General features: G+C 42.4%; 1 protein-coding gene across 1 annotated transcript; it reads right to left on the bottom strand.

Moving 5' to 3' along the window:
• Nucleotides 1-88,434: 88,434 nt before the first annotated feature.
• LOC117529135 (tripartite motif-containing protein 16-like) lies at nucleotides 88,435-89,635 on the bottom strand. Its single transcript, XM_034191834.1, is given in 3 exon segments — nucleotides 88,435-88,491; nucleotides 88,494-89,431; nucleotides 89,533-89,635. Coding segments are annotated over 3 exon segments (1,083 nt in total). The 3' UTR covers nucleotides 88,435-88,449.
• Nucleotides 89,636-144,179: the final 54,544 nt, after the last annotated feature.

Genomic DNA, 144,179 nt, shown 5'->3' with positions numbered 1-144,179 from the left:
AGGAATTGCATGCTAACGTAGCTAGTATGATAGTGTTAGTTAGCTACCTCCCCACTAAACAGCGCTTGATTAACAAAAATGAGCGAAACATATGGCAACTTTCAGCAAATGTGCTCTGTGTGTGTATTAGAAGTTATTTTAACATTTTTTTTTAACATATTGAAAAGGTGTGTGCTTGTGTGTGTTTGACCTGCACAGATGCATCAGACAAGAGGGCAGGATCCCCTTCCATCTCTAAAGCAATGCACAGTGCTGCAGAAAGTATCACTGCACCTTTTGTAAAATGGCGTTTGACGCCTTTTACAAGGTGAAGTACCACGTTACCAATCATGTGAGCACTGCTGTGAAACATGAATGTGTATACAGGTCTGTTAGAAAACTATCCGACCTTTTTATTTTTTGCAAAGACTATATGGATTTGAATCACATGTGATTGCATCAGCCAAGCTTGAACCTTCATGCGCATGCGTGAGTTTTTTCACGCCTGTCGGTTGCGTCATTCGCCTGTGAGCACGCCTTGTGGGAGGAGTGGTCCAGCCTCCTCGGCGGATTTTCATTGTCAGGAAATTGGCTGATCGACTGCCACTTTACTGCATCAAAATTTTTCCAGAAACTGTGAGAGACAGCCAGGTGGAAACCATTCGGAAAATTCAGATGGCTTTCGGTGAAGATCTTATGGGGATCACACAGATTAAGGAGTGTTACAACTGGTTTAAAGACGGCGCACAATAGCGGAGGGCGTGCCGCGCTCCGAGCGGCGATCGACAGGCTGAAATGACCAGATCATTTCCAAAGTGAAGGCTGTGTTGATCCGGGACGTCGTCTGACTACTACAGAAATGGCAGAAGATGTGGACATAGCACTTTTTCGGCACATTGCACTGTTACAGGAGTTTTTGTCATGGAAAGAGGAGTGGAGGAATTCGCCACGGAGCCGCTAATGGCGCGGGACAAACGCACCTCCGTGTTGGTCTCACAGGACATGTTCTAACATGCCCAGCTCTTGCACCATTTGGAAGATTCAGATGGCTTTCGATGGCTTTTCAGTCGGGTGACTATCCAAGAAATTGTGGACGAACTGGACATGCCACAACATGTCCTGTGAGGCTTCATCACGGCGTTGCTTTTTTGTTGTGCGCCTCCGTCCCAACGCACGAATTCCTCCGCACGTCTTTTCATGACAACGAGATTTGCACACTCACATACCACAGACGAACCGCAATTAATCCACAATTATTACTTGTTCACCGTAATAATGGCACACATCAGAAATGAAGACAACACATATACATTTGACATTGTTATGTGCACTAAAACTTGAACAGTCCGTTTTCCCAATTGAGGCGATGTGGTGTGTTACAGCCGCTGCAACCTTGAAGTCGCGTCGCCAGTCAGCCAGCTTGGGAAATTGACGTTGACGGCGCCGGAGAGGGGAGGTGTTGTTGTCTTTGATCATCCTGGAGCTGATCAGTGGGTGAGCCTTTGCCATTCTGGTTATTCTTCTATCCATTTTGATGGTTGTTTTCCATTTTCTTCCACGTGTCTCTGGTTTTTTTGTCCATTTTAAAGCATTGGAGATCATTGTAGATGAACAGCCTATAATTTTTTGCACCTGCGTATAGGTTTTCCCCTCTCCAATCAACTTTTTAATCAAACTACGCTGTTCTTTTAAACAATGTCTTAAACGTCCCATTTTCCTCAGGCTTTCAAAGAGAAAAGCATATTCAACAGGTGCTGGCTTCGTCCTTAAATAGGGGACACCTGATTCACACTTGTTTGTTCCACAAAATTGACGAACTCACTGACTGAATGCCACACTACTATTATTGTGAACACCCCCTTTTCTACTTTTTTTACTAATAGCCCAATTTCATAGCCTTAAGAGTGTGCATATCATGAATGCTTGGTCTTGTTGGATTTGTGAGAATCTCCTGAATCTACTGGTACCTTGTTTCCCATGTAACAATATAAAACCTGGATTAATCTTTTTAGTCACATAGCACTACTATTATTCTGAACACTACTGTACAACCGGCATCGAGGAGTAATGTAGGCAAAACAGAGGCAGAGTCAAAAAACAGGCTGAGTACAGGGCAACGGCAAAGTGGAGGTCAGAATACACAGGCAAGGTCGAAAACCACTGAAGAGCAATGAAGACAAGGACTAAAGGCGAGAGAGTGAACAAAGTCAACAATCAGGCAGTGAGCTGTGGAACTGTGAAGGTTTTAAAGGGGAGCAAACTAATCAGGTTGATGTAAAGCACGTGTGTGGAAAGTTCAGGAAAGAGGTGTGGTTAGTGATGTGGTTAGATGTGGTTAGCTTGAGTCAGTCTGCTCATCACAGCATCAAGCTTTTTGAACCGGAAGTGTCAGTGAGCAGCGTTTCGAGCACGCCCCCCCATCACGTGACCACTGCGAGCGAGGCCTTGTTACATCACACCACGTGTCTAGCTTTGCGGGAAATTCGAATAATCTAGGTGTTCCAATACGACCCGCCAAGTATTTAAATGAGATCTGAATCACGGCTCAAACCGTGGGTTTTGAAGGAGGAGACTGCTAGCGACATTGTTATTGCCAATTACCACGTGAGCCAGGGAAAGCATTAGTTTATATTTAGGTCTAGTTTAGAGTTCATTTAGTATAGTTAGCAGGAGAGGCAGTGAGGCAGAAGAGGAGCCGATTAAATCCCAGCACCGTTGAAATTCTTTTTTTGAATAAAAATTGAAAGTTGTACAATCACCGTCTCCTTTCCCCTCTATTCTAATTTACAAATTACAGCAACATAAGCACCAGTTGCAGAAGCACGTCTTTCTCACTTTTCCCATCACATTTTATCCAAATATAGTTTGAGGAATCAGTCAATCAATTTTATTTATATAGCGCCAAATCACAACAAACAGTTGACCCAAGGCGCTTTATATTGTAAGGCAAGGCCATACAATAATTACGTAAAAACCCCAACGGTCAAAACGACCCCCTGTGAGCAAGCACTTGGTGACAGTGGAAAGGAAAAACTCCCTTTTAACAGGAAGAAACCTCCAGCAGAACCAGGCTCAGGGAGGGGCAGTCTTCTGCTGGGACTGGTTGGGGCTGAGGGAGAGAACCAGGAAAAAGACATGCTGTGGAGGGGAGCAGAGATCAATCACTAATGATTAAATGCAGAGTGGTGCATACAGAGCAAAAAGAGAAAGAAACACTCAGTGCATCACGGGAACCCCCCAGCAGTCTAAGTCTATAGCAGCATAACTAAGGGATGGTTCAGGGTCACCTGATCCAGCCCTAACTATAAGCTTTAGCAAAAAGGAAAGTTTTAAGCCTAATCTTAAAAGTAGAGAGGGTGTCTGTCTCCCTGATCTGAATTGAGAGCTGGTTCCACAGGAAAGGAGCCTGAAAGCTGAAGGCTCTGCCTCGCATTCTACTCTTACAAACCCTAGGAACTACAAGTAAGTCTGCAGTCTGAGAGCGAAGCGCTCTATTGGGGTGATATGGTACTATGAGGTCCCTAAGATAAGATGGGACCTGATTATTCAAAACCTTATAAGTAAAAGAAGAATTTTAAATTCTATTCTAGAATTAACAGGAAGCCAATGAAGAGAGGCCAATATGGGTGACATATGCTCTCTCCTTCTAGTCCCCGTTAGTACTCTAGCTGCAGCATTTTGAATTAACTGAAGGCTTTTCATGGAACTTTTAGGACAACCTGATAATAATGAATTACAATAGTCCAGCCTAGAGGAAATAAATGCATGAATTAGTTTTTCAGCATCACTCTGAGACAAGACCTTTCTAATTTCAGAGATATTGCGCAAATGCAAAAAAGCAGTCCTACATGTTTGTTTAATATGCGCATTGAATGACATATCCTGATCAAAAATGACTCCAAGATTTCTCACAGTATTACTAGAGGTCAGGGTAATGCCATCCAGAGTAAGGATCTGGTTAGACACCATGTTTCTAAGATTTGTGGGGCCAAGTACAATAACTTCAGTTTTATCTGAGTTTAAAAGCAGGAAATTAGAGGTTATCCATGTCTTTATGTCTGTAAGACAATCCTGCAGTTTAGCTAATTGGTGTGTGTCCTCTGGCTTCATGGATAGATAAAGCTGGGTATCATCTGCGTAACAATGAAAATTTAAGCAATGCCGTCTAATAATACTGCCTAAGGGAAGCATGTATAAAATGAATAAAATTGGTCCTAGCACAGAACCTTGTGGAACTCCATAATTAACCTTAGTCTGTGAAGAAGATTCCCCATTTACATGAACAAATTGTAATCTATTAGATAAATATGATTCAAACCCTTTCAAGAATTTTTAAGAGAAAAGGAAGGTTGGAGATTGGCCTATAATTAGCTAAGATAGCTGGGTCAAGTGATGGCTTTTTAAGTAATGGTTTAATTACTGCCACCTTAAAAGCCTGTGGTACATAGCCAACTAATAAAGATAGATTGATCATATTTAAGATGGAAGCAGCCTGGTAGGAATGGGGTCTAATAGACATGTTGATGGTTTGGATGAAGTAACTAATGAAAATAACTCAGAACAATCGGAGAGAAAGAGTCTAACCAAATACCGGCATCACTGAAAGCAGCCAAAGATAACGATACGTCTTTGGGATGGTTATGAGTAATTTTTTCTCTAATAGTTAAAATTTTATTAGCAAAGAAAGTCATGAAGTCATTACTAGTTAAAGTTAAAGGAATACTTGGCTCAATAGAGCTCTGACTCTTTGTCAGCCTGGCTACAGTGCTGAAAAGAAACCTGGGATTGTTCTTATTTTCTTCAATTAGTGATGAGTAGTAAGATGTCCTAGCTTTACGGAGGGATTTTTTATAGAGCAACAGACTCTTTTTCCAGGCTAAGTGAAGATCTTCTAAATTAGTGAGACGCCATTTCCTCTCCAACTTACGGGTTATCTGCTTTAAGCTGCGAGTTTGTGAGTTATACCACGGAGTCAGGCACTTCTGATTTAAAGCTCTCTTTTTCAGAGGAGCTACAGCATCCAAAGTTGTCTTCAATGAGGATGTAAAACTATTGACGAGATACTCTATCTCACTTACAGAGTTTTGGTAGCTACTCTGCACTGTGTTGGTATATGGCATTAGAGAACATAAAGAAGGAATCATATCCTTAAACCTAGTTACAGCGCTTTCTGAAAGACTTCTAGTGTAATGAAACTTATTCCCCACTGCTGGGTAGTCCATCAGAGTAAATGTAAATGTTATTAAATGTTATTAAGAAATGATAAGACAGAAGGGAGTTTTCAGGGAATACTGTTAAGTCTTCAATTTCCATACCATAAGTCAGAACAAGATCTAAGATATGATTAAAGTGGTGGGTGGACTAATTTACATTTTGAGCAAAGCCAATTGAGTCTAATAATAGATTAAATGCAGTGTTGAGGCTGTCATTCTCAGCATCTGTGTGGATGTTAAAATCGCCCACTATAATTATCTTATCTGAGCTAAGCACTAAGTCAGACAAAAGGTCTGAAAATTCACAGAGAAACTCACAGTAACGACCAGGTGGACGATAGATAATAACAAATAAAACTGGTTTTTGGGACTTCCAATTTGGATGGACAAGACTAAGAGTCAAGCTTTCAAATGAATTAAAGCTCTGTCTGGGTTTTGGATTAATTAATAAGCTGGAATGGAAGACTGCTGCTAATCCTCTGCCTCGGCCCATGCTACGAGCATTCTGGCAGTTAGTGTGACTCGGGGGTGTTGACTCATTTAAACTAACATATTCATCCTGCTGTAACCAGGTTTCTGTAAGGCAGAATAAATCAATATGTTGATCAATTATTATATCATTTACTAACAGGGACTTAGAAGAGAGAGACCTAATGTTAATAGACCACATTTAACTGTTTTAGTCTGTGGTGCAGTTGAAGGTGCTATATTATTTTTTCTTTTTGAATTTTTATGCTTAAATAGATTTTTGCTGGTTATTGGTGGTCTGGGAGCAGGCACCGTCTCTACGGGGATGGGGTAATGAGGGGATGGCAGGGGGAGAGAAGCTGCAGAGAGGTGTGTAAGACTACAACTCTGCTTCCTGGTCCCAAACCTGGATAGTCACAGTTTGGAGGATTTAAGAAAATTGGCCAGATTTCTAGAAATGAGAGCTGCTCCATCCAAAGTTGGATGGATGCCGTCTCTCCTAACAAGACCAGGTTTTCCCCAGAGGCTTTGCCAATTATCTATGAAGCCCACCTCATTTTTTGGACACCACTCAGACAGCCAGCAATTCAAGGAGAACATGCGGCTAAATATGTCACTCCCGGTCCGATTGGGGAGGGGCCCAGAGAAAACTACAAAGTCCGACATTGTTTTTGCAAAGTTACACACCGATTGAATGTTAATTTTAGTGACCTCCGATTGGCGTAACTGGGTGTCATTACTGCCGACGTGAATTACAATCTTACCAAATTTACGCTTAGCCTTAGCCAGCAGTTTCAAATTTCCTTCAGTGTCGCCTGCTCTGGCCCCCGGAAGACAACTGACTATGGTTGCTGGTGTCGCTAACTTCACATTTCTCAAAACAGAGTCGCCAATAACCAGAGTTTGATCCTCAGCGGGTGTGTCGTCGAGTGGGGAAAAACGGTTAGAAATGTGAACGGGTTGGCGGTGTACACGGGGCTTCTGTTTAGAACTACGCTTCCTCCTCACAGTCACCCAGTCGGCCTGCTTTCCCGGCTGCTCGGGATCTGCCAGAGGGAAACTAACGGCGGCTAAGCTACCTTGGTCTGCACCGACTACAGGGGCCTGGCTAGCTGTAGAATTTTCCACGGTGCGGAGCCGAGTCTCCAATTCGCCCAGCCTGGCCTCCAAAGCTACGAATAAGCTACACTTATTACAAGTACCATTACTGCTAAAGGAGGCCAAGGAATAACTAAACATTTCACACCCAGAGCAGCTTGGGACTCTGACGAGGGCGGTCGCATGTCCTTTCTTCTCTATCTCTGCTCCTACCTTCAAAGTCCCTACTTCACCAGGCTGTGAATTCTTCAAACTACATTGGATTAATCATGGAATTGATCAGCTGGTCTCTGAACGCTATTGACACCATTTTTTTTTTTTTTTTTTTACAAGAAGATCTGGGCCGGGGGACCCTGCGTGCCCGGATGGAATTTACCCTGCGGGCTATGTTCTCGATGCCTGGGAGAATTGGCGGGTTGCATGCTTTCCGCCTTTCTCTGTGGAGGACATCGAGGATTTATTCATTTTTGGATTTATAGTAGGAGGGCTGGTACTTACTGGCTTATGTGCTGCCCTGACCTACCGGAAGATTGCCAAGACGGCTGCCGCCAAAACCACGACCCCTCGCTTGTCTGTCATGAATTAATGAATGGGGCAAGGCAATGCATTCTCAGACTGCGTTAACCCTTGAACTCAAGACGCAAATTGGACAACATCTCGGAGCAAATGCGTGCGTTGCAGGAGAAGATTTCAGAGGCCAGGGAATTTTTCATAATTGGGTTTTGGTTTGTTCATGTGAAGCTAGAAAAGTGTTTTCGCTGCTCAACCACAAACACGGCAGTCTTATCAGCCTGTCAAGGATAAAATGCCCATTGTTTTTCCTCCAGAAGAATTTCTATGGCCTTGGGAAGATTGGCTGCCTCCTTATCTTTCTTACTCCAGTACACAAGGACAGACAGACTCACACGTGGACAAAAAACTGAAGCATGCTAGAGAGAATAATACCCCACCTCCTCTTGTCAAAAGTTTGATGGATGACATCACAGCCAATCAGAATCGACTATGTCACTAATTCCTGCCCCCTAACCCGTCCCCTAATCCCGCCCCTATGATGTGTCACAGCCAATCAGTGTGAGCCCCCAACCCCTCCCCTAATCCCACCCCTATGACATCACAGCCAATCAGCGTGAGCCCGCTTCTGGAGTCCCGCCCATCCATAATTAGTTCACACACAGGTGTCATATCAGCCTAATTTGCATTGAATGCTAGTCTGAGCATGGATGGGCATGTCTGCCCAATTTGCATCGACTGGGGTTCACCCCTTCCAGGAGTCTCTGACACTATAATATTACATATAAAATAAAGTTTTATAAAATGTAATTATTTAATTCTTTAGAAAATGTAATTATTTAGTTCATTAAACAATTGTTTAGTCTGGGAGCCCTGTGGGATTAACCCTTTAAAAAACGGTTCTGACAGAAACGCTCATTGCAGGTGATGTGTGGGCACGCACGTGCACGCGCGCGTGTGTGTGTGTGTCTCCCTTTAAAGGTGCTGAGGTGGAATATCTCGCTTTTCACACCGCGATGGCCTGACGTGTTTTAACTTCGCGCTGCATAGCCAAAACTTCGGTATTATATAATCAGTTCAATTTTTCAATCAATTTTTTTTTTATATAGCGCCAAATCACAACAAACAGTTGCCCCAAGGCGCCTTATATTGTAAGGCAAGGCCATACAATAATTATGTAAAACCCCAACGGTCAAAACGACCCCCTGTGAGCAAGCACTTGGTTACAGTGGGAAGGAAAAACTCCCTTTAACAGGAAGAAAACCTCCAGCAGAACCAGGCTCAGGGAGGGGCAGTCTTCTGCTGGGACTGGTTGGGGCTGAGGGAGAGAACCAGGAAAAAGACATGCTGTGGAGGGGAGCAGAGATCGATCACTAATGATTAAATGCAGAGTGGTGCATACAGAGCAAAAAGAGAAAGAAACAGTGCATCATGGGAACCCCCCAGCAGTCTACGTCTATAGCAGCATAACTAAGGGATGGTTCAGGGTCACCTGATCCAGCCCTAACTATAAGCTTTAGCAAAAAGGAAAGTTTTAAGCCTAATCTTAAAAGTAGAGAGGGTGTCTGTCTCCCTGATCTGAATTGGGAGCTGGTTCCACAGGAGAGGAGCCTGAAAGCTGAAGGCTCTGCCTCCCATTCTACTCTTACAAACCCTAGGAACTACAAGTAAGCCTGCAGTCTGAGAGCGAAGCGCTCTATTGGGGTGATATGGTACTACGAGGTCCCTAAGATAAGATGGGACCTGATTATTCAAAACCTTATAAGTAAGAAGAAGAATTTTAAATTCTATTCTAGAATTAACAGGAAGCCAATGAAGAGAGGCCAATATGGGTGAGATTTGCTGTCTCCTTCTAGTCCCCGTTAGTACTCTAGCTGCAGCATTTTGAATTAACTGAAGGCTTTTTAGGGAACTTTTAGGACAACCTGATAATAATGAATTACAATAGTCCAGCCTAGAGGAAATAAATGCATGAATTAGTTTTTCAGCATCACTCTGAGACAAGACCTTTCTAATTTTAGAGATATTGCGTAAATGCAAAAAAGCAGTCCTACATATTTGTTTAATATGCGCTTTGAATGACATATCCTGATCAAAAATGACTCCAAGATTTCTCACAGTATTACTAGAGGTCAGGGTAATGCCATCCAGAGTAAGGATCTGGTTAGACACCATGTTTCTAAGATTTGTGGGGCCAAGTACAATAACTTTAGTTTTATCTGAGTTAAAAGCAGGAAATTAGAGGTCATCCATGTCTTTATGTCTGTAAGACAATCCTGCAGTTTAGCTAATTGGTGTGTGTCCTCTGGCTTCATGGATAGATAAAGCTGGGTATCATCTGCGTAACAATGAAAATTTAAGCAATACCGTCTAATAATACTGCCTAAGGGAAGCATGTATAAAGTGAATAAAATTGGTCCTAGCACAGAACCTTGTGGAACTCCATAATTAACTTTAGTCTGTGAAGAAGATTCCCCATTTACATGAACAAATTGTAATCTATTAGACAAATATGATTCAAACCACCGCAGCGCAGTGCCTTTAATACCTATGGCATGCTCTAATCTCTGTAATAAAATTTTATGGTCAACAGTATCAAAAGCAGCACTGAGGTCTAACAGAACAAGCACAGAGATGAGTCCACTGTCCGAGGCCATAAGAAGATCATTTGTAACCTTCACTAATGCTGTTTCTGTACTATGATGAATTCTAAAACCTGACTGAAACTCTTCAGGGATGTTACTAGGACTGCTTTTTTCCATCTGAGATATATAGCAAGGATCCGCCCCATCCTGTCCATGACTGATGCTGAGACCCTGATTCATGCTTTTGTTTCTTCTAGACTAGATTATTGTAATGTTCTATTTTCAGGGTTACCACAGTCCAGCATTAGGGGTCTTCAGCTGGTTCAAAACGCTGCCGCCAGACTTCTGACACGTAGAAGAAGGTCTGAACATATCACACCCATTTTGGCATCTTTGCACTGTGAGAGCAGATTTTAAGGTTTTGCTATTGACTTATAGGGTTGTTCATGGACTGGCACCATCTTATTTGGCTGATCTGGTGGAACTCTACATGCTGGCCCGGGCTTTGCGGTCGCAGGATGCGGGACTTCTCTGTGTTCCCAGGGTGAAGAAGAAGTCAACAGGTCAAAGAGCCTTTTCGTATCATGCACCCACCCTGTGGAACAGTCTTCCTGCGACCGTGAGGCAGTCTGAGTCCGTGGACATTTTTAAGCCGGGGAGGTAATTATCTCAGATTATTTATTTATTTATTTGTGTATGTATTTATTTTTTAGCATTTGAGAAGCGCATAATTCTTTCTCTCTCTCTCTTTTTCTCTGTCTTCACTTTTAGAATTCAAGCCTGAAGAAGAGGTGCCAGGTAAATTACCCTCCGTTCATAAAAACTTTCTTTCTAATGAAAAGTATTTATTTATTTATTAGTGTTTGAGGCGCGCATATAATTCTTTCTCTTCACTTTTAGAATTCAAGTCTGAAGAAGAGGTGCTACCCTCCGTTCATAAAAACTTTCTTTCTAATGAAAAGTGAACTTGTGTAATAATTATTTTATTTTCTATCATACCTAATAATTATTTTACTTTTTGGTACTGATTCAGCAACCCCGAACGACATTCCTGAAAAGCTTAACAGAGCCGGTAAGCATCCATCCATCCATCCATTTTCTTCCGCTTTATCTGGAGTCGGGTCGCGGGACAGCAGCTCAAGCAAAGCTGCCCAGACCTCCCGATCCACACACACCTCCCCCAGCTCCTCCGGGGGAACCCCAAGGCGTTCCCAAGCCAGCCGAGAGATGTAGTCCCTCCAGCATGTCCTGGGTCTTCCCCGGGGCCTCCTCCCAATGGGGGGCCACCTCAACTGACTCCTTTCGGCATGGAGGAGCAGCGGCTCGACTCCGAGCTCCTCCCGAGTGACCGAGCTCCTCACCCTATCTCTAAGGGAGTGCCCAGCCACCCTGCGGAGGAAACTCATCTCGGCCGCTTGTACTCGCAATCTCGTTCTTTCGGTCATGAGCCAAATCTCATGACCATAGGTGAGGATCGGAACGTAGATCGATTGGTAAATCGAGAGCTTTGCCCCCCTACTCAGCTCTCTCTTCACCACGATGGTCCGATACAGTGACTGCATCACTGCAGATGCTGCACCGATCCGTCTATCGATCTCACGCTCCATCCATCTGTCAGGCGGGATGCACGGTAATGGTAGGACACAAATGCACAGCTCCGGCAGACAGCTCTGTTTGTTAGTGGTCTTTACTAAAGGAAAATGCAGAGGTCGGTACACGAGCAGGCAGTCCAACAAAAGCAGCAGTACAGAAATCATCAGGCAAAATGGCGTGGTCAAAACAACAGGCGGTCAGGTACACACTATGAGGCAGGCAGGAACAAGAACACAGGTACAGAGCTGGAATGCAGGCACAAGGCACGACAAACTGGCGGAGAACAGTACCACCCAGTGAGCTTATAAAACCCCAGGTGGCAATCAGCAAATCAGAAACAGGTGCACATGAAAAGCACCAGAAGCAGGGCGTGGCCAGAGAAAGAATGAGAAACACCCATTACCAAGAACCAATAAGAGAAACAGAGACAGACAGACCCAAGCAGAAAAATCCCAACAAAAGAATAAATAAACCAAAAACCTGATAACACAAAAGAACAAAACCCAAGCCCTGACAGTAATGAGAGAAGTGAAACTCACGAATCAGAGCGGGGTCCAGAACAAAGCAGGAAGGAATCCATGACCGCTCCTCAGGGCCATAACCCTCCCAATCCACCAAATACTGAACCCCATAGCCACAGCGGTGAGAGGCCAGGAGCCGCCGCACCGCGAACACCGGGCCACCATCCACGAACCGGGCGGACAGAGGGGGAACGGCAGGAGGGCACAAAGGACTGGACCTAGCAGGTTTAATCTGACTGGTATGAAAGGACGGATGAATGCGGAGTGACCTGGGGAGACGAAGACAAACAGAAACGGGGTTAATAATTCTGGACACAGGAAATGGACCGATGAACCTGGGAGCCAGTTTACGAGACAGTCCTCTCAATTTCAGATGGCGGGTAGAAAGCCACACTTTTTGGCCAGGAACATAGGCAGGAGCAGGGGACCTTCTACAGTCAGCGGCAGACTTATAGGCCTGTGAGGTGCGAACTAAAACCCTCTTGGCCCACTCCCAGGTCCGTCAGCAGCGGAGGATGAGACAAAGTGCAGAAGGAACCGAAGACTCGAGATCTAGAGGAGGAAACAGAGAGGGTTGATGACCAAAAACGACATGAAAAGGTGAGTAACCAGTAGATGCTGAAGGAAAATGATTATGGGCTACTTCAACCCATGGCAGTTGGACGGACCAGGTGGCAGGCTGCTGGGAGGCTAAAATTCGGAGTCCCTTTTCCAAATCTTTGTTGACCCGCTTGGTTTGACCATTGGCTTGTGGATGGTAACCCGAGGTTAAACTAACTGAAACCCCAAGGAGATGGCAGAATTCCCTCCAGAAGTGTGATACAAATTGAGGACCCCGATCCGACACAATATCCTGGGGAAAACCATGGATTCTAAAGATGCTTCTGAGCATCACCTCTGCGGTTTCCTTGGCTGAAGGTAACTTGGGCAGGGGAACAAAATGAGCCATTTTGGATAATCTATCAACTACGGACAAAATCACAGTGTTTCCTCTAGAGGGCGGAAGACCAGTTACAAAATCCATAGTAATGTGTGACCATGGATGAGTAGGAACAGGCAACGGCATTAACAGTCCTGCAGGAGGGCGATTGGGCGTCTTATGCATAGCACAGGTTTGACAAGCATTAACATATTCGGTTACATCATTCACCATTCCCGGCCACCAAAATCTCTGCTGAAGTACCGACTGAGTCTTTTTTATACCCGGATGGCAAGCAAAGCGGCTGTCATGTCCCCACTTGATTACCTGCCCCCTGAGTCCGGCAGGAACCAAAAGCCTATCAGCAGGACAGGCGGAAGGCACCGGAACCCCATCAGCTGCCGACCGGACTCTCGACTCGATTTCCCATGTGAGAGCGGAAACAAAACAGGAAGCAGGCAGGATGGGTTCAGGATCTGCTAGGGCGTTGATAGGTTCCCCCTGATGAGACAAGGCATCGGGTTTCCCGTTTTTTGTCCCAGGCCAGTATGACAACATGAAATTGAATCTGCTAAAAAATATTGCCCACCTAGCTTGACGAGCGTTAAGGCGTTTGGCCGATCGCAAATACTCCAGATTTTTATGATCGGTATAAACCAGAAAAGGTGTTTGTGCCCCCTCCAGCCAGTGGCGCCACTCCTCCAAGGCCACCTTTACCGCCAACAGCTCGGGGTCCCCGATGCTGTAATTTCGCTCAGCAGGTGTCAACTTCTTGGACAAATAGGCGCACGGATGCAGCCTATTGTCTTCAGCACATTGTTGAGACAGTACCGCACCCACTCCAAAATCGGAAGCGTGTACCTCTACCACGAACTGTCAGGCAGGGTCAGGGAGGAGCAGCGCGGGGGCCTCAGTAAAGCGATTCTTTAAGACCCTGAAAGCGTTCTCGCACTCCGGCGTCCATGAAAATGACCGGAGGGATGATGTGGCGTCATGAAGAGTAGCTGCAATGGAACTGAAATTACGGATGAACTTGTGGTAGAAATTAGCGAAGCCCAGGAATTTCTGGACCTCCTTACAAGAAGATGGAACAGGCCAATCTCGTACCGCAGCCACCTTGGCAGGATCCATTTTAATTTCACCTTCTGAAATCACAAACCCCAAGAAAGAAACAGAAGATTGGTGAAATTCACACTTTTCAGCTTTGACAAACAGGCTATGGCTTAACAGGGTCTGAAGTACGGTGCGAACATGTTCAATATGCGAATCTAGATCAGGTGAGAAAATCAAAATATCGTCCAGATAAACAAATACAAACTTATTCAAATAGTTCCGCAACACATCATTTACCAGGTTTTGAAACACAGCTGGGGCATTTGTGAGACCAAATGGCATCACTAAATATTCATAGTGCCCCGAGGGTGTACTGAACGCCGTTTTCCACTCGTCTCCTTCTCTGATCCGAACAAGATGATAAGCATTACGGAGATCTAATTTCGTAAACACCGTAGCTCCTTCCAATAACTCAAAAGCTGATGAGATGAGCGGCAGAGGATAACGGTTCTTAATGGTAACTTTGTTAAGCCTCCGGTAATCAATGCATGGGCAGAGTGATTTACCTTTCTTCTCCACGAAGAAAAACCCTGCCCCAGCAGGTGACGAGGAGTGACGAATTAGCCCAGCTGCTAAGGACTCCTGTATGTACTCGTTCATCGCATGGCGTTCAGGTGCTGACAGAGAAAATAGTTTTCCCCGGGGTGGGCTTACCCCAGGAAGGAGCTCGATGGCGCAATCATACACATGATGAGGAGGTAGTGATTTGGCCCTGCTTTTGCTAAAAACTGTAGCTAAATCATGATAGCAAGCAGGAACCCCTGTGAGATCAGGGTTAGCAACGGGCTGAGAGAGAATTGATCTTGAAAGGCAGGAGTTATCACAAGCTGGGCCCCATGACACAATTTTCCCCTCAGCCCAATTAAAATGAGGACAGTGCTGCTGTAACCAGGGGTGCCCCAGAATAAGCGGATGTGTCAGCTTGTCAAACACATGAAAACTGATCATTTCGGAGTGATTCTCTGTCACAGTCAAAGAAACCAGACTGAGCGCGGTGAGTGACAGTCCCAATTCAACGGCCATCCACAGCACGCACCCCAGAGGACGCGAGGGCTGTACTAAATCAGATGCAGGGACCTGGCAAGAGAGGACTGAATTAAATTTGCGTTCAGAACCGGAATCAGTGAAGGCTGACAAGGAAAAGAGGAATGCTCAGAGGACAGCCTCACAGGAAAAACATTTGTGCTGCGGATGGAGAAATAGAATTTAGACACCCATATGTCCGACTTTGGCCGCAAGGTGGCACCCCTGGCTAGGCAATGACTAATCATGTGTCCTGAATCGCCAGAATTGAATCCTGAATTGCAGCGTCAGCTCGCAGCTGCAGCGACACTCCGCCACAGGAAAAACACCTCTGTTGGAAGCCTTAAGGACAAGTTGGAACATGCCCAACTGTTAAACAATTTCTCAGATACTCCACTGAAAGCCATCAAAAGCCGCCTGGATTTTACAAATGGTTATCAACACGGAGGTGTTTTTCCTGTGCCGCCGCACCGCGCCGGCTGTGTCCCGACGCGCGGACCCATCCGCACGTCTTTCATTAAAAAAAATCTCCTTTAACAGTGGAATATCCAGATAAAATGCTGAAACCGACTTCTTCTGAAACTTCTCTGTTCTCTCACGAAGTCCTGGATCAACAGAGCCTGAAATGTGGAGGTTTTCAGCTTGAAACAGGCTGACGACGGCGCCTGGGCCCGCTGCGCGACGTCCCACTGCGTGGGAAGTCCTTAAAGCAACAGTATCACCTCAAAATCTCTCATCAGCCGTTAAAATTTCACCGAAAACCAGCTTAATTTTTCGAACCGTGTCCACTTCGATGTGCTCACAGGTTTAGAAAATTTTGATCAAACAAAGCACCAGTCTCTCAGCAACTTCTCAGACAAAGGAATTCCGATGAGGGGCTGGACGACTCCTCCCACAAGGAGTGCTCACAGGCGGATGACGTCACCGACAGGCATGGAAAAAACTCACGCATGCGCACGAGGGTTCAAGCATGTCTGACGTAAAAACATATGAATAAATCCATATAGTTTTTGAAAAAAATAAAAAGGACCTATACTTTATTGACAGCCCTCGTACTTGTAAAAATTCACATACATGTCTGTGTTACAGAACCAGTGCAGACCTCTCCTTCAGTCGACCTTCAGGGGGGTGCAGGCAGCCGTTGACGCCCGAGGATAGATCCCTACTTGCATTCTTTGGTGAGTATTTGCAAAAGCGTTCTGTTGACATGACATGTAATTAAGCAATAATTTATTCATAACACGTAAAATCTGTATATTTCAGCCAGGAGACATTGAGCAGTTCCCGGAGAAGGAGGAGACCTGCTGACCAGCGCCCAAATGACCTCCAGATCCAGACCTTGTTTAGCACATTCATCACAGCTGAACTGGTATTAACTCACATACAGAGGGATACTGATTTTCATTGTTTTTCAATATGTCAGAGGACAGTCAAGATAGGTCACCCGAATCAGGAGTGAATCCTTATCTCACCGCCTTAATTTCTGAAATAATTAATGCTTTAAATGATACGTGTCAGCTTGGAGATCCCCTACATGAGTCACCAGAGAGAACACCCCGCACTGTATTAATCGGGCCAAATTCCAAAACCGTATACATTTGACCCCTTTAACAGAAGCGCTAAATGATTTAAACCCTCCTTCACCCGAATCAGGAGTGAATCCTTATCTCGCCGCCTTAATTTCAGAAATAAATAATGCTTTAAATGATACATGTCAGCCTGGAGATCCCCTACATGATTCACCAGAGAGAACACCCCCGCACCGTATTAATCAGGCCAAATTCCAAACCAAATACATCTGAAACAGTTAACGGAGGCGTTAAACGGCTTAGCCCGGCCCGTCAAAACTGGCTTTGGTGGCGAAATACCAGGAGCCTCCTCACGAACCCCCCTTCCAATCAGCACGGTTTCCTCCTTGAGGGGAGAAGACGAGAGACCGGGAACGTCATCACTTCTGCACAGTGAATTAGAATCACACCGTCAGAGCAGGGATCATGCGGGAGGGGCACCTGTCATGAGCGGGCCAGGGAGAAATCTTGTTACAACAACCAGAAACAGTTTTAATAACGTGGAAATCCGGCAAATGTTACATTTCCCTGCAACAGGTGATACCCCACACTTCAATTTTACAATGGTGTCATGACCACCTTTCAAAGCTCTTTTCAAAGCTTTTCAAAGCTCTTTCAAAGCTCAAACCTTTCAAAGCAGCATGCACTAAATTTATGAAGGAGTTTGTCAGCGAAACATGGGTGGACCCTTTCAGCTGCACTACAATTGCCTCAGCCTGTATGAAAGTTTTTAAAACGAACTTTCTTCCACCTAATACATTGGCCTTACCGTCAGCCGACAATTACCGGCAACAGTATAAAAGAGTTTCAGACGGTTCGATTCAATGGTTAGAATGGGAAATGGGGAACCGAAATATTACAGTCGCTCACGCAGTGAAACAGGGTGAGAAAAGGCTGGGGGCGTATACCGTTGATGGTTATGCGGAGGTTAATGGGGTGAAAAATGTCCTTGGTCACTTTTATCTTGGCCAACCTGTTTTCTGGCCTTGCCTTACAATATAAAGCGCCTTGGGGCAACTGTTTGTTGTGATTTGGCGCTATATAAAAAAAATTGATTGATTGATTGAAAAAAAAATCCTCTTCTGAACACCACATTCGGTCAGCTGTACGCAGTGTGTCAGATGAAATTAGCAGCTTTGCGGGCGATGGAGGGTGTCAGTCTTACCATTATTTGGGAGCACGAATGGAATAACATGAAAAAAATAATCAGACAGTCCAACAATTTCTCCAGCAGTACCGAGCCCCGAAACCCCTCGAACCAAGAGACGCTTTGTACGGGGGACGGACAGCCCCTGCGCATCTGCAGTACACGTCAGGTCAGGGTGAACAGATTCATTATGTTGATGTGACGTTGTTGTACCCTTACGTTAACGTAAATTTCACATACCCCACAGGACATCCGAAAATCATCGTCAGGGATTTCCAAGACCCTCATTCATATTTCGGTCTCATCAAAGCTAGCATGTACCCGCCACGCGGGTTACATTTCCCCATTCTTCCTTAACAGACACCTAAGGGAAAGCTAGTCTTTCCTCTTTGTCACCTGTGTGCTGATCTCAACAACCAAGATGAATCATACACACACTGCGATCAGGAAAGAGCTTTGAACGGGACGTGGCCGACCCCTGAATTTCACAAAGCTTTGGATAAAGGTTACATTGTGGCAGAGATTAATGAGGTCTGGCATTTCGAAACTAAAAGCGATAATATATTTGTGGGGTACATAAACACATTTTTAAAACATAAACAGGAGGCGTCTGGATATCCACCTGAGATTGCTCTGAATATTTTAAAGGATAATATAGTCCTGAACAGGAGACAATTCAGAGCCCTGAAAAGGAGGAAAAAAGCTTTACGGCTTTTGGCGGCTAAAAAGACCAGCTTAAAGAGTAAATGCAGGAGTCTTATACAGACTGGAGGATTCTTGTTGCACTACTGGCTGCTGCACTGCCGATTATTACTCAACTTATACGAGGATAAATGACGTCAAAATCAACTCAGAAGATGTTTCTGGTAACGCCCCAGCAACTTGAACAGATGACCTCAAATATGCAACGGTTGAATCCTGGTGGTGCAGACATCAGACAGTCTGCTGAAAATTATTTGGATTTTCAAATGAGGGCAGTTATAGCTGAGGATGGACAGAGTCCTTATGAGAAAATAAAAAAATACGAGGCTCTCCTGCAGTGTTATTTATTGCTTATCAGGCAGGGGGAGAATGAAAAGCGGGCACGTGTTTCGCTCATGGCGCACTTGGGTGAATTATATCGTAACAGGCTCATCCTTAAGAAAAAATATCACAAGATGGTCTTCTCTTCTTGGCATTCCATCGGACTGTCTCAGTTTTGCTCGAGACTCTTTGTTTTTTACCCCTGCCTATGCATTTCCCAGGAGGGCGTTTCCTGGGACGTCGCGAGAGTACCATGATCCTTCCTGCACGCCGGCTTCCTGAGGACGGGACACCCTTTCAACCACATGGCTCACCATATCGGAGGTGATAGTTTTGGCCGCGGTTTTTAGGTGAGGTTTGGTAAGCGTGTATCCTTGTTTTAATAAAGGCGTGACGAACTTGAATAATTTTGAAAATATGTTACTCAAACCTTTCCCATACATAACGGGGGAACTGGAAAAACCGTGAACTGACCTGATTTTCATAATAAGGAATGAATCTATAAACATCAGCTTGCATTATTTTTTTTAAAACGTCGGTTTAAAGTGTAAGGTGACAATCACTTTCCCATATGTGAATTTAACGGGCTCGTCTTGATCTGTATGAATCTCAACGCGTATCTTTTCAATATGTCTTTTAGAAACTGGTATGTAATAAGCAGGGTTGGGTGATAATTTCTCCAAACTTCCCTTGGATCTTGAAATAGCGGAGCAGACGAGCAAAACTGTCACCCACCGTCTGAGCCTGAACAACGTCTGTGTGTGACGGGTCGCAGGCTACCACACTGCTGTTGCCTCCAGAGATGACAACCAGGTGGATTATGATGGTACTTTATTACAGCACTGCAACACAGCATATAGCACCGCAGTGGTGTGGGAAAGATTGCGTCAGTGTCGGGACAATCTGAACACACCACAGTGAAGTCCTCTTTTTTTCTGTGCTGGACAGTAATTAAGTCAATTGTTGCAATTAAATACAGAAATCTGTTCATATAAAATAAAAAGAAAAATACATTCTAATGTGATCATATAGTGTATTATTTTGTTGTTCTAACATTCTAAATTGACAATCCCTACATAATCATTATATGACATGAAGCATCTTTGAAGAACACAATAAACATCTACTATGAGATATTTTACTAGTGACTCATTAACATTAAATACAGAACTATGTGAACAAATGCGAGCCCTTTAACTGAACAACCAAAAGCTGCTCACACAGGCTGATAACAAAATAAAACATCAGGGAAGGTTACATTTACAGGAAAAATGCACAAAAAAAGAATATTACCTGCAACACAGCATATAGCACCGCAGTGGTGTGGGAAAGATTGCGTCAGTGTCGGGACAATCTGAACACACCTGCCACGAGGGAAAACATTTAAGCTAGTTTAGCATCATTAATAAGCCTCTAAACATCTTTTTCTTGGTCCAATAACTCACAGAAAGTGCTCAAGCAGTTAGCTTAAGCCACAGTGAGTACATGCCGCGGCAAAATGTTAAATATAACCATTTGGAATGTAAAGAAAATAATTAATTATCCCGGACCATAGGAAAGGACGTCTTACCACAGTGAAGTCCTCTTTTTTTCTGTGCTTTACCCAAGTCCACCACTGCGCCACTAGATGGCGGTGTTGCACCTTTTTGCCATAATTTAACAGGTACAATTCAACCCCGTTACATACACCCCCCTTAAATTATGCTAAATAGGGGCAACTCCAAACAAACCTCCAATATAAAAGCAAACAACAACAAAACAAAATACCGACATACAAAAAAAAAGAGAAAAAAAAAGAAAAATATGGATCCAACAAAAACAAGGGAGAGGGAGAGACAAGAGGGTTGTGGGTATCGAGCAGTGATGCACGAAAAAGTCAATGTCAGAAATTCTTCCCAAGGAAGTGTGCAAGGACAGGCTGGCACCAAAGCCTGTACTTATCACAGACTAACAGAGATGCCTTCTACATCTCATAAACATGGACATACCTTTGCTCTTACAGTGTAAGGAATCACATATACCCAATTCTAAAGTCAACTACACTAGCCAAAAGAAAAGAGCAGGAGAAGGAAAAAAAAAAAAAAACACAACAGGTGATCGCCTGCTACAAAAGTCACATTAACTGGTCTACACACAAACTGACATGCGCACATTAGATGCAACGGGACCGAACATGGACCCCAACACAGGTTCAGTTTTCTGCACAAATCTCTGATCCAACATCTCACAAATAAGCCTATTTGGGCGTCTGCTGACCCTCCCACATCTCGTAAAAACTGAAGGGGCCGGTGTGGATAGCGGATGTGTGCAAACTACCTCTTCCAACTCAACCCCATCTGGAAAGAGAAAGTCACCCAAGACAACAGATGTATCAGTAGGTGTGTGTCCTGTAACATGCACCGAGACTGAGGATGAGGAAAGATGCGCACAAGGGATGTGGTCATGCTCAAAGCCATCAGGTGCACAGTCTGGCAGCTTCCCTGACTGGCCTGTCTCCATTGCATGCACAAGAGAGGTGTCACCAAAGTCACTCCCTTCCGAAACACTCCCACTCCCAGCTTCAGCCCGGACAGGCGACTGCAAGAGCCAATACATAGTGCGTGATTGAGCGTCCTCTTGATCATCAACAACAGAGCTTTGGCCACTGGCACCTGACACAAATGACTGCGACTCTCCAGGCACTGCCTGAGGCCCATCTTGCTCAGGAAATGTCAGGAAATCAACTGGGAGCAGCAAGTTTCTGTGCACAACCTTCACCTTTCCAGTAACATTATCGCGGACCCTGTAGACGTTAATGCCAGATCTCACAGACACCACCTCAAGCCCACCGGTCTGCAACCTTCCTCTTGCCTTTAACTCCCCGATTGGCAAGTAGCACCCTGTCACCCACAGTCAACGGCAGACCTTTCACTTTACGATTGTAAATTTTGGCATGGCGATCTTACTGACCCCATGCATGTCGGCGAGCAACCTGTCCGGCTTCAGAGAGATCCCTCCTCAGGTGGTTTACAAACTCATGATGGCTGACAGTGCTGTCATTCTCTAGGACATGATGGAACATGATGTCAATGGGCAAGCGTGGGGTCCGTCCAAACATCAAGTAAAATGGTGCATAGCCTGTCGTCTCGTGAACTGTGCAGTTATAGCAGAAGGTCAACATCTGGAGCATTTGTGGCCACCTAGACTTGTACTGTGGGGGAAGAGCTCTTATCATGCCTCCAAGAGTTCTGTTGAACCTTTCTGCTATGCCGTTGCCCATTGGATGATAAGGAGTAGTGTGAGATTTGTGCACACCTGCCATCTCAAGAAGATCCTTGATGAGCCTACTTTCGAAGTTAGCTCCTTGATCAGAATGGATCCGGTTGGGGAATCCATAAATACAGAAAAAATTGTCCCATAAGCAGCGAGCAACTTGCTTTGCAGATTGGTTCTTACAGGGAAAGGCACGTGCCAGCTTTGAGAAATGGTCTGTAACAACGAGGACATCAGTAGTCTTCTCATCACTTGTCTCTGCTGTCCAAAAATCAAGGCAGACCAGTTCCATAGGAGCCGAGGTGCGGATAGGCCCAAGGGGAGCTCGGGCATCTGGTTCAGATGTCTTACCCAAAATGCATCTCTGGCAACGCTTCACATGCATCACAACATCCCTGCCCATGCCTGTCCAAAAGAATCTCTCACTGGCCAGGGAGAGGGTTCTTGAACGGCCCTGGTGACCAGCTGCATCATGAACACCATGCAGGACCTGTTGTTTCAAAGACTCGGGTATGACAAACTGGAAAATCTTCCTGTTAACATGACGATCCCTCTTCACCCTGTAGAGAATCCCATTACGCACTTTCAATTTCTTCCAGTGCTTCAACAGCCTGAGTACACAGCTTGGCTCAGCTGCTCTCTCACACATGTTTGGCCTCTTATGTCGCTGAACATAAAAGAAGGCCCTGGACACTGTTTCATCTTGTTGCTGCATGTTATGCAACTGGCTGAGGGGAATGACGATGGATGGGTCTTCATTTGGTAACTGCAGTGAGGAAGGACTCACGCCAGACAGACGGGAGACACCACCCGTGCAATGAGCGTCCAATACGGCAGACACCTCTTCTGCACCAATTGCACCTCCAGACGACAGACAGGTGTCCTGTCCTGGGCTAAAATCCTCATTACTGGAGCCATCAGCAGTCTGAATAACTTGGTAGTAAGTCGGAAGGCGTCTTGCACTGTGCCAGTGACAACCCCATTAATCTCATTCAACAGAGACAGATAGGGCTCCTTCACCAGACGATGGCTAATGCTGGACTGGACAAAGGGTTCACGGCTCAGAGCATCAGCAACAGTATTCCTAGACCCAGGGACATACTTCAGGTCGAAGTCATATGCGGCTAGCTTTGCCACCCACCTCTATTCGCAGGCATCCAACCTGGGCTTCGTCAGGATTTAAGTCAAAGGGTTGTTGTCTGACCATGCAGTGAAATGCCTTCCTTTCAGCCAGTGGGAGAACTTGTCGCATATGGCCCATTTCAATGCAAGAAATTCTAGCCTGTGAGCTGGGTAGTTCATCTGGGATTTTGACAGTGATTTGCTAGCCTTGCAATCTTCTCACCATCTTGAAGTTGGGAAAGAACGGCTCCAACTCCATCAAATGAGGCATCTACGGCGAGAATGAAAGGCTTTCCAAAGTCAGGATGGGCTAGGGTTACACTATGTGACAAATCGTATTTCAGGGTGTCAAATGCTTCCTTACACTCGGATGTCCAATCATCTGCCGAGAGTGCCACCTGACCAGAGCACTTCTTCTCATGTATCCTCTTGCGTCTGGTTTTTCCCCCAGACTTTTGTTCTGAGAGGAGCTTAAAAAGGGGTCTCGCCTTAGTGGAGCAATCCTCAATGAAGTGCTGATAATACAACACCATCCCCAAGAATGACCGAATCTTCTTTTGCGAAGGAGTAACGCCGTCACTGTCCATCAAATCAGACACCTGTACATGATTAATGGCAGCAACCTTTCCAGGGTCTGTCTGCACCCCTGACTCAGAGATGACATGTCCAAGAAACCTAACAGATCTCTGCAGGAAGTGGCACTTTTGTGGTGCCAGTTTGAGGTTATGACTCTTCAGGCGAGAGAACACCATCTCCAAGCACTCAAGTGCAATCTGCTCATTAGGCCCAAAGACCAAAAGATCATCCAAGTAGCACAAAAGGCTGGTGAAATTCTCATCTCCAAAGATTGACAGCATCATCCGCATGAATGTAGCTGGGCTGTTGGACAAACACTGAGGCATCCGGTTGTATTCATGCAGACCAAAAGGGGATGAGAAGGCAGTGTACTTCTTGTGGTCCTCATGCAAGGGCACGTTGTAGAAGCCAGAGGTGAGATCCATGGTGGAAAAGAAGACATTTTCACCCAGTGCAGCGAGAGCGTCAGCCTGATGAGGCAGTGGGTGCGCATCCTTCACTGTCCTAGCATTGAGCCATCTGAAATCCGTGCAAATGCTCAGATCTCCATTTTTCTTCCAAACAAGGACAAGGGGCGATGCGTACTCACTGGAGGACTTGCGAATGATGTCTTTCTCTTCCATTTCACTGAGGGCTGTTCTCAGCTTTTCATAGTGGCTTGGTGGCACTCTGCGGTAGGGCAACCGAAATGGCTTCTCATCCACTAGATGTATCTTGTGCACAAAGTCAGTTGCCTCCCCACAGTCCATTTTGTGTTGTGAGAAGATTGACTTATGCCTCTCGATGATCTGGAGAAGCCTGTCCCTCCACAGGTCAGAGACTGCACATGAATCCAAGTCCAAATCAGATAAACCAAGCTCGTCTAATGTTCTCCTAACATCCTCCTTGGAACTTGGCATCGTAGCATCAGCCAGGGATTGAGAGTGCACTCGGATGTGGTCAGATTGGGACAAATCCTCAGTTGCAACACAAGGAAACACATCCGCAAGTTTTGTGTTCCTCTTCAGCACTATGGGCTCATTGGTAGGATTGATGATTTTCATGGGCAGACATCTGTCACCCCACATAGGTGTAACAATCCTGCCAATCAAGACATTTCTGGGTTTGCATCTTGCACGAGTTGGTTCAACAATCACTGTACTACCAACCGACACAGGTGCAGAAGCAGGAAGCTTGCCCCACACGAGGTGTTCACTTTGTGGCTGTAGTGACACACACCGTTGCAATTTCAGTGTGCCAACCTTGTCAGGCACCGTGTCACCTCTCCACCTCTCTGTGTTGGAAAGAAGAGAAAAGAAGTGGTGGCAGTCATCATCAGTTACACTACTGGGCTCAGACATGAGGCGCCAATAGCCATCAGTCTTTCTTAATAGTCGGATAATTGTCTTTATAGCATTGCTGCCCAAGATCATGTCATCGGTCTGTCCAGGTACCACGAACATGGGGATAATCATTTTGCAATCATATATCTCTACTCCGACATCGCACACAGCCGAAGGCGTGACTTGATGACCCAGACATCCAACAATGATAACATCATCCGCAGAGCAACGTTTCATATCTGGATTATGAAGCAGAAGGCGCTGTGCAGCAGGTTCACTCAATGTGCACCCTGTCGATCCACTGTCCATCATTGCCTTCAGAGAGACACCTGCTGCAGTGACGGTGGTGTAGAACAAGCTGTCTGACTTCTGAATTCTGTGTGTGCCTTGAAATATGACAGTTTTGCTTGAGGGCACGCTGGAACAGACCGACTCAAAGACTGACTCAAAGTCGTCAATATTAACTGAGGGAGGAACATCAGTAGGATCCGCACCGTCCTCCCCTTGATGCAGATCCTCTAGTTTCCCAACTGTGCAGATGCCATCTGCCTGGAGCAGCTGCGTCTGGAGTGACCGGCTGAGAAACATTTAAAGCAGAGGTTCTTGTCACGGCAATGAGTGAGTGCAGAATGGTTAGCATCGCCACAGACAGCACACGGTAGTTCATTCAGACCCTCAATCCTGGGGGCTCTCACTCTAAGCTGCCTGGTGGTATTAGCTTGGGTTGGAGTAGGTCCCCCCAGCAGAACTTTCTCCAGCATACTGATGACGCGTTCAAGAGCCGCCAGGTCTGATGACTTGGTTGTGTGAGAGTCTGTTAAGTCAGGTGGAGGTACCGCAGTGTGAAGTACCTCAACATTGTTCACATACACATTCTCACTGGGCTTCCTACTCGCAGCAGCAGTAGCACCTCTCAAACCTCTCTCGGCATGGTACTCCTCCAACACATCCTGAACCTCCACCGCAGTCCACTTATCAATTGTCTTTGACCTGATAGTCATAGCAAGCTCTTTGCAAGGACAATTCTTTATAAACATACGCGTAACTTCCAGACTGGGGCAATGTAGTTCCTTGCCCTGTTCTTTGAGGCGGTCAGCAGCAACATCTGCAGCTTGGTTGAGCCTCAGCCAGTAGTCATACGCATCCTCGCTACTCTTCGGGAGTGTAGTGTAAAAGTCTGCCAGAGGAAGAGGGGAACAGGGGACAGCAGCAAAATGTTTCCGGAGGAGGGCATAAATGACATCTGGGTTTAGAGTCACGTCGATGCCGCTGTTCCTCATCCCAAACTTAACAACATCTTTAGCTCGACCTCTGAGGTGGATGAGTATCTCCTCAGCCTGCTGCTCTGGCTTGACATTCGCCCTCTGTATGTAACCCTTCATCAGGTCTTCCCACTCGTGCACATCCACAGAGTCAGAGTTATCTCCTGTGAAGGTTGGAGGCTCTTTCACCTTCCTAGGAGACAGTAGTTGAACTTGTGACAAATTCTGACTATGTGTATACAAGTTAGTGGGGGCATCGTGTACATTCTGGGGGCTCGGTGTAGGTGTACTATGCATTGGGCTGAGGCGTGCAATTACGCTATCCGCCAGCTGTTGTCCAACCTGCCTGATAATGTCGCCCAATTGACTGACTACATCAGGAGAGGGTGAAACCGGGTTTTGCGTAAATGTAGCAGTAACCGGTGTGCTCTGTGTATGCTCAGCATGACAGCTCTGAGAAGGAACCCCATCCCCACTGACTGAAGAGGTCCCAGACAGCACGTGCTCACCCCCCATCACATGAACACCCCCCCCCCCCCCGAACAGGGCTATCAAACTGCAACACCATACCCCTACCCCTACCTCTACCAATAAAAGGAGGCGTACTAGCATTCCCTTGTATGTAGCTCACATTCAAATCTCCACACAAAAAGGATCTCATAAAACACAATAAAAACTGAAAAGAATATAATAAGACAAAAGAACTGGTGGAGCAACAACCAGATATGCTATAGACTGGCAGATACTCTGTCCACCTGGAAGTGCAAGGTGAAGCTCTCCAGCAAGGTAATCCCGGTCCAGGGTGAAGAACCAGCAACAGATCGACAGGTCACGGCACCAATGTGACGGGTCGCAGGCTACCACACTGCTGTTGCCTCCAGAGATGACGACCAGGTGGATTATGATGGTACTTTATTACAGCACTGCAACACAGCATATAGCACCGCAGTGGTGTGGGAAAGATTGCGTCAGTGTCGGGACAATCTGAACACACCTGCCACGAGGGAAAACATTTAAGCTAGTTTAGCATCATTAATAAGCCTCTAAACATCTTTTTCTTGGTCCAATAACTCACAGAAAGTGCTCAAGCAGTTAGCTTAAGCCACAGTGAGTACATGCCGCGGCAAAATGTTAAATATAACCATTTGGAATGTAAAGAAAATAATTAATTATCCCGGACCATAGGAAAGGACGTCTTACCACAGTGAAGTCCTCTTTTTTTTCTGTGCTTTACCCAAGTCCACCACTGCGCCACTAGATGGCGGTGTTGCACCTTTTTGCCATAATTTAACAGGTACAATTCAACCCCGTTACATGTGTAACAGAAAAAATGATATAACCCGCCTTTTATATCAGGGAAACGGGGAGAGGTTACGGCCCCAGGTCCGCATCTCAACCATTTATCAGGCTGTAACCCCAGCATGTACGCCGTTGGGGTTTCAAAATGTACGTGGCAGGTGCTGTCTCCTTCCCACACAAAATTTTTTTGAGTATCGTCATATTTTAAAGAGATCTTTGGATCTATGTTCTTCAAACGAGAGTTTATCTGCGTTGCAATCAGGTCAAAGTTGTAATAATATCCTGCCTCAAAAGAAGTTGAGTGAACGGAGATTTTGGACCTGTAATTTTTTCACCTGAAACATAGAGCAATGCTTTTCCGGAATATTTAACCAGTTGTGAGGATAAGAAATATCCGTCAGCGCCACAACCCACTCTCCCTCTAAATCCAGGTGTTGAGCCAAGTCCACCTGGTAGCATGAAATCTTGTTATCCGTGAATACTTTTAGGCTGGCATTTGAAGGCAGAGTCACATAAAATCCTTGTCTCAGGTCCCAATCCATTTTTCATATGCCGGTTGAAGATAGATGTCGTCACATTTATATGGCTATCAGTTGGTCTGCAGGAACCAGGAGTTAAATATCTCAGGCCAGTTTTTCCACCTGACAAATACAAATTTCTTCCCCTTGGTAAAACGTTCACGAATAATTTCTTGAACCTGATACAGTTTGTCTTTTGATATTTTAACCTTCTGCAATTCTGGTTCACCGTCGTAGTACGTTAATTTATACACAGGTGGGAAATGTGGAATACATTCTGACACTGTGAACATTTAATCTGTAAAACGCTGTAAAAAAACATTTCATCTGTAAAATATTTTTTATCAAAAACTCCCCTGAGCTTGGAGATCCTGACTATATCACCAACCTTATATTTAAACTTCATAGGCCTTGTGCGTAGGGGAAAAGTCCCGTACAAATTTTGAAACACTTGATCGACATTTTGAGCATTAACCTCATTCGGACTCATCTTAATGCTTTCATGATAAGACACATTATAGCAGGGGTGGGCGTCGAGGGCCGAGAAACTGCAGGTTTTCCGTGTAACCAATCACCTCAGCAGGTGGGTTGCTGATGAGCTTCTGCTCTGAACATAAACACCTGGTTGTCAATGAAATCACCTACTGAAACACCTGATCTTTAATGAAAACACCTGCTGAGGTGATTGGTTGCATGGAAAACCTGCAGTGTCTCGGCCCTTTATGGCACATGATTGCCCACCCCTGCATTATAGGCTTTAAGCAGATCCTGCAGCACGTCAATGTAACGACGTGTATTGTTTGAAGTGAAAAACCTCCACATCTTGGTTTTTAGTGTCCAATTAAAGAGTTCAACGACTGAGGCCTTCAGATCGCTGGCAGTTGAAAAATGTTTTATGCTGTTTTTTCATGAGGGCTGAAAAAACCTTGTTGAAAAATTCTTTCCCAGCATCAGTCTGCAAATTCTGTGGGACTCCGTTTTCTTGTAAAATTGTGGCGAAAGCGTTTGAGACCTCACGACCAGTTTTAGTTTTGAGAAGCCTTGCATATACTTTTTTTGAAAATATGTCTATGACTGTTAAGAGATACTTATAGTCATCGTTATGAGCTGACTGCATATCACAGAGATCAGCTTGGAATTGTTTCATAGGGGCTGTAACAAATACCCTATTTCTGATAAAATTCATCCTTGCGGGTTTATGTAAAGTGTAAGCATCTTCCCCGGACAAGAAATACTCCACATCTTTCCTGGAGGGTTTAACCCCGGATTCGGGTTTGACACCTTCTGTAAGCGTTCCACACCACTGAAGCTTCCAGGATTTGCAGGGTTGTAATACACATTTCTCATCAATCTTTCTTCAGCCATCATGTAAGGGATCAAGTATGTGAATGACGAAAAAACACGCAATCCTAGTTTATATATATATATATATATATATATATATATATATATATATATATATATATATATATATAATTTTATTACACACACACAACTTAAAAAAACAGAGAAATTATTGTTTTACACATCTTTTATTATTAATTAAAAAAAAAACAGAAAAAGAAGTTACTATTTAATCATCTGCAGGGTTCGGTGTAAAACATCCCCGCCATTATTCAGACAAACCGCTGTATTAAGTTTCTGTAGGACGTTCAGGACTTCAGATCTCTCCAGGAGTTGTTGTCTTACACTGTGACAAAGGACGTCCACGATAAATGTGTACAGTGTAAAGATGTAGTAGGGATTAAATCGAGGAAAATTGTCAGTAACCATAATGGTAATCCTGCGTAAAACAATGTAGGCAGAGTTACCCACTATTTGCGAAATGGTTCTTAGCACGTTTTCATATCACAACTCAATGCAAACACTACAGAGGACCCATTACACACAATACTCAAGACACAATGTTCAGGGTGTGATGGTTTTTTTCATTTATTGAACTATACCACACACACACACACACACTTACACACACACACATCATTGTGTGGCATGACGTCGTCAAGCTAGGTCAGGCCACAGGACCTCATCTACGCTGCAGGCATGATGGTGCGAGTTTGCCTTGCTCTCCCTCCTTGGCCTGCTCCTCTCCCTCCTTGGCCTCCTCCTCTAACTCCTTGGCCTGCTCCTCTCCCTCCTTGGCCTTCTCCTCTCCCTCCTTGGCCTGCTCCTCTCCCTCCTTGGCCTGCTGCTCTCTCTCCTTGACCTTCTCCTCTCCCTCCTTGGCCTGCTCCTCTCCTTCCTTGACCTGCTCTTCTCCCTCCTTGACCTTCTTCTCTCCCTCCTTGGCATGCTCCTCTCCCTCCTTGGCCTGCTGCTCTCCCTCCTTGGCCTGCTCCTCTCCCTCCTTGGCCTTCTTCTCTCCCTCCTTGGCCTTCTCCTCTCCCTCCTTGGCCTGCTGCTCTCCCTCCTTGGCCTGCTGCTCTCCCTCCTTGGCCTGCTCCTCTCCCTCCTTGGCCTTCTCCTCTCCCTCCTTGGCCTTCTCCTCTCCCTCCTTGGCATGCTCCTCTCCCTCCTTGGCCTGCTGCTCTCCCTCCTTGGCCTGCTCCTCTCCCTCCTTGGCCTTCTCCTCTCCCTCCTTGGCCTTCTCCTCTCCCTCCTTGGCCTGCTGCTCTCCCTCCTTGGCCTGCTCCTCTCCTTACTTGGCCTGCTGCTCTCCCTCCTTGGCCTGCTGCTCTCCCTCCTTGGCCTTCTCCTGTCCCTCCTTGGCCTTCTCCTCTCCCTCCTTGGCCTGCTCCTCTCCCTCCTCGGCCTGCTCCTCTCCCTCCTTGGCCTGCTCCTCTCCCTCCTCTGACTCTAACTCCTCTTCCTCTGATTCTGCCTCTGTCCATATGTTTGGAAACTTCAGCAAACTGTGCACTCTGAACTGGCTTCTGTAGGTGTGGTCACATTATTTGCAACAAGTGTCTACAATTCTGAGTCGTTATGTTTAATGAATGAAGCCAGGTGTGTACATTGTATTCAGGTTTTGCTGACTGTGGCAAGCATTTTGCATCACTTGAGCTTTAAATTGAGAATCTGAGCAGAGTTTTATGCAACATGTGTTTTAGCAAGGCAAAATGTTTAGATTTATGAGAAAAGGAGGACTGCATGTTGTGAATTGTGTCTTCATGTGAAATCTGTTTATGGTTTTGGCAAATGGGGGCTAGTTTTATTAAATGTGTTTAGAGAACTGGTCATTTGGTTTAGAGAATTGGGTTTTGTGTTTTATCAATTTAAAAAAACTGTAAAAAAGAGAAAAATCTGCATCAGTCAAAAAGTGACCAGAACATTAATGCAAAGTCAACCTTAGCTGCCTCCAATAACAAACAGCAATCTTCACTATCTTTTCATGTTGATTAGAACATTAGCAGCATTGCTACGCTAAAACTCAATGCTCTAAGCTGAACAAGTTGGGATGTGGCTAATTCCTGGTAACAACACATTCACAAAACGATTTCTAAATGAGAGCCTATAAAACTTATAAAGTAACCAAAGCACACATTGAACTTACAGCCGTTGCTTTTGAAGGTGTATTTAACGTTTAGTACGCAGGTGGTAATGTTTGAGCATGGACAGGCAGGCTTTCTGTGACTTTTTTCCTTTTGACTAGCTGCAGCTCCTGTTACCCATAATGCATTGCGACTACTAACTACACCTTCAAAATAAAATAGAGGTAAACCAATGCTGACTGAACATAAATATTTTCTGTTTTTAACCAAATTACCTTTTTAACATGAATCTTTGACATACTTACCACTAAATTATGAAAAACCATTTTAACCCTTCATAAAACACATTTTTACTGCAGGCAAAACACTCCCCGCCTGGCATTTCTGATGCCACTACTGCTTTTTATCTATCTCTTCGTTTTCTAACAGCATAACAACATCTGAGATGGGACGCAAGTACGTCTTTGAGACACCCTGGGATGATGTCCTCACTTCGACCTTTCTGACTATTCCATCACTGCTTGGAAAGGTTGCTGTTATGGTGGCCATTGTCCATTTATTTCTGGGTGCTTGATCTTGTTTTAAGAGTACGATGTCACCTGACTGGAGGTTACGGTGGGTCATATGCCAGTTACGTCTTGATTGGAGTGTTTTGAGATATTCGTTACTCCAGCGGCTCCAAAATTCTTTGGAGAGTGTGTGCACTTGTTTCCACTGTTTTTTGAACAAGTCTTTTCCACAGAAGTCTCCTGGAGGAGGGGGGACATGCTGCTTCTGTGTCAAGATCATTGCAGGACATAGCAGGAATGGTGAGGACGGGTCCGTTGAGATGAGAACTAAGGGCCTTGCGTTGATTATAGACGATACCTCAGCCAGTAAGGTACAAAGCACTTCATGTGTCAGACGGATGTGTTTGTTTTGCAGAAGGATACAGTCCAGTATTCTGCAAGTTACCCTGATCATCCTTTCCCAGACACCCCCCCCCCCCATGTGAGTTTTCAAGTATGCTACTGCCGCAATAGCCTGGCTTGAGGCATCGCAAAAAACACACAGTTCGGTGTAAGTGGACTTGGAAAGGGAAGCTGGTACATAGCAGCGTGGCACTCTCAGACAGCTGACATCTTGGAGGGACATTTTCCATGTTTCCCCTATGTCCATTTTGTCTTGAGGGAAAGGAGTATCCCAGTCTTGGACTCCATTTGACAGTTCACGTAACAAGACTCTGCCTTTGATTGTCACTGACGATGCTAGTCCTAAGGGGTCAAAGATACTGTTGATTATAGAAAGAAACCCACGGCGAGTATAGGGTTTGTCATTGACAGCTACCTTAAATGTGAAAGAGTCAGTGTTTATGTCCCAGTACAAGCCTAAACTTCTCTGAGCTGGTAGAGTGTCATTGCCGAGACCCAAGTCTTTGATACCAGGGGCCAGGTCTTCTGGCTTTAAGGCTTGCATTACTGAGACGCTGTTCGAGGCCATTTTGTGGAGTTTGAGATTGGACTTGGCCATTGATGCACATGTGCGCTTGAGCAGGTCTATGGCTGCAGACTCAGATGGGAGTGAGATCAACCCGTTATCTACATAGAAGTGTATGAGAGCATGTGAGTTTTGTAGACATTGACAGTTGGCTTATGAGCACTGAGACACACTTCCCCCACAATTACCCAGCTGAGATCCAAACGCTGAACAAATGGGGCGTTGTGGGGACCACTGATTTGCTACTGTGCTTTGTGGACTTGTATGATGTTTCTGCAAAGTAAAACTGCTATCTGAGTGTCTGGGTCGTACTTTGGAATGAGAGAAGCAAGGTGTTTCAACTGAGCGTGGGCTTGAGCAACTTCGGGCGTAGGTATTTCATCTCTGTTGAACACTATTTCATCACATTCAATGAGAGGAGGGAGGTCTAGACGTGGGCCTCCACCTACTGGCTCAATTTGGAACCCCACTGCCTTCCTCCCAAGCATTTCAGTTAGACCAGCACATGTTCTCATATGGTATGACAGAAGGCTACCGTCAATCCCAAATAACTCAAAAAATTATGGACGGGCCCGTGAGCTATTACTCTAATCGTCAAAGATACATCCTGATGGAGCGTTTCGGTTGGCCTTTAGGGAAAACTCGAACTAGGCATACCTTGGAGCATGAACGTGGTAGGCCACCTTCACCGCAGATCTCTGTGCACAGTGACATTGTTGTGAAAGTGTAGGAACATGGATCCACAACAGGGGGCGCAAATGAACGGACAATGGAGGAGTCAAATAACACTGTTTTTACTGTTGTGAAACAGGCACAACAAATACAACCCATTACAATATTGAGACTGAGTTTAATTACAACGGTGTCGTGTGGGCAGGCTCGACGATAGGAGACGTCTGTCCAAGTCGAACCGGAACCAACCCGATTTCCCCTGCCACCGAATCCCGGGAATACTGGAGCCGCCAAGTCCCGAATTCCCAGGTGGCCACTGCCTCCGCTCGTCGGATCCGGTACTGCTGGCAAGAAACAGAAACAGTCAGGTGTGGATGCGGCTGCACCCAGCAACACGGAGGGTGGAGAGTCCACCTCCACCTCTCGTCAACAACAATCAAGAAGTGTAGGAAGGTGAGTACTTATCCAAATGCTGTCTGGTAGTCAGCTGTCCTACAGATAATCAACAAGAATACAATTAAAGTCACACGTATGTGTAGGCTGAGATTGTTACCTCTTTGGTAAGGCGATATCTCGGCAAATGAGGTGGAGATGCCGTCCTGCTGATATACCTCCTTGTTGATTGGGATCAGCTGTCTCCAGTGATGGGTGACAGCTGTCATCCTGGCTGCTCCTGTAAGGCGGCAGCGCCCTCCGGTGCCTGGAGCCCGCACTCCAGGCAGGGCGCCCTCTAGTGGTGGTGGGCCAGCAGTACCTCCTCTTCAGCGGCCCACACAACAGACATTACCTTTAATAGCATGTTGTCTTGGGGTTGAGGCTCTGGCTCAGGTTTGTTTTCCAGCTGAGGTTGCTGAGTTGTGTCAAGATGCATGGCAGAGCAATGTTTTTCACTTTGGCACTCCTCACACTTGAGTTTCATGTCACAGTCTTTTATCATGTGTATAGGAGAGCAACAGCGAAACCACCATTTGTGTTCTTTGAGTATGTTTCGTCTTTCTTCTAGTGGTTTGATCTGGAAGGCTCTACATTTGGCTACAGGATGCATTTCTTATGGACTGGACAGTAGCATGTTAGGTCGTCCTCTTCAGTACTAGCAATGGCAGTTGTGTTGACCTCGGGTTTGTTTAAATTTACAGGCGTTTTGTAGCTTCTTTGTTTAAATGGTGGCCTCTCGCCTTTGCTGAAGGGTTGGCTGCTGCACACAGTACATTTAGTTAGAACAACATGCAATATTTATCATTTTGACTCTCTCTCTCTCTCTCTCTCTCTCTCTCTCTCTCTCTCTCTCTCTCTCTCTCTCTCTCTCTCTCTCTCTCTCTCTCTCTCTATATATATATATATATATATATATATATATATATATATATATATATATATATATATATATATATATGTATATGCTGTGAAAGCCAGCTCTCTGAGATCTTACGGGATTGACACATCAAATTGGGTGACTTGATTGCCAGCCACGGAGAGTGTTACTTTCCGTAGCTGTTATGGTTCTATTTTCTGTGTCTAATTACTAGGTTTTTTTTTTTTTTTAAATCTAAGTTATTTGAAGTTGAGACTGTTTTGGCTGTGAGAGCAGTAACCAGTCAAATTCAGGCAGGGTTCAAAGGCACGAGCAAACACAGTTTTCAGGAATGAGGCAAAAAGGTGTGATCGAGGAGGACAGGGCAAAACACAGTACATGGCAAGAAATCAGGACAAAATACAAAGGCTGGGATGTGTGCACAGCGCAACAACAAACTGGCGAGGGACTGTGAGACTGTGAGGGTTTAAATGATGGTGGACTAATTGGTGTGAAACGAGGGACAGGTGGTGTTAACGAAGTGCATGTGAGGAACAATCTGGAAAGGGGGGTGGCTAGTGAACAAAGAGTAAACACTGTGCAAGATGGGGAGGAAGAGAGTGCACAAAGTGAAGTGATGTAAGATACAGAGAAGCGAGAGCAGGTGCCAAGAGAGAGAGTGAAAGAAAACAGAGTGGACAACAGCAGGTGCAGTGCTGTGGAGTGGGAACGTACTCAGAGGGGCGTGAGAGAAACAGAGATCTATGAACAAAGGTAAAATCGAGCCTGAGAACAGAATAACATAACCAAGGACAAGGCATGACATGAGAACTGATCAGGAGCAGAAATACTAAAGCAAAGCTAAACTAGGAAAACAAGGTGGTGAACGAGCTCTAAGAAAAAAAACTACATGAAAACAGAAAGCAAAACCCGACATAAACCATAACTGATAACACAAATAAGAAAAGCAAAATAAACAAGTGATAAACAATGATCAGTAATGTAAACACAATCTGGCAGAACAAAACTAGAACAGAACGGGACGATGGCTAAAGTATAAAAAAAACAACGTGAAAAAGCAAAATGGAACAGAATAAACACATGAAAAATAACTAATAAAACAAAGCTGGGGCAGATGGTGACGAAAAGAAAGGAGGAAGTCCTAGACCCAGACCAGGCATGACATTAGGTTTTCAAATCCAAAACCTCTTGTAACAACAGCTAAAACACAATGTAACAATACCTTAAACACATTGTCTGCTTTGCACTTTGCTTCCAGTTCCTCAACACAGTTGTTGCAGAACATCACAGTTTCCTACATTAGACACTGAACTCAAAGATAAAATACCTTGTTACCACTGGGAAAACACTTAAAGGCAAAACACATCTGGTAATGGGAAACATTTATGCACACATCTGAAAACACTCACACAGAAAACTCACCACCAATCAGATGACCTTTGACACTACGTTTTGTCAAATCTGCAATCATGGAGGCGATAAGACCCAGAGAAAGAGGAAGAGGACAAGGAAGACAAAGAGAGATACATGGACAAGGACAAGGACAAAGAAGCGCAAGAAGGAGAAATGTTTCAGATAAAATTCAAGCAAATTTGGTGGAGCATGTGATCAAACACGGCCTCACACTGGGGAAAGCTGCACTCTAAAAAAGGTGCTGTCTCAATGAGACAAATTGATGTAACAATTTGCATATATTTTTTCTTTTATTTCACTTATTTCATGATGCCACCAGACTACTCTAGTTACGTAAGTTGAAATAACATTGGTGATTTTACTGTGGAGGCACCCCCCAGGATCCTTGTGAGAGTGAAGAGCTGGTCGGTTGTTCCACAGCCAGGACAGAACCCGCATTGTTCCTCTTTAATCTGAGGTTCTACTGTCAGTCGAACCCTCCTTTCCAGCACCCTGGAGAAGACTTTACCAGGGAGGCTGAGTAGTGTGATGCCACTGTAGTTGGCACACACTCTCTGGTCCCCTTTTTTAAATATGGGGACCACCACCCCAGTTTGCCACTCCTTAGGCACTGTCCCAGACCTCAATGCGATGTTGAAGAGACTTCTCATCCAAGACAGTCCCTCCACACCCAGAGCCTTCAGCATTTCTGGGTGGATCTCATCAACTCCCCGGGCCTTTGCCACTATGCAGTTGTTTGACTCCCTCAGTGACTTCCACCAGGGAAATTGATGAAAATCCTCCATCTGCTTCTGTGTCTGCCCATAACCCAGGGGTGAAAGTAAGATTAGACTCTAGCAGGAAATGTGCTACTAAAGATCATATTAAAGATATTGAAGACGGCTCTTTTCTGGCTTTGAGGTTCTTAACTTATGTGCATGATGAATGATGTTAGACACGAAGTATCTACTTACTAGTATTGCAACAACAGACAGATGGAGAGGGACGACAGAGAAACAAAGGCTAGTTTGGATGGTCAGGGTCTCCTCACTGGGGTAACAATCTGACACTGTGAGAACATAATGTCTTGCTGACCATGTCCCTTTCTAGGTGTCATGAAAACTATAGATTATCAACTAGAAGCAGCAGGTCTTGATGTAGGCAAGGGAAATTCATGGAAAATGGAATCAGAGTTCCACATTTTCCATAGAGGGCTGTAGTGATTGTCCTCCTCTCCTGTGTTGTGGCAACTCAAGCTATGCCTTTAGTTGAGGTGGCTGCTTTTTTTCCTTTGCCAGCCATGTCTTCACATAAGGTGGTGGATCCCACCGCCTGGTGGTGGTGGTCTGCACGGTGGTCCCACACAGCTGATGCAGAGGAGATCGACTACATTCTTGGTTGTGAGTTTGCTTCTGTACTGTGTAATGATCATGTTCATTGCTTGGAGACGATGTGTCTAAGCAGCTTCTTTGTCTGGTTAAGGAGACTTCTCCCTCCACTTGTCTTGTACTCCACAAAACCAAGATGGGCCTCTTTTTCATTCACATGTAGGACCTGACTGAAAGCCTTCATCTCTTCTTCAAAGCAAGGATTGTCGTGGTGCCAGTGGTTAGGCTCGAAGGCTGCCATTTGACTGATGAGTGCGTCGTGGGTCTGGTTTTGGCTGACTGTGGCACTGGCCTGTGCTCTGTTTGCTGAGGTTGTGAAAAGCCTTTCTGTCATGTTGTCAGACACTGCTCGGGTTGAACTGGTCAGAGTTGATGATGGGAGACTGGCCCACACTTAGCTTGTCTCCCTTGAACTCCATCACTTCTTCTGCTTGGTTGGCAGCGACTGTGTATTTTCCTGGGCAGGTACTGATGCTTTCGATGCATTTGACATACAATGTCATGGTGTTGTGGGCCTTTGGGAGTGTGATCTTCCTGCTCCAGAGCATTTCAGACAAGTTGTTAAGTTCACTGAGAACGTCTGCCATTACAGCAAGGTTCATCAGGAAGCTGATGGAGGTCAACCTGGAGAGCAGACCTCTGAACTTTGCCCTCTCCCTGTCATTCCTGGCCTCATCTTCTGATGCATTTCAAAAGTGTTGGGCCAGGGCTGGAAATGACTGCCAAACTGCAGAGACTCTGTATAATGATGCTACCCAGCGGACACTGAGCACTTTGCCAGTCCTCTTGAGGGTGATGTGGAGGTTGTGAGCACATTCACTCAGCTCCCTGATGTTCTTTGGTGACTGGCTGTATAAGGAGTAGAGACTGTCGAGGAAGACCTGGAAGTCTTTCGTTCCTCCTGTCACATCCAGTGCCTGATCCACAGCGAGCTCCAGCCTGTGGTTAAGGCAGTGCCATAGCACTGTCCCAGGGAAGTCATCCTGGAGCAGCGTCCTGACACCTGAATGAATGAATGAGTGGTGTAGTGTTATTCTTGTTGTTGCTATTATTATTATTATTATTATTATTGTTGTTGTTGTTGTTGTTGTTATAATTATTATTATTATCACTATTATTATTATTCACATACAATCATGAAATTATTACATTACATGTACTGTACTCTTAACTTAACTGACTTTACTCCCAGCATCACACTGGCACCATCAGTGCAAAATCCAGTGAGGACCTTCTGTAGCAGCTCAGTGGTAAAGCCATTCTTCAGCAAGCAGCCCATGAGCTGATCCTTGATGTGAGCTGCAGAGAGACTACCCAGCTCCACCAGATCCAATGGAAAGGCAATGGGCTCCATCTTCCCATCAACACTAGCCCTCAGATACACTATCAGAGTTCATTTGTGCCCAGCGCTGGTTGACTCATCAGCCATGATTGTGATCTTACTCTTGTTCTCAATCGTCTTCTGGAGAAGTTCCCATTTCATCTGTGATGAGATGTGCTCAGTAGTATCGATGCAGATAGTCTTGCTGTGCAAAAGACGGCCCAAGTGGACACAATTGGCTACCTGCAGGTCAACCAAACTCTCAAAATCAGTGAACAGCTTGCCATTCTTGGCCACATAATATGCCATTCTGAATACTTTGGCAGTAGACTGTGTGTGTGTATATATATATATATATATATATATATATATATATATATATATATATATATATATACACACACATGTTCTGTTTCTAACTTATTTTCTTATTTTATTGTATTGTTACAAGTATTATTATTCTTGCTTATCCTTGCACACGCTGTTTGATGAACATTTTCCTCTACTCACACCCATCTTGTGTGTGTTTTTTAAGAGCTGACGTAACGTGAATTTCTCCACTGTGAGATCAATAAAATCTTATCTTATCTAGACTTCCTTCTTTGCCATCTCCAGGATATTGTTTACTTCATTGTGTGCTTTGGAGTTCCCATGCTCATGGATTTTTTTTTTTTTTTTGCCCATTGATGAAAGCTGGATCTCCCTGGAACTACCATATGGGGCTATCTTTCCCTCAGCCCATTGAATAGCAATATTAACACCACAGGATGCCATGACACCCAGGTTCTTCACATCACAGCATGAGGTGCAGCCAAGCTTTCCATCATTTCTATGCATGAACTCTTCATATTGTTCTGCTTTCCATATAGCATGTTACACCAGCATATATACAGTAGTGTTCAGAATAATAGTAGTGCTATGTGACTAAAACGATTAATCCAGGTTTTGAGTATATTTCTTATTGTTACATGGGAAACAAGGTACCAGTAGATTCAGCAGATTCTCACAAATAAGACCAAGTATTCATGATATGCACACTCTTAAGGCTATGAAATTGGGCTATTAGTAAAACAAGTAGAAAAGGGGGTGTTCACAATAATAGTAGTGTGACATTCAGTCAGTGAGTTTGTCAATTTTGTGGAACAAACAGGTGTGAATCAGGTGTCCCCTATTTAAGGATGAAACCAGCACCTGTTGAACATGCTTTTCTCTTTGAAAGTCTGAAGAAAATGGGACATTCAAGACATTGTTCATAAGAACAACGTAGTTTGATAAATAGTTGATTGGAGAGGGCCACCACTGGCCTGATGGCCTACTGGCCTGCGGATTTTTTTTTTTTTTTACGAAGTAAAGCGAGCTGTGAGCTTTTCATCCGCGTTTTTTTTTGTTGTTGTTGTTTGTTTGTTTGTTTGTTTTTTGTTGTTGTTGTTTGTTTGTTTTTGTAGCAGCTACGACTCGTCGTCACCTCTTAAAGCGCAGTGATAACAGCACACCTGCACTGAGCTTTACATAGACATTTTTATGCTTTTTTCCTCCTTTATTTAGAGCTCAGCTGCTCCGTATCTGCACGTTAAAACAGCTGATCCTCCGTGATGCGTCAACAACTAACACTATTTTCCACTCAAATGCACCTAAACTCTCTTTCTGAGGCCCACATGATGTGAAAACGCAATAAAACTTTCTGACCTGTAAATCTGGTCAAGTTTTCTGCATAAATAAATGTTATCCATTCGTTGTGCTCAAATCCAGATGGAATGGGGGCGTGGGGCAACTTAAGTAAAGTTAGAAAGATATTCACAGATTCGAAGTTCACAGCTCAATAGATCTGAAGAGAAACGTTGTAGAAAGACAAACACCACTAGTTTCTAACCTCAGGAAGGTAGACAACGAGCTACAACCTTATTTTTATCCATATGAGCCGTCCACTGAGCTGAAAAAAATAACACTGATTTGAACGGGCAGCAGCGGCAGAGAAACAGAAGCTTAGGGACCGTCCACAAAGTGCATACATGGAAAAAAATCAATGTAATAAGGAGTGATATCACCAAATTCACTGCACACATCAGTGGGGTCCTGCTGTTTATACTACAGAGCTCAGTTTGGAAAAATGCCATTATGAAAAACTGCAGAATATTTTATTTTTTAAATTTTTAATAGCATCAAAGTCACAAGATGTGGTGTCACCAAATTCACTGCACACAACAGCCATTGTTGTGTGGGCCGCTGAAGAGGAGGTACTGCTGGCCCACCACCAGAGGGCGCCCTGCCTGAAGTGTGGGCTTCAGGCACGAGAGGGCGCTGCCACCTCAGGAACAAGCCGTGGTGACAGCTGTCACCCATCATCCGTGACAGCTGTCACTAATCATCCACATCTGGAATAAAAGCAGGAAGACACCTCCACCATACTGCCGAGATATCATCTTCATCTAGAGGTAATATCCTCAGCCTTTGTGGTAATATTGAGAATCTGTTTATTGTGAGTGTTTGCAGGAGTTCCGGTCCTTTTGTGGAGGCTGTGCAATACGGCACTCTTTTTCCTCTGAGGACGCGCTGCAAGTATTGAGTGAGAGGTGGAGGTGGAATTCCCACCAGGATTATTGCTGGGTGTTCACACACCCACACTTGACTGTCTTTGCTTTCTGCCAGCAGTACCAGATCCGACACGCTGAGACGGTGGCCACCTGGGGACTTCGGGACTTGGCGGCTCCAGTATTCCTCGGGTTCGGTGGTAGTGGAAATCGTGTGGTTCTGGTTCGTTTCCAGACGGGCGTCTCCTATCGTCGAGCCTGCCCACACGACACCTTTATTGATTGACTTTTGCACATTCTGTAATCTGCTGTGTTTAGTTGTGTCATTCACAACAGTAAAGTGTTATAATTTGACTCCTTCCATTGTCCGTTCATTTACGCCCCCTGTTGTGGGTCCGTGTCACTACACTTTCCCAACAGGATATCTCGGCCAGCGTCATGGACTCCGACTGTCATCAGTCCTAAAGGAGCACCTAGTGGCCAAGGATGAACCGCGGGAATTAGATGGGCTTATTGATCTCGTTATACGATTAGACAATCGGTTGGAGGAACGCCGTCGGGAACGAGACGAAGGACGTGGCCGGGCGCGCGCCATCCCTCTTCCTTCCGGGTCCGAGAAAGGTCCGCCCTTCCCACGCTCCCTGGCCTCTACGTCCCGTGGGGCGACAGCTCCCCCTGCTGATGAAGCTATGGACACGAGCAGGGCCACATTTTGACCACCTAATAGACAGAGGAGGTTTCCACGCGGGGCGTGTTTTGTTTGTGGCTCAATGGAGCATCAATTGAGCAATTGCCCCGAACGGTTAAACACCAACGCCCGCCCCTAGAAACTGGGCTTAGGGTGGGCCAAGAAATTCACGTGGGACACACACATATTGCCGCACGACTCCCAGTTACAATCCTTAGTGGGGATTTAACCCTACAGGCCCCAGCACTGGTAGACACAGGGTCAGAAGGGAATCTGCTAGACAGCAGATGGGCCAGGGAGGTAGGGCTCCCTCTGGTGGTGCTACCTACACCATTGCAGGTGCGAGCACTAGATGGCACCCTACTCCCTTTAATCACACACAAGACACCACCAGTAACTCTGGTAGTGTCAGGGAATCATCGGGAGGAGATTGAGTTTTTTGTGACTCCTTCTACCTCCCATGTGATTCTGGGGTTCCCCTGGATGATGAAACACAATCCCCGGATTGATTGGCTGTCCGGGGTGGTGGTACAGTGGAGCGAGACCTGCCATCGGATGTGTTTGGGATCCTCGGTTCCTCCCGGTTCCCAGGCTAAGGAGCAGGTCAAAATTCCCCCCAATCTGTCGGCGGTGCCGGTTGAGTACCACGATCTTGCTGACGTTTTTAGCAAGGATCGGGCACTCACTCTTCCCCCGCACCGTCCGTATGATTGTGCCATCGATTTGTTGCCAGGCATGGAGTTCCCGTCCAGCAGGCTGTACAACCTCTCCCGACCTGAGCGCGAATCAATGGAGACCTACATCCGGGACTCCTTAGCTGCTGGGCTGATCCGTAACTCCACCTCTCCGATGGGAGCAGGTTTCTTTTTTGTGGGCAAAAAAGATGGCGGTCTTCGTCCATGCATTGATTACCGGGGGCTGAACGAGATCACGGTTCGCAACCGATACCCGTTGCCTTTGTTGGATTCGGTGTTCACCCCCCCTGCATGGAGCCAAAATCTTCACAAAGTTGGATCTTAGGAACGCATACCACCTAGTTCGGATCCGGAAGGGAGACGAATGGAAGACGGCATTCAACACCCCGTTAGGTCATTTTGAGTACCTGGTCATGCCGTTCGGCCTCACTAACGCCCCCGCGACATTCCAAGCTTTGGTTAATGACGTCTTGCGGGACTTCCTGCACCGATTCGTCTTCGTATACCTGGATGATATACTCATCTTTTCTCCAGACCCTGAGACCCATGTATGGCATGTACGTCAGGTCCTGCAGCGGTTGTTGGAGAACCAGCTGTTTGTGAAGGGCGAGAAGTGAGTTTCACCGCACTTCTTTGTCCTTCCTGGGGTTTATCATCTCCTCCAACTCCGTCGCCCCGGATCCGGCCAAGGTTGCAGCGGTGAGAGACTGGCCCCAACCTACGAGCCGTAGGAAGCTGCAACAGTTCCTCGGCTTCGCAAATTTTTACAGGAGGTTCATTAAGGGGTATAGTCAGGTAGTTAGCCCCCTGACAGCCCTGACCTCACCAAAAGTTCCCTTCACCTGGTCGGATCGGTGCGAAGCCGCGTTTAGGGAGTTGAAACGGCGGTTCTCGACTGCACCGGTCTTGGTGCAGCCCGATCCTAGTCGCCAATTTGTGGTTGAAGTGGATGCCTCTGACTCAGGGATAGGAGCCGTGCTATCCCAGAGCGGAGAAACCGATAAGGTCCTTCACCCGTGTGCCTATTTTTCCCGCAGGTTGACCCCAGCAGAGCGGAACTATGACGTCAGCAATCGAGAGCTCCTTGCGGTGAAAGAGGCTCTTGAGGAGTGGAGACACCTGCTGGAGGGAGCGTCAGTCCCTTTCACGGTTTTTACTGACCACCGGAACCTGGAGTATATCAGGACCGCCAAGCGACTGAACCCCAGGCAAGCCCGCTGGTCACTGTTTTTCGGCCGTTTTGACTTCCGGATCACCTACCGCCCCGGGACCAAAAACCAAAGATCGGATGCCCTGTCCCGGGTGCATGAATGGGAAGTCAAGACCGAGCTGTCAGATCCACCGGAACCCATCTTACCGGAGTCCACTATCGTGGCTACCCTAACCTGGGACGTGGAGAAGACCATCCGGGAGGCCCTGGCACGGAGCCCGGATCCCGGAACAGGACCAAAAGACAGATTGTACGTCCCACCAGAGGCCAGAGCTGCCGTTCTGGACTTCTGTCACAGGTCCAAGCTCTCCTGCCACCCAGGGGTGCGTAGGACCGTGGCAGTGGTCCGGCAGCGCTTCTGGTGGGCGTCCCTGGAGACTGATGTCCGGGCTTACATCCAGGCCTGCACCACCTGCGCCAGGGGCAAGGCGGACCACCAGAAGGCACAGGGACTCTTACAGCCACTTCCTGTGCCTCACCGCCCCTGGTCCCACATCGGTCTGGATTTTGTCATGGGCCTCCCGCCGTCCCGGGGACACACCACCATTCTCACGATAGTGGACCGATTCTCCAAGGCGGCCCACTTCGTGGCCCTCCCGAAGCTCCCGTCGGCCCAGGAGACAGCGGATCTCCTGGTCCACCATGTCGTCCGGCTGCATGGGATACCTACAGACATCGTTTCGGATCGCGGTCCCCAGTTCTCCTCGCAGGTGTGGAGAAGTTTCTGCCGGGAACTGGGGGCCACCGTAAGCCTCTCGTCTGGGTATCACCCACAGACTAACGGACAGGTCGAACGGGCCAACCAGGAGTTGGAGCAGGCCCTTCGGTGCACGACCTCCGCACACCCGACGGCTTGGAGTGAACATCTGGCCTGGATCGAGTACGCTCATAACAGCCAAGTGTCCTCTGCCACCGGCCTCTCCCCGTTCGAGGTGTGTCTGGGGTACCAACCCCCTTTGTTTCCTTTGGTGGAGGGAGAGGTCGGTGTGCCCTCGGTCCAGGCCCACCTGCGGAGATGCCGTCGGGTGTGGCGCACCGCCCGTTCGGCCTTGTTGAGGGCCCGGATGAGGGCTAAAGCCCATGCAGACCGTCGACGGTCCCCGGCCCCCGCATACCAGCCCGGGCAGGAGGTATGGCTTTCCACCAAAGACATTCCATTACAGGTCAAGTCCCCCAAATTGAAAGACCGCTTCATTGGACCCTTCCCCATCCTCAAGGTCCTCAGTCCTACCGCAGTGAGGCTCCAACTCCCGGCCTCACTGCGGATCCATCCGGTCTTCTACGTCTCCAGGATCAAGCCCCATCACACCTCACCCCTCTGTGCACCCGGTCCGGCGCCGCCTCCTGCCCGTATTATCGACGGGGAGCCGGCTTGGACAGTTCGCCGGCTCTTGGACGTCCGTCGAATGGGCCGGGGCTTTCAGTATTTGGTGGACTGGGAGGGGTATGGACCCGAAGAACGCTCCTGGGTGAAGAGGAGCTTCATCCTGGACCCGGCCCTCCTGGCCGATTTCTATCATCGCCACCCAAACAGGAGGCGCCCGTTGAGGGGGGGGTCCTGTTGTGTGGGCCGCTGAAGAGGAGGTACTGCTGGCCCACCACCAGAGGGCGCCCTGCCTGAAGTGTGGGCTTCAGGCACGAGAGGGCGCTGCCGCCTCAGGAACAAGCCGTGGTGACAGCTGTCACCCATCATCCGTGACAGCTGTCACTAATCATCCACATCTGGAATAAAAGCAGGAAGACACCTCCACCACACTGCCGAGATATCATCTTCATCTAGAGGTAATATCCTCAGCCTTTGTGGTAATATTGAGAATCTGTTTATTGTGAGTGTTTGCTGGAGTTCCGGTCCTTTTGTGGAGGCTGTGCAATACGGCACTCTTTTTCCTCTGAGGACGCGCTGCAAGTATTGAGTGAGAGGTGGAGGTGGAATTCCCACCAGGATTATTGCTGGGTGTTCACACACCCACACTTGACTGTCTTTGCTTTCTGCCAGCAGTACCAGATCCAACACGCTGAGACGGTGGCCACCTGGGGACTTCGGGACTTGGCGGCTCCAGTATTCCTCGGGTTCGGTGGTAGTGGAAATCGTGTGGTTCCGGTTCGTTTCCAGACGGGCGTCTCCTATCGTCGAGCCTGCCCACACGACACCTTTATTGATTGACTTTTGCACATTCTGTAATCTGCTGTGTTTGGTTGTGTCATTCACAACAGTAAAGTGTTATAATTTGACTCCTTCCATTGTCCGTTCATTTACGCCCCCTGTTGTGGGTCCGTGTCACTACACTTTCCCAACAGCCATGTTCTGTTGATTATACCAGAGCACTCAGTTTGGGAAAAAGTAATTTAAAAAAATTTTGGAGAATTTTCATTGATTATATTTTCAATAGCATCAAAGTCATAAGGTGTAGTGACACAAAATTTACTGCACACAACAGTAGTGTCCTGCTGATTATACTACAACACTCACTTTTGGAAAAACTCATTTTAAAAAATTTTGGAGAATTTTTTAATGTTTATATTTTCAATAGCATCAGTCATAAGGTGTAGTGACACAAAATTTACTGTACGCAACAGTGGTGTCCTGCTGATTATACTACAACACTCACTTTTGGAAAAAGTCATTTCCAAAAATTTTGGAGAATTTTTTAATGTTTAAATTTTCAATAGCATCAAAGTCATAAGGTGTAGTGACACAAAATATACTGCACACAACAGTGGTGTCCTGGTGATTATACTACAACACTCACTTTTGGAAAAACTCATTTTAAAAAATTTTGGAGAATTGTTTAATGTTTATATTTTCAATAGCATCAAAGTCATAAGGTGTAGTGACACAAAATATACTGCACACAACAGTGGTGTCCTGGTGATTATACTACAACACTCACTTTTGGAAAAACTCATTTTAAAAAATTTTGGAGAATTGTTTAATGTTTATATTTTCAATAGCATCAAAGTCATAAGGTATAGTGACACAAAATTTACTGTACGCAACAGTGGTGTCCTGCTGATTATACTACAACACTCACTTTGGGGAAAAAGTCATTTTCAAAAATTTTGGAGAATTTTTTTATTGTTTAAATTTTCAATAGCATCAAAGTCATAAGGTGTAGTGACACAAGATTTACAGCACACAACAGTGGTGTCCTGCTGATTATACTACAATACTCACTTTTGGAAAAAGTCATTTTCAAAAATTTTGGAGAATTTTTTAATGATTATTTTTCAATAGCATCAAAGTCATAAGGTGTAGTGACACAAAATTTACTGCACACAACAGTGGTGTCATGCTAATTATACTACAACACTTACTTTGGGAAAAAGTCATTTTAAAAAAATTTTGGAGAATTTTTCATTGTTTAAATTTTCAATAGCATCAAAGTCATAAGGTGTAGTGACATAAAATTTACTGTACACAACAGCGGTGTCCTATTGATTATACTACAACACTCACTTTTGGAAAAAGTAATTTTAAAACATTTTGGAGAATTTTTCATTGTTTATATTTTCAATAGCATCAAAGTCATAAGGTGTAGTGACACATTTACTGCACACAACAGTGGTGTCCTGGTGATTATACTACAACACTCACTTTTGGAAAAAGTCATTTCCAAAAATTTTGGAGAATTTTTTAATGTTTAAATTTTCAATAGCATCAAAGTCATAAGGTGTAGTGACACAAAATATACTGCACACAACAGTGGTGTCCTGGTGATTATACTACAACACTCACTTTTGGAAAAACTCATTTTAAAAAATTTTGGAGAATTTTTTAATGTTTATATTTTCAATAGCATCAAAGTCATAAGGTGTAGTGACACAACATTTACTGCACACAACAGTGGTGTCCAGCTAGTTATACTACAATACTCAGTTTGGAAAAAACGTCATTGTTTAAAATTTGAGAGATTTGTTGTTTAAATTTACAATTGTGTCAGTGTTAGAAGGTGTGATGACACAAAATTTCCTGCACATGTCTGCTTAGATTAGATAGAACTTTTTGTGATCTCTTAGGAAAACTCCCTCAGGGAAACCAAGGTTCCAGCAGCATTGTATAGCATCACACAGTGTAAGAAGCACACAAGGTATCAAAAGTGAAAGTTAAAAAAAAAAAAAGTTTGTAAATATAAATATAAATACCAGACATACAGATCAATACTGGTTTACTGGCTCCTACTGTTTCTTTCCTTCCCATCATCGGTCTTCCTGTTACTCCTCCTCCCCCAGTGAGGAGTTCTCCAGTCTGATTGCATGAGGGACAAAGGAGTTTTTCAGTCTGTTGGTCCTGCACTTAAGAAGGAGCAGTCTGTGGCTGAAGAGGCTCCTCTGGTTACTAATGACGGTGTGCAGAAAGTGACTGACATCTTCCATAATATCCAGCAGTTTGTCCAGTATTCTCTTCTCTGCCAGCATCACCAGAGAGCCTAGCTTCATGTCAACCACAGAGTCAGTCCACCTGGTCAGTTTGTCCAGCCTGGATGTGTCCTTCTTGGATATGCTGCGCTCCCCGAGCACACCAAAGTTTAAAAGAGGATGGTGGCTACTATGGACTGGTAGAACATCCACAGGTGTTTCCTGTTAAATGGCTGCAGCCTCTTCAGAAAGTCCAGCTTGCTCTGTCCCTTCCTGTACAGGTGGTTGGTGTGGTTTGTCCAGTCCAGTTTGCTGTCCAGCCACAGCCTGAGGTACTTCTAGGAATCCACAGCCTCCACCTCAGCTCCCTGGATCAGAACTGATTGTGGATTTGGTCTGGACTTCCAAAAGTCAATGACCAGCTCCTTTGTCTTTTAGGTTTTGAGCTGTAGATGGTTTCTGTCGCACCAGGCAGCAAAGTCCTTCACTAGGCTCCTGTACTCCTCCTCTCTGTCATCCCTGATGCATCCAACAATGGTTTTGTCATATATGAACTTCTGAATGTGACACAGCTCAGAGTGGTAGCAGAAGTCTAAGGTCTACAGGGTGAAGAGAAGAAGGGCCAGCACCGTGCCCTGGGGTGTGCTGGTGCTGTCAATTACAACGTCAGATATGGTGTCCCTCAGCCTGACATACTGTCTGTCTGTGAGGTAGCTGGAGATCCAAGTGACCAGGCAGGGGTCCACTCACATCTTATTCAGTTTGTCCTGGAGCACAACGGGCTGGATGGTGTTGAAGGAACTCGAGAAGTCCAGGAAGAGAATCCTCACTGTGCCATTTCCCATTATCCAGGTGTGAGTGGACTTGTAGCAGGTAGAGGATGGCATCCTCCACACCAACAGCTGCACTATATGCAAACTGCAGACAGTCATGGGTGTGTTGCACCTGGGGTTTGAGGGAGTCGAGGAAGAACCGCTCCAACTTCATCAAGTGTGGAGTGAGTGCCACTGGTCGGAAGTCATTCAGCTGGCTGGGCTGGTTCTTCTAAAGAACTGGAAGGATGCATGAAGTCTAACTGAGGGTGGGCACTCTCCCTCACTGCTGGGTAGGGAGAAGATATGTCATAGCGGTTCTCCCAGTTCAGTTGCGTAGGTCTTCAGTAGTCGGGGACACACCTTGCGTGGCCCTGCCGCTTTCATGGGATGAAGTTTCCTTGGCTGTTCTCTGACCTGGTCCACAGTGATTTGTGAAGGAGGTTGTGTTGAGATGGGGGAGGTGTCCACCACATCAGCGGTGTCCTGCGAGTTATATTACAGCACTTTTATAAGCTGTAGGGTGATGTAAACATTAGCACATATACTCGATATTATGCTGTTTACACTACAACACTTGGCTTGGAGATTTTGGCTTTCACTCAATGCTGAGGAAGTCTTTATACCTACCAAAAAGGAAACATCATTTCTGTGTCATCACCTTTTAGTAGCAGTGCTCAGTTTGAACAGCAGGGGTCTCTTTTATTTAGTTCATTAATTGTCATAAATTATTACTATATTTCAAAAGTGAGTATTGTAGTATAATCAGCAGGACACCACTGTTGTGTGCAGTAAATTTTGTGTCACTACACCTTATGACTTTGATGCTATTGAAAATTTAAACAATCAAAAATTCTCCAAAATTTTTGAAAATGACTTTTTCCCAAAGTGAGTGCTGTAGTATAATCAGCAGGACATGGCCATTGTGTGCAGTGAATTTGGTGACACTACACCTTACGACTTTGATGCTATTGAAAATTTAAACAATCAAAAATTCTCCAATTTTTTTTTAAATGACTTTTTCCCAAAGTGAGTGTTGTAGTACAACCCCTGGCAAAAATTATGGAATGTATTTGGTCCAGAGTTTAGACACAGCTGACTGTGAACAACCAACATCTTTTGCAACATTGCATGATGATTTACTCTCTTTTAAGAGTTTGATAATCCTCTCCTTTGTTTCAATTGACATCTCTCATGTTGGAGCCATGATTCATGTCAGTCCACTTGGTGCAACAGCTCTCCAAGGTGTGATCACTCCTTTTTTAGATGCAGACTAACGAGCAGATCTGATATGATGCAGGTGTTAGTTTTGGGGATGAAAATTTACAGGGTGATTCCATAATTTTTTCCTCAGAATTTAGTGAGTCCATATTTTTTTCCTCTGCTTGGTCTAAAAAAGTAACCATTACTGACTGACACAATCTTTTTTTCTTGATTTCTTATAGTGTTTCTTAAAGCCAGAAAGTTGCCATTTGAAATGACTTTAGTTTTGTGTCATGTCTGTGATCTGCTTTTTTTCTACAAAATTAAACAACTGAATGAACATCCTCAGAGGCCGGTGATTCCATAATTTTTACCAGGGGTTGTATAATCAGCAGGACACCACTGTTGTGTGCAGTAAATTTTGTGTCACTACACCTTATGACTTTGATGCTATTGAAAATATAATCAATGAAAAATTCTCCAAAATGTTTTAAAATTACTTTTTCCCAAACTGAGTGCTCTGGTATAATCAACAGGACACAGCTGTTGTGTGCAGTGAATTTGGTGACACCACACCTTATGACTTTGATGCTATTGAAAAATCATGCAAAACAGATTGACAACATGACATTGGCTATTGATGATATTATGGAGTGTATAACAATTGAATTGATAATCGAAAACAGAAAAAATATATTGATTACGTGTGTTTACAGATCTCCTGGATCAAGTATTGAAATGTTTACGGAACTAATGCATAACTTGTATACGAAAATGGAACATAAAGATGTTTTTATATGTGGGGATTTTAACATAGATTTATTAAAAATGAGTACACATAACCCTATGGAAAATTTTATAGATACTATGTATAGCTTGTCATTCCATCCAAAAATAACTAAACCAACCAGAATCACTGCACAGAGTTCATCACTAATTGATAATATTTTCACTAACATATTAAACAATGACATTTCCAGTGGCATATTAATAAACGATATAAGTGACCACTTACCAGTATTTTTAACTATGAAAATAAGTTATAACTATAGGAAAGCCAAGAAAAATATTAAGATTACTAATTTCATAAGAGTAAAAACAAATGAATCAATAATGATATTCAAACAAAGTCTATTAAAACAAGACTGGAAAGTAATATTAGATGAAACTGAGGTTAACTCGGCTTATAACACTTTTTTGAATAAATTTTTGACTCTCTATGATCAATGTTGCCCTGTGAAATCAATCCAAATCAAACAACAAGCTAAAACCAACCCATGGATGACAAGCAGTTTAATTAATGCCTGTAAAAAGAAAAACTGGCTATACAGGGTATTTATTAAAGAAAGAACAATCAAAACAGAAAATAAATATAAAATATATAAAAATAAGTTGACATGTGTATTAAGAAATTGTAAAAAGATGTATTATAAAACACAACTAGAACAAAACAAGGGAAATATTAAAGGTCTCTGGAATGTAATAAATAGTGTCATCAGGAAAAAGGAGAACTATAGTACCTTGCCAGACTATTTCATTGACAGTGATAAAAAGATCTATAACAACAAAGAGCTAGTAAATGCATTTAATCATTATTTTGTCAATATAGGGCCAGAATTGGCAGCTGAAATAAAAATGCCATATTCAGCCTCAGAAATAGGTACTGAACAAGTAAACTCAAATTCATTCTTTCTATCAGCAACAGACGAAATGGAAATAATAAACACTGTCAATGAATTGAAGGCAAAAAAAATCAGTAGATTGCAATAAGTTGGACACTACAATAATTAAACAAGTCATTAATGAAATTGCAAAACCTCTAAGTCATATCTATAACTTATCTTTTATTAATGGAGAGTTTCCAAGTCAAATGAAGATTGCCAAAATTACACCTATATATAAAAGTGAAGATAAGTATCTATTCTCAAATTATAGACATATATCTGTGTTATCTCAATTCTCAAAAATTTTAGAAAAACTATATACAGTACGGTTAGATCAATACATTGAAAAGTTCAAGATATTAAACGATAACCAGTATGGTTTCAGAAAAAAATAGATCAACAACTTTAGCTTTAATTGATTTAGTGGAAGAAATAACAAATAATATTGATAAAAAGAAACATACAATGGCGATCTTCATTGACTTAAAAAAGGCGTTTGATACTATTAACCACAACATATTATTATGTAAATTGGAAAAAATTGGCATAAGGGGTATTGCACTAAATTGGCTCCAATCTTATTTAAACAACAGGCAAAAATATGTACAAATAGGAGAATATAAATCTTTGTTTAAACAGATACATTGTGGAGTTCCACAAGGGTCCGTTTTAGGACCTAAACTTTTTTTTAATTTATATTAATGACTTGCAATTCATCTCTGAAAAACTGAAATTTATCCTCTTTGCTGATGACACAACGATAGTATGTTCTGGGGAAAACCTGGAACAACTTGTGATCGAAATGCAAATAGAAATTATTAAATTAAAAAATTGATTTGATAGTAATAAATTGTCACTTAATATTTCAAAGACAAAATTAATGCTCTTTGGAAACCGAGAAATGAAAACAAAAGTAAATCTTAAAATTGACATGGTTCCTATTGAAAGGGTTAACCAACATAGATTTTTAGGAATAATAATTGATCACAGGATGTGCTGGAAACCCCACATTGCTAGCATACAATCCAAAATGGCCAGAAGTATTTCCATAATGGGGAAAGCCAAACATTTCTTAGATCAGGAGTCCTTATATATTATTTATTGCACATTAATATTACCATATATTAGTTATGGCATTGAGGTATGGGGTAATACATATAAAAGTAATGTAGACACACTTTTTAAGTTACAGAAAAGGGCAATAAGAATCATCCATAATGTAGGCTTCAGAGATCATACGAGTACACTGTTTTTACAATCCAAAATACTAAAATTTAGAGATCTTGCAGAATTTAAAACTTTACAAATTATTTTTAAAGTGAAACAAAACCTACTATCAGATAACCTCCAAAAATTGTTTAGTGAAAGAGAGGGAGATTACAATCTAAGAAGGAAATATAATTTAAAAAAACAGTGTGCTCGTACAACAATGAAACAAATGTGCCTTACGAGACATGGGGTGGATTTATGGAATAACCTAACTGAGGACATCAAAGTATGTACTACAGTACATCAATTCAAAATAAATTTAAAACTCAAAATATTAAAAAAATATGAAACTGAATAACATAATTCTTAGTATACATACAGGTGTGCATGTTTGTGGATCTAAACTGTTATATTATTTGGGCATGACGAACGTATGGGAAATATGAATGCACACGAGTTGCCCATGATACATGTGTGTGGGAAAAAAAAAAATTAATATATCATCAAGTTTAATCGAATATAGGTAAATGTGCGTGCATGCATGCATGCATGGGCTGGGTGCATGTATGTGGGTTAAAAGTGTTATACTGTCAAATCTCATTGAATCTAGTGTGTGTATTGGTGTATGCAAGGGTATTTGTGTATAGAGGTAGTGTATTTATGTAAATACATGTTGATATGTATAATGCAAGGTGTGTGTTTATATAGGTATATATGATCTCAAAATTTTTTTATTTATTCTTGTCTGCGTAGTCGAAAATAAAACATGTGAAAGGGGGTAGAAAATATAAGTTTTACTTCATTCTACTCCCTTTGAGTAATGTACGGATTTTCAAAGATGAATGTGTTGTGTGGGCCGCCAGAAGAGGAGGTACTGCTGGCCCACCACCAGAGGGCGCCCTGCCTGAAGTGCGGGCTTCAGGCACGAGAGGGCGCTGCCGCCACGGACACAACCGGGAGTGACAGCTGTCACATATCAACTCATGACAGCTGTTACCCGTCATTTCATCACTCCATAAAAGCCGGATGTCATCTCCACCTCGCTGCCGAGATATCATCTACCTGTGAAGGTAATTCTCTGCTGTACTGAAAACTGTGTCATAGTCTGAACTCTTTTTGCAGCCGCTTTCCTGTTGTGTGCCTCATCTGCTGGATTGGCGTTTGGTGTGAACAGCGACGGCTTCGCTTCACACCCAAACCAGATAAGTGGTTAACAGGAGCTGCACGAGTGTGTGATTAGAGGTGGAGGTGACTTCCCACCTTCTGACTGTTTTTGTTACTGGGTGTGAGATTGTCTGTATATTCATTGTGCACATTCACAACATTAAATTGTTACCTTTTGGCTCATCTATTGACCGTTCATTTGCGCCCCCTGTTGTGGGTCCGTGTCACTACACTTGCCCCAACAGGATATCTCGGCCAAAGTCATGGATCCCGAGGGGCGTCAACCATCTGTTGGACAGTCAATGGAAGAGCAGGGTGCGCAGGCGTCGGCTGGAGGCGTGATTGGTGAGTTGCAGCACATCCTCACCGCCTTTACCGCTCGGCTGGACCTGATGACCGAGCAACACATCATCCTTAATCGCAGGATGGAGGCTCTCACCGCGCAGGTGGAAGCTCGCGCTCAGGGCGCTGCTGCAGCTCCTCCTCCTGCCGACCCGGTCCCGAATACAGACATTCCACTGGTCATTCAACGACCCCCCCCACCATCCCCTGAAGCATACATAAGCCCCCCAGAGCCGTACTGAGGTTGTGTGGAGATGTGCGCGGACTTTCTTATGCAGTGTTCGCTCGTCTTTGCACAACGTCCCGTGATGTACGCGTCTGACGCCAGCAAGGTGGCTTACGTGATTAATTTGCTTCGAGACAAGGCACGCGCTTGGGCTACAGCACTTTGGGAACAGAGTTCACGGCTCCTCGCCTCTTATACTGGGTTTGTGAGGGAGCTCAGAACTGTTTTTGATCACCCTAACAGAGGCGAAACCGCGTCTACCGTGCTGCTGTCAATGAGACAGGGGCGCCGCAGCGCAGCTGAATATGCAGTCGACTTCCGCATCACGGCTGCGAGATCCGGCTGGAATATGACTGCGCTCCGCGCCGCTTTCATGAACGGACTGTCGTTGGTCCTGAAGAAGCACCTGGTGGCTAAGGAGGAACCGCAGGATTTGGCTGAGCTTATCGATTTGGTTATACGATTGGACAATCGGTTAGAAGAACGCCGACGGGAGCGAGGCGAAGGGCGTGGTCAGGCACAAGCCGTCCCTCTTCCTCCCGGGTCCGAAAGAGAGCCGTCTTCCACACGCTCCACAGCCACAGCGCTCCGTGTGGCTACAACTCCCCCTGCTGACGGTGCTAGGGACACGAGCAGGGCCACATTCAGACAGAGGAGGCTGGTCCGCGGGGAGTGTTTTGTCTGCGGTTCGAGTGAGCATCAGCAGAGAGACTGCCTCAAACGGTCAAAACACAAACGCCCGCCCTTAGAGACTGGGCTGAGGGGGGGTCAAAACATTCACGTGGGTCATACACATCTGTCAACACGACTCCCAGTTAAAATCCTGAGCGGGGATTTAACCCTTCAAGCCCCAGCACTGGTGGACACCGGGTCAGAAGGGAATCTGCTGGATAGCAGATGGGCAAGGGAGGTAGGGCTCCCTCTGGTGGCGCTTTCTTCGCCAGTGAGGGTGCGAGCACTAGATGGCACTCTTCTCCCTTTTATCACACACAAGACACTACCTGTAACCCTGGTAGTGTCTGGGAATCACCGGGAGGAGATTGAGTTTTTTGTAACTCCTTCTACCTCCCGCGTGATTTTGGGCTTCCCATGGATGATTAAACACAATCCCCGGATTGATTGGCCGTCTGGGGTTGTGACTCAGTGGAGCGAAACCTGCCACCGGAAGTGTTTAGGATCCTCGGTTCCTCCCGGTGTAAATGCTAATGAGGAGGTTAAAGTCCCTCCCAATCTGACGGCGGTGCCGGTTGAGTACCACGACCTTGCTGACGTCTTCAGCAAGGATCTGGCGCTCACCCTTCCCCCGCACCGTCCGTACGATTGTGCCATTGATTTGGTCCCAGGCGCTGAGTACCCGTCCAGCAGGCTGTACAACCTCTCACGTCCTGAGCGCGAATCAGTGGAGACCTACATCCGGGACTCATTAGCTGCCGGGCTGATCCGGAATTCCACCTCACCGATGGGTGCAGGTTTATTTTTTGTGGGCAAGAAAGATGGCGGACTCCGTCCATGCATTGATTACAGGGGGCTGAACGACATAACGGTTCGTAATCGATACCCTTTACCCCTGTTGGATTCAGTGTTCACGCCCCTGCATGGAGCCCAAATTTTCACCAAACTGGACCTTAGGAATGCGTATCACCTGGTTCGGATCCGGAAGGGAGACGAATGGAAGACGGCATTTAACACCCCATTAGGTCATTTTGAGTACCTGGTCATGCCGTTCGGCCTCACTAACGCCCCCGCGACGTTCCAAGCTTTGGTTAATAACATCTTGCGGGACTTCCTGCACCGATTCGTCTTCGTATATCTGGATGACATACTCATCTTTTCCCCGGACCCTGAGACTCATGTCCAGCATGTACGTCAGGTCCTGCAGCGGTTGTTGGAGAACCGGCTGTTTGTGAAGGGTGAGAAGTGTGAGTTTCACCGCACCTCTTTGTCCTTCCTGGGGTTCATCATCTCCTCCAACTCCGTCGCCCCTGATCCGGCCAAGGTTGCGGCGGTGAGAGATTGGCCCCAACCAACAAGCCGTAGGAAGCTGCAACACTTCCTCGGCTTCGCAAATTTCTACAGGAGGTTCATTAAGGGCTACAGTCAGGTAATTAGCCCCCTGACAGCCCTGACCTCTCCAAAAGTCCCCTTCACCTGCTCAGATCGGTGCGAAGCCGCGTTCAAGGAGTTGAAACGCCGGTTCTCGTCTGCACCATTTCTGGTGCAGCCTGACCCTAGCCGCCAGTTCGTGGTTGAAGTGGATGCCTCTGACTCAGGGATAGGAGCCGTGCTATCCCAGAGCGGAGAGACCGATAAGGTTCTTCACCCGTGTGTCTACTTTTCTCGCAGGTTGACCCCAGCTGAACGGAACTATGACGTCGGCAATCGAGAACTCCTTGCGGTGAAAGAGGCGCTTGAGGAGTGGAGACATCTGTTGGAGGGAGCGTCTGTGCCGTTCACGGTTTTCACTGACCATCGGAACCTGGAGTATATCAGGACCGCCAAGCGGCTGAACCCCAGGCAAGCCCGCTGGTCACTGTTCTTCGGGCGTTTTGACTTCCGAATCACCTACCGCCCCGGGACCAAGAACCAGAGATCGGATGCCTTGTCCCGGGTACATGAAGATGAGGTCAAGACTGAGCTGTCGGATCCACCGGAGCCCATCATTCCGGAGTCCACTATCGTGGCCACCCTCACCTGGGACGTGGAGAAGACCGTCCGGGAGGCCCTGGCACGGAGCCCGGACCCTGGAACTGGACCAAAGAACCATTTATACGTCCCACCAGAGGCCAGAGCTGCAGTCTTGGACTTCTGTCACGGGTCCAAGCTCTCCTGTCATCCAGGGGTGCGTAGGACCGTGGCAGTTGTCCGGCAGCGCTTCTGGTGGGCGTCCATGGAGGCCGACGTCTGGGAGTATGTCCAGGCCTGCACCACCTGTGCCAGGGGCAAGGCAGACCACTCCAATCAATCAATCAATCAATCAATTTTTTTAATATAGCGCCAAATCACAACAAACAGTTGCCCCAAGGCGCTTTATATTGTAAGGCAAGGCCATACAATAATTATGAAAAACCCCAACGGTCAAAACGACCCCCTGTGAGCAAGCACTTGGCTACAGTGGGAAGGAAAAACTCCCTTTTAACAGGAAGAAACCTCCAGCAGAACCAGGCCAAGACACAAGGACTTCTGCAACCGCTTCCGGTGCCTCGTCGCCCCTGGTCTCACATTGGCCTGGACTTTGTCACGGGCCTCCCGCCGTCCCAGGGCATGACGACCATCTTCACGATAGTGGACCGTTTCTCCAAGGCGGCCCACTTCGTGGCCCTCCCGAAGCTCCCTACAGCCCAGGAGACAGCAGACCTCCTGGTCCACCACGTCGTACGTCTGCATGGGATACCAACGGACATTGTCTCGGACCGTGGTCCTCAGTTATCCTCACAGGTTTGGAGGAGTTTCTGCAGAGAACTGGGGGCCAACGTGAGCCTCTCATCCGGGTATCACCCTCAGACGAATGGACAGGCAGAGCGGGCCAACCAAGAACTTGAACAGGCCCTCCGCTGTGTTACATCCACGCACCCGTCGGCCTGGAGTCACCATCTGGCCTGGATTGAGTACGCCCATAACAACCAGGTGTCCTCTGCCACCGGCCTCTCCCCATTTGAGGTGTGTCTGGGGTACCAGCCCCCATTGTTCCCCGTGGTGGAGGGAGAGGTCGGTATGCCCTCGGTCCAGGCCCACCTGCGAAGATGCCGTCGGGTGTGGCGCACCGCCCGTTCTGCCTTGTTGAAGGCCCGGACGAGGGCTAAGGCCTATGCAGACCGCCGGCGTTCCCTGGCCCCTGCGTACCAGCCCGGGCAGGAGGTGTGGCTTTCAACGAAGGACATCCCCCTCCAAGTGGACTCACCCAAACTCAAGGACAGGTATATTGGTCCATTCAAGGTCCTCAAAGTCCTTTTTCATGTTTCCCGGATCAAGCCACACCACACCTCACCCCTCTGTGCTCCCGGACCGGTTGTTGTGTGTGGGCCGCCAGAAGAGGAGGTACTGCTGGCCCACCATCAGAGGGCGCCCTGCCTGAAGTGCGGGCTTCAGGCATGAGAGGGCGCTGCCGCCATGGACACAGCCGGGGGTGACAGCTGTCACTCATTACCTCTTGACAGCTGTCACCCATCTACTCAACATCCTCTCACTCCATAAAGACCAGACGTCATCTCCACCTCGTTGCCGAGATATCATACTTCATTGGAGGTAATATCCTCAGCCATTTGTGATTGCAATATTTGTATATTGTGAGTGTTTGCAGGAGTACTGGTACTGGTTCCCTTTGTTTTTCACCAGTCCCTCCTCCACTCGGTTTTTTTTTTGGTTTTTTTTTTTAAAATGACTTTTTCTTAAAGTTAGTGTTGTAGTATAATCAGCACGACACCACTGTTGTGGGCAGTAAATCTTGTCACTACACCTTATGACTTTGATGATATTGAAAATATAAACAATCAAAAATTCTCAAATTTTTGAAAATGACTTTTTCCCAAATTGAGTGTTGTAGTATAATCAGCAGGACACCACTGTTGTGTGCAGTAAATTTTGTGTCACTACACCTTATGACTTTGATGCTATTGAAAATTTAAACAATCAAAAATTCTCCAAAATTTTTGAAAATGACTTTTTCCCAAAGTGAGTGCTGTAGTATAACCAGCAGGACAAGGCTGTTGTGTGTAGTGAATTTGGTGACACCACACCTTATGACTTTGATGCTATTGAAAATTTAAACAATCAAAAATTCTCCAATTTTTTTTAAATGACTTTTTCCCAAAGTGAGTGTTGTAGTATAATCAGCAGGACACCACTATTGTGTACAGTAAATTTTGTGTCACTACACCTTATGACTTTGATGCTATTGAAAATATAAACAATAAAAAATTCTCCAAAATTTTTAAAAATGACTTTTTCCCAAAGTGAGTGTTGTAGTATAATCAGCAGGACACCACTGTTGTGTGCAGTAAATTTTGTGTCACTACACCTTATGACTTTGATGCTATTGAAAATAAAAACAATAGAAAATTCTCCAAAATTTTAAAAAAAACTTTTTCCCAAAGTGAGTGTTGTAGTATAATCAGCAGGACACCACTGTTGTGTGCAGTGAATTTTGTGTCACTACACCGTATGACTTTGAGGCTATTGAAAATATAAATAAAAAATTCTCCAACTTTTTTTTTTAAATGACTTTTTCCCAAAATGAGTGTTATAGTATAATCAGCAGGACACCACTGTTGTGTGCAGTAAATTTTGTGTCACTACACCTTATGACTTTGATGCTATTGAAAATAAAAACAATAGAAAATTCTCCAAAATTTTAAAAAAAACTTTTTCCCAAAGTGAGTGTTGTAGTATAATCAGCAGGACACCACTGTTGTGTGCAGTAAATTGTGTGTCACTACACCTTATGACTTTGAGGCTATTGAAAATATAATCAATAAAAAATTCTCCAAAATTTTTGAAAATGACTTTTTCCCAAAATGAGTGTTATAGTATAATCAGCAGGACACCACTGTTGTGTGCAGTGAATTTTGTGTCACTACACCGTATGACTTTGAGGCTATTGAAAATATAAATAAAAAATTCTCCAACTTTTTTTTTTAAATGACTTTTTCCCAAAATGAGTGTTATAGTATAATCAGCAGGACACCACTGTTGTGTGCAGTGAATTTTGTGTCACTACACCTTATGACTTTGATGCTATTGAAAATAAAAACAATAAAAAATTCTCCAAAATGTTTGAAAATGACTTTTTCCAAAAGTGAGTGTTGTAGTGTAATCAGCAGGACACCACTGTTGTGTGCAGTGAATTTTGTGTCACTACACCTTATGACTTTGAGGCTATTGAAAATAAAAACAATAAAAAATTCTCCAAAATTTTTGAAAATGACTTTTTCCAAAAGTGAGTGTTGTAGTATAATCAGCAGGACACCACTGTTGTGTGCAGTGAATTTTGTGTCACTACACCTTATGACTTTGATGCTATTGAAAATAAAAACAATAAAAAATTCTCCAAAATGTTTGAAAATGACTTTTTCCAAAAGTGAGTGTTGTAGTGTAATCAGCAGGACACCACTGTTGTGTGCAGTGAATTTTGTGTCACTACACCTTATGACTTTGAGGCTATTGAAAATAAAAACAATAAAAAATTCTCCAAAATTTTTGAAAATGACTTTTTCCAAAAGTGAGTGTTGTAGTATAATCAGCAGGACACCATTGTTGTGTGCAGTAAATTTTGTGTCACTACACCTTATGACTTTGAGGCTATTGAAAATAAAAACAATAAAAAATTCTCCAAAATGTTTGAAAATGACTTTTTCCAAAAGTGAGTGTTGTAGTGTAATCAGCAGGACACCACTGTTGTGTGCAGTGAATTTTGTGTCACTACACCTTATGACTTTGAGGCTATTGAAAATAAAAACAATAAAAAATTCTCCAAAATGTTTGAAAATGACTTTTTCCAAAAGTGAGTGTTGTAGTGTAATCAGCAGGACACCACTGTTGTGTGCAGTAAATTTTGTGTCACTACACCTTATGACTTTGAGGCTATTGAAAATAAAATCAATAAAAAATTCTCCAAAATTTAAAAAAAAAAACTTTTTCCCAAAGTGAGTGTTGTAGTGTAATCAGCAGGACACCACTGTTGTGTGCAGTAAATTTTGTGTCACTACACCTTATGACTTTGAGGCTATTGAAAATAAAATCAATAAAAAATTCTCCAAAATTTAAAAAAAAAAACTTTTTCCCAAAGTGAGTGTTGTAGTGTAATCAGCAGGACACCACTGTTGTGTGCAATAAATTGTGTGTCACTAGACCTTATGACTTTGAGGCTATTGAAAATATAATCAATAAAAAAGTCTCCAAAATGTTTGAAAATGACTTTTTCCAAAAGTGAGTGTTGTAGTATAATCAGCAGGAGACCACTGTTGTGTGCAGTAAATTTTGTGTCACTACTCCTTATGACTTTGATGCTATTGAAAATATAAATAAAACATTCTCCAACATTTTTTTAAAAATGACTTTTTCCCAAAATGAGTGTTATAGTATAATCAGCAGGACACCACTGTTGTGTGCAGTGAATTTTGTGTCACTACACCTTATGACTTTGAGGCTATTGAAAATAAAAACAATAAAAAACTCTCCAAAATTGAGTGGCTGGTCTCAGACAATCTTGGAGGTGAACATGCTGGATGTGGAGGTCCTGGGCTGGTGTGGTTACACGTGGTCTGCGGTTGTGAGGCTGGTTGGATGTACTGCCAAATTCTCTGAAATGCCTTTGGAGACGGCTCATGGTAGAGGAATGAACATTCAATACACGAGCAACAGCACGCTCCCTCAAATCTTGCGACATCTGTGGCATTGTGCTGTGTGATAAAACTGCACCTTTCAGAGTGGCCTTTTATTGTGGGCAGTCTAAGGCACATCTGTGCACTAATCATGGTGTCTAATCAGCATCTTGGTATGGCACACCTGTGAGGTGGGATGGATTATCTCAGCAAAGGAGAAGTCCTCACTATCACAGATTTAGACTGGTTTGTGAACAATATTTGAGGGAAATGGTGATATTATGTATGTGGAAAAAGTTTTAGATCTTTGAGTTCATCTCATACAAAATGGGAGCAAAACCAAAAGTGCTGCATTTATATTTTTGTTGAGTGTATGTTAAAATCAAAAGGGAAACCAGTAATTTCCCTGCATGACATATGGGTAAGGTTCTTTGGTTGCTGGCTTAAGTTGCCCATTTTTTGTCAGTCCTCAAGTGCATTCCACCAGTTTGTTTTTCTTTTTCATGAGTTGCCTGCTATGGTTTGGGTCCCATTTACTTGGTTTGGTTCATTGGTGTCTCAGTGTTTTCATGACGTATTATTTTGTTTTCTGCATTGGTTGGGCCCCAATTCCAAGTATATTTTTTCTTTTGATCTTTTTCCCATCTTTTCCAGTGATTTGTCCATTATGGTGTGTTTGTTTTTCTTATCTTATCTTTTCTTGGTTTGGTGCCCCCTATTGGTCGGTTCTTAATCTGTTTCCATTTTGTTGCCCTGGTTACGGTTTTTCTGGTTGGCTTCTTCATTTTTGCCCATTTATAATGTTGATTTACCCCCCAGGTCTTTTGTTGGTTTTCACTTATCTCAGATCTTTTGCTGATTTAATTAACCTGCGTTACTTCCGGCCGAGATCCTTATGTTGGATTTTTCATGTGGTATATTCCATTTTTCCTGCGTTCAGGTTCCCTTTGTTTTTCACCAGTCCCTCCTCCACTCGGTTTTTTTTTTTGGGTTGCATGGTTTTTGATGGTTGTTTTTTTTATTTCTTTTGATTCCCCGCTTTGTGTTTTTGTTTTGGATGCGGGCACGCATGGCTTTTCAATCCATTATTTCTTTAATTTGTCCCGCCCGTTATGCTGGACCCCAACAATTTGTTCCCAGTAAGGGGTCTGGTTTTTCTGAGGTTTTGTCTCCTGCATCTCCCTTTAGGCCTGCCTCTATCCCTGCCTCAGCTTCTGGTCATCTTGCCCACTGTTTCCCCAAGAAGTGGGGAACTTTTGGTTTTCATGGTCGACCTCCTGCTCTTGGTGTTGGTCTGCCTCTTAGTCGACCCCCCCCAGTTGTGGTTTTGACTGGGGACTGACACCCCCGGGGCAGGGTTTCTATTTCTGTTCTTACCCTTTTGGCCTCTGGCCTCGGGGATCCTTTCCAGTAGCTGTTCGGTGGGATTGGGCCTGCCTGCCAGCCCCCACCGGCCCGCCCATTGTTGGTGACCTCGTGTCTCCTTCTGCCATGTTTTTTGGGGGGTTCTGTCGGCCTCTGGGGTCGGCCGTTTTGGTAGGGGGGTACTGTCAGGGTCCAGCCCCAGGGTGGGGTAGGTTCACTTATTTCCCATTTTCATAGCTCAGTTTTCTAGTTATTAGTTTCATTCTGAGTTCATCATTTATTTTCTGTTCTATATTCTCTAGTCTCTGGTTTTGTTTTCTGTTTATTTTTGGATTTTCTTTGTTTCCATCCAGTTATGGTTGTTTCCACTGTGTTAACCATTCTGGTTTGTCTCCTGATTCTTATAATGTAGTCTTTAGTTGTTTCAGTCCTCTTGTGTTCTTCACGTAGCTTATATGGTTGTCTTGTGTTTTGTTTTCTGTTTTACAGTTCAGATGGTAATTTATAGGTTCTTTGCTATGTTTATTATCTTCCTGACTTCAGCCATGTGTTTTGTTTGTTCCTTTATTGTCATTAATTTTGGTCACCGATTGCATTTCCTTCACGTACACTTTTGCACCTGTCTGTTTCTTCTTTGTTCCCCCCGTGTGTTCACTTACACTCTTGCATGTGCTTGTTTCATCTTTGTCTCTGTTTTGTCCTTAGGTTCACTTATTCTCTTGCACTTGTCTGTTTCATCTTTGTCACAGTCCCCCTGAACCACTCCCTCACTCTCTTGCATCTTTTTGCTCCTCTTGGATTCACCCAACCACACCTCCCTTCTGGAACTTTCATCCACACATGCACCTTGTTAAACTAATTACCTCATCTGTGTATTTAAGGCCTTCCCTTTCTGCACTCCTCTGCCAGTTCGTTTGACCTAGTCTGTGTTCCAGCCTTGTTTTGCTCCTGACCTTTTGCTCAACCGTGTAAGACCTTGCTTTGTGTTAGACCCTGTTTTTTGCCTCAGCCCTTGTGCTTGGAATCACTGTGCTTTTTGAACTGTGCTTGTTTTTTGACTCTGATTCTGCCTCAGTCCTGACAACATTGCTACTCTGTGCCACTGAACCCAGTTTGCTTTGACCACGCGTCAGCCTTACGTCGACCTTTTACCTCTGCCACCTTGACTGATCACCTGTGTACTGAATCTATGCCAGTTTTTCCAGATAAAGCCTTTTATTACTCCAACTCCAGTTTCTGTGAGTCTGCATTCTGTGTCCTGCATTCTGTTCATTCCTCACCATGAATCCCGACATTTAAGCAACTATATTTAAGAAATGTTACGTTTTACCTCCGTTTCGTTATTATCAGCCCCTATTTCGTTTAAAAATAATTAAATAAAAGTAATTAAGTGAATCATATTTAATCATATTTGTTGTCGGTCTGCTCCATTTCATTACTTTTACCCCCCTTTCATGATTATTAGGCTCCATTTCATCCATTTCCTATTTTGACACTGGAGATTGATGCAGAATCAAATCAAATCAAATCAATTTTATTTATATAGCGCCAAATCACAACAAACAGTCACCCCAAGGCGCTTTATATTGTAAGGCAAAAGCCATACAATAATTACAGAAAAACCCCAACGGTCAAAACGACCCCCTATGAGCAAGCACTTGGCGACAGTGGGAAGGAAAACTCCCTTTTAACAGGAAGAAACCTCCAGCAGAACCAGGCTCAGGGAGGGGCAGTCTTCTGCTGGGACTGGTTGGGGCTGAGGGGAGGGAATCAGGAAAAAGACATGCTGTGGAAGAGAGCAGAGATCAATCACCAATGATTAAAAGCAGAGTGGTGCATACAGAGCAAAAAGACGTGAATAAAAAGAAACACTGGGTGCATCATGGGAAACCCCCCAGCAGTCTAAAGCCCAGGTTACACATAGACGGTTTTGTCGGCGGGCAGTACGTAGACCAAAGTTCGCGGTAGTTCCGGCTGTTTTCGCGGTGGAAAGGGGCGGAGCATTTCGCCGGCGTTTTGAACGCCGTACTAGCCGCAAATGCGCGGATAAAACGCCTCTAAATCCACTGAATAAAGTGGCGTTTTGACGCCGTAGCATCCGGCACACGTCAGGCAACGGGGATTAGTACCCAGTTCTGTCCTTTACAATCGCAGGTTAAGACGCGCGTGAGATCGGCGGTGTTCTGCTGCCGCCGATAATGCCCTGTGTACCGCTGGATTTATCCAGGCAAATCCTGCGTTACTCCAGGAACTTTTGCATATAGGCACCGTCCCCAGAGTATAATAGGCTGACGCAGCTGTCACTGCAGGGGGAGGGAGCTCATCTCTCAGCCTTTTATTCTCCTTTCCTTTTCCCCTCCTCAACGTGTTGCTCGTCTCCACTACAGGGCTATCCTCTGCTTCTGAACCAGACCTCTTGGTAAGTCCTTGCCGCTGCCAATTTTCTTTTAGGAGGCATACTGGAGCTTCTCTGCAAAAATATCTGGAGCTGGCCGCGAGTGAGAGGCCTGCATGCGGCGCGCTAGCGTTTTTATATTGACCGCCGCCTATCGGCTGTTTGGAACGCCATTAACCGGGAGGTGGCATTTAGAATGATGTACTGTCCGCTAGCGCCTCCGTTTTGTCTGCCTCTGTCGCCGGTTAAAACGCCTTTGAGGACGCCGATGTGGGCTCTATCACCGTTTTACACGCCGTTGGTTAGGGATACAACGCCGGCCGCCAATTACAGCGGTGTAAACTGCGGCACTACAGGAAGGGGCAGGATGACACGGCAATTAAAAAGTATCAAACGCCGTTGTTCGCGTTGTCTCCGTCGTCACACGAATTCTCTGGGAGCGCTCCAGTAATTATTCAACATGTTGAATAATTTTTTCGACGATTCCCGGTAAAGCTGGAACTAAGCCACGCCCCCTAGTGCCGGCGTTGACAACAGCGTTTGATCCTTAAGACGGCCAAAAACTCTTCCAGGACGCTTCCGGGAGCTCTTACTGTCTATGTGTAAACGGGGCATAAGTCTATAGCAGCATAACTAAGGGATGGTTCAGGGTCACCTGATCCAACCCTAACTACAACCCCTGGCAAAAATTATGGAATCACCGGCCTCGGAGGATGTTCATTCAGTTGTTTAATTTTGTAGAAAAAAAGCAGATCACAGACATGACACAAAACTAAAGTCATTTCAAATGACAACTTTCTGGCTTTAAGAAACACTATAAGAAATCAAGAAAAAAAGATTGTGGCAGTCAGTAACGGTTACTTTTTTAGACCAAGCAGAGGAAAAAAATATGGAATCACTCAATTCTGAGGAAAAAATTATGTAATCACCCTGTAAATTTTCATCCCCCAAACTAACACCTGCATCAAATCAGATCTACTCGTTGACATTGACCCTATGCCATGACATTGACCCTATGTGTCTTTTTACAAGGAATGTTTTCGCAGTTTTTGCTCTATGGCAAGATGCATTATCATCTTGAAACATCCCCAAACATCCTTTCAATTGTCCAAAATATCAACGTAAACTTGTGCATTTATTGATGATGTAATGACAGCCATCTCCCCAGTGCCTTTACCTTACATGCAGCCCCATATCATCAATGACTGTGGAAATTTACATGTTCTCTTCAGGCAGTCGTCATTATAAATCTCATTGGAACAGCACCAAACAAAAGTTCCAGCATCATCACCTTGCCCAATGCAGATTCGAGATTCATCACTGAATATGACTTTCATCCAGTCATCCACAGTCCACGAATGCTTTTCCTTAGCCCATTGTAACCTTGTTTTTTTTCTGTTTAGGTGTTAATGATGGCTTTCGTTTAGCTTTTCTGTATGTAAATCCCATTTCCTTTAGGCGGTTTCTTACAGTTTGGTCACAGACGTTGACTCCAGTTTCCTCCCATTCGTTCCTCATTTGTTTTGTTGTTTTGATTTTTGAGACATATTGTTTTAAGTTTTCTGTCTTGACGCTTTGATGTCTTCCTTGTTCTACCAGTATGTTTGCCTTTAACAACCTTCCCATGTTGTTTGTATTTGGTCCAGAGTTTAGACACAGCTGACTGTGAATAACCAACATCTTTTGCAACATTGCATGATGATTTACTCTCTTTTAAGAGTTTGATAATCCTCTCCTTTGTTTCAATTGACATCTCTCGTGTTGGAGCCATGATTCATGTCACTCCACTTGGTGCAACAGCTCTCCAAGGTGTGTTCACTCCTTTTTAGATGCAGACTAACGAGCAGATCTGATATGATGCAGGTGTTAGTTTTGGGGATGAAAATTTACAGGGTGATTCCATAATTTTTTCCTCAGAATTGAGTGATTCCATATTTTTTTCCTCTGCTTGGTCTAAAAAAGTAACCGTTACTGACTGCCACAATCTTTTTTTCTTGATTTCTTATAGTGTTTCTTAAAGCCAGAAAGTTGCCATTTGAAATTACTTTAGTTTTGTGTCATGTCTGTGATCTGCTTTTTTTCTACAAAATTAAACAACTGAATGAACATCCTCAGAGGCTGGTGATTCCATAATTTTTGCCAGGGGTTGTATAAGCTTTTTCAAAAAGGAAAGTTTTAAGCTTAATCTTAAAAGTAGAGAGGGTGTCTGTCTCCCTAATCCAAATTGGGAGCTGGTTCCACAGGAGAGGAGCCTGAAAGCTGAAGGCTCTGCCTCCCATTCTACTCTTACAAACCCTAGGAACTACAAGTAAGCCTGCAGTCTGAGAGTGAAGCGCTCTATTGGGGTGATATGGTACTAAGAGGTCCCTAAGATAAGATGGGACCTGATTATTCAAAACCTTATAAATAAGAAGAAGAATTTTAAATTCTATTCTAGAATTAACAGGAAGCCAATGAAGAGAGGCCAATATGGGTGAGATATGCTCTCTCCTTCTCGTCCCCGTCAGTACTCTAGCTGCAGCATTTTGAATTAACTGAAGGCTTTTCAGGGAACTTTTAGGACAACCTGATAATAATGAATTACAATAGTCCAGCCTAGAGGAAATAAATGCATGAATTAGTTTTTCAGCATCACTCTGAGACAAGACCGTTCTAATTTTAGAGATATTGCGCAAATGCAAAAAAGCAGTCCTACATATTTGTTTAATATGCGCATTGAATGACATATCCTGATCAAAAATGACTCCAAGATTTCTCACAGTATTACTAGAGGTCAGGGTAATGCCATCCAGAGTAAGGATCTGGTTAGACACCATGTTTCTAAGATTTGTGGGGCCAAGTACAATAACTTCAGTTTTGTCTGAGTTTAAAAGCAGGAAATTAGAGGTCATCCATGTCTTTATGTCTGTAAGACAATCCTGCAGTTTAGCTAATTGGTGTGTGTCCTCTGGCTTCATGGATAGATAAAGCTGGGTATCATCTGCGTAACGATGAAAATTTAAGCAATGCCGTCTAATAATACTGCCTAAGGGAAGCATGTATAAAGTGAATAAAATCGGTCCTAGCACAGAACCTTGTGGAACTCCATAATTAACCTTAGTTTGTGGAGAAGATTCCCCATTTACATGAACAAATTGTAATCTATTAGATAAATATGATTCAAACCACCGCAGCGCAGTGCCTTTAATACCTATGGCATGCTCTAATCTCTGTAATAAAATTTTATGGTCAACAGTATCAAAAGCAGCACTGAGGTCTAACAGGACAAGCACAGAGATGAGTCCACTGTCTGAGGCCATAAGAAGATCATTTGTAACCTTCACTAATGCTGTTTCTGTACTATGATGAATTCTAAAACCTGACTGAAACTCTTCAAATAGACCATTCCTCTGCAGATGATCAGTTAGCTGTTTTACAACTACCCTTTCAAGAATTTTTGAGAGAAAAGGAAGGTTGGAGATTGGCCTATAATTAGTTAAGATAGCTGGGTCAAGTGATGGCTTTTTAAGTAATGGTTTAATTACTGCCACCTTAAAAGCCTGTGGTACATAGCCAACTAACAAAGATAGATTGATCATATTTAAGATCGGAGCATTAATTAATGGTAGGGCTTCCTTGAGCAGCCTGGTAGGAATGGGGTCTAATAAACATGTTGATGGTTTGGCGGAAGTGACTAATGAAAATAACTCGGACAGAACAATCGGAGAGAAAGAGTCTAACCAAATACCAGCATTACTGAAAGCAGCCAAAGATAACGATATGTCTTTGGGATGGTTATGAGTAATTTTTTCTCTAATAGTTAAAATTTTATTAGCAAAGAAAGTCACACAGTCATTACTAGTTAAAGTTAAAGGAATACTCAGCTCAATAGAGCTCTGACTCTTTGTCAGCCTGGCTACAGTGCTGAAAAGAAACCTGGGGTTGTTCTTATTTTCTTCAATTAGTGATGAATAGCAACATGTCCTAGCTTTACGGAGGGCTTTTTTTTTATAGAGCAACAGACTCTTTTCCAGGCTAAATGAAGATCTTCTAAATTAGTGAGACGCCATTTCCTCTCCAGCTTATGGGTTATCTGCTTTAAGCTGCGAGTTTGTGGGTTATACCACGGAGTCAGGCACTTCTGATTTAAGGCTCTCTTTTTCAGAGGAGCTACAGCATCCAAAGTTGTGCTCAATGAGGATGTAAATCTATTGACGAGATAATCTATCTCACTCACAGAGTTTAGGTAGCTACTCTGCACTGTGTTGGTATATGGCATTGAAGAACATAACAAAGGAGGAATCATATCCTTAAACCTAGTTACAGCACTTTCAGAAAGACTTCTACTGTAATGAAACTTATTCCCCACTGCTGGGTAGTCCATCAGTATGTAATGTAAAATGTAAATGTTATTAAGAAATGATCAGACAAAAAGGGGTTTTCAGGGAATACTGTTAAGTCTTCAATTTCTATGCCATAGGTCAGAACAAGATCTAAAGTGTGGCTAAGGTGGTGGGTGGGCTCATTTACATTTTGAGCGAAGCCAACTGAGTCTAATAATAGATTAAATGCAGTGTTGAGGCTGTCATTCTCAGCATCTATGTGGATGTTAAAATCGCCCACTATAATTATCTTATCTGAGCTAAGCACTAAGTCACACAAAAGGTCAGAAAAATCACAAAGAAACTCACAGTAACGACCAGGTGGATGATAGATAACAACAAATAAAACTAGTTTTTGGGACTTCCAATTTGGATGGACAAGACTAAGAGTCAAGCTTTCAAATGAATTAAAGCTCTGTCTGGGTCTTTGATTAATTAATAAGCTGGAATGGAAGATTGCTGCTAATCCTCCGCCTCGGCCCGTGCTACGAGCATTCTGGCAGTTAGTGTGACTCGGGGGTGTTGACTCATTTAAACTAACATATTCATCCTGCTGTAACCAGGTTTCTGTAAGGCAGAATAAATCAATATGTTGATCAATTATTATATCATTTACTAACAGGGACTTAGAAGAGAGAGACCTAATGTTTAATAGACCACATTTAACTGTTTTAGTCTGTGGTGCAGCTGAAGGTACTATATTATTTTTTCTTTTTGTATTTTTATGCTTAAATAGATTTTTGCTGGTTATTGGTGGTCTGGGAGCAGGCACCGTCTCTACGGGGATGGGGTAATGAGGGGATGGCAGTGGGAGAGAAGCTGCAGAGAGGTGTGTAAGACTACAACTCTGCTTCCTGGTCCCAACACTGGATAGTCATGATTTGGAGGATTTAATAAAATTGGCCAGATTTCTAGATTTCTGTTGTGAAGCAGCAACAGAAATCAATCATGGATCTGGTGGAGGAGGTGAAGGCATTACGGCTCCAGAATGCCGAGAAAGACCGGCATCTGGTGCAGCTGGAAAATAGAGTGGCTGAATTGGAGCAGTACACCAGAATCAACGACGTCATCATCACAGGTCTTCATATCAAACCACGGTCCTACGCACGGGCGGTAACAGATGAGAGCGGAGGGGAGTCCAGTGAACAGGAGGTCAGCTCTGTGGAAAAACAGGTTGTTGATTTCCTCCTATCTAAAGGTATAGAAATGGATTTAAATAACACTGAAGCGTGCCACCCTCTGCCCCGGAGAAATGACGGTGATAAACGAACCGTCATCATGAGATTCATCAACAGAAAACACAAAACAGCACTGTTAAAACAAGGAAGAAAACTGAAAGGGACAAACGTATTCATCAATGAACATCTCACCAAACGGAATGCCGACATCGCCAGGAAAGCACGCTTCTTGAAGAAACAGGGAAAAATCCAGCACACATGGACTTCAAACTGTAAAATATTCATCAAACTGAATGGATCACCAGAACAAGCAAAAGTCATGGCAATAAGGAACATCGAGGAGCTGGACAAATATGAACAATAGTGTTTCTTAAAGTGAGGATCTGGACAAATATGACCAATAACGTATGAGGACACAAACACATCACAACACCATGACACAGACCAGAGGAACCTATTCATCTACATCTGGAGACAAGAAGGATATAACTCAAAGGATTGCTGATCATGGAAAAGTAGAACTGAGAACATTTAAATACACAGACCACAATGTACTGGACTTGGAGCACGATATAGACCCGGACAATAATTTCTTCTCAAATATCAATGACAGTTGTTGCTATTATACAGATGAACAGTTTAATCGGATCATTAAAACGGATAACAAATTATCAATAATCCATTTCAACAGCAGAAGTCTATATGCAAACTTTAACAACATTAAAGAATATTTAAGTCAGTTTAAAAAAATATTTAACATAATTGCTATATCAGAAACATGGATCAATGAAGATAAAGGAATGGATTTTGAACTGGATGGATATGAATTTAATTGTGTAAACAGAAAGAATAAGAGTGGAGGAGGAGTGGCTGTGTATGTGGATAAGAACATGGATTATAAAATAGTAGACAATATGACAACTGTGATTGATAACTTATTAGAATGTATAACTATTGAAATATGTGAAGAAAAAAGCAAAAATGTATTAGTCAGCTGTATATATAGAGCACCAGGATCTAGTATTGAAACATTCACTGACTGTATGGGAAAAATGTTCTCAAAAACTAATCAAAAAACTGTGTTCATTTGTGGTGACTTAAATATTGATCTGCTCAATCCAAATAAGCATAAAATAACAGATGAATTTATCAGTATAATGTACAGTATGAGTTTATATCCAAAAATCACCAGGCCAAGCAGAATTACATCCCATAGTGCTACCTTAATTGATAATATATTCAGCAATGATATTGAGAATAACACTGTGAGTGGATTATTAATCAATGACATTAGTGATCATCTACCAGTTTTAATCGTTTATAATAGAAACCATCGGCGGAATCAGCCAGAGGAGAAAATAAAATACAGGCGAGTGCGGACAGAGGAAAACATGAACACACTAAAGAAGGATTTACAGGAGCAAAACTGGGAAAAGGTAGACAGTGAAAGTGATGTTGATAGTGCATATGAAACTTTTTTACAAATATTTACATCATTATATGATAAAAAATTGTCCAATTAAACAAGACTACAGAAAACAAAAAATCCAAGCTCGACCATGGATGACGAAAGGGTTACGAAATGCATGTAATAAGAAAAATACACTGTATAGAGAATTCATAAAACTAAAGACTAAAGAGGCAGAAAATAGATATAAGAAATACAAAAATAGATTAACTAATATTATACGGGTATGTAGGAAGGAATATTATAGTAACATATTATATAATAACAAAAACAATATTAAAGGAATATGGGATATATTAAATAGCATTATCAAAAATGGTAATAAAAAACAGAGTTACCCTCAGTATTTCATTGATAATAATGTCAAGAAGGAAAATAAGGATGAGGTAGTCAACGGTTTTAATAATTTTTTTGTAAATATTGGACCAAGCTTGGCAGAAAAAATTCCCGATTCCCAACCTGAGGATTGGGATAATAATCTCATAGAAAGAAATCCCTGTTCAATGTTCCTCACAGCAGTGGATGGAAATGAAATTATAGACATTGTGAATAATTGTAAATATAAAACATCTACCGATTTAAATGAAATTGATATGGTGGTGGTAAAACAGGTCATTGAATGGATTGTAGAACCATTAACATACATCTGTAACTTATCATTTCAAACCGGTAAATTTCCCAATCAAATGAAAATAGCTAAGGTTGTGCCGCTGTATAAGACTGGGGATAGACACCACTTCACAAATTATAGACCTGTTTCTTTGCTTCCACAATTTTCCAAATTATTAGAAAAGTTATTCAATAATAGATTAGACAAATTCATAAATAAACATAAATTACTTACTGATAGTCAATATGGATTCAGAGCACATAGTTCAACATCACTTGCATTAATAGAATCAGTTGAGGAGATTACAAACGCCATAGACCACAAATTACATTCAGTTGGAATATTTATAGACCTTAAAAAGGCTTTTGATACAATTAATCATGACATATTAATCAATAAACTTGAACAGTATGGGATTAGGGGGTTGGTGTTGCACTGGGTGAGAAGCTACTTAAGTAACAGAAAACAGTTTGTGAAGTTGGGGGAATATACATCATCATGCTTGGACAATGCTTGTGGCGTCCCACAGGGGTCAGTATTGGGTCCAAAACTGTTTCTAATTTATATAAATGATATTGTCAATGTTTCCAAAATATTAAAATTAGTATTATTTGCAGATGACACAAGCATTTTTTGTTCAGGGGGGGATTTGCAGGAGTTACTGAGGAGGATCAGTATAGAAATGGGAAAATTGAAAATATGGTTTGACAGAAATAAATTATCATTAAACTTATGTAAAACAAAATACATGTTATTTGGCTATTGTAATACAGACATACAGGTTCAGTTACAAGTCGAGGGGGTAGATATTGAAAGGGTACATGAAAATAAGTTTCTGGGGGTGATAATAGATGATAAGATAAACTGGAAGACTCATATAAAACATATACAAAGTAAACTGTCAAGAAGCATTTCAGTTCTAAACAAAGCGAAACATATTCTGGACCACAACTCACTCCGCATTCTTTACTGCTCACTGGTTTTACCATATTTACAGTACTGTGCAGAGGTATGGGGTAATACTTATAAAGGTACAACACAATCACTATCAGTAATGCAGAAAAGAGCTATAAGAATTATTCATAATACTGGCTATAGAGATCATACAAATCCACTATTTTTACAATCCAAATTCTTAAAATTCACAGACTTGGTTCATTTTCAAACAGTACAAATTGTGTATAAAGCAATAAACAATTTACTTCCAGCAAATATTAAAAATATGTTTTTTAACAGATCAGGGGATTACAGTCTGAGGGGGAAATTTAATTTAAAGCATCAGTGGGCACGAACAACATTAAAAGGTTTCTGTATTTCTGTCTGTGGGGTGAGGATGTGGAACAGATTGGGAGTGGGGCTCAAGCAATGTCCAAGCATGAACCAGTTCAAACAGCGGTACAAAAATATGGTTTTTTCTGGGTATAGGGAGGAGGAAGGGTAATGAGGGTTAGGGTGTTTTTGTTTTTTGCTTCGGCTTGTAAATATATAGTATTTTGTATGTAAGTAGGTATGTGTAGGTGTATATTTATGTTTGTGTATATATATGTGTATATATGTATATGTGTATGTATGTTGATGTGTATATGTATGTGTATGTGTATATATGTATATATATATATATATATTGATATCGGTTTAGGTGTGTAGGAATTTATGTGTATATGTGGCAAAGGGTATTACTGGTTGTGGGGAAGAAGGGGTAGGGATAAATAAGCTGATGCTTCACCCTACCCCTTTTCGGACATGTTGGGTACACAGTAGGAACTTTTTTGTTGTTGTCTTTACTGATCTATCTTGTAATTGTTGTTGTATCAAATGTTCGAAATAAACAGTTTTCATTCATTCATTCATTCATTTGGAGGATTTAAGAAAATTGGCCAGATTTCTAGAAATGAGAGCTGCTCCCTATAAAGTGGGATGGATGCCGTCTCTCCTAACAAGACCAGGTTTTCCCCAGAAGCTTTGCCAATTATCTATGAAGCCCACCTCATTTTTTGGACACCACTCAGACAGCCAGCAATTCAAGGAGAACATGCGGCTAAACATGTCACTCCCGGTCCGATTGGGGAGGGGCCCAGAGAAAACTACAGAGTCCGACATTGTTTTTGCAAAGTTACACACTGATTCAATACTAATTTTAGTGACCTCCGATTGGCGTAACCGGGTGTCATTACTGCCGACTGAATTACAATCTTACCAAATTTATGCTTAGCCTTAGCCAGCAGTTTCAAATTTCCTTCAGTGTCACCTGCTCTGGCCCCCAGAAGACATTTGACTATGGTTGCTGGTGTCGCTAACTTCACATTTCTCAAAACAGAGTCACCACTAACCAGAGTTTGATCCTCAGCGGGTGTGTCGCCGAGTGGGGAAAAACGGTTAGAGATGTGAACGGGTTGGTGGTGTGCAGGGGGCTTCTGTTTAGAACTATGCTTCTTCCTCACAGTCACCCAGCCGGCCTGCTTTCCCAGCTGCTCGGGATCTGCTGGGGGACAGCTAATGGCGGCTAAGCTACCTTGGTCCACACCAACTACAGGAGCCTTTCAGAAGAGTTGTGTCTTTCAGAAGAGTTCAGAAAGACACAATTGGAATGTTTTTATGACCATTTACAGAGACATGTCAAAAGTAAATAGACACCCCTCTTAATGCATTTTTCCTGTGTAATTTCATCAATTTCATAATTTATTTTACTATGTTGTCATTTTTTCATTTCAGAATACAGTGAATAATTCCATTTAAGCAGATAGTGATGCCACGGACAGAGGGAGCACAAGAATTAACCGATTTTTAAAGAGGGTGGATTGTGGGTCAATCAGAGGGTGGACTTAGCCAGCGTCAGATTTCACAAAACCTTAAGATACCTCTTGCCACAGTCAACCGGGTGATTGTACAGTTCACAAGCGAAGGCAAAGAGACAACATCATCCCGCCCAGGTCAACCAGGACCTTCTGAGAGGTGTCTTCGGTCTGTGAAGTTGGCTGTTGGAAAAAAATCCTCGTTGCAAAGCCACAGAAAAATACATTTCCATCCTTCGCCAAGGACTTCTACCAATATTTTCAATTTGCCAGATGGTAAAGATAAACACGTTATTTATGCAGGATGGTGCTCCAATGCCACACAGCTCAAAAGACCAAGTAGTGGCAGCAGGACAGAAATCACATCAAACCTCTTCCGTGGCCGAGTCAGTCTCCAGATATGAATCCTATTGAACACCTTTGGGCCGTACTGGACAGAGTTGTGAGAAAAAAGCCAAGGAAATCAACGTCAAAGGCAGATTTGTTCAACTTGTTGTGTGCTTCCTGGGCTGAAATCCCACAGCCAAAGATCTGTGAACTCATCAGTTCGATGCCAGACAAAGAATTTAAAATGATCAAATTATTTTGTTTTCTTGTTGAAATAAAACTTTCAGAAAATCATGGTGTCTATTTACTTTTGACATGTCTCTGTACAGCTGGTGATGAAAGACTTGGGTGTTAACGTCATGTTAAAGTCAGAACAAGAAGCTGCACTGAAAGAGATCTATTGAGGACAAAGAGACACATTCTGTGTGTTGTCGCAGAAAATGAGAGCGGCACTCTGAGCCGGGTGGCGAAAGTAGTCCGGCGAGCTCGATCTGTGGGCGCGAACTATCCCACAATTCCAAAATAGTAGAGATGTCGTTCCAATGAGAGAGACACTCTGAGCAGGGTGCATCCATGGAAATATAGACCTGGAATGGACGTCACATGACTAGCGGCGTGCGCCCATAGGGCCATTACTATGGGTGGAGAGAGACCTTGAACCAGTTATGGCACCTGATAAACACAAGTGAAATGAGAGGAAAAAAGGCAGCCAGTGCTTCACCATCAACTGCACTAAAATGAACAATAGCCTTAATGTAGAGTACGAGTAGTTATGTAAAACAAATGTCTATTTTAAAGTCATTATGTCACAATTTAATATTGATATACTGAGACTATAACTCAACGCCATAAGTTCTTTTCATTAAGCTGAGTTCACATGCATACAAATAAGGGAACAAAATGTTTAAATTTATATATATATATATATACATGCAGTTGTTGTTTAATATGATATGTACATGGTGGTCACAGGCGGCATTTAAATTTAACAGTGTGGTTGGAGGGGATGGAGGAGGTACTTTTTACCCTGACTGAGGGTCAAAAGTCATAAATTCTGAATGGCTTTAAATCTACTTGTAATAAAATGTTAGTAAAAATCATATATATGTTTTTGTCATTAAAAGACCTTCAATAATATTACAGTTGAAAAAGCAGCAAGTTAAATGACCACAATGGCAAGGCTTACTTCAGATTTATATTTTAATACATAAGGATTTTTTTATCGAGGCATGAATGGGTTCATTAGAGCTTTTAATCAGCTTGAATACAACTTACAAGGCGTCATTTCTAAAAAATCCATCGAGAATTATGATGACAGGAAAAAACCATCACAGTAAGTGAACAGAATGGCATATTTTCTCCAAATTTCTAAACTTTACATAAAACATTTTTTTTCTACCCAGGCATGTATGGGTTCATTGGAAAGAGCAGTTAAAGGGCTTTAAAACAAGCCTACTTTTATTAAAATCTGTTAACAAATAGCAACAATAGAGCGAGAAAAGCAGCACAGTTTGTCATAATTTCCCCAAATTTCTGCATTTTACACAAAGGTTTTTTTTCACCTACACACGCATAGGTTCATTAGAAAGAGCTTTCAAAGGGCTTTAAAACAAGCCTGCATTTATTAAAATCCATTAAGTAATATCGACTCTCGTGCAAAAAAAGCGGTCAGTTTATTGATGATCTGCGCATCTCCACCCTCAGTAATGGCGCCGCCCTGTGGTTACCGACGGTAATAGATTGAGTCGTGCACGTCCTTTCCATAAGTGTATGGAAAGGACGGTGACAGATAAGGTCATTTCATAAAAGTAACAGAGTTTATATCCTTGTGGATTTTACACACCAGCTTAGATTTCACTTTTTGGAGAGACAAGAAAAATCATTTAAAGTCATTAACAAAACCTACAAAGGAGGGCTTAATGTTTCTCCATAACAACAGTGAATATAATATTTACCCATGAGTATGACAATATTTACCACATCAGAAATAGAAGACTTTAGGTTGTCCATATAAAAAAGAATGTGAGAGATGACAAAAGGTAACATATCAACTATTTTCACAGATAACCCTCACTGATATCCAGCCAAAACTTCCTAGATACAGGGCATAAATAAAACATGTTCTAAGGTTTCCTCAGCTACATTACAGAAAGCACAAGGCTCTTCTTCAAACCCAAATCTTCTTTTAAGGAAATCAGCAACTGGATAGATTTTATTTATTATTTTGAGTTTCTTTTACCTTAGGTGAAACAGGCCACTTCACAAATTTTGTGTGAGCCTTTTCCATAACTGACAAGGACACTTCATCAGTTGTTCTGAACAAGGTTCCGTTGAAGTTATGGAATAGCTCTACTTTAAAGGCCACACTAACAAATCTGTTATCACACTTCTGATTGTTTATGTGAATTTCATCTATGATTAACTGAGGTAAATGAGATCTAGCATTAGAATTCTTCTTAATATTTTGTATCAGTCTAATCAAAGGCAGGGGGATAGCCTTGCAGATTTTGTTATATTCATATTGAGACCATTTTAACTTATATTTAGATGAAAAGACACTATAATTCAAAAATTCACCATCCCCATCCATTATATTGGTAACAAACCAAATGTCTCTCTCATACCGATCCTTCTTAAAAAGTGATTTTCTATTGATGTTAATAACTCTGTTATTCCATAAGGTTGCTCCGTGAGGCAAAATAGTATGGGTAAATATCATTTTCCAAAAGTGAAGAATCTGTTTATGAAATTTTGAAAGTTTCAAAGGAATCTTACTGATATCAAAATCACATACTGATATCAGAACCACATAGAATCAGACTGGGCCAAAAAGGTTTTAATCCATTGAACCTTCAGAGTTCCAACCATTGTTTCAAAATCTTGAGCTCTGATACCACCTTCTTTATACTCTTTAATAAGCTGTGATCTTTTAATGTAATGTGTTTTATTCTTCCACAGAAACGGAAAAATAATAGAGTTGGCTTTTTTAATATTGTTGGGAGAAATATAAAGTGAATGACAAGGGTAGATGAAATTTGAAATGCCATCTGCTTTGGAAAGAGTCACTCTGCCAAAAATGGTTAGGTCTCTGGATAACCAGCAGCTAAATTTTCTTTTCATACCTGATATTCGGACAGAGATATTGGTGTCCTCTCTTCTGAGTATGTTTTTGGTCATTGTTAGTCCAAGGTATTTAACTTCAGATTCGACTCTAATTGAAGCAATAGAAGAATCTGTGCATGTATGTAAAGGAAGCAATTCACACTTTTTAGTATTAAGGACTAGCCCTGATGGATTAGAAAAAATATTAATTAGGTTTAAAGCTTTTTCAACCATACATTTATCTTTGAGGAAGATGCTGTATCATCAGCAAACTGGCTAATTTTGAATTCTTTGTCAAAAATCATAATACCAATTAAATCCTGACTATTATTAATGAGCAGTGCTAATAGCTGAGTAGTCAAAATAAATAATTTAGGAGAGATAGGGCATCCTTGACAGATGCCCCGCAACACCTTAAACTTCGGAGTCATTCCTGGATTCAGGGCAACAGAACTGTATATATCAGTATAGAAAATCTGTACTATATTGCAGAAACTTTCTCCAAAACCTAGGAAATTAAGTGCTTTTAACAGGAAGGAATGCTCAACTGTATTTCCATATTTCCATGTGTGCATCAGACGCAGTGACAAACCGGAAGTTGCTTGACAAAATGGATCCGCCCACCCTGACTTCCTGAATAAGGTTAACAGGTGCATATTGCCACCTTGTGGTCAGTAGAAATAACATTAACTTCGAACCCATAACTGAGAACCCATTTTAACCCTTGAACTAAATGTGAACATCATTAACTACTGCAGCAATGAAATAAAGATACAACAGGCTTTTCAATGTTAAAAATATTCTCTAAATCCGCACTATGGATCAGATCAGATGCACATCAAACTTAGTCTGTTCATTGAGAGTGCCAGTTTGCACCTCATTGTCACAAATGAGTGACTGAGGCACTTCTGATTGAGATATAATGTCCACCAAATGGGCTTTTCAATATTAAATACAAATGTCCACAAAATCCACAATCTGGATCAGATCCAGATCAAACTTTGTCAGGTGATACTGCGTGTCAGTCTGCACCTCACTTTAAAACGAGTGATTCTGGCATGTGTGATTAAGATGTTGTTGTTGTCCTTTCAGCTGCTCCGTTTTTGTTTGCGGTGTTGCCACAGTGGATACAGTCAGATATGCATTGGTATTTGGCACAAGTTTCACACCGGATGCCGTCTTCCTGACACAACTCCAGTTTTACCCGGAGAAACACAGAGAGGCGCTGGTGTTGCGAAGAGGTCTCCCATCCAAGTACTAACCAGATGCTGCACTGCTTAGCTTCTGAGATGTGATGGGATCATCCTGACACAGAGCAGACCGGCCGCTCTGTCTGACCTGGACTTTCAATCGAAGCAGGAGGTAATAATTAAAGGAAGACCAACACCGAAGTTTGCTTCAGACGATGTGACAGAAGACCCACTCTTTTCAGACGGAGTGGTACACTCATACACTTGACCTTGTTCAAGTAGTCTTTGATTAAGATATAATGTAAAATATACATTAAATAGTGTTTCAATGTTAATTTTAAATGGCCTCAAAATCTGTAATCTGGATCAGATTAGTCCATGAGCCAAGCAGGTTTTTGGTACCATTTAAGGGAAAAAAAACAACACTTAGAATCCAGCCTCAGTGTATCAAGGCCGACACAAAAATGTATGATAGCCATCTCAGGGTGGTAGCTGTAGCCAGGTAGGGATCAGTGAAGAATTACACAGATGTCAAAGTTTAAAAATGCTCCAATCATGTTGAAAACTATATCACATTATTTGTCTGATCACAATGATTCCAAAAATGTATAGTTTGGACAATCTATGATGGAATGTTCTGGAGTTATGGGGTAAAAATGGCAAAAATGGTGACAAAGGTCAATTTTAGTTTGTACAGGGGTCAAATATTAAAGTTGCTTCAATTTCACTAAAAAAACAAAACAAAAATGCAAATTATTGTTTGGGTTAATAGTGTTCTAAAAAGGAATAGTTTGCACCATCTGTCATGCTTAGTTATCATGTTCCAGGGTAACATATGTCACATGTCATAGAATCCAATGGATGTTGACCTTGTTTGACCTTTACTTGTTTGAACTTTACTTATAATTAAACGCAGTCAAAACTATTCCATTTAATGATCCTTTTATTTCAACCAATAATTTGCATCATTTTTTTTACTGAAATTGGAGCAACTTTAACTTTTTGACAAACTAAAATTAACCTGTCACCATTTTTGCTGTTTTTACCCCATAACTCCAGAACATTCCGTCATAGATTGTCCAAACTATACATTTTTGGAATCATTGTGATCAGACAAATAATGTGATATAGTTTTCAACATGATTGGAGCATTTTTAAAGTTTGACTTCTGTGTAATTCTTCATTGACCCCTACCTGGCTACAGCTGCCACCCTGGGATGGATATCATACATTTTTGTGTCGGCCTTGATACACTGAGGCTGGATTCTATGTGTTATTTTTTCCCCTTAAGTGGTACCGACCGATTAGGTCAAAATTCATGACTGGCTCATGTACTATTATACAAATCACACACACACACACGTGTGTTTAAAAAAACTGATGTGGGGAAACTCTGCAGTGATGTTCAGAAGCAGAAATCACATAAAGCAGCTGAGAACTCTGAACTTTAACAGGCTGTGATTTTCCAAAGAGATTTATTTTAAATGGCTTAATGTAGTTGTTTTATGTTCAAGCACAAAACATGACTTAGGAAAAGAAAAACAGATTAAATGAACTCTAGTCAGAATAAAAATACAAGCTGCTGTTTTTTGTTAATTTTCAAAGTTATTAGGCTGCAGCTCTGCGTTTCATTTATTTCAAAGTAACTTACCTCTTATTATTTTCAAAAATCCTGACAGTCAAATCAGTCTGCTTTGTTCAGTTTTTCCTGCATGTTTATGTATTTTTTCCTTCTTTATAAGAGTTTAGTGTTTGTGTTTGTTCTACAAAGTTTGAAAAAACAATAAAATGTTAACACTTTTCTTTATAGCAGTTCTGTAATTTCAGATATGCAAATGAAAACAACCACAAATCAGAAACAAGTTGGGACTGTATGTAAAATGAAGATAAAAATAAAAATGTTGCACTATTCCCAGTTTCTCCACTCAAACCCACAGAAGCCAAAATTTCTTCCAGAGTTGTGTCTTGGTGGCTTCCCTCACTTGTCTTCTTCCAACATGGACATTTAGTTTTTGAGAACTGCCTCCCTGTCACAGATTTACCATAAAGTACCACACTGTTTGTATTTCTGAATGATTGACATAAATGAAGTCTAAGAAATATTCAGTGAGTTGGAAATGTTCATGTTTTCATCCTCTGATATTTCTCAAGAAAACTCGCTGTAAAAATTATTCATTAATTCTTACATTGAGAATAAACTGCCCTGTCCCAACCTTTTTTTTCTTGGAAAATGCTTCAGGACTTAAATGTAGTAATGGATATATATTAACTAAAAATAACGAAAAATAAAACTGATCACACAAAACATGAAATATGTTGGTTTCATACAGTCTGCAGTTACAGAAATAGAAGACAAAGTAAATGTCAGGATCATTACGTGTCCAACACCACCACATTTTGAAAAACTATAAGACCACAGGCCGTGCATTATTTATGTTTTGTGTCTTTTAGTGTAGTTTTTTTGCCTACACTAAAAGACTCCCTGTGCCTCCCTATATTACCAGGAGTGGGACAGGACAAGAATTTATTTTTTTACTCTGGCCTGGGATTGGGATTGGACAGGAATTTTTCTGTGGGAATAAGATGGGACAAGAGTGAAAATCTACTCCCGTGTCACCCTCAAATGAGATCAAAAGACTCATAACCTTTAGACTCACCGTGTGGAATGGGCGGAGTTTATTTTATTTATTATTTTTAAATAAATGAAATAAATAATAACAAAATAACCTTTAGACTCACCGTGTGGAATGGGCGGAGTTTATTTTATTTATTATTTTTAAATAAATGAAATAAATAATAACAAAATAACCTTTAGACTCACCGTGTGGAATGGGCGGAGTTTATTTTATTTATTATTTTTAAATAAATGAAATAAATAATAACAAAATAACCTTTAGACTCACCGTGTGGAATGGGCGGAGTTTATTTTATTTATTATTTTTAAATAAATGAAATAAATAATAACAAAATAACCTTTAGACTCACCGTGTGGAATGGGCGGAGTTTATTTTATTTATTATTTTTAAATAAATGAAATAAATAATAACAAATAACCTTTAGACTCACCGTGTGGAATGGGCGGAGTTTATTTTATTTATTATTTTTAAATAAATGAAATAAATAATAACAAAATAACCTTTAGACTCACCGTGTGGAATGGGCGGAGTTTATTTTATTTATTATTTTTAAATAAATAAAATAAATAATAACAAAATAACCTTTAGACTCACCGTGTGGAATGGGCGGAGTTTATTTTATTTATTATTTTTAAATAAATAAAATAAATAATAACAAAATAACCTTTAGACTCACCGTGTGGAATGGGCGGAGTTTATTTTATTTATTATTTTTAAATAAATAAAATAAATAATAACAAAATAACCTTTAGACTCACCGTGTGGAATGGGCGGAGTTTATTTTATTTATTATTTTTAAATAAATAAAATAAATAATAACAAAATAACCTTTAAATTCACCGTGTGGAATGGGCGGAGTTTATTTTATTTATTAATTTTAAATAAAAAAAATAAATAATAACAAAATATCCTTTAAATTCACCGTGTGGAATGGGCGGAGTTTATTTTATTTATTAATTTTAAATAAATAAAATAAATAATAACAAAATAACCTTTAGACTCACCGTGTGGAATGGGTGGAGTTTATTTTATTTATTAATTTTAAATAAATAAAATAAATAATAACAAAATAACCTTTAAATTCACCGTGTGGAATGGGCGGAGTTTATTTTATTTATTAATTTTAAATAAATAAAATAAATAATAACAAAATAACCTTTAGACTCACCGTGTGGAATGGGTGGAGTTTATTTTATTTATTAATTTTAAATAAATAAAATAAATAATAACAAAATAACCTTTAGACTCACCGTGTGGAATGGGCGGAGTTTATTTTATTTATTAATTTTAAATAAATAAAATAAATAATAACAAAATAACCTTTAGACTCACCGTGTGGAATGGGCGGAGTTTATTTTATTTATTAATTTTAAATAAATAAAATAAATAATAACAAAATAACCTTTAAATTCACCGTGTGGAATGGGCGGAGTTTATTTTATTTATTAATTTTAAATAAATAAATAAATAATAACAAAATAACCTTTAGACTCACCGTGTGGAATGGGCGGAGTTTATTTTATTTATTAATTTTAAATAAATAAAATAAATAATAACAAAATAACCTTTAGACTCACCGTGTGGAATGGGCGGAGTTTATTTTATTTATTAATTTTAAATAAATAAAATAAATAATAAAATAACCTTTAGACTCACCGTGTGGAATGGGCGGAGTTTATTTTATTTATTAATTTTAAATAAATAAAATAAATAATAACAAAATAACCTTTAAATTCACCGTGTGGAATGGGCGGAGTTTATTTTATTTATTAATTTTAAATAAATAAAATAAATAATAACAAAATAACCTTTAGACTCACCGTGTGGAATGGGCGGAGTTTATTTTATTTATTAATTTTAAATAAATAAAATAAATAATAACAAAATAACCTTTAGACTCACCGTGTGGAATGGGCGGAGTTTATTTTATTTATTAATTTTAAATAAATAAAATAAATAATAAAATAACCTTTAGACTCACCGTGTGGAATGGGCGGAGTTTATTTTATTTATTAATTTTAAATAAATAAAATAAATAATAACAAAATAACCTTTAGACTCACCGTGTGGAATGGGCGGAGTCTGTGGACAGATTACCGAGGTTCACTCAGACGTCATGGCTGCTTACATAGTTGCTGTGTTCGCGTCACACGAAGTCTACAATGCTGTAGGTGATTGGTGGATAAAGGAACAAATCTAATAATTGTGTGTGCAGTGTAGTTTGTCTACATTCTTAAGAGCTCAGAAAAAAGAGGAACTATGTCTGAAAATGGTCAATAAAAATGAAAAGCTACAATCCAAACAACAAGCACACATTGATTATTGCAAAATTGATTTTATTTTTATTTTGTTGATTTTATTTTCCCAGTTGTCCAGTTCATTCTCACATTTTTAGTTATTTCACCACAATCTTTGCTGAAAAGAAACAAATGAGAGCACAACTACACCAGCAACATAAACACAAGAACATCTCGTCTGGCAGCTCCTCAGTGGTCATGACTGCTGTGCTCTCCTGAACCACTGAGGGTCCATCTTCACTGTGCCGAACTGGACCTGAACGTGCTCAGAAACCTGAACGTTTTGTGCACATTGAGGGGACATTCTACTAACTACTACTGCTATAATTGATTGATAAGGCTGGTAAATTACCGGTTGTTTGTTGTTGTAAATTTAAATAAAGTGATTCTTCTATTTTCCTTTCTTAACACTTATACGAGGTCTATTAGAAAAGTATCCGACCTTATTATTTTTTTAAAAAACCATATGGATTTGAATCACGTGCGATTACATCAGCCAACCTTGAACCCTCGTGGGCATGCAAGAGTTTTTTCACGCCTGTCGGTGACATCATTTGCCTGTGAGCACGCCTTGTGGAAGGAGTGGTCCAGCCCCCTCGTCGGATTTTCATTGTCTGAGAATTTGCTGAGAGACTGGCGCTGTGCTTGATCAAAATTTTTTCAAAAACTGTGAGGCACATCCGAGTGGACACCATTCGAGAAATTCAGCTGGTTTTCGGTGAAAATTTTAAAGGCTGATGAGAGATTTTGGATTGTTTCTATCGTTGTAAGGACTTCCCATGGAGCGGGACGTCGCGCAGCGCTCCATGGTGACGTCGTCATCCTGTTTCAAGCTGAAAACCTCCAAATTTAAGCCTCTGTTGACCCAGGACATCGTGAGAGAACTTTGAAATTTGATCTGTTTTTGACAGTTATGAATTTTTCAACATTCATTCAACATTAAAGGATAGGGATTGTTTCCCAGATTTTTCCTGACTTGACCTTTGACCTATGACCTTGAAAATTCAATCAGTTCTTGTCTATGAGGATATGAATCTTCAGTAAAAAGTTCATAATATATGAAAAAATGTGGGCTAAAGTTCGTTTACAAACAAACAGACAAAAAAACAAACTTGGAGGAGGTTATGAAAACATAACCTCCTCCAACGTTGTTGGTGGGGTCAGTGTGGTCTGGACTCTGGAGGAGGGTCGTGGGCTCCATGTTTCCAGCTGGACAGAACACCTGCACCGTGATCCAGATACACCATGACTGTGGAGAGATTTCTACATTCACTTCCTGTCACATTTAGTGTCTGGATTAAAAATAATCTGTCAAATATTCAGATAATCTCAACCATTATAAAGAGTAGATGCCGCATCGACCGCTACTGCCTATTGGTGCTGATGAGCCGTTGGGCTGCCATCTTGCACCGTTCATCCGACCCGCTCCACTCAGTGCTGTTTGGCAGCACAGTGCGTTTAATCCACTGGAGCTCTCTGAATACTAAACTGATTTTTACAAGGTTTTTTTTCTGCAGACGTCACACATGGAACTACGATACAGTACAATACACACACACTAATATATGATAGAGAAGCAGATAGTGGCATCAAAGTCAACTATTTTAGTCATTTGAAGAGACAATATATGATGAGTCTCTCTCTGTGTGTGTTTATATATATATATATATATATATATATATATATATATATAAAATCAAACCTTCACTGTGCCCTGTGATAGAATCACTACGGTGACCTCTCCAACATGGCGTTCACATTTCTGGCACCTCAGCAGCCAATGTGGCGTTGACTCTTTATAATTTCTATGATCACAACAGTTTGACTAAAATGTCACATTTCTGCAGAAGTGATAAAGTTGTTTATCTGCAGAAATAATAAAGAACAAAAACTGACAGCAGATTAAAACTTTGGCTTTAATGTTTCTATTTACAGATGGACTTTATTCACACAGATTGTAGATGCGCAAAATACAGATGCTCCTTTTTGTGTGTTTTTCTTTGTCATTCATGCAGTAAAAATATATTTTACCAATATTACAGTTCCACAGATCAGACAGCAGTTTAAATGTAAATTCAAATTTTACATAAAGCAAACTCCAAGGAAATAAAATAAAAACAGGAAATCTGACGTCTCACATCAATGTGTAAAAGATGGAGATAAAATATTTAAGTGACAGAATTTAATCCATCATCTGTGAAATGACCTCAGTTTATTTGAGCTCACAGATCTTAGCAGAAGATCCAAAGTAAAAAAACAAAATCCATCATGCAGTGGCTGAGTGAACGTGGTCTGGACTCTGTGGAGGAGAGTCATGGTGTCAGAGACGCTGTAGAAGGACAGAACACCTGCACCATGATCCAGATATACTCCAACTGTGGACGACCGAGGACCAGAAACTGGAGTTTCAATATTGTTATGAAGGAAGGAATAACCATCAAAGTAACAATATAAAGCCCAAGACTTGTCATTGAGTCCAAATATACATTCCTCTCTGCTCCCTGTTCTTTTAATGTTCTTGTATGTGACTGAAACACAAACTCCAACTCTGCTCCACTTCACCTCCCAGTAACAACGTCCAGTCAGACTCTCTGCACTCAGGACCTGGAACTCATCAGTGAATCTGTCTGGATGATCAGAATAAAACTGATTCTGATTCACTTTTGTTGCTTTTCTGTTTCCTTCAGATAAAATCAGATGTTTGTTTGCTGAATTTGGATCCAGCGTGATTTTACGTGAATATTTTAAGAATTCAGTTCTGGTTTTTGGTTCTGGTTGTGGCAGTAAAACGTCCACTTCACTGATGGTCTGTGAGATTTTCATCCATTCATCACTCAGAATGTTGTGTAGTTCCTCTCTGACCTTTGACACGGCCGCCGTCACATCCTCAAAGTGCTTCAGAGGACGGATTCTGATGCTGGACGAGTCTGTAGACTGACTGAGACGTGGCACTGAGGGGTAATTTTGTAGAAACTGGATGTGATCCTGTGTGTGTGAGAGCTGATCCAGATCAGCATCTTTGCTCCTCAGATCAGTGATCTCCTGCTCCAGCTTCTCCTGAAGCTCTTTGACTCGACTCACTTCAGTTTTCTGCTGGGATCTGATCTGCTGCTTCACATCAGAGCTTCTCTTCTCAATCAGACGGATCATCTGACTGAAGGTCTCCTGACTGTCCTCCACTGCTTTATCAGTGCCTCAATATGAAGCCTCAATATGAAGGTCTGTCTGCACTGAGGACAGCTGGGAACTATCTTCTGATCCTCTTCATCCCAGAAACTTTGGATACAGGTCCTACAGTAGTTGTGTCCACATGGAATAGAAACCGGATCCTTCAGGAGATCCAGACAGATCGAACAGCAGAACTTCTTTCTGTCTACTTCAATTTGTTGCTGTGCCATTTCAGCTCTGTGTCAGCTCTCAACTTTCACATTCTCTGAACAGGAACTTTATTCTGAGCTCTGACGTCAGACAGCACTGATCTTTCCTGTTTGTTCACTTTCTGATCTCCAGTGTCTTGTCAGACAGTTACAGTTCTGTGAGAGAAGAAATAAAAAACATGCTCAGACAAGCTGACAGAAGGTATATTCAGAGCATGTGACCTTTCATTTTTGTTTTGGTCAGCAGTCATTTCTTTTCAGAGAGTTCTTTTCAGAGATCCTTGATCCCACCCTTGATTTGTTGATGGGCTCCCACAACTTTAAAGGCCCCTTCACACATAGTGTGAAGTTTGGTCCAAAACAGCAAAACAGCACAAAATAGATCAAATTAGCAGACCACGAAACATCGTACCGACAGGCGGCCGTGCATGATCCCGGTGCAAGGATTCGTGCACACGACGGTGTCTTTTGAGCAGGAACACAGTACGAGGTGCACCACATCGTGGCGCTGATGTGGAATAAATAAAACATAAAAATCAGCTGGTACCTGTGGAACCACATCACGCCACTGATGTGGAACTTTACCACTGAGCTACCGTCACTGGCCTGTAAACGGTGCAGCGAAAATTCCTGAAATCAACAAAGGAATGGACGTATTTAAAAAAAAATAAAACTATACACTATAAAAACACAGCATTTTATACTGAATCCCTCTTATCAAGCGGGAAATACAAATATGATCCATCTGTTCCTCTGTAGATGACTCATGGTCACAGACATACAGTCATGAAATGACATGAATGAGAAGCAGTTTGCTCTTGTAATGTCCACATCTGTTGGCGCATGTCCAGCCGGCCCGAGCACGTGTCCTGTCTGACACCATCTTGAGGACGGTGCACCAGAACCGACACTGCGTCATATGGAACAGAGCTCATGTGGGTGACGTGAAAGTCAGATCGCCCGTTGTGTGTTCTGATCTGACGGTCCTTTTCAGCCTGATGGCAGCCTGACAATGGGACGCACACTGCAGTTCACAGCATATATCACCACAGCGATATGTGTTTTTATTTATGTCCACATGTCCTCATGATGACAGCAAACAGACACATGTGCGTCACAGTGGGCAGTTGTTAGTCTATGGCTGTCCAAACATAGTACATGTTGTTCAGATGGGATGTCCAGAATGACAGATCTCCGCAGCTGCTTCAGTGGGCGGTAGACACTGACATTTTTTCGGGAATCCCACAGGTCACGGGATTCCTGTGGGATTCCCACGGGATGGGAGTCAACTTTGCTATTTATTATGTGATTCGGATGGTACAGGATTAAAACTTAGTGGGAGTGGACAGGAGCGGGAATGAAGATTTTAGGCAGCGAGCCGTCCTGCCGTCATTCAGGTGATCAATTTTCAAAAAGACGCCAAAAGAACAGCGACCAGCTTTGCTTAAAGCCTTTTAAAATTAGGACTGTGTTCGATCACTGCAGCCGTGTGTGTGTGTGTGTGTGTGTGTGTGTGTGTGTGTGTGTGTGTGTGTGTGTGTGTGTGTGTGTGTGTGTGTGTGTGTGTGTGTGTGTGTGTGTGTGAGAGAGAGAGAGTCGGCTCACTGTGGGGGGGTATGAGTGGCTTTAGTCAGTGCACAGAGAGTGCGCACGCTGAGCACAGAATGAAGCAACACATTAAGAGAAAACAAACAAAAATGTGGCACTGCCTTTATTTTTCCTTGGACTGTTCTGAAGGTCTGTCCTGTTCACACCGTGTGCACGTGTCGGTGACAGTTATACTGAAATTATGAGATGAAATAAAAGGCCAAATTTCCTTAAAAAATTAGAATATAGGAATGAACATTATAAAAATGACACGTGTGTTTTTTTTAAAACCTGATGTGGAGAAACTTTGCAGTGACGTTCAGAAGCAGAAATCACATCAAGCAGCTAGAACTCTGAACTTTAACAGACTGTTATTTTCCAAAGAGATTTATTTTAAATGGCTTAATGTAGTTGTTTTGTGTTCAAGCACAAAATGTGACTGAGGAGGAGAAAAAAAAGATTAAATAAACTCTAGTCAGAATAAAAATACAAGCTGATGATTTTTATTTTCAAAGTTATTAGGCTGCAGATCTGCGTTTCAAGTAACTTACCTCTTATTATTTTCAAAAATCATGAGTCAAATCAATCTGCATTGTTCAGTTTTTCATACACATTTGTGTATTTTTCCTTTTTCATAAGAGTTTAGTGTTTTCGTGTTTGTTCTACGAAGATTGAAAAAACAATAAAATGTTAACACTTTTCTTGATAGCAGTTCTGTAATTACAGAAATGCAAATGAAAACAACCACAAATCAGAAACACGTTGGGACTGTATGTAAAATGAAGATAAAAATAAAAATGTTGCACTATTCCCAGTTTCTCCACTCAAACCCACAGAACTCAAAAGTTCTTCCAGAGTTGTGTCTTGGTGGCTTCCCTCACTTGTCTCCTTCCAACATGGACATTTAGTTTTTGAGAACTGCCTCTCTGACACAGATTTACCATAAAGTACCAGACTGTTTGTATTTCTGAATGATTGATATAAATGAAGTCTTAGAAATATTCAATCCAGAATTTTAAGTGACATGTCAGAGATGAAAACATGAACTTTGCTCATGTTTTCATCCTCTGATATTTCTCAAGAAAACTGGCTGTAAAAATTATTCATTAATTATTACACTTAGAATAAACTGCCCTGTCCCAACCTTTATTTCTTGGAAAATGCTGCAGGCCTTAAATGTAGGAATGGATATATATTAACAAAAAATAAAAATAAAATTGATCACACAAAACATGAAACATGTTGGTTTCATACAGTCTGCAGTTACAGATATAGAAGACAAAGTAAATGTCAGGATCATTACGTGTCCAACACCACATTTTGAAAAACTGTAAGACCACAGGCCGTGCATTATTTATGTTTTGTGTTTTTTAGTAAAGTTTCTTTATTTGGATTTAGGCAATAAGTGCATCCTTATATTACCACAGATGAACTGTTCGTGTTGCCATATCTTCTGAAATAAAACTGCGGAACACAAAGTAATCAAAAGAAGAATGGGGAGAAGATCAAATCAAATTCAGTGTATTGCCTAAAAACTAAAACAAGGAAAAAAATGGAAGCGGTACAGGAGTCATTCTGAATGGGAGTGGGAGTCATTTTACCAGGAATGGGACAGGACAAGATTTTTTTTTTTTTTTTTTTTTACTCTGGCTCAGGATTGGGATGGGACAGGAGTGAAAATCTACTCCCGTGTCACCCTCTAGTGGGTGGACACATCTCCTCTCAGCTCAGCACGAACACCAAAACCACACTCGTGGGGAACTTAGACAAATTTCATTGCCAGCACGACAGTGATTGTCTGCAGACTGTTGTCATGCCAAGAGTGTGCATGGCCACACATTTTCTAAGTGCCAAACGAGCGGTGTTAGATGTTCGTGTGTGTCAGCTGGACAAAGAGGGATCGATGGGTTTGCACAGTGCGCAGTCTTTCACCCGCTGGTGTGCGCAAACAGTTGTAGCAACAGGTGTACGACGCGTTTGAAGCAGGACGATTTTATACATTTTTCACATGATTCCTGCTTCATGCGCCTTTTGTGCGCACGTCGACCAAACTTCGCACGATGTGTGAAGGGGCCCTAAGCATTTTTTATTTGCCTCTCACATGCCTGGAAAGTCCTCACCATGTCATTTATGTCTTCAGAATTTTTTTCAGTAAATATTTCTGGGGAGCATTAGCATAGCTAAAAGCTAGCTGACAATAGAATCCCTTAATTCAGAGAGTAGCGCCAACTGAGAACATGGCGTTATTTTTGGCCAATTGTGCTGAACTACTAAACCAACCTTTTATGTTTTTAAATTTTTTTTAATCAGTTAACCACATACAGCAACAAATTCAGGTACAGGTACTATCAAAATAAATATAAAAATATTTAAGATATCAAATTGATTTATTTAAATTTGAATATCAAATGATTTATTTAATTGAATTAAAGCCTGAGTTATGCTTCTGCAGCTCTGTTAACTCTGTGTCATGACGCCAACGTAAGTGACAGTTTTAAAGTGCTCCGTCGCTGGATTATGCATTATTCTGGATTAATTTGTCCCTCAGCAAGCTCTTCTTTCTACAGTTATCACCTCCAATTCAGAGGTAAGGCGTACAATTTACTCTTTTACCAACTCAGTGTTGTAAATTTGCATACATTTCTGATCTATTTGTAATCAGCATGTGAACGGAAAAAGTGAAAGCAGAAAAGTGTCAAATCACAGTCTTTTGTGGTGTCTGATTTAACAGGTACACATCCAGACTGCAGGTCCATGTCTAAGCAAGGTTTGAAAAAAAAAAAGGTCGGGCTTTTAACCCTAACCCTAACCCACTTTACTCGAATTAGTGAATGTCAGCGCTGAACTTTAATTTTGTTCCTCTGTTACTGTGCACGTCCAGACTGCTCTGTCCGGTTCATGTGAGGGGATTTTAATGGAAATCTGTTGTGATCGGACAGGACATTTTATCCGATGAGAACGAAAATCCGTTATACAAAATCTGTTATATATACAGTGTTTATTACATGGAAAACCATACAAAAACATCTGGTTAATACAATGTCAGTTTAGACAAGTTTTACTGTACATGGGACTGCACACTAAATTTACCTCTCAAAACTTTGATGATGAAGTCGCTTCCATCCCACACTGTTGACTTTATTTTCCCAAATTTTGCTTCTGTTCAGATCTGAATGGAATCTATACATCTTGAACCCCTTGATGTGTCTGTCTGTGCATCCAAATGCACAACAACCCCACATTTTCAACAAATAAATGAACAAATTAGCTGGATTTACATGCAGACAGCTGAACAGCGAACACTATTTTGACCCCAAGATGGCACCACGAGTCACATGACTGGGTCTTTTTCAGCTCGTCATGTCACTGCTCTCTGAATAAAGGGACTCTAGTTGACAGTAGGGCTGCACAATATGGCCAAGTTATTTTATCTCAATACTGAAGCCAAATATTGTACAAACCCAATTCCAGTGAAGTTGGGACATTGTGTAAAATGTAAATAAAAAGTGAATACAATGATTTGCAAATCCTCTTCAACCTATATTGAATTGAATACACCACGAAAACAAGATATTTAATGTTCAAACTGATAAACTTTATTGTTTTTGTGCAAATATCTGCTAATTTTGAAATGGATGCCTGCAACATGTTTCAAAAAAGCTGGGACAGTGGTACATTTACCACTGTGTTACATCACCTTTCCTTCTAACAACACTCAATAAGTGTTTGGGAACTGAGGACACTAATTGCAAGCTCACACTCAAACAGGAAGTACCGAATTCTCAGTCACAGTGAAACAGGAAATGTCCAATGTTGAACACTTCCTGGCATGGGTGGAGCTAGAGCAGAGGCCGCAGTTTCACTGGACTCCCCTGAAATCTGATTGGACACAGATGACTGACATGTCACAGCACCACACGTCTGGTTGAAAGACCTGCATTTTACAATCAGTGAGTCACATTGACTGCTCGGTTCCTCCTGTCCAGTAGTTGGTGCTGTGTACCACAAAAAGTTCTAATCCACCTTAGTAGAAGAATAAAAATGTGTTTCAGAGTTGAACTTAACACGTCTTTTGAACTATGGACTTGTTATCACACCAAACTTGTATTGGTGTGTAAACAACTGTATTTTATGTCAGAAATGAGGTCCAGGTTGTTAAAAGCAGCATTTCTCCTTTAATTCAGGTTGCCTTATATACACGTTTAAGCTAACAGACAGCAGGTGGTTCATGCTCTGTTGGCTTATTAGTGCAGCAGATAACTGAAACAATCCTTCAAATGGTGATACAAGTATCAAATTCAGCACAAATACAGCTGGAGCAAAATTAATGGAGCAACTTTAACTTTTGACCCTTGTGTAATTCTTCAATAGACCCCTACCTGGCTGCCTGTTGAAAATTCAAGCGGCCAATCATTTAAAAAAAAAAAAGAGTTCAGGTCTATGGATTATTTGTGTTAAATTTGATGCTTGTATCACCATTTGCAGGAGTCCACTCTAAATATTCTCTTATCTGCTGCACTAATATGAGATGTAAGATGCTGTTCCTCAGTGTTTCGCAATTGCCCTCAAAAGTATTGAAACACTTGGTATTTTTATTCCATTTCAAGTACATTTTTTTTTTGTAAAATTATCTTCCATAACTCAAACTGAAAGCAAATCTCAACAACTTGATATAAATTAATTAAAAATATAAAATCCAGCTTCCTGATGAAGTGGTGTAGAGGAGGATTTTCTTAAAAAGAAGACCTGAAAGTTTAACTACAATTTGGCAGAAAGTACATTTGAGATGAAAGCCTAGATTTGATGTTTTGGTGAAAGAAACTTTTGTATTTCTTCATAGTAAGTCCCTTCAGCTGCTCCCTTGTTTGCGCTCGGGGTCGCGACAGCAAATGCAAGGCTGATCTGCATGTTGAATTAGCACAGGTTTTACATCAGATGCCCTTCCTGACGCAACTCCACATTACATGGAGAAATGTGGCAGGGGTGGGATTTGAACCCGGAACCTTCTGCACTGAAACCAAGCGCATTAACCACTTGGCCACATTTCTTCATAATTGATGTAAATAAAGTCCAAGACATATTCAGTGACTTAAATGTTCATGTTTCTATCCCCTGACTTGTGTAAAGGAAACTGGAAATAAAACTGATTATTATTTAAAGGTTTTATCAAGTGTTAGAGATATGCTTTCAGTTTCAGTTTGAGGAAGATCATTTTAGAAATACTATATTTTTTTGTACTTCTTGTATATATATATATATATATATATATATATATATATATATATATATATATATATATATATATATATATATATATATATATATATATATATATATATATATATATAAGTAAGTAAATTTTATTTATATAGCACCTTTCACAGACAAGAGCCACAAGGTGCTTCACAACATAAAAGCAGAGTACACCACACAAAACATCAGACAATGGCCGAGACATAAAAACATAAAACCATCAACATGTCTATTAGACCCCATTCCTACCAGGCTGCTCAAGGAAGCCCTACCATTATTTAATGCTTTGATCTTAAATATGATCAATCTATCTTTGTTAGTTGGCTATGTACCACAGGCTTTTAAGGTGGCAGTAATTAAACCATTACTTAAAAAGCCATCACTTGACCCAGCTATCTTAGCTAATTATAGGCCAATCTCCAACCTTCCTTTTCTCTCAAAAATTCTTGAAAGGGTAGTTGTAAAACAGCTAACTGATCATCTGCAGAGGAATGGTCTATTTGAAGAGTTTCAGTCAGGGTTTAGAATTCATCATAGTACAGAAACAGCATTAGTGAAGGTTACAAATGATCTTCTTATGGCTTCGGACAGTGGACTCATCTCTGTGCTTGTTCTGTTAGACCTCAGTGCTGCTTTTGATACTGTTGACCATAAAATTTTATTACAGAGATTAGAGCATGCCATAGGTATTAAAGGCACTGCGCTGCGGTGGTTTGAATCATATTTATCTAATAGATTACAATTTGTTCATGTAAATGGGGAATCTTCTTTACAGACTAAAGTTAATTATGGAGTTCCACAAGGTTCTGTGCTAGGACCAATTTTATTCACTTTATACATGCTTCCCCTAGGCAGTATTATTAGACGGTATTGCTTAAATTTTCATTGTTACGCAGATGATACCCAGCTTTATCTATCCATGAAGCCAGAGGACACACACCAATTAGCTAAACTGCAGGATTGTCTTACAGACATAAAGACATGGATGACCTCTAATTTCCTGCTTTTAAACTCAGATAAAACTGAAGTTATTGTACTTGGCCCCACAAATCTTAGAAACATGGTGTCTAACCAGATCCTTACTCTGGATGGCATTACCCTGACCTCTAGTAATACTGTGAGAAATCTTGGAGTCATTTTTGATCAGGATATGTCATTCAAAGCGCATATTAAACAAATATGTAGGACTGCTTTTTTGCATTTACGCAATATCTCTAAAATCAGAAAGGTCTTGTCTCAGAGTGATGCTGAAAAACTAATTCATGCATTTATTTCCTCTAGGCTGGACTATTGTAATTCATTATTATCAGGTTGTCCTAAAAGTTCCCTAAAAAGCCTTCAGTTAATTCAAAATGCTGCAGCTAGAGTACTGACGGGGACTAGAAGGAGAGAGCATATCTCACCCATATTGGCCTCTCTTCATTGGCTTCCTGTTAATTCTAGAATAGAATTTAAAATTCTTCTTCTTACTTATAAGGTTTTGAATAATCAGGTCCCATCTTATCTTAGGGACCTCGTAGTACCATATCACCCCAATAGAGCGCTTCGCTCTCAGACTGCAGGCTTACTTGTAGTTCCTAGGGTTTGTAAGAGTAGAATGGGAGGCAGAGCCTTCAGCTTTCAGGCTCCTCTCCTGTGGAACCAGCTCCCAATTCAGATCAGGGAGACAGACACCCTCTCTACTTTTAAGATTAGGCTTAAAACTTTCCTTTTTGCTAAAGCTTATAGTTAGGGCTGGATCAGGTGACCCTGAACCATCCCTTAGTTATGCTGCTATAGACGTAGACTGCTGGGGGGTTCCCATGATGCACTGTTTCTTTCTCTTTTTGCTCTGTATGTACCACTCTGCATTTAATCATTAGTGATCGATCTCTGCTCCCCTCCACAGCATGTCTTTTTCCTGGTTCTCTCCCTCAGCCCCAACCAGTCCCAGCAGAAGACTGCCCCTCCCTGAGCCTGGTTCTGCTGGAGGTTTCTTCCTGTTAAAAGGGAGTTTTTCCTTCCCACTGTAGCCAAGTGCTTGCTCACAGGGGGTCGTTTTGACCGTTGGGGTTTTACATAATTATTGTATGGCTTTGCCTTACAATATAAAGCGCCTTGGGGCAACTGTTTGTTGTGATTTGGCGCTATACAAAAAAATTGATTGATTGATTGATTGATTGATAAAACATAACATAGGATCACAGAGCAGCCTAAAAGCTAAGCAAAAGCTTGAGTAAAAAAGAAAGTCTTAAGTTGGCTTTTAAAAGTATCGACAGAGTCCAGTGAGCGCAGAGAGAGCGGGAGACCGTTCCAAAGCCTGGGACCAACAGCCTGGAAGGATCGCTCTCCTCTGGTTGCAAAATGGGTGCGAGGAACCATCAACAGATTTTGGTCCACAGACCTCAAAGCCCTGGCAGGGGCATAAGGCTGGATGAGGTCACAGATATAGGGAGGCACCTGGCCATGTAGAGCTCTAAAAGTTAAAACCAAAATTTTAAAATTGATCCTGAAGGACACTGGCAGCCAATGAAGCTCCTTTAAAATTGGGGAAATATGAGTCCTTCTGTTAGCTTGTGTCAGAATTCTTGCTGCAGAGTTCTGTATATATATATATATATGTGTGTGTGTGTGTGTGTGTGTGTGTGTGTGTGTGTATATATATACGAGGTCTATTAGAAAAGTATCCGACCTTATTATTTTTTTCAAAAACCATATGGATTTGAATCACGTGTGATTACATCAGACATGCTTGAACCCTTGTGGGCATGCGAGAGTTTTTTCACGCCTGTCGGTTACATCATTCGCCTGTGGGCAGTCTTTGAGTGAGGAGTCGCCCACCCTCTCGTCGATTTTTTCATTGTTTAGGAATGGCTCAGAGATTGCTGCTTTGTTTGATCAAAATTTTTTCAAAACTGTAAGGCACAACTGAGTGGACACCATTCGATAAATTCAGCTGGTTTTCGGTAAAAATTTTGGTCTGGTAGTGTCGCCATAAGGACGGCCCACGGCCTGACGGCGATCTGCGCTTCGAGGCGGCAGCGTCTCGTCGTTTCAAGTTGCAAACTTCCACATTTCAGGCTCTGTTCACCCAGTAAGTCGTCAGAGAACAGAGAACTTTCAGAAGAAGTCGGCATGAGGAGTTTATTCGGACATTCTATTGTTAACGGACATTTTGTAATGAAAGAACGTGCGGGCAGAGTCGCATGTCGGGCCGGACCCGACCACGGGGGGTCGCAACAGGAAAAACACCTCCGTTGGAAACCTTAACGGGCAAGTTGGAACATGCCCAAGCTGTTAAACAATTTCTCAGTTACTCACTTGTTGAAAGCCATCAAAAGCCGCCTGAATTTTACAAATGGTTTTCAACATGGAGGTGTTTTTCCTGTCGCGGCGCACACAGATTTGCCGAGTCGTCACGGAAACGACTCGGTGAATTTGTGCGCATGTCTTTCATTAAAAAATGTCTGTTGTGGGCTGGGGTGTTTGGCTGGCTTAGTTTTTGTTTTCTGTTTCTCCCACCAGGTGGTATGCATTCAGGACTGAGTGGCTGAGCATTAGGACCTCACCCTGAACACCTGAGGCTTGTTTTCATGTGCAGGTCATCAGGACTCACAGCTGTGGTGTATTCTGTCTTGATCAGAGATTGCTGCATTTAAACCTTGAATGCAGTGTGTGATTGCCAGAGACTCGACCTTGTGAGCAGACGTGTGAGATCGACGTCAGGAGAACAATCTCACCATCACGGACGCAGAGACCGCTCCAGGTTTGACGCCACAGTCTGTGAAGGAGGATTGGGTGAGGTCTCACGCTCTTCAGCACACTTCCTGAGGTAATTTGGTTTTGGTGACTTTTATGAAGTAATGACAGTGGATTTGGTGTCCCTCACACCTTGTTGTATTGAGCTGTCACGTTATGCTAATTGTCTAATCAACTTCTGCTGCAGTGGAGATTTGAACTGAGTTGTTCCGTGCCTGCAGAGTGAGAAGCTGATGTATAGATTTAAGCCAGGAAGTGTTTGCTGATTGCGTGCACCTTTGAGTTGTGTCTCTCTGTGTGGAGTTGGACTCACCTCATGTTTTCTTTCTTCACAGACTTGGTTTGTCGCGGCCACCTGGGGGGTGTCGGCGGGGTCCCTGGGTCCGAACTGCTGTGGCTCCGGACCGTTTGCGCTGTTGAGAGCGCGCCGTGTTTCCACCTCACCAGACCGTGGACTTTTTAGTTGTTTAGCACTTCACCCACTGTTATGTTTATTAAATTCTGTTACCTTTTGAACCGTGCTCTGCTTATTTTATGCTGGGTCCTTTCAAACGCTGGGTCGGTGCTCCGACCGCGTCCGAAACATAACAATGTCCTTAAACAGTGGAATGTCTGCATAAAGTCCTCATGCCGGCCTCTTCTAAATCTTCTCTGTTCTCTCACGACGTCCTGGGTGAATTAAGCCTTAAATTAGGATGTTTTCAGCTCGAAACAGGCCGACGACGGCGCCTGGAAGCACTGCACGACGTCCCGCTCCGTGGGAAGTCCTTACACCGACAGAAACACCCCATAATCTCTCATCAGCCGTTAAATTTTTCACCGAAAACCAGCTTAATTTCTCGAATAGCGTCCACTCGGATATTCCTCACAGGTCCAGAAAAAATGTTGATAAAGCAACACGCGCCATCTCGAGCAGCATGTGAAACAAAGGAATTCAGCCGAGAGGGCGGGACCACATCTCACTCAAGGCCTGCCCACAGGGAAATGATGTCACCGACACGCGTGAAAAAACTGACACATGCGCACGAGGGTTCAAGCATGATTGGTGTAATCACACGTCATTCAAATCCATATAGTTAAAAAAAAATAAAAGGGTTGGTTTATTATCTAATACACCTCGTATATATATATATATATATATATATATATATATATATATATATATATATATATATATATATATATATTTAGATGGTTCGATGGCGAGGAGCTTTTCCAGGCATGTGAGAGGCAAGTAAAGAAAACATGCTTTAAAAGGCAGGGGGTCTGGAAAAGCTGAAAGGTTTTTGCCATGCCAATGCTCCCCTGAAGCATTTACTCAAAATAATGTCTGAAGGACCTAAATGACACACTGACGAGCTTCACGCATTCATGTCCGCGACATTTGATATTAAAAACGTGTTTTGTAATAAAATTTTCAAACTTCCCTAAAACAGTAATTTGTGCACAGAAGGCAGGGTCTTGGTGTAAAATAAGTTAATTTAACAAAATGAAGAGGTTTTGAAACTGAATTTGTCTTAAATTGCAAGTTATAAATTACAACCCACTATGTAATACATTTTTGTAAGCACGCTAAACCCGTTTTGTAATAAACTTTTATATCTGCGATGAAGCTTCCCTGAACAGTGTATAATGTCAGACTACACACATTACTACACATTGATCCCATGTTTACACACAAAATAAGTCTTTAACGGCAAGTTATAAATCACAACCCACTTTGTAATAGATTTTTGTACGTGTGCTAAACCCGTTTTGTAATTAACTTCTACATCTGCAATGAAACTTTCTTTTTCAATGAACCTTCCCTGAACAGTGTAAAATGTCAGACTACACACATAACTACACTTTGATCCCATGTTTACACACAAAATAAGTCTTTAACGGCAAGTTATAAATCACAACCCACTTTGTAATAGATTTTTGTACGTGTGCTAAACCCGTTTTGTAATTAACTTCTGCATCTGCAATGAAACTTTCTTTTTCAATGAAGCTTCCCTGAACAGTGTAAAATGTCAGACTACACACATAACTACACTTTGATCCCATGTTTACACACAAAATAAGTCTTTAACTGCAAGTTATAAATCACAACCCACTTTGTAATAGATTTTTGTACGTGTGCTAAACCCGTTTTGTAATTAACTTCTACATCTGCAATGAAACTTTCTTTTTCAATGAACCTTCCCTGAACAGTGTAAAATGTCAGACTACACACATAACTACACTTTGATCCCATGTTTACACACAAAATAAGTCTTTAACGGCAAGTTATAAATCACAACCCACTTTGTAATAGATTTTTGTACGTGTGCTAAACCCGTTTTGTAATAAACTTCTGCATCTGCAATGAAACTTTCTTTTTCAATGAAGCTTCCCTGAACAGTGTAAAATGTCAGACTACACACATAACTACACTTTGATCCCATGTTTACACACAAAATAAGTCTTTAACTGCAAGTTATAAATCACAACCCACTTTGTAATAGATTTTTGTACGTGTGCTAAACCCGTTTTGTAATAAACTTCTGCATCTGCAATGAAACTTTCTTTTTCAATGAAGCTTCCCTGAACAGTGTAAAATGTCAGACTACACACATAACTACACTTTGATCCCATGTTTACACACAAAATAAGTCTTTAACGGCAAGTTATAAATCACAACCCACTTTGTAATAGATTTTTGTACGTGTGCTAAACCCGTTTTGTAATAAACTTCTGCATCTGCAATGAAACTTTCTTTTTCAATGAACCTTCCCTGAACAGTGTAAAATGTCAGACTACACACATAACTACACTTTGATCCCATGTTTACACACAAAATAAGTCTTTAACTGCAAGTTATAAATCACAACCCACTTTGTAATACATTTTTCAGTCCTGATCACAGACAAATTAAGCACAGGATCCTGTTCCAGTGAAATCTGCTCGCATTCAGTCATTAACAACAAAAAATGTTGTTCTGACTGCAAAATTCAGAGATTATTCAAATTCACCTGTGACTTTTTACGTGTTGTGAATGAAATAATAAAAACTATTTTATCTTTTTCTTTATTTTCTGCAGTTGTCTGGTTGGATTCTGCTCCGGTGATGCAGCAGATCAGCAACAAGATGTATCACAAAGTAAGTGAATCATTTCATTTAGGAATATTTCAGCAGTTTTGCTTCTTTTTATTTAGTTGTATTTTCATGCTGTTAACATTAGTTGATTAAATTTCTGACCTTGTCAGCACAAGTTTATGCAGTTACACAAACTGGACTAGAATCAAACAGGTTTTGTGAATTTTTAAGGGGAATCATGAGGATAAAATGTTGAACTTCTGTTATTCTTTCACCCATTAATAATTAAGATTTTGGCTCAAACTTTTGAACATTAATGTTGGTTTATGTGTGTTTGTGTTCAGTAAAATGATTCTGTTTAATTTGCAGGAACTCGCAGATCTGAAGAGTGAAAATGTCTCCCTCAAGCTGCAAATTTATGAATTTATGAACAAAACCAGCAGCATACGTCCAAAGATTGAGGACGTTTGCCAAATGCAGGTGTGTGAACTTCAGAATGTCAAATCTTCATTATCCCAAATCTCTGACTGATTATTCATTTGACCCCTCTGTGATTTACTAGTTAGTGAGACTTTGAGTGTTAATAGTTTGGCCCGAGTGCATCAAAAATTAGTTGGTACTTTGGTGCTACGAGTGCAGCACCTGGTGTCACTAAGAAGGTTTGTGTTTGAACTAGTTTGTCAAATATGAAGAGGAAGAACTGTTAGTTAGCAAGTACAACAAAATGCTAAACTAGTGAGTCCAAATGTTCAAAGATCAAACTAGTGAAGGAAACTGATGTTTGATATCAAGGATATGGAATAAATGCTCAAACTGATTTCAACACAGAAAACAAATATCTGTGTTTTGCTTGTCTTAGCCAGGACTTTCCTGGAGTGTTTGGAAATCTTTCAGTTTCCCTTTTTCTGTTCTGGGGTGGAATGTTGTAATACCTTTAGTAATCCAGGTCTTAAATCTATCAACCATTTGGTTTGGTTTCAAATCTGGATCACAGACACACCATTTAAGTACTTTTAGTTGTTCTCCCAGATCCAGTGTGTGTGTGTGTGTGTATATATATATATGGACAGTCTAAGGCACACCTGTGCACTAATCATGGTGTCTAATCAGCATCTTGATATGGCACACCTGTGAGGTGGGATGGATTATCTCAGCAAAGGAGAAGTGCTCACTATCACAGATTTAGACTGGTTTGTGAACAATATTTGAGGGAAATGGTGATATTGTGTATGTGGAAAAAGTTTTAGATCTTTGAGTTCATCTCATACAAAATGGGAGCAAAACCAAAAGTGTTGCATTTATATTTTTGTTGAGTGTATATAAATGCTGGTCCAGATTCAGGACCAACATCTGGCTGAGGTCCTGGAGGTCCAGAGGCTTCAGTCTGCACTTGAAGAGAAGGAGCAGCAGCTGATGGACCTGCAGGAGAGGAATAAGCAGCTGGAGGAGGAACTGCAGGACCTTCAAACCAGAGAGAGAGAGAGAAAGAGAGAGAGAGAGACAGTGAAACTGTAAAGGTAAGAGTCACCTTTTTCCACGTTTTTTTTTTTTTTTTCATGATATGTCACAAAATGTGTTACATTTTTTGTGATACAGTCACCTGTTGTTTGTTAATTTTAACCCTGTAACACCAAATTTCCCTTCATTCCCCATGTCTACCCCAAATTTGTGATCTCATCACGAAAATCTATTATATTTCTTGACAATATCACAAATTAAGTTAATACTTAGAACTCAGTGGGAGAACAACTAAAAGTACTTAAATGGTGTGTCTGTGATCCAGATTTGAAACCAACCAAATGTTTGATAGATTTAAGACCTGGATTACTAAAGGTATTACAACATTCTACTCCAGAACAGAAAAAGGAAAACTGAAAGATTTCCAAACACTCCAGGAAAATCTTGGCTTAGAAAAGCAAAACACAGATATTTGCAGCTACACATGACTTCAACCATACCATACCATACCATACCCTTTATTTATATAGCACATTTCACAAACATAGTTTCCAAAGTGTTGTACAAAAAAAAACAAAAAACACAGAGGACAACACACTCACGCGGTGTTAAAAGCCAAAGCATAAAAATGGGTCTTTAGATGAGACTTAAAACACTCTACAGTGGGGGCTGTTTGAATGTTAAGGGGCAAATCATTCCACAGCTGAGGGCCCACCACAGAAAAGGTCCTGTCTCCCCTGGTTTTAAGTCTCGTCACAGGCACCACAAGCTGGAGCTGGCCCTCGGACCACAAAGCACGGGGAGGCTGATAAATTTGGATGAGGTCCGCAGTGTACGTTGGGGCCAGTCCATTCAAAGCTTTAAAAAGAAACAAGAAAATCTTAAAGTCAACTCTAAAACAAACTGGAAGCCAGTGCAGAGACGCCAAAACTGGAGTGATGCGCTCTCGCTTTCTGCTACCAGTTAAGAGACGCGCAGCAGAATTTTGGACCAACTGTAAGTGAGAAAGTGCATTTTGGCTGATGCCGATAAAAAGTGCATTACAGTAGTCTAAACGAGAGGAGACAAAAGCGTGCATGACTTGTTTGAAAGCATTAAAAGATAAAAAAAGGTTTAACTTTAGATAAAAGACGCAAATGATAAAATCCAGATTTGACAACCGCATTTACCTGCCTGACAAATTGAAAATCTTTGTCAATAATGACGCCAAGGTTGGTGACAGACTGTTTCACGTGCTGTTTAAGAGGGCCCAAGTCCAAGAGTGGGTCAATATTTCCAAATAAAATGACCTCTGTTTTACCCTTATTTAGACTTAAAAAGTTGTGGGCGAACCAAGCCTTGACATCACTCAAGCAATTCAAGAGAGGCGCCAAAGGGGCAGAAGCAAGTTTTTTGAATGGCAGGTAAATCTGGCAGTCATCTGCATAAAAATGATACTGTAAGCCATGATTTTTAAAGATTTGACTCAGTGGGAGGAGGTAGAGGGCAAAAAGAACAGGTGCTAGGATTGACCCCTGTGGTACTCCATAATTTAGAGACGCAGAAGAAGGGATGAAATCCCCCAATTTGACAGAGCAGCTCCTCCCACTGAGATAAGACCTGAACCTCTCCAGGGCGCTCCCCCTAACCCCCACACAGTTTTCCAAACGACTTAGTTGTGTGGTCGACTGTGTCAAATGCAGCTGACAAGTCTAAAAGGACTAAAATGGCAGAATCACCAGAATCAGTCACTAAAAACAAATCATTAAAAACCTTTAAAAGTGCCGACTCTGTACTATGAAGGGCTTTATAACCTGACTGAAAAATACAAAAGTGCCATGCGCTTCTAGAAAAAAACTGCAGCTGCATAAAAACACATTTCTGTAAAAATTTAGCCAAAAAAGGCAGATTAGAAATTGGCCTAAAATTACAGACAGAATCAAGGCTAGGTTTTTTCAGAAGGGGCTCAATAACAGCCTCTTATAAAACAAAGGAACAACACCAGAAAAAAGTAAGTCCCTTCGGCTGCTCCCTTGTTTGCACTTGGGGTCGCCACAGAAAATCCAAGGTGGATCTGCATGTTGAATTGGCACAAGTTTTACGCCGGATGCCCTTCCTGACGCAACTCCACATTACATGGAGAAATGTGGCAGGGGTGGGATTTGAACCCGGAACCTTCTGAACTGAAACCAAGCGCATTAACCACTTGGCCACCACCCCTAACACCAGACAGCAGACTGCTATTTATAATGTCAAGGATATTAGGGCCAATAGTTGTCCAGACGTCTTTAAACAGTCGAGGAGGAACAGGGTCAAAGGGTCAAGTGGACTCGAAACAGGCTTAAGTTCATAGACACTTTAGACAGACATGCAAGAGACACTGGCTCAAAATGAGAAATAACAGAGGAGCATAGCATGTCTGGAAAAGGGCTACATGAGGACGTCTGAATATTAGCTCTAATTCTTTCCACTTTCTCAGTAAAAAAGTGCAAAAATGCATTACATGTGACAGGTGTTGATTCTAACCCTGTGGGCTGAGGGGGGTTAAGCACTGTCTCAATGGTTTTAAAAAGAACACGTGGATTATTAACATTATTAGAGACCACCTCAGAAAGAAATTTAATCTTTTCATCTTTCACCATGTTCTGATATGTGAGCCAGGTCTCCTTTAAAATATCGTAAGAGACTTGCAGTCCATCTTTGTCCCACCTGCACTCAGCTCTTCAACACACGCGCCTGGACTCATGCGTGCTGTCATTCAGCCACAGCACCCATTTCTTTTTAGGGTGCATGGCTTTAAGTGGGGCTACGGCATTGAGAATGTTGCTGCAGGTAAAAAGAAAGTCTTCCATTAGTTTCTCCGTATTTCCACTGGCATGTACTTTCTCCCTCTCAACAACAAAGACCGAGGAGAAGCCGCTGTTTCAGGCTTAAGAGAGCGACACAAGTGCACAGGGACAGGTACATTCAGAACATCACCATCACTTAAAATCAAATCAAATAAAATGGAACAGTGGTCTGTCAAGGATTTTATATAGTTCATGCTCTTATTATCATTTATTTTCTTTAGTTTATGCTTATATTATTATTATTTATTTTCTTTAGTTTATGCTTATATTATTATTATTTATTTTCTTATAGTTTATGCTTATATTATTTTTCCTCTTTGTGAGAAGAGGAGGTTTTAGAAAGAAAGACTTGTCTGCATTCTTCATGATTGAGCAAACTATTTTTCATTTTGCCTTATCCTGCTTTGACAAGCCACAAGGCTCATGTTGCAGGAATGGAAGGTTTCAGCCGTTACCTATCTTTGCTACCACCCTCATGCAGACATGACTCATGTGTAACCTCTCCCGACTGTCCTTGTTTGTTTTTTCTCATGTTGAACTAAATAAAAGGCTGGGCCAGAGGAGGAGATTTTAGGAGAGCTTTGTAGCTGAGCACTTACAAGCTGCTTCATTGTTCTCCTCGTCTGCGCAGAGCAAAACATATATATATATTTGTCTCTCTCTGACTGGTTTCTTTTCAGTGTTTGTGTCTCTCATTTCTTTAAAAACAGGGTGCAAACCCAACAGTTTTTTCTTGGCGCCCAACGTGGGGCGTCGACAGATCTTCTCGAGCGAACGGAGGAAGACACGCCGCAGACCGTGCACGTCCGATTCCACTAGAGGGATCGAAGGAAAGTCCTGAGGAGTGAATTCTCCGTCGGGCCGGTGACTATAGACGTCCACCTCCACTCGCCGCAGTAGATTGACGACGCCACCAAACCAAATGAGGGGCGCAACAAATTAACGTAAGTAATAACTGCCTGCCTGTGAGGAAAATATGTTGAGGAGGGGTTCGAGTCCCCATCCGGAATAAAGTGCGGGGGAGGGAGTTAGAGTCTCCGGTCCTGCCGGCACATTTGGCGGAGGGGTTCGAGTCCCCATCCGGCTGAGAAATACAGGAGGAGTAAGAATAAATTTCAGGAGAAGCAGTTAGAGAGACTCGAATTAATTGATTATTTCAAAAGTGAAATTAAGTGTGTTTGTGGTATGAATGAGAGAAAATTCTGTTTTTGTTGTTTTGTTGTAAGGATTTTGTTGTGTTATTTATGTCTTGATATAAAATGATTTATTATTATTATTATGTTTTTTTTTTAGATGAGGGCTTGTCTGTAATTGCAATCATTGATGAAATCTGTAATTTATTTTGTATATGTGTGAGAGTTGGAGCGGTTGTGGGAGTGTGTGTGTGTGTGTGTGTGTGTGTGTGTGTGTGTGTGTGTGTGTGTGTGTGTGTGTGTGTGTGTGTGTGTGTGTGTGTGTGTGTGTGTGTCGGACTGTATGTGTGGTATTGTTTGACTGAGTATTCCTTAGTAATAAAAAAAGAATGAGACTGAGTGACTGAAGCACAGACAGCTTGATATCCCATTTTATCAGGGGATAAAAGTGAAGCTGTCGTCTGCAAAGTAGGTCATTTTAAGACCATACGCACCACACTCACATATTCCTGACGAGTCTGCAAAGAGGGGGATTCCAAGGAAGGTCCGCCCCACGGGGTAGAAGCTTGACCTGAACTTTGCAGAGTGAAGGGGAATAGGTGACCAACATGGGAAACGCATGCACAGAAAATAAGCCCCTATTTCAGGGTGACGAAAAATACATGCACAAACGCAATCCGGAAAATCTGAAGTACATAACTAAATGGAAAAAGAAATATGGCTTTTCAGGTAAATTGGTTATGCCAGATTGTGAAGGTTTGGTGTTAAAACTTACAGCAGCAGCAGCAAATAAAATGAGTTACCAGAAAAACAGATAACAATCACAGTGGATATTCATGGAGCATGGTCATTACCACTCCTGAAAGAAAGACCTGTGGTGACTCTAAAGGTAAATGGACAGGACATGGATTTTCTCTGTGACACAGGAGCATGTAGGACAGTGATAACAGACACACCTCCCGGAACTAAATTTGCAAAAGAAGTCGTTTGGGTAAAATCTGCAAATGGACACGTGAATTCAGAGAAAATATTGAAGTTTGTCAATTTTGAAGATCCTGAAACGAACCAAACTGCTTGTGTCTCTGTGGTTTATTCGCCCCATTGTCCAGTAAATTTACTGGGACGAGATTTGATGACTGCCTTATCTATAGGAGTCACACCAACAGTAGGTGGTATGAGAGCTGTGAGACAGCCTGCTACTGTATATACAAATTTGGCCCAGGCCTGGCAGTACTCTTTGGATCTGTCGGAGTTGAGACAAACTGAACAATTATTGGAGGAAGGTCTGATGACCTGTGAAAACAGAGAACACGTAGTAATGATGTCACCAAAAGATCTACACATAACTATGCTATTCACTCCACAAAAGGATGAAAGGTATGGAGCAGGATTTCTGAAAATTCCATCAGAATTACAGACAGTAGCACACCTATACACAGACAGAAAAACCACCTCTGTGTGTAGTGTAGTGCTGACCCAAAGTGCAGACAAATGGTACAGAGGAAAACCTGAGGCTGTGCCGCATATTTCACTGACAAGGGCAGACACTCAGTCCTGGAAGGACCTTGGAGGAATTGCTAAAATAGCTGAGGAAGCGACTGATTGGCACGAAGCAGATGCAGTGTCGGTGTGGGATTTCAGTCCATCCACAGGCTTGTATCGGAAATACATGTTTGTAAGTGCTTGGACGACACCGGTGATACATGAAGTAGATCTGGATGATTGAAATTTAACAACATCTGTGTTGTTGACACAGGAAGATGAGACTTTATTGGCCAAACTGCCTCCTCATCTCTGGGTGAATACACCCACAGATGTAGGACTGTTGAAAAATATTCCGCCAGTCAAAATTAAGGCACGATCTGATTGGAGACCACAGATCAAACAATATCCATTAAAACCTGAAGCAGAAAAAGGAATTGAACCGGTTATTGCAGAATTATTGGAAGCAGGAGTCATCAGGGAATGTTTAGATGCATCCTGTAACACTCCAGTATATCCTGTGAAGAAAGCAGACAATCAGAATTGGCGAATGGTACAAGACCTACGTGCAGTAAATGCTGCAGTGGAAACTAGTGCCCCTCTGGTACCAGACCCACATACGCTGCTAAATAGATTAAGTCCTGGAAATATGTACTTCTCTGTCATAGACATCAGTAATGCATTTTTCTCAGTACCTGTTCATCCAGACTCTCAATTTTGGTTTGCTTTTACATTCAAAGGGAAAAGATATACATATACAAGACTCCCTCAAGGTTTTGCTGACAGTCCGACCATTTTTACACAAGCAATAAATTGTTGCTTATCTTCATTTACTCCACCAGAAGATTCACAAATCTTGGTGTATGTAGATGACATTTTGGTGGCAGGAAAGACAAAAGACAGCTGTACAAAATGTACTATGATGCTTTTGCAACATTTGGCAGAAACAGGAAGTAAAATTAAAAAGCAAAAGTTGCAGTTTGTGCAACCACAAGTGACTTATTTAGGCCACGTCCTATCAGCTGAGGGGAAACGAATACAAGACGATCGAAAGCACGCTATTCTCAAAGCGCCTAAACCGTCAACAAAAAAGGAAATGATGACTTTCTTAGGTATCTGTAATTATTGCAGAGCCTGGAGTCCATGTTATGCAGAGAAGGTGCAGAAATTGCAGGATTTAATACACTCTATACCAATGGCTATGACTGACAAAATACAGTGGAATAAAGAAGCTGAAGAACAGTTTACAGCTCTTAAACAAGAACTTGTGAGTTCCACAGTATTATCTCTGCCCAATTATGCTAAGCCATTCACTCTCATGGTGGACACAAAACAGGGATTCATGTGTGCAGTCTTGCTACAACAACATGGTAATAAAAATAAACCAGTTGGCTATTATTCCACATGTTTGGATACATTCTTATCGCCTGCTAGACAGACAGCTTATACAGCAATGCTATTGTCTCAGCCACATATTACCATTGAAAGATGCAACACCTTGAATCCCGCCACGCTCCTACCTACTGAGACAGATGGTGAACCGCATGATTGTTTGGCAGACACACAGGAACAACAATTACCTCGACCAGACTTAACAGACGAACCATTTACAGATGGACTACATTACTTTGTGGATGGCTCATGTTTCAAAGATCAGAAAGGACAGACATTAACAGGCTATGCTGTTGTTCAATTACCAAATACTGTTATTGAAGCAAAACAGATTGATCATTTTAAATCAGCCCAAGCTGCAGAACTCATTGCATTAACCAGAGCTTGTATCTTGGCTAAAGGACAGAAACTGACAGTCTATACAGATAGTCAATATGCATTTTCAACAATTTGGTTCTTTGCAAAACAATGGCAACAAAGAGGTATGATAACCTCTATGTTGTGTGTTGGGGGGTTTGGCTGGACATTTTGGTGTTCTTTTCTTTTCTTTGCTCTCCAGGTGGTATGCAAACTGTTTTTTTTGTCTGTAGAGAAGGTGCTGGCAGAAGAGTCCTTCACCCTCATCAGCATGATTTGCAGCACCTGTGGATGATGCTCACGTGCAAACTTAAAGACTTTCAGCTGAAGCATATAATGAGATGGCGTTCTGCATTTAAGCCATGAGTGATTCAAGCAGAATTGCCGGGAACTCGACCTTGTGACGTTCGTTTGTGAGACGCTGAGGACCGCGCCTGGGTTTGACACATCGTGCCTGTGAAGGAGGACGGGTGAGGGACACATGCTGTCAGCACACATCAGAGGTGATTGATTGTCTGAATAAGTGTTAATAGTAATTTGGTATTTTGTTACGCAGTATATTTGAACATTGATGAGAATTGTACAGCTCGCTTCTCACGGCCGTGGCGTGCGGACTGATGATCCTCCACCTGTTGTGAGAAGCTGCTCATTTACATAAAGCTTAAATTCAGACCTGAATGTGTTGCTGATAGTGTGTGCCTTTGAAGGATATTAGTTGTAGCTGTTGTCTTACCTCACCTCTTCTATCCTTCACAGAGTCAGTTAGTCGTGTCCACCTGGGGGGTGTTTGGCGGTGAACGTGAGTCCAGAAGCGCCGGGCTTCGATCCCTTTGGCCACTGGAGAGCGCGCCGTCCTTCACTCCGCCAGACAAACGCACTTTTATGTTGTACACTGAGTATTGCACAAGAGGGGGAAAATAAAATTGTTTTGTTTTTTGGACCCGCTTTCTGGTTATTTAGTGCTGGGTTCAGTCAGACGCAGGTCCGCTCCTCAACCCACATCGGCACATAACACTCTACAGGGAAACCAATCAATCAATCAATCAATTTTTTTATATAGCGCCAAATCACAACAAACAGTTGCCCCAAGGCGCTTTATATTGTAAGGCAAGGCCATACAATAATTATGTAAAACCCCAACGGTCAAAACGACCCCCTGTGAGCAAGCACTTGGCTACAGTGGGAAGGAAAAACTCCCTTTTAACAGGAAGAAACCTCCAGCAGAACCAGGCTCAGGGAGGGGCAGTCTTCTGCTGGGACTGGTTGGGGCTGAGGGAGAGAACCAGGAAAAAGACATGCTGTGGAGGGGAGCAGAGATCGATCACTAATGATTAAATGCAGAGTGGTGCATACAGAGCAAAAAGAGAAAGAAACAGTGCATCATGGGAACCCCCCAGCAGTCTACATCTATAGCAGCATAACTAAGGGATGGTTCAGGGTCACCTGATCCAGCCCTAACTATAAGCTTTAGCAAAAAGGAAAGTTTTAAGCCTAATCTTAAAAGTAGAGAGGGTGTCTGTCTCCCTGATCTGAATTGTTTGCTGGTTCCACAGGAGAGGAGCCTGAAAGCTGAAGGCTCTGCCTCCCATTCTACTCTTACAAACCCTAGGAACTACAAGTAAGCCTGCAGTCTGAGAGCGAAGCGCTCTATTGGGGTGATATGGTACTACGAGGTCCCTAAGATAAGATGGGACCTGATTATTCAAAACCTTATAAGTAAGAAGAAGAATTTTAAATTCTATTCTAGAATTAACAGGAAGCCAATGAAGAGAGGCCAATATGGGTGAGATATGCTCTCTCCTTCTAGTCCCCGTCAGTACTCTAGCTGCAGCATTTTGAATTAACTGAAGGCTTTTTAGGGAACTTTTAGGACAACCTGATAATAATGAATTACAATAGTCCAGCCTAGAGGAAATAAATGCATGAATTAGTTTTTCAGCATCACTCTGAGACAAGACCTTTCTGATTTTAGAGATATTGCGTAAATGCAAAAAAGCAGTCCTACATATTTGTTTAATATGCACTTTGAATGACATATCCTGATCAAAAATGACTCCAAGATTTCTCACAGTATTACTAGAGGTCAGGGCTCTAGTAATACTGTGAGTAAACCAGTGACACATGCAGGCTTACTCATAAATTTGCTAGAAGCAGTGACATTACCATCACACCTGGCATTATGTAAATGCGCAGCCCACACCAGAGGTACAGATTTTGTCTCCAGAGGAAACTGCCTGGCACACAAAATAGCGAAAGAAGCAGCAGCTGGTCAATATGGCACTTCTTCTATTTACACAGCTCAGACAGACAATGGACCATTAATAGATTCTGACCTTTTATTGGATATGCAAAAACAGGCACCAGCGCAGGAACGACATTTGTGGTTGAAAAATGGGGCAACCCCAAACCCCAAAGGACTTTATTGTGTACATAACAAACCCATCCTACCCAAAAGCTTATTCAAAGCAGCTGCAATTGCGACGCATGGGTTAACGCATGTGTCGACAGGGGGGATGGTATATATGGTAGACCAATACTTTACTACCTATGGATTTAATTTATACTCAAAACATTTTTGTAAAGCCTGTGTTACCTGATTGAAACACAACCCACAGGGAAATATAAGACCCCGGAGAGGGCAATTCCCAAAACCCCAGTATCCTTTTCAAACTGATCATATGGACTTTATTGAACTAAATCGATGTGGACCTTATCAATACTGTCTAGTATTAATTGATGCCTTTTCAAAATGGGTAGAGATTGTTCCATCACAAAAAGCAGATGCTTTAACAGTAGCAAAAGCACTGTGTAAGACAATTATTCCGTATTATGGAATACCAGAGACATTGTACAGTGATAATGGAACACATTTTGTAAATGAAGTTGTACAAAGAGTAGCAGAACACATGAAAATTAAGTTAAAACATCATTGTGCTTACCACCCACAAAGTGCAGGATTAGTGGAAAGGACAAATGGCACAATAAAAACAAGACTAAGGAAATGTATGGAAGAGACAAAACGAACCTGGATTGAATGTTTGGACCTAGTAAAATTGTATATGAGAATAACACCAACACCATCAGGTTTAACACCATTTGAGATACTTTATGGACGACCATATCGTCTACCAATTTTTGACATGGATACTAAAACAGTACATGAGGAACAAACATTACCAGATTTTATGAAAAAGACATTAACACAGAAAGAGATAATTCAAACACATTTACTGCCGAATAATTTTGATCTCCCACAGGACGGCCTTCCAGTAGTCCAGCCAGGAGACTGGGTGTTCATCAGAGTGATTAAGAGGAAGAACTGGTCCAGTCCTCGTTGGGAAGGTCCATACCAAGTGCTGTTAACAACACCAACTGCAGTAAAGATAGCGGAGAGATCAACGTGGATACATCTAAGTCACTGTAAGATACAGCGTGTGTTGGCTGCCTCCACAGTGTAAGGGGAAGTCTGGCTACAAAGGGAGTCTATTTAATTAGCAATAGATTGTCTCAACGCCAGTGAAGCAGGGAGATCCTTGCACTATTAGGTTGGTTAACAACACTGTATCCTAGCAATCATGACTGAACTACAGCAGACCCCGGAGCGGCATGCTCAGCGCCGCCGCTGCCGGACTGTTGGTAGGGCAGCTGGTTGCGTTGTGATCTTAGTGTGTTTCGTGCTCCTCGGATTCCTGGCCTGGTGGTTGACCCAAGAATTGCAGCTCACTGTGGACCGAGCCAGAGAACAACGGAAGCAACGTCAGAAGAGGTTTATTCATAATGTGAATGAAACAGATGGACACCCTCATATATACCATACTAATTTGTGGTACAGATATGTTCATTTATTGGCTATGGAATTACGTTACTAATTGTTATGTTTGTTTGCAAATGCCTATATCCTCAACACACCCAGCTCTGACGGCTAAACCGTACCCTGCTAGGGTGACAGAATGTCTTATCATACGGATGCATAATCAAACTGTATTTCGGGGGCAACAGTTCTCAGCAAATCTGACAAGACGTAATACCACTTGCCTCAGTGCAACCACTTATATGATAGGGATTTCAACAGAAGACGTACAAGCGTGCCCAAGTGCTGCTCCATTGACTAGACTGAAGGGAAATGCGAAAATATCATCACGTTAAATTGTCATCACAACGGCCATTCCCGATTTTCTTTTACGGGACAGCGAATAAAACTGTAGGTAAAATTAAGAAACGTCTGTGTACCCAAACTTATGTTTTATCAAATAATTTAAGCCTAACCAAAACATAATATGTGGATGGTACTTATCTTCATCACATTGGACGGGGATGTAATTATACAGGCTCCTGTCCATGGGGAACGGATGAATCATGTGCTTATGTTAGTAAGTTTTTGCTACCACTTGTAAATGGTACTCCGGTGTATGATGACATCTATTGGCTTTGTGGTTCCACACTGTACATGAGTCTCCCACCAAATTGGGGTGGTGTGTGTGCACCTACCCAGGTGACTGACCATACATATGTGGTAGTGCCAAGGACCTCCACAGAGAAGAATGGCAGCACCAGACGGAGGAGATCGATATACCCAGATGTGTTACCACATGATCACATGTGGGGCTCGGATGTACCAAAGGACCAAAAATTGTGGTCTGTAGGAGATAAAATAGCACATTCACTGTTCCCCAGGATAGGAGTGGTAAAAAATTCATTAATGATTGAAACTCTGAATTATCGATTGGGTCTGTTCATGAATGTAACTGAGAAAATAGTAGCAGCTCAAAACACTGAAATAGATGCTTTACGTACCATGGTGATGCAAAATCGCATGGTTTTAGACTTGCTTACTGGTTCACAGGGAGGAGTTTGTGTTCTGCTGAACACAACATGCTGTACTTTCATCCCAGACTCCATTCATTCAGTGGATGTGCAGGACGCATTGGAAGAGCTGAATAAACTTCGTGATGCAATGCATAAAGACACCCTAGCCGTGAACCGGTGGAATCCCTGGTCCTGGTTAACTTCAGGACCATGGTGGCAGTTACTATTGAAAATGGTGAAACCAGTTATTATAGTCCTAATTCTGATTGGACTTTGCATGTGTTGTGTGATCCCTTGTATCAAAACAATGGTTGGCAAAATGGTGTCAAATACATTTGTACAGTGTAATCTGGCTTTCCAACAAACTATGCCAAAATATCAAGCATTGAAACAGTCAGACCTTAGTGGAGAAAACTATAATGATTGTGTTGAGAATTATGATGATATTGAAAAGCTCACAACTCCAGTTCAAGCTTGAACTGTTGACGTGATGAGTTAACACACTCTTAGCCTATGAAGCTTTAGCTGAAAATGTAATAAGACAAGTGGTTAAAGTGGACAAATTTTCTATTGAGGTGTGTTTTGGACATGACAAACTTATGTAAATAAATGAGGATTATGTCAAGGATTTTATATAGTTCATGCTCATATTATTATTTATTTTCTTTAGTTTATGCTTATATTATTTTTCCTCTTAGTGAGAAGAGGAGTTTTTAAAAAGAAAGACTTGTCTGCATTCTTCATGATTGAGCAAACTATTTTTCATTTTGCATAAGTGCCTTCTCCTGCTTTGACGAGCCACAAGGCTCATGTTGCAGGAATGGAAGGTTTCAGCCATTACCTTGCTTTGCTACCACCCTCTTGCAGACATGACTCATGTGTAACCTCTCCCGACTGTCCTTGTTTGTTTTTTCTCATGTTGATGAACTAAATAAAAGGCTGGGCCAGAGGAGGGGATTTTGGGAGAGCTTTGGAGCTTAGCACATAAGCTGCTTCTTGTTCTCCTCCTCTGCGCAGAGCAAAAAATATATATATTTGTCTCTCTCTGACTGGTTTCTTTTTCAGTGTTTGTGCCTCTCATTTCTTTAAAAACAGGGTGCAAACCCAACACCCAGTCATGACACTCACCTGTTTCCAATTAACCTGTTCACCTGTGGAACAGGTGTTCTTCGAGCATTCAACTTTCCCAGTCTTTTGTTGCCCCGTCCCAGCTTTTTTGAAATGTGTTGCAGGCATCCATTTCAAAATGAGCAAATATTTGCACAAAAATAATAAAGTTTTTCAGTTTGAACATTAAATATCGTCTTTGTGGTGTATTCAATTGAATATAGGTTGAAGAGGATTTGCAAATCATTGTATTCTGTTTTTATTTACATTTCACACAATGTCCCAACTTCATTGGAATTGGGGTTGTACATTCGGGAAACCGCCTGTCACTGCAAAATGCACTGTAGGATGAATATGTTAGTTTGAATGAGTCAACACCCCCGAGTCACACTAACTGTCAGAATGCTCGTAGCACGGGCTGGGGCGGAGGATTAGCAGCAATCTTCCATTCCAGCTTATTAATTAATCAAAAACCCAGACAGAGCTTTAATTCATTTGAAAGCTTGTCTCTTAGTCTTGTCCATCCAAATTGGAAGTCCCAAAAACCAGTTTTATTTGTTATTATCTATCGTCCACCTGGTCATTACTGTGAGTTTCTCTGTGAATTTTCAGACCTTTTGTCTGACTTAGTGCTTAGCTCAGATAAGATCATTATAGTGGGCGATTTTAACATCCACACAGATGCTGAGAATGACAGCCTCAACACTGCATTTAATCTATTATTAGACTCAATTGGCTTTGCTCAAAATGTAAATGAGTCCACCCACCACTTTAATCATATCTTAGATCTTGTTCTGACTTATGGTATGGAAATTGAAGACTTAACAGTATTCCCTGAAAACTCCCTTCTGTCTGATCATTTCTTAATAACATTTACATTTACTCTGATGGACTACCCAGCAGTGGGGAATAAGTTTCATTACACTAGAAGTCTTTCAGAAAGCGCTGTAACTAGGTTTAAGGTTTATTCCTTCTTTATGTTCTCTAATGCCATATACCAACACAGTGCAGAGTAGTTACCTAAACTCTGTAAGTGAGATAGAGTATCTCGTCAATAGTTTTACATCCTCATTGAAGACAACTTTCGATGCTGTAGCTCCTCTGAAAAAGAGAGCCTTAAATCAGAAGTGCCTGACTCCGTGGTATAACTCACAAACTCGCAGCTTAAAGCAGATAACCCGTACGTTGGAGAGGAAATGGCGTCTCATTAGAAGATCTTCACTTAGCCTGGAAAAAGAGTCTGTTGCTCTATAAAAAAAAGCCCTCCGTAAAGCTAGGACATCTTACTACTCATCACTAATTGAAGAAAATAAGAACAACCCCAGGTTTCTTTTCAGCACTGTAGCCAGGCTGACAAAGAGTCAGAGCTCTACTGAGCTGAGTATTCCTTTAACTTTAACTAGTAATGACTTCATGACTTTCTTTGCTAATAAAATTTTAACTATTAGAGAAAAAATTACTCATAACTTTCCAAAAGACATATGGCTGCTTTCAGTGATGCCGGTATTTGGTTAGACTCTTTCTCTCCGATTGTTCTGTCTGAGTTATTTTCATTAGTTACTTCCTCCAAACCATCAACATGTCTATTAGACCCCATTCCTACCAGGCTGCTCAAGGAAGCCCTACCATTAATTAATGCTTCGATCTTAAATATGATCAATCTGTCTTTATTAGTTGGCTATGTACCACAGGCTTTTAAGGTGGCAGTAATTAAACCATTACTTAAAAAGCCATCACTTGACCCAGCTATCTTAGCTAATTATAGGCCAATCTCCAACCTTCCTTTTCTCTCAAAAATTCTTGAAAGGGTAGTTGTAAAACAGCTAACTGATCATCTGCAGAGGAATGGTCTATTTGAAGAGTTTCAGTCAGGGTTTAGAATTCATCATAGTACAGAAACAGCATTAGTGAAGGTTACAAATGATCTTCTTATGGCCTCAGACAGTGGACTCATCTCTGTGCTTGTTCTCTTAGACCTGAGTGCTGCTTTTGATACTGTTGACCATAAAATTTTATTACAGAGATTAGAGCATGCCATAGGTATTAAAGGCACTGCGCTGCGGTGGTTTGAATCATATTTATCTAATAGATTACAATTTGTTCATGTAAATGGGGAATCTTCTTCACTGACTAAGGTTAATTATGGAGTTCCACAAGGTTCTGTGCTAGGATCAATTTTATTCACTTTATACATGCTTCCCTTAGGCAGTATTATTAGACAGCATTGCTTAAATTTTCATTGTTACGCAGATGATACCCAGCTTTATCTATCCATGAAGCCAGAGGACACACACCAATTAGCTAAACTGCAGGATTGTCTTACAGACATAAAGATGTGGATGACATCTAATTTCCTGCTTTTAAACTCAGATAAAACTGAAGTTATTGTACTTGGCCCCACAAATCTTAGAAACATGGTGTCTAACCAGATCCTTACTCTGGATGGCTTTACCCTGACCTCTAGTAATACTGTGAGAAATCTTGGAGTCATTTTTGATCAGGATATGTCATTCAATGCGCATATTAAACAACTATGTAGGACTGCTTTTTTGCATTTGCGCAATATCTCTAAAATTAGAAAGGTCTTGTCTCAGAGTGATGCTGAAAAACTAATTCATGCATTTATTTCCTCTAGGCTGGACTATTGTAATTCATTATTATCAGGTTGTCCTAAAAGTTCCCTGAAAAGCCTTCAATTAATTAAAAATGCTGCAGCTAGAGTACTGACAGGGACTAGAAGGAGAGAGCATATTTCACCCATATTGGCCTCTCTTCATTGGCTTCCTGTTAATTCTAGAATAGAATTTAAAATTCTTCTTCTTACTTATAAGGTTTTGAATAATCAGGTCCCATCTTATCTTAGGGACCTCATAGTACCATATCACCCCAATAGAGCGCTTCGCTCTCAGACTGCAGGCTTACTTGTAGTTCCTAGGGTTTGTAAGAGTAGAATGGGAGGCAGAGCCTTCAGCTTTCAGGCTCCTCTCCTGTGGAACCAGCTCCCAATTCAGATCTGGGAGACAGACACCCTCTCTACTTTTAAGATTAGGCTTAAAACTTTCCTTTTTACTAAAGCTTATAGTTAGGGCTGGATCAGGTGACCCTGAACCATCCCTTAGTTATGCTGCTATAGACTTAGACTGCTGGGGGGTTCCCATGATGCACTGAGTGTTTCTTTCTCTTTTTGCTCTGTATGCACCACTCTGCATTTAATCATTAGTGATTGATCTCTGCTCCCCTCCACAGCATGTCTTTTTCCTGGTTCTCTCCCTCAGCCCCAACCAGTCCCAGCAGAAGACTGCCCCTCCCTGAGACTGGTTCTGCTGGAGGTTTCTTCCTGTTAAAAGGGAGTTTTTCCTTCCCACTGTTGCCAAGTGCTTGCTCACAGGGGGTCGTTTTGACCGTTGGGGTTTTTACGTAATTATTGCATGGCTTTGCCTTACAATATAAAGCGCCTTGGGGCAACTGTTTGTTGTGATTTGGCACTATATAAATAAAATTGATTTGATTTTATTTGATTTAAAATAAAGCCTTATAAGAGAAAGGGTCTGTGCTGATCGTCTGAAATGGACTTGTGCATTTAAAGTGAAGCAGTATGTTTCTATATATAGTTTTTAAAAACATGGTTTGCTCCCTGACTGTTCTCCACCTCCGCAGATGAAGCGCACTTCTCGGTGTTGGGTAGAGGAAAAAAAAAAAATGCGCATGCGCAGTTGCACATCGAGCGAGTTGCATCATCTCCACATGTGCAGTTGCACGATGCACCTCATCTCGACGTTCACCTCATCTCGACGGGACACTGTAACTTCTGCTTGTCAGTGAGCCCACGTGACACCGGTAACACCGCGCGCAGTTGAAGGAAGGAGTCACGTTTCACATAACGGACGAGCCTCGTTTATTGATCGCACCAAAGTCCTGGTTAGTGACTTTAATCCACAAAAAGGTGAGTCACGATTAATATCTTTAAATGGCTTTGATGAAGTTTACTTGCGGTGTGCTGCATTTGTTTTACGAGTGAGAGCATTTTACCGTTTAAATGTGAATAAGCCAGTTTCAAGTTTCTCAGTGCGCATGCAAAATTTGACTTGGTCTTGGTCTTGAGTGACTTTTAGGTTTCAGAGGGCTTCATACCCATTAAAATTCACCAGATTACACAAAATTTGACTTGCTCTTTAAAAAATGTTCTGGGGGAGATCCCCCAGGACCCCCAGAATCAATACTGTGTTTTTAACTTTGCAGTTTGCAGTGACTTTTATTTGAAGAGGGCTTCATACCCATTAAAATTCACCAGAATGCACAAAATTTGACTTGCTCTTTAAAAAATGTTCTGGGGGAAGCACCCCCAGACCCCCCAGAATGAAGACCCCCCTACCACCCTTTTATGTACCTTTATCTTCAGGTTTTGCATTCTTTTTATGCTTTGTCTCTCTCTCTCTCCTTAGAGGCTATTTAGAATAGATTTATATGCTGTATAATGTGTTGATTGTATTTATTGAGGAAAAACAGTGTGTGCCCCCATTACGCCACATTTTAGGGAATTGCTGGCATTGATTTTTGCCAGGAAAAAATTTCAGACAGATGAAAATTTATTGCTTTAACCCATGGGGTAATATCACATGAACCAGTCAGAGGGTCATCTGGCGTTGCTTTTAAGATCCGTGTGCAGCTGAAACTGGCACATTGCTGTTTCAATGGTGGCCTCAGAAGTTAGAGGTTTTCTGGTGAAGAAACAGATCTGCGTGGAAATTGCCAAAACACACGTGCAGTTATGGGAGTAGCAGTGAACCCTCCTCTGCAGTGAACATGCAAACCTCCACCCTCCTCTGTCCGTTTGCAAAGGTTATATAAATTGTCAGAGATTTGTCTTGAGGTGGCAACAAAAACTGATGCTTGTTTTCAATCTGGGTCACGTGACCCCGCAGCCATCTTACCACTCCCCTTGCATCTGAACAAGCAATCACTGCTAACTGTCCAATAAGGTGGCCTGGCATTAATTATTTCTTTGCTGTTAACAGCATGAATGTTATTTTTTCCACACCGATACACTGGTCTACATAGTCTTAAATTCTACCGTCTTTGTCTCTCTGCAGGTTTTGACAACATGGCATCTCTCATGCTGAAGCAGCTGACTGGGACCCTGACTCACCACGTGGGCCAGATGAACCAGTTTAGTCTGATCCCACCTGTAGTTGGTGCTTAGTGGTGTGTGGTCTTACCACAACTTCTTTCACGCTGCTACTGTCATCGGCCAGATGTGGCTCCTCCGCCAACCACGAAGTCTCACCTCTGGGACTGTGTTAGCATCTCCTGTGCATGTAGCCGTCTGCAGGGATGAAAAACCAAGATCACCAAGACTGTTTCGTCATTAGATACTTATTTAAATGGACTGCATTTATATCGCGCTTTTCCATCTGCATCAGACGCTCAAAGTGCCTCGCGCAAAGACACATCAGTGTTATATGGCTGGGGGGGCCTGGCTGCCGGTTTGTTTGTCTTTTGGTTTCCTCCCAGGTGGCTTGCGTTTGGGACTGAGTGGCTGTGTTGCTGAGGCTGTCAGGACCTCACCCTGATCACCTGCGACTCGTCAGGACTCACAGCTGTGGTGCATCTGGATGGATTGGAACATGTTGGCATTTAAGACTGGAGTGCACAGTGTGTATTTGCCAGAGACTCGACCTTGTGACCAGACGGGTGAGATCGTCGTCTCGGGAGCCATCTCATCAACAGCGGATGCTGAGAACGTCCAGGTTTGATGCACAGTCTGTGAAAGAGGAGGGGGTGAGGTCTCACGCTCGTCAGCACACTTCCTGAGGTACGTTAGATTTTGTGACTAACAGTTATACAGTCAGTAAATGTGGTGTCCCTCACACCTTATTGTATTGAGCTGTTTGTTAGTCATGTATCAGCTTCCACTGCAGTGGAGTTTTGTGAACGGGATGTTCCATGCCTGCAGGTTGGGAAGCTGATCAGTAATCAAGCCAGGAAGTGTTTGCTGTTTGTACACCTTTAAGTGTTCTGTGTGTAGAGTGTGGACTCACATAATGGTTCCTTCTTTCACAGACTCGGTTGTTGCGGCCACCTGGGGGGTGTCGGCGGGGTCCTTGGGTCCGAAACAGCTTCTGGCTCCGGACCGTTAGCGCTGCTGGGAGCGCACCACGCCAGGCCGCACCTTTTTGTTATATTATCACTGTTATGTATTAAATTCAGTTAGCCTTTGAACCGTGCTCTGCTTATTTCATACTGGGTCCTTCAAACGCTGGTCGGTTCTCCGAGCTGCGTCCGACACATAACAGTAGTCTCTGGCCAAACATCACGGACCCAGCGGTAGCAGAGACGGTAACGCGCCGGGAAGGCGGCAGCAGACGTTCAGTGGTTATCCGGATCAGTTGCGGGGCTCTCCGCCCGGAAGGTGCGTGTTTGAGACCCATTACTGGATACTGATTTGTGCTCTCTTGCAGCCGTGTTCCTGTGTTGTGCCTTATCCGTGGGTCGTGGTGGAGTGTGACTGGCGACGGCTTCGCGTCACACTCCGACCGGATAAGAGGTGTAAACGGGAGCTGCAAGAGTGCGTTTGTAATGGGTTCACGCGCACGGCGGAGCTCTGTTAGCACGGGTCGCTGGGCTTCCTGTGTTACAGTCGTAGCCCCGTTTCCCCGGACAAAGGTAACTACTGCGTCTGTTGTATCAGCTCCGGCGTTATTTAGTTGAGCACATTTTGGTTGTGTGTTGCACTCAGCTGCGCACATAAAGGCAGCTCGTTTGTTTTTTCTGTCGCCAAAGGGGTTTTTTCATTTTTTGCACTCTGGTTCCCCCTTGTGGTTACTGAATCACGTTACCGTCAAGCTCTTGAGTAGGAACAGGTGTGTTCCATTTGGTTGAGCTTGACGGTATAACTCACTGATTTGTTTTGTGTTAGTTCATTTTGTGTGGGTGTTTTTTGAGTTGGTTTTTGTGTGGGATTTTATTTTTTTGTTGTCCACTATTTGTCTGGGGGTGTGACCCTGTAGCCTTTGCGAAGAAAAAAAACAAAAAACACAAACAGGGACCCAAACAACTGTGTGTTGGTCTGTTTGTTTTTTCTTTTGTTTCTTTTTGTTTCACATCCCCAGGGTTGGATGGAGCGGTCCCCTGGGGGGGTGATGGGGTTGGTACTTGGGTTGTTTTTTCTTTTTGTTTTTTGTTATGCCCTCTCTTCTCCTCTGACTCCAGCCGGGTGTGCCGTGGTGTCGGCATTGCTGGAGGGGTGCAGTTAGGTTGTGCTGGGCGTTTCCCAGGTGGCCTCTGCACCCGGGAGGGGAGGGGGGGGGGTTTGGGGTATTTTTTTGTTTTCCCCCCCCCGGTTTCCACCCTCAGGGTTTGACTGTGGTGTCCTCTGGGGGGGGAAGGGCGTTGGGTCCATCTAGCCGTGGACGGCCGGGGCTGGGTCCATTAGTCATGAGGGGAGGCGTCTCCTGGGGTTGACGAGTGGTCCTCTGGGAGGCGCTGGTAGTCCCCGTGGGTGACGTTGGATCCCAGAGGGACCTCGGCCGTGGTTATTACTCCTGGAGCTGGCGGGTGGCCCTCTGGGGGGTGTTGGTCCCTACGTGTCGTTTGGGGGGGAGGAGGGGGGGTATTTTGGCATTTTTGTTTGTGAGCTCAAATTTGGGTTGTTTTTCTTTTCTCCCCTTCCCTAGGGTTTGATGGAACGGTCCTCCTGGGGGGGGGGGGGGGGGGGGGGGGTGTTTTAGTATTTTTGTTTGTAGGCTTGGGTTGGGTTGTTTTTCCTTTCTCCCCTTCCCTGGGGTTTGATGGGACGGTCCCCTGGGGAGGGGGGGTGTTTTGGTTGTTTTGTTTTATGACTAATCACACATGTTTGGTTAAAGGCTGACCGCACAGGTGTAGGAACTCCTGGCCACACCTGTGCTAAGAGACTGTCAGAAACAAGGGCAAAGATGCAGCCAGTTCAACCAGTCTGTTGGAGGATGAACGCAGACGCAGTTTCCAGCCATGGTCCCTGGAGGGGGGTGTTTCTCCTGGGCCAGGTGTGTGTGGTCGCCGGGAGGCTTCCCGTGAGGGTGGGGTACTGTTATATGGCTGGGGGGGCCTGGCTGCCGGTTTGTTTGTCTTTTGGTTTCCTCCCAGGTGGCTTGCGTTTGGGACTGAGTGGCTGTGTTGCTGAGGCTGTCAGGACCTCACCCTGATCACCTGCGACTCGTCAGGACTCACAGCTGTGGTGCATCTGGATGGATTGGAACATGTTGGCATTTAAGACTGGAGTGCACAGTGTGTATTTGCCAGAGACTCGACCTTGTGACCAGACGGGTGAGATCGTCGTCTCGGGAGCCATCTCATCAACAGCGGATGCTGAGAACGTCCAGGTTTGATGCACAGTCTGTGAAAGAGGAGGGGGTGAGGTCTCACGCTCGTCAGCACACTTCCTGAGGTACGTTAGATTTTGTGACTAACAGTTATACAGTCAGTAAATGTGGTGTCCCTCACACCTTATTGTATTGAGCTGTTTGTTAGTCATGTATCAGCTTCCACTGCAGTGGAGTTTTGTGAACGGGATGTTCCATGCCTGCAGGTTGGGAAGCTGATCAGTAATCAAGCCAGGAAGTGTTTGCTGTTTGTACACCTTTAAGTGTTCTGTGTGTAGAGTGTGGACTCACATAATGGTTCCTTCTTTCACAGACTCGGTTGTTGCGGCCACCTGGGGGGTGTCGGCGGGGTCCTTGGGTCCGAAACAGCTTCTGGCTCCCGACCGTTAGCGCTGCTGGGAGCGCACCACGCCAGGCCGCACCTTTTTGTTATATTATCACTGTTATGTATTAAATTCAGTTAGCCTTTGAACCGTGCTCTGCTTATTTCATACTGGGTCCTTCAAACGCTGGTCGGTTCTCCGAGCTGCGTCCGACACATAACAATCAGTGCCTCACATTCACCCCGATGTCAGGGGTGAATGCTTATTTCATGCAATAAAAAGCAAATTAATTATTTAAAAATCATACTCTGTGATTTTCTGAAAAAATTTTTTGATTCTGTTTCTCACAATTGAAGTGTACCTATGATCAAAATTACAGACCTCTCCATTCTTTGTCTGTGGGAAAACTTGAAAAACAACAGTGGATGAAATACTTATTTTCCTCCAGTTGTATGCAAAAGTTTGGGCACCCCTGATAATTTCTATGATTTTCCTTTATAAATCATTGGTTGTCTGGATCAGAAGTTGCAGTTAAATATATCATATAGCAGACAAACACACTGATATTTGAGAAGAGAAATGAAGTTTCTAGTATTTACAGTAAGTGTGCAATAATTATTTAAACAAAATGAGGCAGGTGCATAAATTTGGGCACCCTTGTCATTTTATTGATTTGAATACATTTAGCACTAATTATTGGAACACAAAATTGGTTTGGTAAGCTCACTGACGCTTGACCTCCTTTCACAGGTGAATCCAATCATGAGAAAGGGTATTTAAGGTGGCCATTTGTAAATGTTTCCCCTGTTTGCATCTCTTCGAATGAGTGGCAACATGGGAGCCTCTAAACAACTCTCAAATGACCTGAAAACAAAGATTGTTCAACATCATGGTTTAGGGGAAGGAAACAAAAAGCTATCAGCTTTCCACTGTGAGGAACATAGTGAGGAAATGGAAGACCGCAGGCACAGTACTAATTAAGGCCTGAAGTGGCAGGCCAAGAAAAATCTCAAATAATTTGAAGCAAAGGATGGTGAGAACAGTCATAGTCAACCCATAGACCTGCTCCAAAGACCTACAACATGATGTTGGAGCAGATGGTGTCTCTGTGCATCATTAAACTATACAGCGCACTTTGAACAAAGAGATGCTATAATTCAGAGGAAGCCTTTTCTGTTCACAAAGTGGTGATCCTCACCCCATCTTTGCTTGTGAACAGCTGAGCCTTTTGGGGATGCTCCTTTTATACCCAATCATGACACTCACCTGTTTCCAATTAACCTGTTCACCTGTGGAATGTTCCAAACAGGTGTTCTTTGAGCATTAATCAACTTTCCCAGTCTTTTGTTGCACCTGTCCCAGCTTTTTTGAAACGTGTTGCAGGCATCCATTTCAAAATGAGCAAATATTTGCACAAAAACAAAGTCTGTTAGTTTGAACAGTAAGTATCTTGTGTTTGCGGTGTATTCCATTGAATACAGGTTGAAGAGGATTTGCAAATTGTATTCTGTTTTTATTTACATTTCACACAATGTTCCAACTTCATTGGAATTGGGGTTGTAGAATGTGTCAGCACAGAGAGCATCCAAGCTACCTCCATTGTGCAGAAAACCACATGCATACTGGCTGTAAATATAACTCATTCATCACATCAGGGGGCGCCCACCTTGTACCAAGTCTTCAGCTTCTTGGCATTGGCAAACATCAGTGACAACAAGTGGCAGGTTCCGGTGTCGCAGACCAAACGGCCTGCCCCTAAAAATCAGTTCACTTTTGCATCTGTGCATGCGTTATTTCGGACCACAGCTGCAGGTCTGAGATGGGAGTCTCTTCACCCAAAGTGATCAAATCATTCTAAAGTCAGTTAAGCAGAAACAAGGCCGTTTTAAGCATAAACTCTGCGAAATTCCGTGACGCTTTGAAATGACCAATGCACAGTGAACACGTCAGCTAGCAGCTCGTTCAGCCGCAGCGCTCTGATCGCCTCCATCGCCTTTTATGATGAAATAATTCTGAATTCATGTGGAAATGATTGTTGTACAAAAGCTTCAGATATATGAGGTCTGTGAGAAAAGTATCCGACCTTATTATTTTATGCAAAAAATATATTGATTTCATTCATATGTGTTTACGTCAGCCAGCTTGAACCTTCGTGCGCATGCGTGACTTTTTTCACTCCTGTCGGTTGCGTCATTCGCCTGTGGGTAGGCTTTGAGTGAGCACTGGTCCACCCCTCTCGTCGTTTTTTCATTGCGAGGAAATGGCGGAATGATTTGGGCTTTGTTCCATCAGAATTTTTCAGAAACTTACAGACAGGCAGCTGGAAACTATTTGGAAAATTCACATGGCTTTCGGTGAAAATTTTATGGGCTTCACAGAGATTAAGGAGTGTTACTACCGCTTTAAGGACGGTCCACAATGGCGCATGGCGCGCCGCGCTCCGAGCCGCGATTGACAGGCAGAAACCACCATTTCATTTCTAAATGGATGGCTGTGTCGATCCAGGACCGTCGTGTGCAATTTCTCTGGTTATCACAAGAGCTGGACATCAGCCATTTTCCAGCAGATTTCACTTTTAACAAGAGATTTTGACATGGAAAGCCGCGCAGAGGCTTCGCGCGTCACGACGGAGCCGCTGATGGAGCGAGACAACGAACACCTCCGTTTTGGAGTGTCAGAGGACAAGTTGGGACATGCCTATCACGGCTTTCAGTGGCTTACCAGTCGAGTGAGTATAAGAGAAATTGTGGAGAGCTGGGCCATTGTGGCCCGTCCTTAAAGCTGTAGTAACACTCCTTAATCTCTGTGAAGCCCATAAAATTTTCACCGAAAGCCATGTGAATTTTCCGAATGGTTTCCAGCTGCCTGTCTCTAACAGTTTCTGAAAAAATTCTGATGGAACAAAGCCCAAATTATTCCGCCATTTCCTCACAATGAAAAAACGACGAGAGGGGTGGACCGGTGCTCACTCAAAGCCTGCCCACAGGCGAATGACGCAACCAACAGGCGTGAAAAAACTCACGCATGTGTTGTGTGGGCCGCCAGAAGAGAAGGTACTGCTGGCCCACCACCAGAGGGCGCCCTGCCTGAAGTGCGGGCTTCAGGCACGAGAGGGCGCTGCCGCCACGGACACAGCCGGGAGTGACAGCTGTTACTCATTATGTCCTGACAGCTGTCACTCATTCTTCATCATCCCACTCCATAAAACCCAGACGTCATCTCCACCTCATCGCCGAGATATCATACTTCAATGGAGGTAATATCTTCAGCCATTTGTGGTAACTAATAATCTGTCTATTGTGAGTGTTTGCAGGAGTACCGGTCCTTAGTTTGTGGGGGCTGAGTGAGTGCAGGACGGCACTCTTTTCCCCTGAGGAATCACTGCGGTACTCATCAGCATATTGAGTGAGAGGTGGAGGTGGCATTCCCACCGGTATTGTTACTGGGTGTACACACACCCACACTTGACTGTCTTTGTTCTTCGCCAGCAGTACCAGATCCGACAGTCGGGGACGGTGATCACCTGGGAATTCGGGACTTGGCGGCTCCAGTATTCACCAGGTTCGGTGGCGGCGGAAATTGTGTGGTTCCGGCTCTTCTCAGGACAGACGTCTTCTATCCTCGAGCCTGCCCACACGTCACCTTTGTGGATTGACTGTAATCATATTCTGAGATTGTCTGTGTATTCGTTGTGCACCTTCACAACATTAAATTGTTATTTTTTGGCTCATCTATTGACCGTTCATTTGCGCCCCCTGTTGTGGGTCCGTGTCACTACACTTTCACAACAGCATGCGCACAAAGGTTCAAACTTGGCTGACGTAAAAACATATGAATCAAATCCATATATTTTTTGCATAAAATAAAAAGGTCGGATACTTTTCTCACAGACCTCGTATGTTGCTGAGACAGATGATGAGTGCAGTTTGAAGCAGAAACGAAGTTTAAATCCATGTACCGCGGCTAATGACGCATGCGCAGATGCAAAAGGTTGACCAATTTTTAAGGTGGACTGTTCGGTTGGCGAGACCAGGTCCAGCTTGGTAAATAAACTTCAGCCATCTTCAGCTAAAGCATACTCGCCATCTAGTGGTTGTGCCAGTTATTGCACCAGACGTATCGCCATCAATGAAATTTGTCAAAAAAAAAATTGAGGCGGGCCGATTTTGGTATGCGTGCGGGGATGATAAATTAATGTTTTTTTTATGGGGCCTAATACAGCAGACAGTAGAATGTGGTCAGTGAGGTACCTGGTGGTCGCATTTTGACTTGTGCAAATTCAGCAGTGATTCAACATTGAGCTTATTCAAAGTAATTTAAAGTGCATACGCAGTCCTTGGACATATGAATAGAATAATAGAATCTTTATTGTCATTGCACATATATACAGGGTGGGCCAATGAAATGTTACCACTTATTGATCGTACACAAGTTTTTGAAATGAGAACTTATTTGAAAGTTTTATTTACAGACTTGTAACAAGCATCAAATTAACATTTGATACCAAAGGTTTCCCACTTTGTCTCTTGTTTTCTGCATAGTTCAATAATTGATGGCATGTTCGATCCACGCTGCTCTTCTTTGTGTAGCGGGATGAAAGTCTCGGGTCCCAACTGAAAAGACGTTCCCGCTAGCTTGGCTAACGGAGAGTTCCCCTTTGGCTGACCTGGTAGAGGAACGGTCTTTTGGTGGGAGCCGCGTGGGTTCGATCCCCCACCGTCGTCCCGGCCACGAAAGTCCTGCTGCTTCATTTAGATTACAGCTGCAACACGCACATTGAAGTTTGTGATGACATTGCCACACATCTCAAGAGGGATTCTCCGAATTTCCTGACGGATGTTGGTCTTCAGGGCCTCAATGGTCTGTGGGTTGTTGCAGTACGCTCTCTAATTGTACGAATTAAAAAAGTGGTAACATTTTATTGGCCCACCCTGTACATACATACAACAAAACTGATCATCTGGATTTAACCCATTCTAATTACAGTTAGATACCATCCAACCACTAGGAGCAGTGGGCAGCCACACTCCGGCACCCGGGGACCAACTCCAGATGTACAGTAGTGTTCAGAATAATAGTAGTGCTATGTGACTTAAAAGATTAATCCAGGTTTTGAGTGTATTTCTTATTGTTACATGGGAAACAAGGTACCAGTAGATTCTCACAAATCCAACAAGACCAAGCATTCATGATATGCACACTCTTAAGGCTATGAAATTGGGCTATTAGTTAAAAAAAATGTAGAAAGGGGATGTTCTCAATAATAGTAGCATCTGCTGTTGATGCTACAAACACAAAACTATTATGTTCAAACTGCTTTTTTAGCAATCCTGTGAATCACTAAACTAGTATTTAGTTGTATAACCACAGTTTTTCATGATTTCTTCACATCTGCAAGGCATGGAGTCAACCAACTTGTGGCACCTTTCAGCTGTTACTCTACTCCAAGATTCTTTAACAACATTCCACAATTCATTCACATTTCTTGGTTTTGCTTCAGAAACAGCTTTTTTTGATGTCACCCCACAAGTTCTCAATTGGATTTAGGTCCGGGGATTGGGCAGGCCGCTCCAAAACATTAACTTTGTTGGTTTGGAACCAAGATTTTGCTTGTTTACTAGTGTGCTTGGGGTCATTGTCTTGTTGAAACACCCATTTCAAGGGCATGTCCTCTTCAGCATAAGGCAACATGACCTCTTCAAGTATTTTGACATCCATAATGATCCATGATACCTGGTATGTGATATATAGGCCCAACACCATAGTAGGAGAAAGATGCCCATATCATGATGTTTCCACCACCATGCTTCACTGTCTTCACTGTGAACTGTGGCTTGAATTCAGAGTTTGGGGGTCGTCTCACAAACTGTTTGCGGTCGTTGGACCCAAAAAGAACAATTTTACTCTCATCAGTCCACAAAATATTCCTCCATTTCTCTTTATGCCAGTTGATGTGTTCTTTGGCAAATTGTAACCTCTTCTGCACATGTCTTTTATTTAACAGAGGGACTTTGCGGGGGATTCTTGCACATAAATTAGCTTCACACAGGCGTCTTCTAACTGTCACAGCACTTACAGGTAACTCCAGACTGTCTGATCATCCTGGAGCTGATCAATGGGTGAGCCTTTGCCATTCTGGTTATTCTTCTATCCATTCTTCTATAATTTTTTGCACCTGCATATAAGTTTTCACCTCTCCAATCAACTTTTTAATCAAACTACGCTGTTCTTCTGAACAGTGTCTTGAACGTCCCATTTTCCTCAGGCTTTCAAAGAGAAAAGCATGTTCAACAGGTGCTGGCTTCATCCTTAAATAGGGGACACCTGATTCACACCTGTTTCTTCCACAAAATTGACGAACTCGCTGACTAAATGCCACTCTACTATTATTGTGAACACCCCCTTTTCTACTTTTTTTTTACTAATAGACCAATTTCATAACCTTAAGAGTGTGCATATCATGAATGCTTGGTCTTGTTGGATTTGTGAGAATCTACTGGTACCTTGTTTCCCATGTAACAATAAGAAATATACTCAAAACCTGGATCTTTTTAGTCACATAGCACTACTATTATTCTGAACACTACTGTAGATGCTGCCTTGGTCAGGGGCAGAAAAAGGAGCAGACCATAAACTAGCACACGGAGAGCGCAAACCTCCCCCAAGGCCATAGAGTCAATGACTTCACATGGAATAACATTTGGCAAAGAGACTTATTCCACGTCATTTCCTGCATCTACCATTATGTTTCAGTTTCAGTGGTTAACCCTCTGGGGCCCGAAGGCATTTTTTGGACATTTCACTCGCCTGTCATAAATGTTTTATTATTGCTGTTACAGCTCTCCCTGCATCCCGCAATCAAGTTTTATGTCTCTTTTTTTTTCAGGATAACCTGTACTTTCAAAATATATATAGTTGTGTTTTATAAATGTAATAAAGGTTTACAATCAGAAATAAGAAAGGAAAAGTAAAGTGGTAAATAATTTTCCACACATTTATTCAAAACACACAGCCAACTGTAATAAACAAGGAACACATCACTCCTAAAAACAATCTTTGGTGTGTCACGTGAGGTGAATCTGCCCTACGATTGGATTTGGATTGGATTGGATCCTGTATCCATTTTGATGGTTGTTTTCCATTTTCTTCCATGCGGGCCTGTTTTTTTTTGTTTGTTTGTTTGTTTGTTTTGTCCATTTTAAAGCATTGGAGAGCATTGTAGATGAACAGCCTATAATTTTTTGCACCTGCAAAAAAGGTTTTCCCTCTCTAATCAACTTTTTAATCAAATTACGCTGTTCTTCTGAACAATGTCTTAAACGTCCCATTTTCTTCAGGCTTTCAAAGAGAAAAGCATGTTCAACAGATGCTGGCTTCATCCTTAAATAGGGGACACCTGATTCAAACCTGTTTGTTCCACAAAATTGATGAACTCACTGACTGAATGCCACACTACTATTATTGTGAACACCCCCTGTTCTACTTTTTTTTTCTAATAGCTTAATTTCATAGCTTTAAGAGTGTGTGTATCATGAATGCTTGGTCTTGTTGGATTTGTGAGAATTTACTGAATCTACCGGTACCTTGTTTCCCATGTAACAATAAGAAATATACTCAAAACCTGGATTAATCTTTTTAGTCACATAGCACTACTATTATTCTGAACACTACTGTATACATACAACCCCTGGCAATAATTATGGAATCACCGGCCTCGTAGGATGTTCATTCAGTTGTTTAATTTTGTAGAAAAAAAAGCAGATCACAGACATGACACAAAACTAAAGTCATTTCAAATGGCAACTTTCTGACTTTAAGAAACACTATAAGAAATCAGGAAAAAAAAATTGTGGCAGTCAGTAACGGTTACTTTTTTTAGACCAAGCAGAGGGAAAAAAGTATGGAATCACTCAATTCTGAGGAAAAAATTATGGAATCATGAAAAACAAAAGAACGCTCCAACACATCACTAGTATTTTGTTGCACCACCTCTGGCTTTTATAACAGCTTGCAGTCTCTGAGGCATGGACTTAATGAGTGACAAACAGTACTCTTCATCAATCTGGCTCCAACTTTCTCTGATTGCTGTTGCCAGATCAGCTTTGCAGGTTGGAGCCTTGTCATGGACCATTTTCTTCAACTTCCACCAAAGATTTTCAATTGGATTAAGATCCGGACTATTTGCAGGCCATGACATTGACCCTATGTGTCTTTTTGCAAGGAATGTTTTCACAGTTTTTGCTCTATTGTTGTGTGGGCCGCCAGAAGAGGAGGTACTGCTGGCCCACCACCAGAGGGCGCCCTGCCTGAAGTGCGGGCTTCAGGCACGAGAGGGCGCTGCCGCCTCCAGGAACAAGCCGTGGTGACAGCTGTCACCCATCAACCATGACAGCTGTCACTGATCATCTACTCCACATCTGGAATAAAAGCAGGAAGACACCTCCATCACATTGCCGAGATATCAACTTCATCAAGAGGTAATATCCTCAGCCTTTGTGGTATTTTCTAAATCTATCTATTGTGAGTGTTTGCAGGAGTACCGGTCCTTAGTTTGTGGAGGCTGTGCAGGACGGCACTCTTTTTCCTCTGAGGGATCGCTGCAACACGTATTGAGTGAGAGGTGGAGGTGGAATTCCCACCAGGATTGTTACTGGGTGTACACACACCCACACTTGACTGTTTTTGTTTTCTGCCAGCAGTACCAGATCCGACACGCTGAGACGGTGACCACCTGCGGACTTCGGGACTTGGCGGCTCCAGTATCCCTCGGGTTCGGTGGCGGTGGAAATCGTGTGGTTCCGGTTCGTCTCCAGACGGGCGTCTCCTATCGTCGAGCCTGCCCACACGACACCTTTATTAATTGACTTGTGTACATTCTGTAATCTGCTGTGTTTGGTTGTGACATTCACAACAGTAAAGTGTTCTAATTTAACTCCTTCCATTGTCCGTTCATTTACGCCCCCTGTTGTGGGTCCGTGTCACTACACTTTCCCAACATCTATGGCAAGATGCATTGTCATCTTATCATCTAATTTAGAAGATCTTCACTTAGCCTGGAAAAAGAGTCTGTTTCTCTATAAAAAAAAAAAGCCCTCCGTAAAGCTAGGACATCTTACTACTCATCACTAATTGAAGAAAATAAGAACAACCCCAGGTTTCTTTTCAGCACTGTAGCCAGGCTGACAAAGAGTCAGAGCTTTATTGAGCCGAGTATTCCTTTAACTAGTAATGACTTCATGACTTTCTTTGCTAATAAAATTTTAACTATTAGAGAAAAAATTACTCATAACCATCCCAAAGACATATCGTTCTCTTTGGCTGCTTTCAGTGATGCCGGTATTTGGTTAGACTCTTTCTCTCTGATTGTTCTGTCTGAGTTATTTTCATTAGTTACTTCCTCCAAACCATCAACATGTCTGTTAGACCCCATTCCTACCAGGCTGCTCAAAGAAGCCCTACCATTAATTAATGCTTTGATCTTAAATATGATCAGTCTGTCTTTATTAGTTGGCTATGTACCACAGGCTTTTAAGGTGGCAGTAATTAAACCATTACTTAAAAAGCCATCACTTGACCCAGCTATCTTAGGTAATTATAGGCCAATCTCCAACCTTCCTTTTCTCTCAAAAATTCTTGAAAGGGTAGTTGTAAAACAGCTAACTGATCATCTGCAGAGGAATGGTCTATTTACTATTATGGTGTCTAACCAGATCCTTACTCTGGATGGCATTACCCTGACCTCTAGTAATACTGTGAGAAATCTTGGAGTCATTTTTGATCTGGATATGTCATTCAATGCGCATATTAAACAAATATGTAGGACTGCTTTTTTGCATTTGCGCAACATCTCTAAAATTAGAAAGGTCTTGTCTCAGAGTGATGCTGAAAAACTAATTCATGCATTTATTTCCTCTAGACTGGACTATTGTAATTCATTATTATCAGGTTGTCCTAAAAGTTCCCTGAAAAGCCTTCAGTTAATTCAAAATGCTGCAGCTAGAGTACTGACAGGGACTAGAAGGAGAGAGCATATCTCACCCATATTGGCCTCTCTTCATTGGCTTCCTGTTAATTCTAGAATAGAATTTAAAATTCTTCTTCTTATTTATAAGGTTTTGAATAATCAGGTCCCATCTTATCTTAGGGACCTCATAGTACCATATCACCCCAATAGAGCGCTTCGCTCTCAGACTGCGGGCTTACTTGTAGTTCCTAGGGTTTGTAAGAGTAGAATGGGAGGCAGAGCCTTCAGCTTTCAGGCTCCTCTCCTGTGGAACCAGCTCCCAATTCGGATTAGGAAGACAGACACCCTCTCTACTTTTAAGATTAGGCTTAAAACTTTCCTTTTTGCTAAAGCTTATAGTTAGGGCTGGATCAGGTGACCCTGAACCATCCCTTAGTTATGCTGCTATAGACTTAGACTGCTGGGGGGTTCCCATGATGCACTGAGTGTTTCTTTCTCTTTTTTCTCTGTATGCACCACTCTGCATTTAATCATTAGTGATTGATCTCTGCTCCCCTCCACAGCATGTCTTTTTCCTGATTCTCTCCCCTCAGCCCCAACCAGTCCCAGCAGAAGACTGCCCCTCCCTGAGACTGGTTCTGCTGGAGGTTTCTTCCTGTTAAAAGGGAGTTTTTCCTTCCCACTGTCGCCAAGTGCTTGCTCACGGGGTCATTTTGACCGTTAGGGTTTTTCCATAATTATTGTATGGCTTTGCCTTACAATATAAAGCGCCTTGGGGCAACTGTTTGTTGTGATTTGGCGCTATATAAATAAAATTGATTTGATTTGATTTGATCTTGAAAAATGATTTCATCATCCCCAAACATCCTTTCAATTGATGGGATAAGAAAAGTGTCCAAAATATTAACGTAAACTTGTGCATTTATTGATGATGTAATGACAGCCATCTCCCCAGTGCCTTTACCTGACATGCAGCCCCATATCATCAATGACTGTGGAAATTTACATGTTCTCTTCAGGCAGTCATCTTTATAAATCTCATTGGAACGGCACCAAACAAAAGTTCCAGCATCATCACCTTGCCCAATGCAGATTCGAGATTCATCACTGAATATGACTTTCATCCAGTCATCCACAGTCCACGATTGCTTTTCCTTAGCCCATTGTAACCTTGTTTTTTTCTGTTTAGGTGTTAATGAGGGCTTTCGTTTAGCTTTTCTGTATGTAAATCCCATTTCCTTTAGGCGGTTTCTTACAGTTCGGTCACAGACGTTCACAGACTGTGAACAACCAACATCTTTTGCAACATTGCGTGATGATTTACCCTCTTTTAAGAGTTTGATAATCCTCTCCTTTGTTTCAATTGACATCTCTCGTGTTGGAGCCATGATTCATGTCAGTCCACTTGGTGCAACAGCTCTCCAAGGTGTGATCACTCTTTTTTAGATGCAGACTAATGAGCAGACCTGATTTGATGCAAGTGTTAGTTTTGGGGATGAAAATTTACAGGGTGATTCCATAATTTATTCCTCAGAATTGAGTGAGTCCATATTTTTTTTTCCTCTGCTTGGTCTAAAAAAGTAACCGTTACTGACTGCCACAATTTTTTTTTTCCTGATTTCTTATAGTGTGTTGTGTGGGCCGCCAGAAGAGGAGGTACTGCTGGCCCACCACCAGTGGGCGCCCTGCCTGAAGTGCGGGCTTCAGGCACGAGAGGGCGCTGCCGCCACGGACACAGCCGGGGGTGACAGCTGTCACTCATTATCTCTTGACAGCTGTCACCCATCTACTCTACATCATCTCACTCCATAAAGACCAGACATCTCCACCTCGTTGCCGAGATATCGTACTTCTTTGGAGGTAATATCCTCAGCCGTTTGTGTTACAATATCATCTGTATATTGTGAGTGTTTGCAGGAGTACCGGTAGCTCTGTCAGTGGAAGCTGAGTGAGTGCTGGACGGCACTCTTTTCCCCTGAGGAATCACTGCGGTACTCTGCAGAATATTGAGTGAGAGGTGGAGGTGGCATTCCCACCGTTGTTGTTACAGGGTGTACACACACCCACAATTGACTGTCTTTGTTCTTCGCCAGCAGTACCAGATCCGACAGTCGGGGACGGTGATCACCTGGGAATTCGGGACTTGGCGGCTCCAGTATTCACCAGGTTCGGTGGCGGCGGAAATCGTGTGGTTCCGGCTCTTCTCAGGACAGACGTCTTCTATCCTCGAGCCTGCCCACACGTCACCTTTTTGGATTGACTGTAATCATATTCTGAGATTGTCTGTACATTCATTGTGCACCTTCACAACATTAAATTGTTATTTTTTGGCTCATCTATTGACCGTTCATTTGCGCCCCCTGTTGTGGGTCCGTGTCACTACACTTTCACAACATAGTGTTTATTAAAGCCAGAAAGTTGCCATTTGAAATGACTTTAGTTTTGTGTCATGTCTGTGATCTGCTTTTTTTCTACAAAATTAAACAACTGAATGAACATCCTCTGAAGCCGGTGATTCCATAATTATTGCCAAGGGTTGTATATATATATATATATATATATATATAAACCAGGTCAACCAGTCCCAGCAGAAGACTGCCCCTCCCTGAGCCTGGTTCTACTGGCGGTTTCTTCCTGTTAAAAGGGAGTTTTTCCTTCCCACTGTCGCCATGTGCTTGCTCACAGGGGGTCGTTGGGGTTTTTACGTAATTATTGTATGGCCTTGCCTTACAATATAAAGCGCCTTGGGGCAACTGTTTGTTGTGATTTGGCGCTATATAAGTAAAATTGATTGATTGAAAATCACAACTTGGCTTTGGTTTGCTAATGCCTTTTTTTACAAATAAAAAAATGGAATATTTTACAAAAGCACATTTATATGAAACACCAACACACACACACCTCACATTAACATGTTGTTTTTTACATAGAATGAATGAATCAACCAATTAGTGTTAGCGGAGGCACATTGTACCCATAATCCCTTTGCCATCTGTCTGTGTTTGTTTCAAAACATCAGAATTAGTGCATTATTTAAAATTTAAAGATATATGTTATATTTTAACTTTGTACAAATAATAGACTTGACATTAATGTAGTTATTCTATCCGTATTAATTTTATTTATAACTCAATACCATAAGTCAGTACTGCTTTATTTTTCAAGACCTCTGCCTCACAGTGACACTGCTATTGAGTAAAAAGTTGAGCTTTGCTGCTCCTCTCAGCTGCTTCACTGCTGCAAGCTATGTAGTAAACAGGAGCTTCCAGCAGAGGGCCGGATGCTCAAAGAGAGAAATGCTGCCTTATTATTTAGGTCTGTGGTCGTCTTTGATTCTACCAGAAGCGATTCAGCTTGTTAGTTGCAAGTGTAACGGAGACAATACTAATACAATAACATGCTTCTGGAGGGCGGTATGCATTTTCTGAGTCCCTCCGTCCATGCCCAGTCACCCAAAATGACAGATATTTGCCCGAGTTAGACGAGGGCGAGTATCTGTCATTGCGGGTGACGGCATGGACGGAGGGACTCAGGAAATGCATACCGCACAACAAATGCATGTTATTTGCATTATCATCACTTTACTGAGATACACAACACGTAACGTGTACATAACAAGTTGGCTCACTTTAACTTTTGTCGTGTCGACTGGCACACGCTGCTCTCCGAATTCGGCAGTGCGTCCTCATCATGCTGGCTGCTTTAGCTGCTGTTCATTGTCGTACTATCCATGAGAAAATCATCCAGAATATCCATATTGGGACCAACACACACACTTCTCGCCTTTTTAGGTCTTCCTCTGCGGACAGTTCTTGGGCTGGGCGCTATGACGTCATTTGTCAACATATTGATTTATTCTGCCTTACAGAAACCTGGTTACAGCAGGATGAATATGTTAGTTTAAATGAGTCAACACCCCCGAGTCACACTAACTGCCAGAATGCTCGTAGCACGGGCCGGGGCGGAGGATTAGCAGCAATCTTCCATTCCAGCTTATTAATTAATCAAAAACCCAGACAGAGCTTTAATTCATTTGAAAGCTTGTCTCTTAGTCTTGTCCATCCAAATTGGAAGTCCCAAAAACCAGTTTTATTTGTTATTATCTATCGTCCACCTGGTCGTTACTGTGAGTTTCTCTGTGAATTTTCAGACCTTTTGTCTGACTTAGTGCTTAGCTCAGATAAGATAATTATAGTGGGCGATTTTAACATCCACACAGATGCTGAGAATGACAGCCTCAACACTGCATTTAATCTATTATTAGACTCTATTGGCTTTGCTCAAAAAGTAAATGAGTCCACCCACCACTTTAATCATATCTTAGATCTTGTTCTGACTTATGGTATGGAAATAGAAGACTTAACAGTATTCCCTGAAAACTCCCTTCTGTCTGATCATTTCTTAATAACATTTACATTTACTCTGATGGACTACCCTGCAGTGGGGAATAAGTTTCATTACACTAGAAGTCTTTCAGAAAGCGCTGTAACTAGGTTTAAGGATATGATTCCTTCTTTATGTTCTCTAATGTCATATACCAACACAGTGCAGAGTAGCTACCTAAACTCTGTAAGGGAGATAGAGTATCTCGTCAATAGTTTTACATCCTCATTGAAGACAACTTTGGATGCTGTAGCTCCTCTAAAAAAGAGAGCTTTAAATCAGAAGTGCCTGACTCCGTGGTATAACTCACAAACTCGTAGCTTAAAGCAGATAACCTGTTGTGTGGGCCGCTGAAGAGGAGGTACTGCTGGCCCACCACCACCAGAGGGCGCCCGGCCTGGAGTGCGGGCTCCAGGCACCAGAGGGCGCTGCCGCCTCACAGGAGCAGCCAGGGTGACAGCTGACGCTCATCATCTTTGACAGCTGTCACCATTCATCAGGATCAGTGTTGGTATATCAGCCAGACGACATCTCCACCTCTTTGCCGAGATATCGTTCTACCTTGAAGGTAACGTACCTCAGCTGACTGTGAGACAGTATCCTTTTGTTACTTGAGCGTTGTATTGTGAACTACTTTGCCAACGAGAGGTGGAGGTAGCTTTCCTGCCATACGGATTGCTGGGTGCAAACGCGCCCACATTTAACTGCTTTTTGTTCCTCGCCAGCAGTACCAGATCCGACACGCGGAGGCAGTGGCCACCTGGGAGTTCGGGACTTGGCGGCTCCAGTATTCCCAGGTTCTGGTGGCGGAGGAAATCGTGTGGTTCCGGTTCTGCATTGGACAGGTGTCTCCTATCTTCGAGCCTGCCCACACGACACCTTTGTGATTTGCCTCCTGTCTAGTGTTGTAATCTGTTGTATTCGTTGTGCACATTCGCAACAGTAAATTGTTGTTATTTGACCTACTCCATTGTCCGTTCATTTGTGCCCCCTGTTGTGGGTCCGTGTACCTACACTTTCACAACATAACCCGTAAGTTGGAGAGGAAATGGCGTCTCACTAATTTAGAAGATCTTCACTTAGCCTGGAAAAAGAGTCTGTTGGTCTATAAAAAAGCCCTCCGTAAAAGTAGGACATCTTTCTACTCATCACTAATTGAAGAAAATAAGAACAACCCCAGGTTTCTTTTCAGCACTGTAGCCAGGCTGACAAAGAGTCAGAGCTCTATTGAGCTGAGTATTCCATTAACTTTAACTAGTAATGACTTCATGACTTTCTTTGCTAACAAAATTTTAACTATTAGAGAAAAAATTACTCATAACCATCCCAAAGACGTATCGTTATCTTTGGCTGCTTTCAGTGATGCCGGTATTTGGTTAGACTCTTTCTCTCCGATTGTTCTGTCTGAGTTATTTTCATTAGTTACTTCATCCAAACCATCAACATGTTTATTAGACCCCATTCCTACCAGGCTGCTCAAGGAAGCCCTACCATTATTTAATGCTTCAATCTTAAATATGATCAATCTGTCTTTATTAGTTGGCTATGTACCACAGGCTTTTAAGGTGGCAGTAATTAAACCATTACTTAAAAAGCCATCACTTGACCCAGCTATCTTAGCTAATTATAGGCCAATCTCCAACCTTCCTTTTCTCTCAAAAATTCTTGAAAGGGTAGTTGTAAAACAGCTAACTGATCATCTGCAGAGGAATGGTCTATTTGAAGAGTTTCAGTCAGGTTTTAGAATTCATCATAGTACAGAAACAGCATTAGTGAAGGTTACAAATGATCTTCTTATGGCCTCGGACAGTGGACTCATCTCTGTGCTTGTTCTGTTAGACCTCAGTGCTGCTTTTGATACTGTTGACTATAAAAGTTTATTACAGAGATTAGAGCATGCCATAGGCATTAAAGGCACTGCGCTGCGGTGGTTTGAATCATATTTGTCTAATAGATTACAATTTGTTCATGTAAATGGGGAATCTTCTTCACAGACTAAAGTTAATTATGGAGTTCCACAAGGTTCTGTGCTAGGACCAATTTTATTCACTTTATACATGCTTCCCTTAGGTAGTATTATTAGACGGTATTGCTTAAATTTTCATTGTTACGCAGATGATACCCAGCTTTATCTATCCATGAAGCCAGAGGACACACACCAATTAGCTAAACTGCAGGACTGTCTTACAGACATAAAGACATGGATGACCTCTAATTTCCTGCTTTTAAACTCAGATAAAACTGAAGTTATTGTACTTGGCCCCACAAATCTTAGAAACATGGTGTCTAACCAGATCCTTACTCTGGATGGCATTACCCTGACCTCTAGTAATACTGTGAGAAATCTTGGAGTCATTTTTGATCAGGATATGTCATTCAAAGCGCATATTAAACAAATATGTAGGACTGCTTTTTTGCATTTACGCAATATCTCTAAAATCAGAAAGGTCTTGTCTCAGAGTGATGCTGAAAAACTAATTCATGCATTTATTTCCTCTAGGCTGGACTATTGTAATTCATTATTATCAGGTTGTCCTAAAAGTTCCCTAAAAAGCCTTCAGTTAATTCAAAATGCTGCAGCTAGAGTATTGACGGGGACTAGAAGGAGAGAGCATATCTCACCCATATTGGCCTCTCTTCATTGGCTTCCTGTTAATTCTAGAATAGAATTTAAAATTCTTCTTCTTACTTATAAGGTTTTGAATAATCAGGTCCCATCTTATCTTAGGGACCTCGTAGTACCATATCACCCCAATAGAGTGCTTCGCTCTCAGACTGCAGGCTTACTTGTAGTTCCTAGGGTTTGTAAGAGTAGAATGGGAGGCAGAGCCTTCAGCTTTCAGGCTCCTCTCCTGTGGAACCAGCTCCCAATTCAGATCAGGGAGACAGACACTCTCTCTACTTTTAAGATTAGGCTTAAAACTTTCCTTTTTGCTAAAGCTTATAGTTAGGGCTGGATCAGGTGACCCTGAACCATCCCTTAGTTATGCTGCTATAGACGTAGACTGCTGGGGGGTTCCCATGATGCACTGTTTCTTTCTCTTTTTGCTCTGTATGCACCACTCTGCATTTAATCATTAGTGATCGATCTCTGCTCCCCTCCACAGCATGTCTTTTTCCTGGTTCTCTCCCTCAGCCCCAACCAGTCCCAGCAGAGGACTGCCCCTCCCTGAGCCTGGTTCTGCTGGAGGTTTCTTCCTGTTAAAAGGGAGTTTTTCCTTCCCACTGTAGCCAAGTGCTTGCTCACAGGGGGTCATTTTGACCGTTGGGGTTTTACATAATTATTGTATGGCCTTACCTTACAATATAAAGCGCCTTGGGGCAACTGTTTGTTGTG

Source organism: Thalassophryne amazonica, chromosome 17, assembly GCF_902500255.1.
Source record: "Thalassophryne amazonica chromosome 17, fThaAma1.1, whole genome shotgun sequence".
In the NCBI taxonomy this organism is placed as follows: Eukaryota; Metazoa; Chordata; class Actinopteri; order Batrachoidiformes; family Batrachoididae; genus Thalassophryne; species Thalassophryne amazonica.
This window is presented reverse-complemented; position numbering and strand designations above follow the sequence as displayed.